Source organism: Anolis sagrei, chromosome 1 (genome assembly GCF_037176765.1).
Source record: "Anolis sagrei isolate rAnoSag1 chromosome 1, rAnoSag1.mat, whole genome shotgun sequence".
Lineage (NCBI taxonomy): Eukaryota > Metazoa > Chordata > Lepidosauria > Squamata > Dactyloidae > Anolis > Anolis sagrei.
The window spans coordinates 191,308,878-191,446,377 of record NC_090021.1 but is presented as its reverse complement, the minus strand read 5'-3'; the positions used below and the strand labels follow the sequence as shown (position 1 = coordinate 191,446,377).

Sequence of the window (137,500 nt, the reverse complement as noted above, 5' to 3'; positions counted from 1 at the left end):
ATATATTAAATCATATTTCCACGAAATACATACATTAAAATATATTCTTACCCAATTACAATCATACTTCAAATCACATTGCACAGGGTGCAAGTTGTTTTTGTTGCTGCTTAGTTTTTACACTTACAGTCATTTAGCCAAAATCTCATTTGATCTGAGTGTGGTTTGAATTTGCTATTACTCTGGCATATGTAGCTAATAAGTGGTTTTCACATAGCCTCAAACAGATGACAACAATTGGAAGCCAATTTGGGAAAACTTACCTTACAAATCAGCATCAGATCAATTTAGAGAGAACACATTGAAAACTATAAATAGTAATACTATCCACTTAAGTTACACAGGATTAATAACGGAGTATCAAAATTATGCTGGAGGAAATATCGAGCATTAAAAGATTGGAACCATATGTGGCTGCCATGTCCAAAGATACTAAGGTTTTGGGAATTGGGCTTGACCTAGATAAGCGGTATAATAGGTGAAAAGGTTCACTTTAGAGGGGCATAGCTGCTTCTCTCCTTATTTGAAGTTAACAATAAGAATCTACCAAACAAAAATCTTATATTATTTATGGTATGCACTGCAAGGATAGAGATAGCAAAAGCATGGAACAAATTTTGAAATTGAAGAAACAGAATATGGGCCAAAGCTCTACCTGTAAAATTAACATACAACGTAAGATTAGAGAGGGGAGAAATAAAAGAGTTCATGACCACACCCTTTTTGACCACACTCTGATGCTACTCAGCTATTTTCATCTGTGAAATGTTGGGGATTATAAATACGATGGAATGGGAACTGCAATCCTGAATTGGGAGATACAAATCTATCACATGGCTACATCACCATAGCAGCATCGCTTGATGCTACCTACCCACATACTCACCTTTTAAATGGTGGGGCCACTCCTACAACAATTTCCATGTTGTAGGAGTAGCCCCAGGAGGATGAGTGGGGAGGATGAGTGGGGATGCGCCCAGGTATTTCCTGGAGCTTGGCACATTGTGTTGGAGCCATTGGTGGCACAATATGTTAAACCCTTGTGCCAACAGGACTGAAGACCGATAGATCGGAGGTTTGAATACAGGAAGAGTGTGGATGAGCTCCCTCTGCCAGCTCGAGCTCCCCATGTGGGGACATGAGAGAAGCCTCCCGCAAAGATGGTAACGCATTTTTAAAAATCATCTGGATGTCCTCTGGACAACATCCTTGCAGACAGCCAATTATCTCACATAAGAAGCGACTTGCAGTTTCTCAAGTCACTCCTGACACGGAAAAAAAATGTATTGTGACAGGCACCCACAGAGACCTCTGGGAGTCCTGGTGACATCCCTGGGAGTCCATCTTGCAAGTGCATCCAATTACCAGAAAATAACCGGAAAGGCTGTGTGGCCTCCAAGGTGGGTTTGGATAGCATTTTGGTCACTGTGCCATCAAAATAGAACTCCAGCCTTTGGGACCACCCAAAAATGAGTTGTTATGACATACGCCCAATTTACATAATCATAATTTACCAATAGGATACTCACTGAGCCTGAGTTTTGCCACTGACATCAGTGTACACAGAAAGCAACAAGTAGAAAAGAACTGAGGGATGCATGATTCTCCAAGGATCCAACTCGCATTAGTCTTATCTGGCACAACTAATGATTATGGTGGCGTCAATTCAGCATTGTCTGGAAGTTCCTGTTCAAGAAGAACAGGAAATAGAGAAATGGAAATGATTTTTTTTTGTAAAATAATTTTTATTATTATGAACAAAGTATACAAAATAAAAAAGGAGATAAAAATGAAATCTAGGAGAAAGAACATTTAAAGTGAGGGAACATTATAATTGAAGAAAAGTAGGAAATTGAAAAAAAGATAATAAGGGGGAAAGAAGAGAGTAAGGAAAGGGGAAAAAAGGTTTTCAATGGCTTCCATTCTTTTTCCTTATGTTCCAGTCTGTCAGTTCCCCCATTCTATCAAGTTTTCATTTCCCAATAATAATCTGTTTTAGTATGCCAATTTCTTTCCCTTCTTATCCTATAGTTGGTGTGGAAATGGAAATGATATTTAAGCAGTCAAAGTAGGTTCAGGTTTGCAAAGTATAAACTTCATGAGTGTCGTTCCCTATTTTCCCCAATGTATTCAGTTTACTAAATAACAAAGTTTTCTATAAAGCACTGGAGTTGTAATTTTGGTGTGTCAAAATAACCCACAATTAGATTGTCTATGTTTCGAGACTACTGGCTTCTGCTCAAATATCAAACAACAATGTGAAAATCCAGTGTTTTCTTTCAAAGAAGGATGCCAGGTTAAATAAGGCACAAAGCCCTTTAATAGCTATGCAAACTTTGGAATTTCAGCAGGAATTGCTTGAATTTCCCTCTTCCACACATCTATTAAAAGTATATGAGCCATGCTCCTTTTTCACCAGGGAAGCCTAATTTTTAAAGGAATTCAGATTTCATAAACATCAATATTTCCAATTACTAAACTGTAATAATTTCCCAATATTGATATGTTTGTATTGTTTAAGTTTCTAAATAGCCAAAGCCAATACTTTTTATATAAAATAAAAATAATATTAGTTGGAACCAATACAGTGCAGAACTTTGGATAAAAACCGTATTTGTACAAATCCTCAAAAATGCCTCCCATGCTGCATGATACACATTTGTGCTGAGGGACAGAATAGACACAATAGATTTTCGAGGCAAAAATGGCACTTAACTGCCTATTTCTCATTGAAAAATCAATGGATGATGGGCACTTAAGTGCCATTATTTTCTTTGAAGATCTGCCCTGGAGTGCACACATTGCTCGATCCTTTTAAAACTAGACTGGCCAAACCACTTGAAAATGTTCTATGGGGAGCAGTCCTGGGATGGAATAAATCTTTTTGTTTCCATTTGTGGACTTCTGGAGACAGAAACCCCATCATGACCTTTCTTCTCAATCTTTTCTTTACACAATCAGGAGCTCTTTACACATGAGAGGAAACATTTTAGACCATCTCACACCTAGGTAAATTCTGTTAAAATAAACTAGAAAACGCGAAGTGTCAGAGAGATCCTTGCATGTTTTGCTGACTCCACAGCTTGTAAAAAAATGTATGGGGCTCCAGGAAGATTGACTCAGTGACCCCCCTGTTCTGAATGAGGCCACCAAAACTCCCACGGTCACCATTGCTCTGTAATGCCTCTTTTATAGGCAAACCTAGAAGATTTCCATGATAGCATGTCTTATGGGAGGTGCAGAAAAGTAAGGTTTTCAGGAATGAGAGTAGCAACAAATGGGGGCTTACTTTTATCTCTGAAAGGAGACCTATTTCAAATAAGTGAGGGATTACATTAAAATAGGAAAAGTGAGATCCATGGGTCACATGTTGACCCAATACCTTTTATGAAGTTCTCCCGTCTCCTGAGCTCTTCTACTCTACAAAAACTCCATTGTTTAAAAATGGACAAATTCATCCCCAAATATAGAAAATTTATTGAAAGTGGCAAATCCACTTTAAGCACTCATCCATGTTCAATTGCCTCAAAGGAAATAAAAATTGGATCAATGACAATTAGAAGATTTTAGACATTTCTAGGTTTCATTTTAGCCAATTTTCAACTGAAAATCTAGAGGTGTAGACTGCCATAGGGACATCCAGTGGTGTAGACTTCCGTGAGGACACAGAAGGTGCGAGGTGGTGAAACATCATGAATTTTGAGATGCGGCGCCATTGAGACATACAGCGAGTCGCATTGCCTTTGTCCTGTAGTAACTCTGTAGTAACCCCTCATGAATTGCCTTGGAATATTGTCCAACACAATACCTCAAATGATCATAATCCTTTCACAATGAACTGGGAGACTTGGGGGAAACACACACTGGCTTGTGTCAGAGCCCCAGGGTCCTTTTTCCTGATATGCTCTGGAAACATTTATTCTCCTATTTCCCAAGCCAGATTAATCCTTGCTACGCCCATTGAGATGGCTATCACCCGAAATTACCCATTGTTTATCTGGAGTCAGGCCCATAGCCAGGATTTTGATTGGGGGGGGGGGTGAATTTGATTCAGGAGGGGCTGAGTCTGAGTGAGAGAGGATCTCCCTAGCAAACCTTTTATATCATTATCCCAATACCCCCATGCATATGGGATATATTGAGCATGGTGATCAGATCATGATATGAATAAACATAATAGTTTAAGTAATGTACCAGTAAGGCCTTCTCGCGGACCACCCTGAGGATTTCGGGGGGGGGGTCTGAAGCCCCTCAAGCCCCCCCCCCCCCCCCGCTACGTGCCTGTCTAGAGTAAAACCACGGTATCGACTGGAGCCAGAAAATTAAGGCAATTATTTATTGCCCCACCACATTCCTTTCTGATCACACCCCTTTCCTAGGCGGATAAATAAATGGTCATGATTTTCAAAATAATCCAATGATAGTTTATTAAAGCTTTCCGCAACAGCGAAGACCAATCGGCAATGAAATTGGACAGTACCCAGGACCAATTGCTAAATGGTTCCTAGCTGGACACCTTCTAAGCCAACCAGAAACTAGTGTGGTATTTTTGAATTGTTATCAAAATGCAAAAATGCCGTGCATTTACAATTGTGACAAGTCAGTTCATTGGCATGCTGTCTCCGGGGACATCATCTTTTGTCATTGAGAACAAACCTTTGGAAACTTGGCACTCCAGGCCTCAAACTCGGGATTTTAGCAGAGCTGAAATTCACATAAAGCAATCACCTGACTCCACCATGCACCTCCCGAACCTGGGGCTGCCTCTTTCAGACTTTCTATGAAGAGGAGGGGAAATGGGGAAAAATGGGGAAAAGCTGGAGAAAATGGAAGGAAAAAGGAAGAGGGGCAGACCAAGGGCAAGATGGATGAATGGTATCCTTGAAGTGACTGGCTTGACCTTGAAGGAGCTGCGGGTTGCAACAGCCGACAGGGAGTTCTGGTGTGGGCTGGTCCATGAGGTCATGAAGAGTCAAAAGCAACTGAATGAATAAACAACAACAACATGAAAAGTAGGAATCTTGGTTGGGTCAAAAATTCTTTTGCAAACTAAAAATCAGAAGAAACACTGAGAGATCCAGGCAAGTCTGAATCTTTACAGTATAATGCTGATGGTGGTGGTGGTGGTTGTGGTGAAGTAGCAATGGTAATGGGATGAGCCACAGCCATGTTTTCAGGACCCCAAGAATACCTAAACCAAAATGCTAGATAAAGAGAGTTGTGGGCTATTGATGTGCTGCGGAAGCGCAATGATTATATAGTCTGCAGAGAAGATACTTATTCCTATCCAACATTTCTACTGTAGGGAAGAAACCACAATCAGTCCATATCTGGAGTTGAAAACAGGATTGCTGGAGAAGGATGAGAATTCTTGACTTTTGTTTACTCTGATCACTGATAATGCTGATTTAGTAAAGCAACGTTGCATAGGCTTGATCTATTAATGAAGTATGAACATATGTTTGTCATCCCTTGGGCCCTACAGCAAGATATAATTAATGAATGTGAAGTAATGCCAAGTCATTTGCACAGGGAACCATCTCCATCCCCATCCCCCAATGTTTCCTTGTTGACCTTTCAAAGGACTCATAATATTTTATTTGTACTATGAGAAATAGGGAGAAAATTGTTATTTTGGTAGATAGATAATTTCTCTCTGCACTACTTCTTATAAATACAGGTGGAGATGAGGGGAGGGGGGGGGAACAGAAAGGCCTAGATCCAGGGGCTAGCACCTTCAGGCAGATGTAAATGACCCTCGCCCTCAGGTGACCCTGACAGATAAACTAGTTTACACCAGCTGGCTTAGGTCAATTCAGGTTTTACGTTTGTCCACCATCTAATAAGCATTTAGCACCCCCAGTCTTTGGAAAGTATCAATAGATCCAAATTCAGGCATATTGCTTCTTCTATGTGATGTTCAGGTAATCCTTATATGGACACAGTGCAATTTCTATACATGAATGGAGGAGGCATTTTGTTCTATTATTTATGATGAAGTAGAGCTTTACCAATATCCAAAGAAGACTTGATCTTATCAGATGGTCCTCCATTTTCCTGTGATGAAATTGTGCCATTATTAAAGAGATCTTAAAAGTTGTAAGCATCTAGTTTGAATGGGATTGCACCTGAGTTTTTACCAGAGCAGGTTGACTGGTGGATATACCAGCATTGTCCACCTTGCTTATTGATAGAATTGGACATTTCCTCAATAATTGGCCAGTGGCAATAGTTGTCTCTTATACACTGATAGACTTGGTAAGTTTCTGAGAAACTCTAGATGTTAACAATTCAAAGTTATCATATTTGGAAAGAGAAGGCAGAAATATCAATGGTAACTTAACCTAAACCTGAAGCAAGTTAGCCACTATAAATACTTGGGGCAACATTTGAAAGCCCCTGGAGCCAAGACTGTAGCTGGGGGAAGGGGTTATAGATTCAACCCCCCCCCCCACCTTTCAGGTTAAAAAAACTGGTTTACTAATGAATTTTAACTGGTTAATCAAATCCCCATTCTCAATCTATGAAAAGCAAACATTAAATCGATTTAACTCTATATAGAATATAGAATGAACTATACTATTTAAATTATTTTGTGTTATGGAACTACTCTTCATGATTTTTTTTGTCAACCCCCCCCCCCCCCATTTTTTTCTGGCTATGGCATTGCCTGGAGCATCAGCCTGCTTAACTATTCTTATTTTCCTGTTCACAGCAAGTTCTGGTAGTACAAAGTTCTGCTTTGAAAGGGATTTTCCTGCTTCTTGGCAGGAGGGTTGGACTGGATGGCCTACTACTACTACTACTACTACTACTATTTGTGAGGCCCATCTTTGAGCTCTATAAGAATAAGCTGTTGCCCCCATTGCCATATGGAGCTGCATTGTGGATAGCTCTAATATGTCAGTATCGGATTCAGTGCAACATAAACTAAAAAGAGTTCTGGGTATTTCCAAATCTTCCCCCAAGGTAGTCATATATGTGGAGTCTGCATGCCACTCAGTTTAAACCCAAAAATCTGCCATTCAGTACTGTCTCAAGATAATTTTTCAGTCGGATTCCCCTTTAATTTTAATGGCATATTAAAAAATAAGCCCAGAATCATGGGCTACAAAATGTGTCACCTTGGATCTAATTTGGGATTCTCAGCTATTTAGGTGCAAAAGGTTATAATGGTGTCTGATTAGAAGTTGTAAAGCATTTGGCTGATACTGATCTCAATGAGAATGCTGCACTAGTGTTTAACTGCTCTGATGTACTATAGAAGAACGTTGCTATTTAGCCTCTATTTGCCCCTATGATCTCAAGACCCTCTTTATTAAGTGCGCTTAACTGAATACTTTGTGTGTAAGGAAAGCAAAAGGGTAATCAGATGGCATACCTTACCCAATGCAGACAGAACCCACATAGCTATAGAAAAATGAAAGATTTGTGTCATTTTTTTTTCTGGAGTGCTCTTTGTGCTTTAAGAACTCGGTGGCTTTACCCTCTAACTGCTCTATTAGAGATGCTGTCCCCTCAAAAATGACATTAATAGCAGGAACCACTATATATCCCATGCAAGCGAGTCAAGTTAGCCCTCATGAAGACAGAAACTTCCAATAGGTCAAGTGATAAGATTGACTCTCAGACCTATTTTGTATGTCTATATTTATTTATTTATTTGTTTGTTTGTTTATTTATTTTGAATATTTGTACCCTGCCCTTCTCAACCCGCTGGGGAGGGGAGACTCAGGGCAGCTTCCATTCGGCAGCAATTCGATGCCTCAATATATACATAATAAAATCAAACAGTCAATAATTATAAATAGTTAAAAACATTAAAACAATACAATTAAAATCTATTAAGAATTACCACTCTGGTGGCCATTATTAGCCAAAAACAGTGGGTGGATGCCCCATATGACCAATTCAACTATTTTATCTGATTGTGCTTGAATATCAGATTGATTTGATTTTATTGTTGCATGCAAAAAACTGAAAGGCAAATGTAGAATAAATTTGAAACAACTTTTTAATTATTGATCTTTTTCATGAGTTTTAACATACCTATAGTTTAGTTACACATTTATCTCCTGCGTTAGTGTTCAGCTATGTTTCTTGAATTCCTAAAGGTGTGAGGAGGAGGAGAAGGGTTAGATAGTCTTTCCCTCTTGCTGGATAGACTATCTCTTTTCTCCTTTCTCCTTTATTTTCTGCTGCTGTTGGGTGATGTTGCATCTATAGCAGTGGCTCTCAACCTGTGGTCCCCAGGTGTTATGCCCTACAAACAGTTGGAGTTGAAGGCCAAAACATCTGGAGACCCACAGGTTGAGAACCACTGATCTAGAGTGCCCACATAATGGGTACTTATTCCATCCATGGAGGCAACTTGATGGAAGTTTATGGCTACCCTGTTGTTCTGTGGCCTCAGAAGGGAGGAGGAGGAGGAGGAGGAGGAGGAGGAGGAGGAGGAGACTCTAGCACTAGCCAGTCAAGGTGGTGCCAGTGGTGATCGGCACACTGGGTGCAGTGCCTAAAGACCGTGGCCTGCACTTAAACACAATCGGCACTGACAAGATTACCATCTGCCAGCTGAAAAAGGCCACCTTACTGGGATCTGCATGCATTATTCGCCAATACATCACACAGTCCTAGACACTTGGGAAGTGTCCAATGTGTGTTCCAATACAACAGCCAGCAGAATGTCTGCTGTGGACTCATCTTGTTGTTTTTCAGATAACAACAACAACAACTTAATTTTTGTACCCCGCCTCCATCTCCCCAAAGGGGCTCGGGGCGGCTTACATGAGGCCAAGCCCGATCAACACAATGAAAAAGTTATGTTTTTTGCAATTGGTTGTGGTCTCACTCAGAACTCAGCCTCCTCTAGCCTCTCTTTCCCAGGTTGCTATTGAGAAATGACATAACTCAGAAAGAACTCTCAGTCACACATGGATAATCATTGCTGCCCCATGACATTTCACTCATGAAGCAAAATCCAAAAGATATATAGTACAAACCTTCATATCCATGGGGCCAGTTTCATTCATTTACATCTGGCAAGATATGTCCTTGGAAGCATTTTGTAGGATTCTCCAGCATGGCTCAATTGTATTCTTGGGACAAAAGACCTCATATCAGTAACATTCTGTGTATCCACATGAAGGCTGGTTACTTATATCTCATGGACCCACTTAACCACCCATTTAAGACTTCAAGACTATAAAAAAATAATTCTGTGCCATTTATATACTATTTCCTGCCATCATCTAGATCTCTGTTCTCTTGGTGCCACCTGAAACACAATGCTGCAGAGAATGGCATGGCATGATATGGCATGGCAGGCCCAAAAAGCATGAAGCAAACATGACAAACCAGCTCGATACTAAAGAGAACAATGTGACTTAAGCTTTTGTCTTTTCAAGCACTTTATCTTAGGGACAGTGCCATGCTGAGGAACCTCTGAGCAGCAGGAAATTGTAGTGAAACTAATGAAATTAGTGTTCATTTTAAATATGCCCAATGCTTACAATGTCCTACTTTTATAGAGGGAAGTCCTCTATTTACCAGGCTTTTCAGGAAACAGTCCTATTTACATATATCATCTTTTCGAAAAGGTCATCTTTAAGATAGAGAGATTCAAGCAGTCTGAGATTATTCATCAGCACTTCACATCTGGATAGTAGAGTACACATATTACCTGGTCACTCCCTCTCTCTCTGCGCCATATGGGGAGGGGCATGTGTTGCATTTCTATTTAAGTAACAATAATTGTTTATAGATTAGTATCTCAACACATACATTGGCACAGACAAATTTATGCAAATCTGTCTCATCCTTGGTTTGTGATATGTTCCACTTCTTGGGCAATGGACAGGTGGCTGTTCTACCAATGTTTTCTTATGAATGTGGAAGACTAAATATAAGTAAATGTAAGAATTTCCCCTTGACATTAAGTCTAGTCATGTCTGACTCTGGGGGTTGGTGCTCATCTCCGTTTCTAAGTGTTGTCTGTAGACACCTCCAAGGTCATGTGGCCAGCATGACTGCATGGAGTGCTGTTACCTTCCTGCAGAAGCAGTACCTATTGATCTACTCACATTTGCATGTTTTCAAACTGCTAGGTTGGCAGAAGCTGGGCCTAACAGCGGGAGCTCACCCAGCTCCCTGGTTTTGAACCACCAACCTTTCGGTTAGCAAGTTTAGCAGCTCAGCAGTTTGACCCACCGGCCTTTTGACTAAATATAGTACAGTAGAAAGTCTGCCCTTACTCATTTTTCCTTTTGAAGAATCCCTAAAAAGGTTCCTATCACACGTTGCTTAAAAAATCACTGGGTTCAACCACAGTCTTTTATTAAGGATGGGCTGAACTGAAATGCTCACATTTTAAACATTCATCCTACATATTTTTGGAAAGTTCTACAAGTTTAGTAAAGCAATTTTCCCGGCCTTCCCAAAACGACAACGGTGTCAATAGCAACAAAAATTCAATCTAATTTGACAAAAAAAGAAAAAGCAAAGCCTGACTTCAGCAGAGTTAGCTTGCAGATGTTATTTGCACCATTTATTTATCAAAAAATAACTAGAAAATGTTTTTAAAACATCATTCCAAACTGCACAAATAGAAATGTGACATGCTTGGCAAGGTTGTCTATTTTACTTATACTGCTCCACTGTTTCATATTCTGAGCAAACCGAGAGGCTATTTTCCCTCAAGGGTTCAGGAGGGCATATGGTTTCATTTCTTCAGAAAATTGTTTCTCGGGATTTCAATCTTTTTAGCTAGATATGACAAAACATAATATCAAGAACACTTATGCTTCTTATCAGTTCTGTTTTCAAACATAAATCATCGATCAGTATATATTTAAGTCAGGTGGTGAAGACATCTCAATGAAAACAGATAAATGTGCCCAAATATTTTAGCAAACCACCTCCCGTCCTTAGTATTAAAAGCCTGAGCAAGACTAATGTGTAAACTCTTGAGCCGAGCTGAAAATATTTCCCTAGCAGTGAGGTATCTCATGCAAATGGTATACGTTTTCATTTTGAATGGTATACGTTTTCAAGGGGTGGTTTATGCAATGATTCATTGCGCATATCCAGCGGAGGTGCAGGAGAGAGGGCAAAGCCAAGCACAGCATTAATTGTCTGGAAGTAGTCACACAAATACAACACATGTAGAGCATTCCTGCTATGAGTTGGGATCCTTCAAATACATATTATCCCCACTATCCTGTAAGAGCATGCTTTACTGCAGCAGACCAATTTCATGGTTGATGCCTACACAAGCTCTAGTCATGCCACACATTCTGTGCACGTTTGTGGACTAGGAGCAATCAGTAGAGGGATCGGCACAATTCCCACAAGGACAGCGAGTAGCACCGGGCATGCTGAAACAGAGGGCAACTGTCATCTCACAACAAATTCAGGATACATCAGAAGAGCTGATAGAGGAACAATTAACAGAGCTTATCTGTGCCTTACAAACAAGACATAGACTCCACAAAGTATTTTAGAGAGCAATGATCGCCATTATTTTGGATCAGTTGGATCTAGACTTAGAATATCTGATCTTTTGAGTCTAATATATTCCCTCCTTTATACAGCTGACACCTCAATGATAAGCCATGACAGATGAGACTACTTACTAATTTAGGGATGACGGTGAAACCCATTGGCCACATGTGACACCTGCCCCCCTGCAAAGTGTTGAACTCCTCCTCCATTAATTGGGGTAAACAGCACTGGAGAATTGTTCATATTGCTGGGAAAAACACACACCAGAATGCAGCACTTTGGATATAAGTTCCCCATGGGAAAATAGCATCATTTTGGCTGAGAATAAAGATATATCAATGCAAGTAGCAACAAAGTGAAGTCAAAACAAATTAAAATTGGCCCCTGCCTTTGCATCTTGTGACACCGTCTTCCATTTCAAATTTCAACAGATGTGTGTACATTTTAGAAATTAAAAGTTCATCATCAGTACACAATTACACTTCATATTGTGGCTTATTTTATTTAATATTAAATATATCTATTTTAAATACCTTATCAATAATAATAATAATAATAATAATAATAATAATAATAATAATAACTTTATTTTTGTACCCTGCCTCCATCTCCCCGAAGGGACTCGGGGCACTTACACATGGAACAAAGTATCCACAGAACATCACTGGTCTCGCAAAAACCCCTTATGATGTTGAGGCAATGGGGATGCTGGGAGGGAAGAGGCTGACTACCCACAAAAGATGACTACTACCACATAAGCTCAATTATTAAATATGGTTTTCTGTGGGTGAGCAGATGGTAACTACTGGATGGCATATGTTCTGTATCAGAAACTACAGATGATGCAGTTTATCCAATGCAATTTTCCGATTCAGTACTCCAAATAACCAAACCAAATCTAAAGTTGACCAAAAACTGATTCGTAACCCTTTTGGTACTAATGTTGGAGAGTGGTCCCTGGTCAAAGTGGTCCCTGTTCAAAAAAAGGTTGGGAACCACTGCTTTAGTAGAAGTGTGCAAGTATCCATGAAAATACCATCAAATTTGCCCTGGACCTAAGTCTCCTTCCACTAACCCCCCCCCCCCCACACACACACACACACAAAATACAGGTTTCAGATACTCACGCTCCAAAAAACATCCTCTGCCCCCTGATATCTTTGTGGGCCTCTCTAGGACCTCCAGTGTGATTCTGTGCTGTGTTTCCAGCTGAAGTATAGCCAAAATGTACAGTTTTCTGCTATTAATTCTTTAACCCCCCCCCCCCCCCCCGTATTCACAGGGAGCCTTGGAATCTCTCCTCAGTGGATATGGGGATCATGCTGTAATTCAAAATGCACCCTTAGTATCTAATTCTTGCTTTTATCAAATGTTTTGTTCTGATCACTTTTTATCATGCGAAAATGCAATAATCTCTAACCAGAACTCTGTTGCCCACCACCAGATACAAGAAATTCCTTTACTCTTGCATAGTTAAGGGTAAAAAAAGTGTTGCTCTTAAATATACTTTGTTTCAGATTTGACTGGAACACCGGATCTCAAAATAATTATCTGTATCCCTCCTTCTCTTCTGTGCATGTTTGTAAGTCAGAATGCCTGCAGAGCAGAATTTCATTGGAGAACTTTAACACAATGAAATGGCAAAACGATGTAGGAGAAAGTTTTTTCATTCTTTTTATTTGAGGGGTTGCTGCTGCTGTCTCCCAATGCAACTCCCAGCATTCAGCGCCATTACTTATGATAGCTAGAGTGGCTGTGGCATCCAGCCCAACAACATCTAAGAAGCCATGTGATTCCCATCCCTACATGATTCCAGGGAGGGAAATATGATTCAAATAGTTGCGTAAATCGGAGAGCATATGTCTGGGTTGGTGGTCATTTCTACATTTTCATTATTTACAAAAGCCCAAAGATGCATTTGCCCCCTCCTCATCTTTCCCTCTCTCTCTCTGTTTGGAAATAATTGCTTGCAAGATGAGAGCTAACACACAATCTCAACTTGTAGTCAAGGTAATTGCGGCACTTACTGCTCTTGTCATCTTGATGTATTACTATATATCAGAGGTCACCATTTTGCAGTCATACGTTATCAAATTCGAGAGAGCAATATTTGATTCTGATCAGCCTTTAAACTATCCGCAACATACGTGAAACAGATAGAGGACTCTCTAGCTTCAAGCAGTGCTGGGCCGGGGAGGGGGGGGGTGTTCGGAAAGGATAAAGCGATGTTTCGGAAGCTGCGGGGTCAACGAGCCACTTCGAGAGGGGTTAGATGTCAGTACTATGAATCTAATACAATGCATTGCAGTGATCACAAGCTAAAGTGGCTATACTAATGAAAATAAAACCACCTGAAAAATGACACAGGGCAATGCCTAGTGGACAATAATGGAGAAATAAGGGTATAAATCACCATTTAGAGACAATCAACCTATAACAGTTCACCTGAAATGTTTACACCTTCTGCTGATAAGCTATCCCAGGATTTTTATTTTTTTTAAAAAACCTACTGTTTCCCAATTTTGTACTCTTTTGCAACGATGAAATTTTCAACATAAAACAAAGTAATTGAAACAGGATCCAGCACACACGCACACCCTCCGACTCCATAACTGCCCTCCCTGTTTACAGCTTCTCTGCCTTATTCCATTTTGACCCTGGAGGATAGCTTGCTGCTCATGCTATGATTCAACAGGCTTGCTCTGTAGATAAGCTGGGCTTATCAGGATCTGAAGAAGACAGGAGGACTTTTTTCCATCCGATGCTGCCAACACAGAAACTGCGGTGATCGTGAAGATGGAATCGCATCTCCTTTTATTTACACAATAAAACATGCATGTTTATCATTAGATCTTAGGATTCCAAGAAAATGTGTATGCTTTTGGTTGATCGGATCCAATATAGTACATTACAAATTCTGTTATCTGTGGAGGCTGCCTTTCAGATGAAATGGAAAGTATATGCAATATGCTTATATGCAGGTGAGTGGATCTTTCTCTTATAGGTTTCTTTTTCCTTTTGTTTTGTGATAGCCCCTAGTTTTCTGCTAGAAGAAATTGGCTGCATTTCCAACATCCCTACTTTCAAGATGGCATTCAATTATTTGTCCCATGCATTCAAGATGGCATTCAAAGATGAATAACATATATGAATAACTATATGAATCCACTTTTTCATTACAATTGTGTTATTGTTGATCGTGTTGAGCATCTTTGATATTGCACAAACCTCACAACCTCTGAGGATGCTTTCCACAGATGCAACGAAATGTCAGGAGAGAATGCTTCTAGAACATGGCCATACAGCCCAAAAAACCTACAACAACCCAGTGATTCCGGCCATTAAAGCCTGCGAGAATACATTGCACATTTCTTCAGTAGCGCAATTGTGACAATTTGTCAACCCATGGTCCCGTAATAATACTTCCACACACTCTAATAACCTCATCTTCCTGCACAGAGGCCCTGACAGGTCAGTGGTTCAAATCTGGCTCTGTATCCCGTGGTTCCAGAGAGCATTCCAAGTCGCCTAGTCTTCTGTGTGCCTAGGAGGGAGTCTCTCATTCGGTATCAGCCATGGGTTGAGGTTTTGGGATTTAGCCTGCCATTTTTGGACTCTCACTTGCTGAGGTGTTTCTGCGAGTATCTCTGTAGATCTTTAGAAAACTATTTCTTGATTTAAGGCATTGGCCTGATGGCTGATATCTGAACAGGGGATAGGCCTGGTCCTTTCATTATTGGCTGCTACTTCCCAGGAGAAGTCAGGTGGTCCAATACTGGCTAAACAGTATAAAATTATACTGGCTAAACAGTATAATTTCTCCAGTGGTGTAGGAAGTAGACATCCTGTGATGATGTGGCATGTCTCATTAAGAGACACATTCACTGTTTTAGCATGGTGAGATGTGTTCTACACTGAGTATGCGTACTCAGCAGCAGAGTAGCAAAGCGCAAGGGCAGATGTCTTCGCTGTGTCTGGTTGTGATCCCCAGGTGACATGAGACATGCGGGACATGAGAGAAGCCTCCCCACAGGATTGCAACAAATCTGGGTGTCCCCTAGGCAACGTCTTTGTAGACAACTAATTCTCTCACACCAGAAGCAATCAGAAGCGACTTGAAACATGCAAAAATTATTGCAATTGTAGCATTTTTAAAAAAATAATTCTAATTTCCCTTGTCACTGAAGCCTGTCTCCCCTAGGAGCAGGCGCTAAATCCTATTGGCTGTGATGCTACAGACATGTGCATTGGAATAAGTCCCACTGAGCTCTATGGGACTTGCTTTTGAGAATCACATTAATTAACAGAAGGGGACCAGAGGAAGTAACTGGAAGATAGCCATTTTAAAACTATGTGGCTGGTGGTACAGCTTGTAGCATGTAACTGTGCTGTGGGTAAGAGTAGTTGGGGAGGGGGGAGTGGCAAATGCTATACTTTGCTTCAGTTCTTCCTCTTCCATGACAGGGCAGGTCAACCACCTGTTAATTGACCTTCATAAAATGTGTGGACTTCAGCCAGCTGATGTTAAGCAGACCGCAGTTACCTTTTCCATTTGTAGAACATTTGGCCAAGTTCAACTTTAGCAGACCTTAGAATAGAAACGTCCTAAGTCCTTATAGGCCAGAACCTCTTTCATCAGATGCACGAAGTGTCACCTTCTGTTGGCAGACTCTACATATATGTTTGTTATGGACACTCTATAATTATATCTACATGAGGCAGAGAACCCACCAAACTAAAGCAACCTGTTGTAAATTAGAATCATTTCTCACATCCAATATACTATAAGAGTCTTGTAGTTTTTTAATCTGGCAATGTGTGGGTGAGCTCAGCTGTTATTCACCTCACTAGTGTTGTCAGAACAAGGAGCTCTACTGGTGCATTGTGACCACAGATCAGTCACGGGTACCCAGTTGCATTGTTTTAATGATTTTAATTATTAACTACACTGTTAGTAAAGAGGACATTGAATGGTCATTAAAACTCCTAATAAGGCTGCATGGTAACTTCAGATTTTCACTCTATATACACTGATGATGTACATTGCATTTTCTGAAAGCTTCAACCAAGTAAACATAGCTTTCATGTGATCCATGGGTCGGATGCAGTTTTTGAATGTGAAGTGCCCGTAAATAGTATACTATGAATAAATTAAAAAAGTAAAGGTGAGGAAGTGGCACAGTGAGAAGCCAGAATTATACCACCCACCCAGAAGTGAGGCTTTGCAAAGTCAAGGTGTTGCAATTGCACAACACTAGGAGCTGTGTGCAACCTGTCATCATGTTGGTACGTTGCCTCTATCACACATCTTGCTTACCTGTTCAAATATATCTCCCTCTATGATCCACCTCGTAGGCTAAGATCATCAGCAGAGACCCTGCTCTCGGTCCCACCCACCCTTGCAAGCACGGCTGATGGGAATGAGAGACAGGGCCTTCTCAGTGGTGGCCCCTCGTCTATGGAACTCCCTCCCTAGTGAAATTAGATTGGCCCCTCCCTCCTGAACTTTAGGGAAAAAGTAAAGTAATGGCTGTGGGACCAAGCTTTTGGTCAGTAAGCAGTGCAGGAGGAGACTACAAATAACGGAATGATGACCTGGATTGATCCTGGAATATGATCTGGATTTTGTGATTTTAACTGATGTTTTAATGTTTACATTTTAACTGGGTTGATTTTAATGCAATTGTTTATTTACTGATATGTATATGTGTATACAACATTGAATTTTGCCTTTGTGAGGCTGTCCAGAGTCCCCTTCGGGGTGGGAAGGGTGGGGCACAAGTGTGGTAAATAAATAAATAAAATAGTGGCAAGTGTGTGGTTATGTCCTTAGAAAACTATTCTGTGCCACATACGCCAGGTCTTTCTATGATCTGTGATCTAGAAATCAGTCTCTCATATTAAAATCAGGCAATACATGTTGTTAGCACAAGACAACAAAGCAATATTGATTGATGATTTCATCTGTGTAAGACTTGATATAATAAAATCTAACATAAAAAGATACACCAAGCAGTAAAATATACATTAAAGGGGGAGTTGGTTTAACAATCAACTCTTGGAATGATTGATTCACACAAGATAAGACAATTTGTGACCTTTGAAGCATGGCTGCACTGCAAGTCCACTCATCCCCCATCATGCTGGCTGTGGCTGAATGGGAACTACAACCCAGTCGTATTTGGAGCGTTGAATTTTCCCAGCCCTGAATGGCTGATTATCCCTAGTCTCTCCCTTCCAAATTTACTTGGGGACTGCTGCCAACTACCACGTCCATCAAAGAATCATTCTGTAAGCTGTAAGAAGGGGTCAGGAGAGGAGCCAAGAGTCCCTTCCTAGTGACCTTGCTGAAGAGAGTGCTGGCAGAGATGCCAAGATGGGAGTGGATGTTGCCAAAGCATGCTTCGTAAAATATCTTTGTCCTCTGGCCCACATCTTTGCAAGGTCACAGTCACTGGAGGTTAGCTTGGAGATTGTGGGAAGGGCATTAGGAACCCAACCCAGTAAAAGCTTAGGAAATTGGGGGAAAGGCAGTGGTCTTAAAAATAATTTCTCCATTCAGTTGAGCTTTTGGAAACCTAGGCATCTTTTGCTGAGCCATACGGAGATACACTCCTGCAAGAGTCATAATTATTTGCCAAAGAAATTGAGTAACAAACAATAACTTGGGTACATGATGTTGTTTGTTTCTGTGCAACACCAGAAGACTCCCACTGTAGCCTGATTTCTGTCCCTTCCCCACCTCACTTCCCAGTTGTCTGAATGCATCCCAATGCAGGTTTCACTACCTCAGGGACGGACAAATGTGGTCAGGCCCGTAGCCAGGATTTTGATTTTTTTGGGGGGGGGGGAGGGCTGAGTTTGTTTCGGGGGGGGGGCTGAGTCTGAGTGAAAGAGGGTCTACCCTAGTAAATCTTTTGTATCGTTACCTCAATACCCACATAAATATGGGATATATTGAGTATGGTGATCAGATCATGATATGAATAAACATAACAGTTTAAATAATGTACCAGTAAGGCCTTTTCGCGAACCACCATGAGAATTTCGGGGGGGGGGGGCTACATGCCTGAATGTGGTGGATCTGGGCCCACCTCCTGCCCCTTCTGGAGAATGTTACACAAAGAAACAGAAAAATGGCAGGATAATTGGTAAAAACAAAATGAGAAGGGTAGAAGGGACAGACGGGCTGAGGCAACCATGATGGAGAGGAGGCAGAAAGGAAAGGAAATGGGAAAGGGAGAATGGCTTGTGGTAGGTTTTTTTGGGCTGTATGACCATGTTCTAGAAGCATTCTCTCCTGACGTTTTGCCTGCATCTGTGGCAGGCACCTCAGAGGATGCCTGCCATAGATGCAGGCAAAACGTCAGGAGAGAATGCTTCTAGAACATGGTCATACAACTCAAAAAAACCTACAACCTACAAAAACCCGGGGATCCCAGCCATGAAAGCCTTCGACAATTCAAAGGGAGAATGATAAATTGAAGGGACTTTAAAAGAACGAGTTTTTTTTCCTATCACCAAAGTTATTAACTATTCTATTAATATTTGATTACCAGTTCTGAAGGGAAATGGCCAATTTTCCTGTTTTCTTTTTCACATTTTAAAAGAAATGATTTAGCTCTAATTAAATCCAAACTACAGAAAAATGTCGCTTCCCTCCAAATGTACCTAGCTGTATATTAGGATAGTGAGAGGTCTTAATTGTAAAAATGTGACATTGGGACAGAGAATTCTGATCTTAGTTCCTTCTCTGAGAAGAAACACCCAGGTTTCCCTCGACCCCAGACGATTCATGCCCTATTGGGGAACTATTTAGAATGACAGCAGCACAGGTTCTAGGGTATCAGATAGCATTAGGTCTTTAACATGAAATCTCATCCTAGTACTCTTCTATAGCTTATCCAAAAATAAACCAGCATTGTGGAGAAAGGGAACACTTGATCGTCTAGTTCTTACAATGGCTCATTTCCACTGCACTTCGACTGTAAATCCTCCCAGAACAGGAGGGATATCTTCCAAACATGAAGATGGCTCAGATAAATTCTTTTTTTCTATATTTCAGCAAGTGAACATATTTGCCACCTCTGAAAATATGTTCACTTACTGAAATTGATATTCCAAATCAGATTGACCATATTGAATTGTTGACATTATCCCATTCACTATATCAGTGTTTCTCAACCTGGGGGTCGGGACCGCTGGGGGAGGGGTTGCAAGGGGGTGTAAGAGAGATTGCCAAAGATCACCAGTAAACACAGTATTTTCTGTTGGTCATGGGAGTTCTGTGTGGGAAGTTTGGCCCAATTTCATCGTTGGTGGGGTTCAACTCTCAAATGTCAAGATCTGTTTTTCCCAAACTTTACCAGTGTTCACACTTGGGTGTATTGAGTATGGTTGGAGGTCAGATCATTGTTTGAGTCCACAGTGCTCTCTGGATGTAGGTGAACTACAACTCCAAAACTCAAGATCAATGCCCACCAAACCCTTCCAGTATTTCCTGTTGGTCATGGGAGTTCTATGTGCCAAGTTTGGTTCAATTCCATCGTTAGAGGAGTTCAGAATGCTCTTTGATCGTAGGTGAACTATAAATCCCAGCAACCACAATTCTCAAATGACAAAATCAATCCCCAAATTTGGGTGTATCCGGTATTTGTGCCAAATTTAGTCCAGTTAATGAAAATGCATCCTGCATATTTACATTACGAATCATAATAGTAGCAAAATTACAGTTATGAAGTAGCAACAAAAATAATTTTATGGTTGGTGGTCACCACGACATGAGGAACTGTATTAAGGGGTCGCAGTGTTAGGAAGGTTGAGAACCACTGCACTATATAGTTTCAGGAGGGGTGGCAGTGATGTGTTGACTAATCCAAGAATAAGGAGAAGAAAGGATGGAGAGGCAACAATGGCCAAAAAAGACCAGACAAACAATATTCAGATAATCTGGGTGTGGGAAGAAATTTGCACCTCCAACCCTGAATTGTTCATTTCCACACAAAAATGGAAACCAGGCAAATATCTGATGCAAGTCTTAAGAATCGTGATTCTGGGTCCTTCCACACAGCCATATAACCCAGAATATCAAGGCAGAAAATCCCACAATATCTGCCTTGACCTGGGTTATCTGAGTCCACACTGCCATATATTCCAGTTCAAAGCAGATAATGTGGGATTTTATTCAGCTGTGTAGCAGGGGCCTCAGTATTGTGGAATAACAGTGATATTGGCTGTACTACTCTGGGATTTATGACACTATTCATTCTAGATATAAAACCTAGAGGACTGGATAGGAGTTAATTGCATACACATTGGAGGGATTCCTCACTGCTTATACAATAACTATTACCCCGTTACTATTTCATATTTAACTCAAACAAGTGTAAAGAATATGAAAGTGATACAGTCCCTGTTCAGAGACCTTACGATCTGAAACAATTACTTTGCTCTTTCTCTTTTACGGGGATACTGTTATTTTCATCAAATCAATTATACTGCTGTCTTCAACGGTCTTCCTTTTTCCCAAGGCTGCACAAAGTTGATTGGGTTTTGTTTTTGGTAAATACATGAAATTTCAAAAGCAGAACATTTCCTTCAGATGGTTTGCGCTGAGCAGAGGCATCAAATATAGTTTATTTAGATTGCTCTAAACTGATTACTCCTAAATGAAGTTTGTAACATGTGCTAATATACAGCAAGAGCCAGCCTTACCCTTGGCAGCTGAGCTGAGATCTGATGGCAACAATGCTGTTGCTGGTGGAGCAGATGGAAGGAATTCCCTCTCGTCCTGCCACTTTCTCAATCTCTCTTTGGTGCCATCAGAAGCTGCTTAGGAAGAGGTAGTCGGGGAGGCCTGATGAACTGAACCAATCTTGACAGCAAAGGGGGGGGGGGGGGACCACCATGACTAGAAACCCTGGCTCAAAAGTGACATATGACATGATAGACACTGTTGCTAAATGCTGTGACCTATCCATTCTAACAGGACCTGGGGCAGAGTTTAGGAAATGGCCTTTTTTGGATTACAGTTCCCAGATGCTGCCCGTCAGCATGACCCATGGGGAATCATAGTTCAACTTTTCCAAGCTCTGTGCAAGGGCGGACACATGGGGATACCACATTTAGGGATGGGAAACACCTGGGCCTCCAAATGTTATTTGCAATTTCTTTGTCCATGTTGTCTAAGGTTAATAGGATTGGCAGGCCAATGCTATCTGAAAGTCCAAATATTCCATATTTTTGTCGTAAAGTGGGTTTAGATGTAAAGTTTGCTTGCGAGTTTCCTCCCTACAGCTGAGGCACATAGAGCTATCCTGCAATTTTGCAGGCTATCTAACCATAACCTCCACAATTGCCATGGTAATCAGAGGCCTATTTATGGCTTATTATTATTATTATTATTATTATTATTATTATTCTGACACAAAAACACAGTATGTCACAGCAAACGAGATCTATATGCTGGATTTCGTATCACAAAATCACAAGTCGAACACTTCCCAAGCATCTATGACTGTGTGATGCATTTTCGAATGATGCGGGCAGATCCAAGTAAGGTGGCCTTTTGCAGTTGACAGATTGTGATTTTGTCAATGTTTATTGTTTCCAAATGCCAGCTGAGATCTTTTGGCACAGCACCCAGTGTGCCGATGACCACTGGGACCACCTGGACTGGTTTATGCCAGAGCCTTTGCAGTTTGATTTTGAGGTCTTGATAGCAGCTGAGTTCTTCCCGTTGTTTTTCCTCAATACAGCTGTCACCCGGTATGGTGACATCAATAATTCAAACTTTTTTCTTTTCCACAATCATGATGGCATATTGTGTTCCAAAACTTTGTCAGTCTGGATTCAAAACTCCCACAGCATTTTTGTGTTCATTTTCCACTACTTTTTCTGGTTTATGATCTCACCAGTTCTTTACTACTGGCAGGTGATACTTGTGACGTAAGTTCCAAGGAATCATTTGGGCCACAGAGTTGTGCCTCTGTTTGTAGTCTTCTTCTTCTTCTTCTTCTTCTTCTTATTATTATTATTATTATTATTATTATTATTATTATTATTATTGGTATTTGTATACCTCCCTTCTCAGCCCCAAAGGAGAAACAGGGCAGTTCACAGTGTTGGCAACAATTCAATGCCATTGATAAAAAAACAATGTAAAACTAGAACTCTATCATGTTTCTGAAGGGGGAAAGCAATACCTATTCCTAGGTAGAAAACTTATAATTATACAGGGTTAGTCAAAATGCATAGGCCAATAAGCCATTCAATTGAATGGCTTATTGGCCTATGCATTTTGACTAACCCTGTATTATCCCAGCAGAAATCAACAATAACACCACTATCACGGGAAGCATGTGGCATTTTAGTAAATTCAAAGCCATAGCTATATTCGTTTGGAATATCAGTATGCAAAAGATTCTTGTAGTACCTTGGAGACTAAGTGAGAAAACAAAGTTGATAGCATAAACTTTCGTAGACTAAGGCCCCTTCTACACAGCTGAATAAAATCCCACATTTTCTGCTTTGAATTGGACTATATGGCAGCATGGACTCAGATAACCCAGTTCAAAGCAGATATTGTGAGATATTCTGTCTTGATATTCTGGGTTATATGGCCCTAAGTTTACTTCAAGAGATGCATCATTCTCCATTAGGGCCCTTCCACAGAGTCATAAACCCAGAATATAAAGGCAGATAATTCACAGTATCTGCTTTGAACTAGATTACCTGAGTCCACACTGCCATATATTCCAGTTCAATGTGAATTTTATACAGCTGTGTGGAAAATGCTTTAGTCTCTGAGGTGTTACATAATCCCTTAGCAACCAGCACTGTTTGCCTGTCTACGGTGGGGTGCCAAGGAAGAAGCATGCATGGTGGATTAGTGCTTTAGCATGCACACAACAAAATTAGTGTAACTTCTGCCCACAGTCGTTAGCATATCTGCTAAAGGAGTTTTTCTTAATGCACAAAATTATAAAAAAAAATAGTGTGTATAAAAATGCCTTCAAGGTTATGTATAGATGAAACATGCATGAATTTCATGTTTAGTCTTGGGTTTAATTCCATTATGTAAATGCAAGTATTCTAAAAATCCAAAAAAAAAATGAAACACTACTCAAGCTGTATTTTGAAAATCAAGCACATTACTTTTTATTCTGCTTTTCTCTTCAAAAGAAAACCTCAATCATTTTACATGGTGTTCCAAAAGTCTCTGAGGTGGCATTGTCTAGGCTGGGATCTGCTTATCATTACTATCTTAACTTAATGCTCTATACCTTCAGATGATTATCTGGTATAAGTTTATATAAAAGAGGTTTCATGCTGTACTGGGTAAGTCTAGGGACATTAAAAAATAAAGAAATCACATACCCAGTGTGTATTACCAAACATAAAAAATGATGCTAGAGAATCACAAAAAAATAACATGTATATCAGGCATGGGCAAATTTTGGCCCTCCAGGTGTTTGGATTTCAACTCCCGGTCATTACGAATTGTGGGAGTTGAAGTCCAGAACACCTGGAGGGCCAAAGTTTGTCCATGCCTGATGTATATGAATGTTGAATGTTATCTCTTAAAATTAGGCTTTCCTATACTGATTTTATCCTTGAAGGACTTTCACAAAATTAAAAATGGTTTTAATCGTAACTGTACTGTGTGGAAACTGTGCTGCTTTCCAGATATTGCCAAACTCTCAGCTTTTTCCAACTCTATGTTGGCGGGCGCTACTGGAAGTTGCAGCTGAACAACTTCCAGTGTTTTCCAACATCTGGTGTAGTTGGACTCTTGAGGCAATTATGAAAATATGCAAAATGAACACTTAATGCTACGTAGTCTTTATTTCTCCTTTAACAAAATACACAAAATTCATCTATTCAGTCATTATCGTACAGGTATAAATAAATGTTCAGTATTCAAGTACAATCAAGTGCAGATATTCCTACGCTTCATGTAAACACAACCTATTTCTATTTCACATGCCTTTAGCACATCTGTTATGTATATAGCTCCAAAAAGGACAAAACGTACCCCTCAAATGCATTCCCTCAAAAAATAAAAGGATAAAAAGTGGCTTAAGTTTTAATTGTGATGACACTTTTGTACTGCATACCTAAATATCTTTTCTCCTGTAAACATCTAGATACTTAAAATGTATTCAATGCCTAAATATTATACAAAAACCCCAAACCCTAAATGTTATTCAACCAAGAATTACACACGTTCGGGCCATTTACAGCACTTGTTTGTTCAACGATCAAATAATACTACATTTTTAGATCACTCTTATGAAAAATACTCTGTTAAGCATGTTAACTTTTTAAAAAAAGTTTCCAAAACAAAAGGTAAGGATACCCTTGCTTGAATAGCTGCACATTCTGAAGTGTTTTAGGTCACCAAAGCAAACACAGTCTTGCAACACAATATTTCTTGTGCACATAGCTTTAAATTAACAGTGGGAGTGGCAGTTGGCGCTTGTGAGAGTGAAGACATATCAATGCCCAAAAGCAACCCACTTGTAACAACTGAAAGAATATTGCTTTAAAAAATTTATCAGGCACTTATTTTTCCACTACAGGTTCTTCCCTTTGGTCATCCGGAACAGATTCTGTGTTTATAACTCCAGTTTTAGTTTCACTGGTTAGCTGTTCTATCTCTTCTGCTCCAATTACATCAACACTATGTTCTTCAGTAATCAAAGCTTCAACCTTTTCCACGTCTGCTTCAGGAGGTGGGATGGCTTCATCTATATGTTCTGCAAGACACACAGATATTTGATTACCAATGATATGATTTCCATAGAATTAACTTAGCAGTAAAACTCTAAAATTTGTCAACATACTTTTTTCAAACCTTTCCACAGCTTTTGAAAGCAATACAGACTATCTACAACTGGATAATTATCTACAACTGGAAAATTTCACTAGATTTCTAAGTGAGGTTTAGAAAATAAGCTGTAAAGAAATGGGCAATGTTAAATGGAAGGGCAGAAAGTTGTCTTTCATTGTGGTTTTAGTATAAAGGAGGGGAAAATCCTTATCTGGAACAGGTGCCAATTTTGGCCAGTATCAACTACTGCTACAGCTGCTCCCAGCTATGGCTTAGCACTGTGACTGTGTCCTGCATGAATTGTCTTGTAACCTAATCCAATTGTTGGGATGTTAGATGAACAACTTGATAGAAATTTTTATTACTGTTTTGTTTTTGTTTTTTTGTCGTGTCAGGAGTGACTTGAGAAACTGCAAGTCGCTTCTGGTGTGGGAGAATTGGCCGTCTGCAAGGACGCTGCCCAGGGGACGCCCGGATGATTTTGATATTTTATCATCCTTGTGGGAGGCTTCTCTCATGTCCCTGCATGAGGAGCTGGAGCTGATAGAGGGAGCTTATCCGCCTTTCCCTGAATTCGAACCTGCGAGCTGTCGGTCTTCAGTCCTGCCGGCACCGGGGTTTAACCCTCTGCACCATCTTGGGCTGTTGCTGTTACTGCTATACAAGATAACAGCAGCAAGGGTTACCTATGCTCAAAGTTGGAAAGACTCAATGATTCCATCACAAGACGATTAGCTTATGAAAATAAGCAAACTTGCAGAAATTGATAAACTCACTACATTGATACAGGTGAAATCTCTAACTAACTTTAAGAAAGACTGGGGGCCATTTATTGTGTTCCTCTAGCAAAGATTGGGCCAAATCTCAATCACTAGGTTTTTTAAAATATAACTGTATTATTATGTGGGGGAAAGGATGTACTGATGGTTCTTTTTCACTAAATGGATGTTGAAAACTGAGAGAAGATAACCACCAGACAGAGAACGTAGATTTTTTTTTATAGTTTGTACTTATTGTTGTTGTTTTTTTGAAATGTTTAGGATAGTATTATGTTTAGGGTAGTAGTAGTATTCTAGAAAAGGTATTTTAATATTTTGTTGTTGATTATGCTTTGTTTTTTGTAGGCTTGTATGAAGGTTTTGTTTTAATCTGTCTTAATAAAAAAATTAATCATGAAACCTAATCCAGTTGTAAGAAGGAACATTTTGAGTACTTCTCTGCTCTACCCAAAACAGTCCTTCTGGTTTTGTTCTCATGAACCTTTCCTTACAGTTACACACAAATGCAAGTATCTCAGGGACAAAGTGGAAAATCTGATGGTGCCCATCAACCAGCAAAATTGAGGCCAATTTGGTACTAGCAGCTTCCTTCCAAGGTGCTCTGAGGGCACAATACTACTTTTAAACACAACATGTTGCTAAGGGGATGAGGACAAGGAATTCTACACATGTATTTCTGGGGCATTTCAGAAAAAAGTAACATGTTTAGAACCAATTTTGAAATATATGTAAAATTTGAAATTTCATTTCAAGTCTGAGCAAGTCCTACACGCAGCCTTGGTTAAGTGACTAAAAACTGTCTTCTGGCAAGAGACATAAAGAATATTCACAACTTCTCTTATCTCCAAATGGAAAAGGTTTCTCAGTGTGTCTGGATATATTTCAAGACATTTTACACATTTTACAATTATTCTTTTGAATTTGGTGTACTTATTTGCAAAAATGTCATTTGCCTCATGTTATATTTTTGAGCAAAATATATTACTTTTAGCATAAAACCTTTTTTATATGAAAAAATGAATTTTTAACCATTTTGTTTTGCCAGTTTTTAACAAATGTTTAAAAACTATTTTCATATAAATTACTTTTCTACTAAAACTGTCCAGAAATGAATAATTGACAAATGCATAAAACCTCTCACCCCATGAACAGCTAGCTTTATATATTTTTTCCACACAATGTGACTGTTTGATATCAATCTGAAATAGGAGCATAATGGGTATGAGAGACAGAGATTAACTAATCTCCTCATGGGACCTTAACTCTTCCTCCTGAACACGGCTGGATAAATATACTAATTAAGACTACAGTGTAAGGCATCAGCCAACATTGGGATCCCAGTTGTACAGGGATTACCTAGGAGTTCTCAATGCCATCTTGTTTCTTCCAGTTCCCTGCAGGTCAAAAAATAGTGGCTAAGTTACACCATGAGCAAGATGACTTTAATTGCTATTTAGCCAGCAAAAAAAACATCCAGAAAAGTCTATTTTGCTACTGACATGGGTACATAAGGCATGCAGAACTGAAGGCTTTAAGTGAAGAAGGGTAATGTGGATTAAGAATGCTTCCACTAGTTAAGCAGCTATGTTTCTGTGTAAAATGAAGGTGGCTTCAAAGAAATGCAATCTGGCTCAAACAAAGGATGCATCTTGGTTTTAAAGGAGTAAAACTCCTGTTTTCATTGGAAAATTGGGAACGTAAGAGCAGATACTTAAATTCATAGCTTTTAAAAAGCGTCTTTCACACACTGCCATTGTAACTAATTCAATATTGTATGTTTGTGGACAGAAAAATGTTATTGTGACACCCAACCCCTTCAAAATTGTTTGTCTTTCCATAAGATGCATGATTTCATAATGCTTTTTTTCTATAAGTACTTAAATATGCAAACAATGCCAATGGTGAAACTTTTAGTGAAGAATGATTTTATTGATATTATCCCCGTTTTCCTCCAATGATCTCAAGGCAACAGATGTGGTTCTCCAATCCCCCACTTTTATCTTCATAACAATCCTTTGAAGTAGGATGCCTGGCCCAAGGGCACCCAGAGAGTCTCACTATGAGATCTGAACTTGAACCTATCAAGTCCCAATCTAAGACTGTAACTAGGACACCCCAGTTACTGTCAATAGATAGCTGCATCTGCTGGAGGCTGCTATGTTAAATTGCTGCCAATTATTCTTTGATTTCAATTCTAGGAGTTTCCGTAGTCTACCTCCAACCATGCATTGGTAGCCATGACAGGACATTTCTTCCCATCCCATCCCCTGCCCTCCCCTCCTCCTTGCATTTCTCAGCATCACCCAAAACCTGCTCCAAAGTGTATGTCTGGGTCTGGGGCTAGTTTTGAGGGTGCCTTGAAACCTCTCCTCATTCAAGTGACTTAAAGAATGGAATATCCCCCTGCAGTTTGTTATGGTACAATATTTTGTTTCCTTAAAACATGCCTTGGAAACCTGTAACCACACAAAAAGGTGACATGCATTTGAAAAAAACCAAAGCTGTCTTTCAGGACAAATACAAGAGCAAAACCAATAATCTGCATCAGCGACATAAAATGTTACAAACGTTATTTGAACAACATCACCCCACACAGCCTGTTCGATTCCTTCAACTAAACACAATTAAGTCTAAGATCTTGGTTGGGTATACTCTCAATAGACATTTTAAAAAAACTGCCCTGAATCCTACATTATGTGACCTACAGATATCTTCATTCTATGTTCTTAAATGGAGCATTAAATATTAAAACAGCATTTTACATTATATTCTTAGAATGTTGTATGTTCTTGTCCACTGAATATAAGATGCTTGCTGTATTTGTTTGCCTATAAAACATCCCAAAAGGAACTTTGTTAAATTAAATCTGACAATTTGCCTTTGAACTGCCCCCTTTTTAAACAAGTCAGTTTTATGAGATTTTCCTGCCCTCAGGAAAACAGCCAACCCAACATAACAAACAAAGGCAGGAACTTCAACTCCACCTCAACTCAATGACCTGCTGAAAACAATGAAATTGAACCACTCTGGGGCCCACATCCCTTAATTGTAGAGCATACAAGCTAATATTGATATAAATGTAGTTTATCAGTGGAGCCATGGTTAGATACAGAAAGAAATTAAAGGAAATATTAATTTTGCTAGGTGGCAAGAGAAGAATTCAGTTTACAAATCAAGAGTGATATGGAGTTCTTTTATAGCTTTAAAAAAACCCAAAATATAGAATGACACCCTTATCCACAGATAAAATATTCAGTTTCACTTATCCACACTCCAAAAAATACTCCCCCAAGAAAATATTTCTAGGTCTCTAGGTTCTCCAGTTCAATTCTACAGTATGCTACCATCCCAGGTATAGTTACAATATAGGGTTCACTATTATCCATTGTTTTCAGATATCCATGGTGGTGAGGTGTAGAGCGTGTGTTCCCCATACTCCCCATGGATAAGGAGCCACACAATACAATCATGCAAAGTAAGAACAAATGTGGCAAAACAAATCACAAGGTTGATCCAAGAAATCGTTCTCAAAAATCAAGAGGAAAGGAGATTTTTCTTCCCGTGCCAATGCACTGTCGTTGACTCTAGTCATGAGCAATAATGCTTGGATCACATTATGTCATGACTTAGTAAATTAATAAAGAGCCATTGGGGGTCAGGATCCTTCAGAGCCTTACATCAAGCAAAATGTAGAGGAGTCATACAAACCTTCAGTTATTTCAGTCTCTTGTAACTTCTCCTCCTCTGACTGTGGTGATTCAGGCAGGATCTCAGCTTCAGCAGGCTGCTTCTTTTCAGAACTGAAATCTGGGAGTCGTGGAGCTTGTGGTCTGGTTTTTCTTGCAGGGTTCAGGAAAAAGCAATAGGCACATCTAAATGCTGCACAAAAGTTTGATAAATGAATACCCTGTAAGTTCAGTCATCAATTAATGTCAGTGTACAAATGCTTCAACCTATGCTCACTGTCCATTTAGACGAGTGGTTCCCAACCTATGGTCTGTGGACCACTAGTGGTCTGCAAGAACTAAAATATGGTCCATGGCCTCACCGTTACTACACCATTGCAACAAGAGTGACTGGTCTCTCAAAACCCTCTTATAGTGCTGAGGCTTATTAAATATGGTTTTCTATGGGTGAGCAGATGGTGACTAATGGACGACATGTGTTCTGTATTAGAAACAAGAGCTGATGTGGTCTATCCAATGCAATTTTCTGAATCAGCACCACAAATAACCAAACCAATTCTAAAGTTGACTAAAACTGATTTGTAACCATTCTGGTACTAATGTTGGAGAATGGTCCATGGTTAAAGTGGTCTCTGGTCAAAAAAAGGTTGGGAACTACTGTTTTAGACCATTAACAAAAGGTAACAGCAACAACAACAAAAAATCAAGAGTTTCTTTTTTTATAGCAACTAAGTCCCTACTCACACTTGAAATACCTCCTACTTATTTTCATAAGCATTTTGGTTCTACTGCTCCTAGCTCAAAAGGGAACATAGCAACAGGAGTCCTAATAAGGGCTAGACTTAGATCTAGGCTCCTGCACAAAGCCAAAGCTATGACGCGGGAGAGGACATGTTGCTACTGGGCTAATAGATTTGTAATTTGCTTCTGGCAATATGGTATAACACATGGTCCTTCCAGGTCACCTGTGATGCTTCTTCTTGATTACCTCAACCCCCCACCAAAACTGAAAAGACAACAGCAATCCTGCTTATTGGATAATTCTCTAGAGCAGAGCTTTCCAAGCTGTGTGTCGCAACCCATTTGTGTCGGCTGCAGTGTGTATGAGTGTCATACAGTCTTAATGAGAAACCGTTGCATCTATGTGAAATAAGCAACACAGCATATATTTTAAAATATATAAAATTGAAATTCATGATAGGTGTCCCCATCGTTATTAAAATGTATGTATGTGTCTGTATTTCTTATAAGGCATTGGTTTAATTTCCAGTTTGCTAGTAAAACTGAATTACTGTGTTGCAAAACAAAATGTCTTAAAAGATGTGTCACCAACACGAAATATTTGGAAATTTCTCCTATAGAGTATGCAAATGTTAAAAGGGAAACACTACTTTGTAGAGCAAGTGGATTGATCAATTTCTAACTTCAATTCTGTGTGTGTCTGTGTACAGGCTATATGTGCGGAAAGAGAATATGAACACTCAGACTGCTTTGGCAACTGGGTGGCATAAAAATATGATAAATGAAAAATCACACATTTTACAGCAGTGTTCTGCATTATTCTCCCAGCAGCCCAATCAACAGCAGATGAAATATTTTAAAAGAATTTACATATGAAACCTCAAATTATGTTTTATGAAAAGAAAGTGTCTTTAAGTCCCGAGATCTGCAAGTTCTTCATTTACACCACATAACATATGAATTTATTTTATTTTTGGCAGAGAGCGTCAACTAAGATGGAAATATATTGTCCTGGAGAAATTGAGCTTATTTATACATACTGGAATTTGGGAGAAAAAACTAGTTGAGATCATTGACATGAATCTTACTCAATATTGAAATCTGCTTCCAAGCACAGATAATCCAATCCCAAAACACAAAGTATCACAAAATAAGAGAAACACCACCCCCAGCATATGCTAATTTAAGGCTGCTATCCAACACAAAGTTTCTGTTGTTTATATGCACAGCATGGCTATCATTATCTAACAGCTTCTAAGTGAATTTAGTGGGAGGAGAGGGAGGAAGGAACCTATTCAGAAGGATTTAAGCCAAACTTCAGCCACACATGTACAGATCAATGTTCTTAGTATATTTCAGCAGCAGTCTTAGTGCCTTGAAAATACAAAAGCACACTCTATGCACTGGTTACTGTGATGACCTCTTTTGCAAAGGCAAACAGGAGTGCTATATACACCCAAGTAGAACAGAAAAAACCTGCACTGCTGCTAATTTATCTCACATTACTTGCAGATAGAACTTTGTTTGCTGAGAGAAGGAAAAAGCAAACATCTGTCTTCAATGAAGAGCTGTGTGTCTGTCTTAAGTTATTGTCAGCCATAAAACTAAAGAACAGCCCCAGGAGTTTATTCCCACTCCACCTCTGATGTCTCCTCCAGATTTTGCTGGTAAAGCCAATTTTGTTAAAGTTCTGGTAAAGTGGGGACCTAGAAAAAATCTTTCAGAGTAGTACGAATATCCAAGAGCAGTCTATAAAAGCAAACATAGAAAACAACTTAATTCTACAGCCCAGTTTAGCACCCATGTTCTATGATATGGACATTACAACATTTCAAAAACATTGAGAATAGATTGAATGAATTTTACTAATTATGATAAAGACAACAAAATAAGGGCCACACTCCTGGCCAGAGTTAGGTGTATTTAAGCTTGATTTTACAGGATAAAAACACTTTTCTGACACATAACAATTATTTTACATTAGCAAAAAGTCTCAGTAAACTTTGAAGGAGCAAACTGCCTCTTCAAGCAGCAAAATACAGCCATTTATTCTCACCTAGTATTTTGAACAATTTAAAAAAGGTAGAAGTTGGAAACTTTTGATACAAAACTTTTTTTTTTGTAATCACGCTAATAAACTTTTTTTCTTACCAATATATTCAAATTCCTCCTTCAAAGCCATTCCATTGTGGGAGAAACACTGCTGGCAAATCAGCGCATACCTGTAAAACAAAATGTGACACTTTGAAAACATTGCTGTACCATTTAATTTAGGTATTTAAACATGTGTCTAGATTGCATGCTAGCAAGAGGGCATTACTATTCAGAAAGGAAGAGGGGAGCTGTGTTTCCTTGTTCACTGATTGTAGCAATTTATTCTTGTTTTCAAATTTTATCTACTTAAAGTTGGTAAGAGTGAAAGTAGAAGTAATGGATGCTGAAAAGGGGGGATGTCCAACAATGGCTCCAAATAACTGCTTGAACAAACCAACAATTTCATGATCTGGCTTCAACAATGGCATCTGATATAATAAAAGGTCCCAATACTAACCAAACTGTTAAAATTGGCAGTTATGATTTGCCGAACAATAGCCTGCTTATTTAGCAATCGTGATGCAGATTTTTTTGTAAATTATCAGGAAAACATACAACTAAAATTATGTGGTTGCGTATTTAACAATCAATCCTGTTGAATCCACTGCAGCTAAGGAGAGATGTACATTGTTGCATTCAAGAGCCCCCTTTCATATTACTAAGCCTAGATTCTGAAAAAAAGACAATGCTATCAGGTTTAAAAGCCATTTTGTGGATTGTTTTTAACTCTTCCCAAGAAGAAACTCCAGAGGTAATTTGAGAAGCAGCTTATTTTTATGACTTTGGAATTTACTATAAAGAAGGACATCTTACCTGTTTTGTGGCCCATCTCCAACTAAATATTCAACAACTCTATCTAATGCTCCCCTCTCTCGAGGAAGAATAGGTCTTGCCAGTGGAGGTCCTGGTGGGTGAAGACCTGAAAGACCAAAAAGAAAACAAGGGAACATAAAGACAAGTTGCACCTTAACAAGAAAGAAGCCTCCTTACATTTTTACATAATGTTCCTGCCCCCTGCTATCACACTAACAAAAAAAGGTCAAATGTCACCTTCTTTGAAGACAAAATTCTATGGTTCTAATCACACGATAGTTGTGTTACACAGTAAACTTTCTGGTACTTTAATGTTCCACCAAAGCTTTTCTATACCCAATTAAATCCACCATGTGATCCAAGGCCGAGCCCATATATTCATTCTCTACATGGTGTGCCATTTAGTGACCTGCAGATTACAAGGCAATGCTTGTGGTCCATCTGCTGAAGCAAGCAAAGTCTTGGTCCAGGATCTATCTGGACATGGGAGGTTTCTTTTGGCAGAGATTCTCCATTAGCAGAACAGGAGAGCAATCACTGCAGCTCACACTTCCCAAGTAATTAACTACTATTTGCAGCTTCCAAGGAAGGGGAGTCAAAGGGTGCAACAGAATAGTTTTAGCAAAACTTATTGCCTTCCCTCTACAATACTGTGTGGCCTCACCTAAATCTAACACATGTAAATAAACATACTCTCATGTACATGATTGTCTTTCATAAAGAGATAATCAAAAGCATAGTACCTGACTATTATAACTTGCAGGACATATACAACTTCCCTCAAAGTTTAGTCTTGCTATATATCCTCTAGTCGTTTGTAGAGATATAAATGAACCTTGCAGGGGAGTAAAGCAATGCTCATTAAGCATTTCTATCATACTGGATGCGTCAAAGAGGTATAGAAGTAATACACTTTGCACAGATCTATACAATGTTCAATAACTTAGTAGCATGGTTGGAGAGTCTGTAAGCTCTCCAGGTGTTAAAAAGTCCTAGGTTCAATTCTCAGTATCTCCAGACACAGCTAAGAAAGAATCCTGCCAGTCAGTGTTAATACTATGGGGCTAAAGAGACCTAATTGTCTGGCTCAGTATACAGCGGTTCTCTTATCTTCTGAGTGTTCAAGATCCATATTTTCCATGTTAGTAGGCAGATCTGAACACAATCTGGGCTTGAACCAATGATAGTTTGAACCAATGACAGGGTCTGTAGTGAAGGACGGCCTAGCTACCCTTAAGGAAGCATGAAACATGAAATCATGTGCCACGAGTATCTCTCCAGTTTCTTGGCAAAGGAACAAACCTTCCGACCATGCATCTTATCCCTCACGCTGATATGGACAACAGTAATTAATATGAACATCAAAAGCAATCATTGTGGCCAGTCTGGCCATTTCTGCAATGCTTGGCAAACTCTCAACTACCTGCTGGTTATTAATTTTTAGACATATGGAAGCTCTGTGGTAATACATGTTAAATTGAATCTCCTCCACAAAGTATAATGTAATGAAAAAATGAATTATCTTTTCTAGCTTAAAGATAATTAAGTGCACTCATATGCACTTCAACTGCTTTCCTCACAAGACAGGAAGAAATCTCTACACTAAGAAACTTGATTATTTTTATATAGCACTGTGTGTTGGCTGAAATGCCTGTCATGGATAAGTTATTCTTGAAATATCACACTGAGAACCACTGTAATTTCATCAAAAGTTATATACTCAGTGTATATAACTTTTGATGTATATAACTTTTGATAATTTGATGTATATAACTTTTGATAATTTAAATAATATGTTTTGAAACTGAGTTTCATCAAGAGCACTTGTTTGCTATTCTTGAAATGGGTTTACAGTAATTACATTTACTGGATTGGATAGATTTTTATTCTTAAAAATTGAAACATTAACCAAACTTCTAAACTTTAGTTCAAAACATTAGATATAGGTTGACTATCCATTGTCCAAAAATGCTTAGGATCAGACATATTGTATTATGAATTTCAGATTTCTTATTTTTTATTTTGAAATAGTTGTACTTGCATATGTGTGCATAATCAGATATCTTGAAGATGGGACCTATGTCTAACTACAACATTCATTCATTTATGTTTTCTATACACCTTACACATTTAGCCTCAAGGTAATATTATAAATATTTTAACAGTACTATGCATGAAACACTGAACCATCAGAAAGCAAAGGTGCCATTATCTTAGCCACCCACGTAGACAACTTAGGATTTTGGACTATTTTGAATTTCCAAATAAGGAAGATCCACTTGTACTTCACATATACTAGTTTTCCTTGACACTGACCACATTTGCCAAAGATTACTGAAAGATAAGAAACGACATCCATCTAAGAAGGCAACATCCTCACTCCCACCCCACCCCACACCCGTCCAATCCACTCAAATGTTGAAACATTTAGAAGTCCAACAGCTACTAAATGTTGATAGGAACATCAGAAGCCAGAGGCAGAGGAATGTCTGAATGAATAGAACTGGTTACAGATTTGGAAATAGGGCATGGTTAGCTGGAAACCTAGATGGAAGTATTCCTCTCAGGGGCTGAAGGTGCACTGTTACATTTGGTTGCAAATCTATCACCGAATTTCCAATACTGATATCCACCTCTGTCATGTGTGGCTTATGAAAACATCTATTTATCTGTGCCTCTTCCCAAACGGCTCACAATCTATATTTAGCGTTGGTAATTAGAAGTCACATTGTTACCTAAATCATCTTCTCCTGGTAACTAAATTAAGCAATTTTTATCAGCATAGTTGGCTCAAAGTAATTTACTATTAACACAGCTCAGTGATAACTTTTAAAATTAGGTTGCATTGCTGAAATGTATGTTTGAGCCAAAAAGCATGCCATGATATTAGATCTACACTTTTACAGACTGACCAATGAATTTTTGAAGGCATATATGTCAGCAATTTTTAATATGTCTCTTAATTTGCTTTTAGGGAATATATTGAAATGTTTATGTTATAGGTTTTTGTATGTCTTAGTGGATTGTTACTGTTTTATTTTTATTTCGATGCTTAATTCCTTCGTTGTAAGTTTTCTTACTATTATCCTGTATGATTTAATGTGTTTGTACCCATGTCTAGGCATTGAATGTTTGCCTTTTTATTTAAACCACCCTGAGTCCCTCCAGGGAGAGAGGGCAGGCTAGAAATAAATTATTATTATTATTATTATTACTATTATTATTATTATTATTAGAGCTCCACCTCCAACAAATATTGGAGAATTCAGGCTAATGAATTATGAATCACCATTCTATGTTTCAATCCCAGTTTTGAAGAGTGCAAGGGAAGATCACGTGTAAAGGAAGGGATGTTCTGTATGACTGAATAACTTGCAACTTTGAAGGAAACCTTCAAATAAGCCCCAATTTTAATACAATACAGACAAGTCAATCAGACACAAGCTAGGAAGAGGGGGCATCCCAAACTGAAGAGGCAAGCTGACTCTTTCTGGTCCTCTTATCTGCATGCTCATCCATACAAACAAAAATGTGAAAGAAGGGGAAAGCAAACAGAAAGGATTTTGGCACATTATGCAAACATTACTAATATTTAATTAGAAAGACAGTGCTCACTACAGACATTTAGTGTGATCTCCGAACACACCCAACTGAAAAATAAATCTACGAAACAGATAATCAATCCAACAAGGAAGAAAGCTTTGCAAGGCCTGAGTTTAGCTAGTAGCTTTTGCTGATGGAAAAGGGGAGGGAGGATAAAATGTTTCAAGCAAGATGATAACGGATGCTAAACCATTTATTAGCATGCCGCTTTGGAAAGTTCTGCTATCTTATAGCAAAAACCTATTTATTTATTTATTATTTTATGTTTCAGTCTTTGCAGTGTAAACTTTTTTTCTTCTTTGCTTAGAATAAACATTTAAATAAATGTCACACTAGATGTTGAAAATATGTCCGGGGCTTCAAATGGAACATGAACGTACTCTAAAAGTGTTTTCTTAGGTACCTGATTTATACAAGTCTAGAGCTTGCCTAAACCAAGAACATAAAAAGGTATGCTATATTGTTGACTACAGAACACTGCAAAGTTTTATTGCCATTTAAACAAAGAAGCCATAACGGTTAAATGAGCTCAGGCAATAGGTTTCAGTATCATAAGGTGCCAGCTGTAAAGAGTTATGGCTAATTGAATATGGAACTCCTGCTTAATCAGATAACTGCTCTTCTATTTCCAAACAAAATGCCATTTCCATACTGTCTGAAAATGGCCTGTTTTATTGGTAACCAGAGAAAACAATATAAACTGTAAACAACATTAAGTACTCTGTTTACCCATTCCAGGCATTGAAGTAGCACGGGGCCCCGGATGTCTGGGTAGCACATTTGGCTGCGAGGCTGAGGCCGGCGTTCTCTCTGGAGGTCCACCAGGTGCCGAAATCTCTCTCTGCAGACCAGGAGATGCAGGGCTTGATGCTTTCGGAGAGCCCTGCTTTGGTGTTCCTGGGAGAGGGGGAGATACGTTGCCTCGCACGGGGGTCCGATGGCGAAGTTCTAGGAGAACATGCACATGATGGATTTAGCATTTAACATACCAAGAGGTTTTACATTCTGGCAATATTTTGAGTTCACTAATGCAACAGAAGTTACAGTGCAAAATATACTGAAGAGCACAACAGAATGTTCAGATATTAGCCAGCATGCCAACGCCTTAAATCAAGAAATATTTTTTTAAGATCTACAGAGATACTCGCAGGAACACCCCAGCAAGCAAAAGTCAAAAAGTGGCAGGCTAAAGCCCAGCACCTCAATCCATGGCTAATACTGAATGACAGACTCCCTTCTGGGCACACAGAAGACTGGGTGACTTGGAAGGCACTGAACAGACTACGGTCTGACACCACGAGATGCAGAGCCAACCTTAGGAAATGGGGCTACAAAGTGGAGTCCACGATATGCGAGTGTGGAGGAGAGCAAACCACAGACCACCTATTACAATGCAACCTGAGCCCTGCCACATGCACAATGGAGGTCTTTCTTGCAGCAACACCAGGGGCACTCCAAGTGGCCAGCTACTGGTCAAAGGACATTTAATATAATGCTAAATTTCTAAACTTTGCGTTTTTTTTAAATACATTACAACTGTATCCTTGGTTCCCTTCTGATACGATAAATAAATAACTTATTAGTTCTTCAAGCATTATCACACAATATTGTCACACAATGGCCATGGTAGTCTACGCTCTTGTTACATCTTGAATAGGCTACTGTCATGTGCTCTACATGGGGTTGCCTTTGAAAACTGTTTGGAAGCTTCAAATAGTCCAACGGGCAGCAGCCAGCCTACTCACCAGAGCGGCATAAAGAGAGAGGATATCCCTCCTGTTGCGCTAGCTCCACTGGTTGTCAGTCTGCTACTGAGCACAATTCAAAGTGCAAGCTTTAGCCTATAATGCCCTAAACAGTTCTGGCCCAGCTTACCTGTCCAAACGTATCTCCCCCTATGAACCTTCTCGAAGGTTAAGATTGTTCGGGGAGACCCTATTCTCAATCCCACTCCTCTCGCAGGCGCGACTAGTGGGGACAAGAGACAGGGCCTTCTCGGAAGTGGTCCCTTGACTTTGGAACTTCCTCCCCAGGGAAATTAAATCAGCTCCCTCTCTCCTGACCATCAGGAAGAAAGTTAAATCCTGATTGTGGGCCCAAGCATTTGCACAATGATTCCTAGTGCGACAATCATTTCTCAGTGCAATAATGAACAATAACAATTGGAATCGCTCCTGGAATATGCTTTTGGACTGTGTAAGTTTAAGTAATTTTTAAAGTGATATGTTTTAATTATATGATTTTAAAGTTAATGTTGATTTATTTTTATATGTATTCAAGGCATCGAATTGTGCTTCTGCTGTGAACCACCCTGAGTCCCCTTTGGGATGAGAAGGGCAGGATACAAATGTGGTAAATAAATAAATAAATAAAATGTTCAAGGTGGGATGGAAGGCACACTCATTCTCCTATAGTTCCCAGACAACTCAGTGCCATGGCCATTTATACCCATTGCAGACAATTTTAATTATTTCACAACACATTAGCATTTACTCTAGACCCAACTGCTTTTCCCAACAGGAAAATGTACAGTAGGAACTTACACTGCTTCATAACTAGATTTGTGCTGAGCAGAGGTGAACAGCAGTCTGCTCCAAAGATGTGCAAAAAAGAACCACCACCTAGTTAGTAATGAATTGTGTGCCATAAGAGAGGCTCAAGCCCAAAGGGAATTGGAGTCTTGTTAAATCCTTCTCACACACATAAAACTGCCTTCGACTCTGTGGGAATTTGCCATAGATAATGAGTACTGAAGTAGGCCTTAAGGTGCTATCAATATGCTGATGGTGCCGCTCTGATCTGACCTTGATCCTGTCATTTTTCCTGGTTGTGACTGGGAAACAGATCAGAGGAGTGACCCAATGGAAAGAAAATCAGGACCAGGGTAATGATTGTTTGGCAGACTCCAGCCTACAGCTCGTGCACGTACCTCTCACTGATGCACTGTGCAATCATTCAGATTCATAACCATGTCGGTATACCACTATGACTAGGATTTTCTCTGCTGGCAAGATTGTGGTCCTCTCTTTCTCACAGATCTGGACCTACAGTAATCACTCAATTTTGTAGCCTTCAGGTCTTTTTACATGATTTCTTTGAAGAAAATGTCAGCAATCTGGCACATGAGAAATGCTCAGGCTCCAGGGACCTGAGTAATTTCTACATCTGCTAGGACCCAATTCAAGCTGATGGTTTGAGCTACACTATATCAGATTTAGACATCTTAGCAATTTCTGTTTATTTTTTAGATTAATAGTATCTATGCATCATCTTCAAATAGCAAGACTGCATAGCATAGATCTGGGGAACCAGCAGCACTCCAAACTGTAGTCAGATACAACTTCCTACATCCCGGACCATTAGCCAATCTGATTCAGACAGGTAGCAAACGGAGTCCAATAACACTTTGAAGGCTACAGATTCCCAGCCCAGAGGCTAGGGGAAAAAAGCTAACAGCTACCTTTTCCACACTCAAACTGCTATTTAATCTTGGCTTTTTTCTTTTGCCAGAGACATAGATGATCATATAGGCACAGCCCAGGGATTGTGTTTTGTTAAATTCCAATTCCCATCTGCCTGGACCAGCATGGCCCATAGTCAGAGATGTAGCTAGCTATAGGATGATGGGGAAGATGCCTGCTTTTAAATCTATAGACAATTTAATACAGTTTTATCCATAGTTTTTTTTAAATGTGGTTTTATCTGATTTTTTTTTTTTTGCATTTTATTCTTCTTAGGCTCCCCAAGGTCATCCAGTGGGTCTCATGGCTGAATGGAGATTTGAAATATGGTCCCCTGGACTTCTAACCCAACACTCAAACCACACCACCATACTGCCTTTCTTAGCAGGCTCATTAGCAAACCTGTTTTAGCAGTCACGCCCACCATAAACACAAAAATAAATGCCTACAATTTGTTTGGATGCCATGGTCATAGATATACACAACCCCACCATATGCTACTGATGTCTTAATATGGAAGGAGCCAGGCTAGGTTCCTTGCTTTCCCCTTTGCCTAGTTTGATCCTACAAACATAGCATTGTAGATTCAGAGAGATGAAAGAGACTCCCAAGGACCATCCAGCCCTACCCCATTTGGCAATGCAAGAATACACAATCAAGACACTCCAGACAGATGGACATCCAGTCTCTGTTTCAAAACCCCTAGAGAAGGAGACTCCAATACACTCCAGTGAAGCACATCTCCCTGTCAAACAGTTTTTCCTGTCATAATTTTATTTCCTAATGTTTAGATGGAATCTCTTTTCTTACAGTAAGAATCCAGATGGTTTCTGGAGAGAAGAAAACAAGCTTACATTTTCAGCCTCACCTTTCAAGAGTCCCAGAGAGAATGGTAAATGAGAAAGAAGTGGGAGTCCCGCTGGAGGGCCAAGGCTGGAGGGCCAAAGACTTTCCACCTCTGCCTTGAGTCAATTGAGAAGCTCACCGTGTCTCCTCTTTGAAAGGAGAAATATTGAATATTCTTTCATGTCAGGCTTTTGGGAGAGCTTACACTCTCCCTTTTGCTGGGGACAACCGGTTAGGGGTCTATACCTACAGCAAACCTGTTAATTGCTGCTGTTGTTGGGCTGCTTCAACCCCACGTCCCACAACCAGCATAAGCTGTACAAAGCTTTAAAGCTTTCTGCCTACCACATCTACGGATGCTTCACACATACAATCTTCTCTCTTATTAAGCTACTGTTGGTACTAATAAATATAAACCTTTCATTCTCGACAAATGATTACTGATTCTATGAATTTGCTAAGAAAAAATGTCCTAATGTGCCAAGTAACTGGTCTACAACTAAATAATATATTTCAGGTCGGATCATGCCATCATCTGTCCTAAATTAAATGCCTGTTAAGGAACACAGATCCCATTTATGTTCGTCTTGCGTTCTTAAATATTCAAAACCTCATGGAATGAAAATTAAATGGTGTAAATACAATTTTTCCTCATGAAAAGCAGCAGTTTCACAGAGTTATTACCTTGGCCAGGTCTTGCAACTGCAGATGCTCCAGCAGATGGCGGTTCAGCATCCTGTCAATTATAATAATATTATAAAGTGTTTTGCTCTATGGTGTGCTTTACAGTAAATCAGTACAGAGATCAGATCCTACCTTTGCTTTCTTGGCTTCTGGATCAAACCTTTCAAGGATTAGCTTAGCAGCCTTATAGGTTTCTTTTTCCATTACTTCTTCAAGCTAAAATAAAAAAGTTTTATTGGTCAAGATATACCAAAATAGAGTTTAATTTCAATGCCTTTTTATCAGCATAAACTGAGATAAAGAAATATTGGAATAACTACACACAGTACATTACTGTTGCTGTTTGCAATGAAAATGAAATCTAACTTTTTAAAAAATCATTCCTACCCGCTAACGCACTAGTTGTACTGAACAGCTTTACTGCAAGGAAACACCAAATATTGCTAATTGTTTACATATAATGAGGAGAATAATTACATGCACCAACTTCAATAATAGAATGTGCAAAAATCTATCAGCCATCATTATTGGAAGTTATTAGACATGACAAGCAAATGACAGGCAATTCCTCAGATTTATTTCCTCATAGCACTTAATGCTATTAATTTAAAGAAGGTCGTTAGCCAAGTGCTTTACAGAATAAAGTCTCTGTGCCAATTAACTGCTGTCAGCATTGATTTTAGATTATTTATTAGCAGAAGCAATTAGCTTGCTGCAAATGCCATGAAAACTCACTAACTGGGAGAACAGCCATGGAATTTGCTCAAATGACTTTAAATGATAAAGCTCCGGGCTTTATGGCTAGAGTCAAACTGCCTTTCAGGGAAAAAAATAGAACATGTTGAGAATTTAAATAAAAAAATTACGGAGTACTATGCATACTTTCGGGATTGTAATTAAAGCACTTCATTATTATAGCATTTTATTTACAATGCACTCAAGTGGCTTTATAGCTAATACATGGGCTTAATTAAAAAAGTAATCACTTAGTAAAATATCATTTTAGCAGTTAATAGCCAGCATCAGAAGAAGTTTAACTATGAAAATTTGGGTTCTGAAGTTATGACAGATGACTAATATGTACAAGGAATATAATACACAGTGCATTTTGATGGGTCCCTCTCTTCAGGTTCTTCTCACTGTTAAGTTTCTCAGCTCCCATTAATACAGCCCCCCCCCCCCCCCCAACACACACACACACACACACACTTTCAAATGTGCGCCCACACACACTGCTTAACTATTACAGTTGAGAAACTTGGTTTTATTTCCCTCCTCCTTGTGTTCTGTGTGCATAGGAAGCACTAGAAGCCAACCTGTCTGACAGAGCCCGTGCCAGATTATTTGTAGTGCATTTCCCATCATTTCCAGCCACTGGCCATGATGGTTTGAGTTTAAAAGTGTGCATAAGAGCACAATATTGGAGGAGGCAACTGTTTAGTAATTCTTTCCTAGTGTGTGAAATAACTGAATCTTCTGTGTTTCATCTGCATACTAAACAGGAACAACGTACCTTAAAGTTGCATCACCCACAGATGCAAAATGTATGTATTAATACACCTCATTCAGTAGGAGAAACCAAACACCACTTCGACCGCTAACACAGGATGTCAATAACTATTTGAGGAGGATTTCCAAACTACAAGCAAAACTGGAGACATCTAAATCCCCCAAATAAAATTGTGAAGCAAATATTCGATTAAGATCCCCACTTCTTAAAAATCTCTGAAAGTCCATATCATGGGAGCATTGATAGGCAATCTGTACACAATGCTGCTTTTCGGGTGTTGCTAATGTATACTATAAGTGATACCCAGGTAATTGTGAGCAAATTCAAAAATGTAAAAAGGATTTCATCTCCTTGTTAGGACCAAAATACTGTGTTGAGGAACAAACAGATTTTTTATAAATGCTTTAGATTAACTAACCAAAATTCCTGTACAATAAATCTTAGCAATATTTGACCATCCAAGAAATAAAATGCTTAGGTGTTTTCAAGTTCTGCCATCTTTTGTATGGTTTCAAAATGTGGCAAGAAAAGAGATATAGTGTACTTTCAGAAAATCTTTTTTTCCAGTAGCAACATACAATTTTGCATCAAGGAGGGTCCACAAGATGTTTGGGAGTTGCAAAAACAGCCTTGAGGTCCATACGCAATCCATAAACCCAAGCTTTGTTTTACACTTTTGAGTAGGGGCTAAACATTTATGGTTCTCTAGGTCTTATTCTATCTCATTAGCCCCAGACAACACAGCAATGGTCAGGGATTGTGGTTGGTGGCCTCCAGCACCTGGAAAACCACGGGGGTGGGGGGGCAACTACAGATTCACCGCTTCTAGATGTTTTGAATTTAAGAGCGGGAAGTGTATTTCCCTTTTTCTGGGAAAGTAGAAATCCGGGGGAAAGGGAATGAATTATGTGCAATATTTATTTTCAGATCAAACCTAAACTTGTCTCACTGCTTCACTAACATAAAATGCTTCATTCATAACTTAGCTCTCATATTAAATGTTATGAAATGGCGTATTTGTGAAATGTAAAAATGTAAAAACCTTTGTATTGTATATGGAAAAGTCAATATACCCTATACTGCTAGGGTAGTCGCAAACAACTGCATCCTATACCACATATACGTTAGTATCTGCCACCAGAAAACGGGAGAAAAATGATTAGGCTGGCAGAATGTTTAGATGGCAAACATTAAATTATTACAAAGTATATTATGATCTGTAACAGTGAAGCCCCTCCAATGAACTGAAAGCCAATTTACACTGCCCAAGAATACAAAAGGCACAGCCCTTCAGATCACTGGACCCAGAAAATCCACACTGGTAGCATAAACAAGCCTTTGCAAAGTAGTGCTCCCAAATGTTTTAGATTGCTTTTCAGCCCTAGCCAGCATAAGCAATGAGGACAGATCATGGGAGGTAACATGCAAACCCCGTGAAAAAAGTCACTCTAAACTGAAAACATCATGGCAAACCACATGGGGACAAAAGGCTCTCTACCTCTCCCACAACTGTTGAGAGGTAAAAGTAGATACAGCAAGAAGGGTGATCTTATGAGTATCAGTATGCAGAGTTTAATGCATTCCTCTCAGTAGCTGATCTGCCTTTGCAAGTTAGAGGTGAAACAAGGATATGGATTCTCACTTCTGTCTCTCCTTCTATACTGAACTGCACTAACTGGCAATGATGTTCTCAGTTAAAGCTCAAAACAGAAGTGTGCCGTTTAAATTAGTTTCTACTTCATTGTAGTCCAACAGAGAATTATGGCTATAGCCACTATCTAAATGATAGATAGACTGACAAAACTTTCATATTCCCAGAGAGACATTAAAAGTCATATGAAGTCAGTTGTTTACTATTACGACTGCAAAAACAGAATTCCAAGGTGGCTTTAAATGTTGTTCCAAACCAACTTCATGGCCTAATTTCAAACTAAAAGCTAACTCTGGTTAATGTGATATTGGTCAAAAGCTGTGTAAGATACACACTATTGTCAAAACTGAACAAGCCTGGTGAGTGGGTGAGAATTCGTAACAAAATGGTGTGTACAGTATTCTTAATTTCTTAACTAACTCTTGTTGATGCAAATGGTTTTCTTACTGTAGTTTAGAAATGCATCAAAATAAAATGTAGCCAGTTACTCCTCAACTAACAATTTAGTTTATAATGAATTCATTTTAAGGGTTTCTTCATGGAAAGGAGCAATATCTAGGGGAAACTTCCCAATTCCGGAGACCAGAATTTCCATGAATGGGGAAAATGGACCCTGGATACCTCCAATTCAACAGGAGCTCTGTTCTTTGCTGTGGTTTTAAACATTCAGGCAGTTTCTGGATTATGGTGATCCAAGGTGGTTCTGTCATGGAGGTTTTTTGATAAGATATGTTCAGAAAGTGTTTACCCATACCTTCCTTTGAGACTGAGGGAGCTGTGACTTGCCTAAAGTCAACTAGTGGGTTTCCATTCCTGGAAATCTGAACCCTGGTCTCCAGAGTCATAGTTCAATCTCCAAACCACTACCACATGTTGGCTCATTAACTCTATTTAGCAGTGGCAAAAAAAGCTTCATTTCTCATCCCCATCCCAAATTTCAGCCATGCTAGATTTTGGCAGCAAAAACACACACTGTTATATAGAACAAGGCACAGAGAGGACACATGCCGTATTGCCTGGATCTAAGGCCAGTTGTACTTCCAATTCAAATTTAAAGGTTCAAGACTCTACACACACCTTATTCCTAAAAGAAAAAGCAGGGATTTTTTTTCTCCAGGGAGTGGAGGTGGAGAAATTGCTAAAAACTGCGTCTCTCGCAATTCGAGTTGAAATTCAATGACTGCAAATCTCAGACCAACTAGTGTGGGGACTGAGCTTGCACTGACTATACATTTGACATCCTTGAATGGCTGTCATTAATAGTTTTGACAGTACAGAATGAAGGAGGCTAGCCGAAAAGAATGATCATATACATGGCACATACTCCTAATGGAAGGGATGGTGAAGATCACTGAACACAATCTGATGCTGAACTTAACGGTCTCTGTGCCAAAGCCATGGTACAACATTTACATACAGAAGAAGATCTTTTCTTCGAGTAACTAGCATGTGGAAGATAGGTTTCTGGAAACTTAAACCTACACAAGAAAGGTCAAGAAAATTCATTGGCTCAAAAACAGTATTTCCCTTGACCTTTTTAGCTTATCCTCATCCTGCTAAGTTACTAAGAACATTTCCACAAAACATTTTTGCCCTTTCAAAGCTCCTTATCAAAAGACTAAACTAATTGTTTTCTCTAATACGTTTAAAAGGCCATACAAGAACAAGTCAGCCCACACAACACACCACATTCCTTTCAGATTTCTCAGTCAATACGATCAGAATCACAAAAACTGCTCATCTAATGAAGTTCACCCAACCCGTTTTTACAGTGTGTTTTGCATGTTCCCACAAAACTTATTTCTCTGAGCCCTGCCTTAGATATCTTGCAGAGTATAATGTAGCTATTAGGAAACTATTATCATCTTCTACCCACTCCACTGTTCCTAGTTGCATGTGGAGAGGTTAAGGATCTGAACCTCTATAGATGTGGAATGTTCCTCACAGTTCCTATTCTTTCAAGGTATTTTCTCAGATTCTGTGTTATCTGACTGAAAATGAGAACACCGCTTTACAGGTTTCATTTTTGTGGATTTGAATATTCACAATTTGATTAATGTGTTCTCTTTAGGACCCTCTACATCCTCCAATGTGACTCTATGCTCAGCCTCTTCCAGGGATTGATCCATATATATGTGCCAGCTCTGCCTGTTTCTCTGGGGATTCCATCATGAAGCTAAAAGTAATGTCTCAAATTTGGTGTTGCTATGGGCTTTCAAGGTATTTCAACTTGACCCTGAGGTTAACCTATCATGGGATTTTCTGGGGCTGACAGTATATGACTAACCCAAAGTCATCCGGTGGGTTTTTATGGCTGAGCAGGAAATCGAATCCTGGTCTCCAGAGTCCTCATCCAATGCTCAATCCATTACATCACATCACTTATATGTAGACACTTGCCATAATCCATCTGTACTGGTCAGGAGCCCAATACTTGTTGTTGTTGTTCATTCGTTCAGTCGTCTCCGACTCTTCGTGACCTCATGGACCAGCCTACGCCAGAGCTCCCTGTCGGCCGTCACCACCCCCAGCTCCCTCAAGGTCAGTCCAGTCACTTCAAGGATGCCATCCATCCATCTTGCCCTTGGTCGGCCCCTCTTCCTTTTGCGCCCAATACTTAACAGAAGGGTTTTCCCATTATGAACTTGCCCACTTCCTGAGATCAACACTTATGGCCTTCCACAAGCCATAAGAAATGTGGAAGGAAATGACAAATGAGAGGTTTCCATTTCCTCTATGGCAGTGGTTCTCAACCTGTGAGTCCCCAGATGTTCTTACCTTCAACTCCCAGTAATCCTAACAACTGGTAAGCCGGCTGGAATTTCTGGAAGTTGTAGGCCAAAACACCTGGGGACCCACAGGTGCTCTATGACAAGATGTGGGGAAATCAGACTGGCAGCTCTTGGGAACACATTCCACCCTCTGTAGAAACAGTTTAACTGTCCTCAAGCTGGTTTTTACAGTCTTACCCCATAAGTATCAACAAAGCAAGCCTTGCTACAGTGGTTCCTTAATTCATAAATTTATTATTTAATCTATTTTTTATAATGGGACCTTTCAGGGGACACATCTGATCAGGAAATATGCACCTCACTCGACATACTCTTATAACATATTATGAACTTACAGTTCAATATCAAATTCACAGCATCTGATTGTTATTTAGGGGAATTCTCATTCTCCCTGCAATATCCATTTGGCCTGACACATAACATACAGCAATGGTAAAAGGCATGTCTAAAGGCAGCATTAAAAAGACATTTCTAAGTCTTCGTAAAAGCTCTGCCAAAGCCAGGATTTTTGCATGGATTTTAATATTTAAAAAGCACCAAGTACACGCAAAACAGTTCCAGGGTACCACAATCAAAATCCTCCTCTCTTTGGTAGCTTAAATAGCACAGGAACTCAGAAGATACCTGAATGTGATGCAGGTGTGTTAAAGCAAGAGGAAGATTTCCCTACTATTTGGTATGCATGTTTGCTCGTATTAATGCATACCCTTTAATAATCAGATATTGCTGATACGCATCTAATGCCACCATTTAAAAAAACACTGCAAATTCTGTCTACAGCATTATAGGCTCACTGTATAGCTATATGGGCATGGCATCTAAACTGTTTAATTAACAGTTACACTAACAGCACAGGAATATAACCACAGTTTTAACCTGCTAAGGCTCAGTAGTTTTGTTAAGCTCTATTGATACCTTAAACTTCAGCTTCATATTTCTTTTCAAAAATAAATTCAGTTAAGCAAGGAAAAAATACATTCACGCAGTAGCACATGAATTTTTCCAATTTGCTCTCTCCTTTACAATTGCTCCCTCCTGCAAAAAACACACTTGTATGCTTTCACACAACTTTCATGATTTCTGAACAGTTATACTACATCCATGAATTCTTGCTATTGCTTTATTCTTTATTAGGCTAGCTACAAAGAGGTAAGGCTATGACACAAAAAAACTTAAGCTGTGAACCATTTTTGGACAGATGAAACCTTGTTAGGGCTCAACTGAGGACTGTCACTATTTGGCAATTGTAACCCTAATTTCTACATTAGATTCACCAGTGTCTATTAATTTTTCTGTGCTATTTTGCTATGCTAAGTTTAAGTTTCTATTTGACCATAAACTTTTACTTTCTATCCTTTATTCTACCTATGTTCACATTACTCAGTCATGTTCACATATCCTGCCTTTTAAAAAAATACTGTATAAAATTGCATAATGATCTTAATGGAATGGTATTCCTTGCCAATTAACAGGAATGCTATAAAAGCAAATGTGAATATTAATAATACTTTGGCCAATACATCTGTGAATCCAGCTGTATACAAAGGCTAAAGAGCAAATTCTGGTGTCAGGAAAATGCCTGTATCGATAAAGTTACGTGTTCCTTCTCCTCCAGCTAACCTATGCCATACAATACTGTGATATAAAAAAATTAGAGAAGAAATTGATCTTAGGAGAAGAAAAAAAATAAATGATCACTAACATTTGGATTCAGACACCCTGCCAACCTTTCTGGAACTGTCTGAAATGTATTAATAATTCCTTACCCTCATTGTAGAGAACATAAAACCTTATGTTCTGTATTTTTGTACATACAGACCACTGTTGAAGGCAAGGGCTAGGCTACTAATGCACTAAAGTTGAACTGAAACCACTTTTAGGAAGTTTCCTTAGAAACCAAAACTATCGATGGTGGCAGTCATGCCAGCAAGTGGGGGAGATGCCATAAGAAACATGGCCTTCCTGCAGAAAAAAAACATTTTTCTCTTTTCTCTTCCCTCCCTTTCCCCCTTTTATGATGTGTCATTTTAAACTGGAGATTTTAACGTGTACTTTTTGAGGCATTTTTTGATTGAGGATTAACACAAAAATAAAATTAATTTAATAACTTATTTCAAGTGAAGCTTGGGGTCTAGCAGTTATATTCCAAGACTTACTGTCATAATAAATAAACCCTGTCATCACCTCCTCATAATACTATGCCTAGCTAGTCTTGCTGGGGAATATAATGTAAATGGAATAATCAAATAGTGCTCAAACAGTATGACATGACAAGGTCATTGTATCCAAAGTAAATATTGATGAAATATATAAATAAAATATGCACTTACTATTTTTTTCTTCTGGGATTTTAGGTCTTCCAAGGCATCATCTAAAAAAGATTTAAATTAATGTAAAAAGTCACATATATCTAATATACACTGATGATAAAACATCCACACTGAGCATTTGAATACGGGATATTGGTCTAAGTTTCAATAGAACATTAACTATATCTCTGTCTTTTGGCTAATTAATGAGAGACTTCTGTAAGACCCATTACCTTTCACAATCAACTTACCATTTTATTGCAACCTAGTGTAATGAATTATGAAGGCCCTTAAAAAATTTTATGCAACACTTTATCAATCAAGCTGCTATTAGAATTAAAATTGTTTGACCTATTGTAAGAGTTTCAACGGACAAGGCAAAAAAAATGAGGTGAAGTTGCTGATACAGACATGACACTTCATAAAAAATGTATTAAGCTAAATTTAAACAATGCTCTAAGCTTTAAAGTGTTAAAAATCAATCCCCAAATTAGCAAGTGTTATCAGAGATTCAATCTTGTAAGGCTTGTGGGATCATAAATCTTGCTTTATTCAAGAAATGACTTCTAGTCAGAAAGTCATTCCATTATAGCGCAAGAAAAGGGGCACTATTATGTTATATAAAAGTGTCATCGCATCTTAGCTCAACCTCTTGGAAAGGAAAGAAATTTGGAGTGTAATTTTTAAATCTCAGATCTTTCATGAAGTCAGTGCAATTGGTTTTAAATTTTAGACTACTTTAATAAAGGAAGCCATTGCCAAAATAGCAATATCAGTTCTATTATAAGCACGTCAGATGGGAAGGCCTTGTATCACATCTGTAAAAGGCCTAGAACACAAATTGTACTACTTAAAAGCTAAATTGTTTATTAACATTGTTTGAGGAGAAGGAAACCTTCTTGCATACCATGTTTATGCCAGAGGCATCGCATTATTCAACCTATCAAATAAGTACAATTTGTTAGAGAGTATTTAAAGGCAATGGACTGGTTAGAAACAGAGTGAATTAATGTAGCACAGTGATTAGTCAGTGAAGGAACTGGAAAGTTACACTCCACTTTGTCAAGAAATGTACTAGGTCAACTTGAGGAAACTCACTAGGTCAGCTTAGGTAAATCCCTATCTTATTTGGCTACAGTAAGGACAGAAGTGATACCCCAATATACACTGCTTCCAATGACTTGGGAGGAAGGGATTAGTGAATCAAAACTTCCTTTTTAAGATTTATAACATTCTGACTATTAATCACCAGCATGAAGGATAAATTGCAAGAAACAGCTTTCAAAACATGAATTCAAGTTCCCCTTTATAGTAAACCATCCACTCAGGGTAGATTTGCATCCAAAATAAAAGACAGCCTGTGATGATTTAATCTGCCCTATTAAAATGAGCAAGAAAGAATGCTAAACTAAAGGGATGGAAATCTTCAACAGGCCAAACCGAGGTGGTCTCTGCAAATTCCAGGCTCTGCTCAACTTCAAAAAAATTTATATATCCAGAGAGCTGCAAAATGTACAGTTAAACTGTATAGTTGGTCCTCCACACTTGTGATTTGTGTTTCATAGATTTCATTATTTGTAGCTACCGCTAAAAAAAATCTCCTTGCCTTTCAATCTGATGTCACTTCCAACAGTGCCGGCTGGATTTTAAAACCACTTTCCAGCCCATCAATTTCTTTGCTCCAATCCTCTTCTTCCAATTCCTTTCCTGGTTTTCCAAAATAACCAGTCAAATTTTAAATTCCTTCGCAACCCATCAGAAAAGAATGTCCACTCATTTTCTCCCCAATCCTCTCCTGTCCTTCCAAAACAACCAATAAGGTGTAATTCTTTTCCAACCCATTGAGTTTCTCGCTCACCTGCTCTTCTTCCTAATTCTCTTCTATATTCCAAGATTTTAAACTCTTTTCCAACCCACCAATCTCCTCAATCCTCTTCCTACTAATCCTCTATTCTCAACGTTCTGTCTCCTCAGACAAGATTTAAATCTCTTACCAACTCATCAACCTCTGTTGGAAGGTACTGTTGAAAGGATAGATGGAGAGGAGTGAAGTGCAATGTGGAGACCAAGGGGTTCACAGGAGTTTTCAAATCATGCAAGGCAGCATGATTTGAAGTCTGGAAGGAAAGAAGAGGATTGGGAGGAATAGGAGTGGGGGGAAAAAACTGATTGGTTGGAAAGAGGGTTAAAATCTGACTAGTACTGCTGCAAGGATAGCAGATTGTGAGGAAGAGGAGTGCTTGCCTCTTGGAAGGATATTTCACATTCCAAAAAAACCCTTCTGTCACATATATTCCTCATCCTACAAACCTCATCGATTGTGAGTAGTGCCTCATGATCAAGAGGCTGAATACCCAATCCCAGACTGGAAAAATTCCAGTTCAGAGTATCTTTATTCTGTTTAGATAAAGCATTGTTTTCTTCATCCACACCAGAACAGAAAGCATCTTACAAGACTTTTCATTCATCAGAATTACTACCATGGACTCTGAGAGGCAGCAGATCTCAATGATTACAGGCAGGATATTTTCCTAGTCCTATTTCCCTGAAATCTTTGGAATTTTCTCCATTCAAAAATTATCTAAGCCCAATTGTGAACTAATTAAGATGAGATAGTTGGTGGGCTCAGACAACCTAGTGACTTAAAAAGGACCAAAATTCCACAAAATTCGAATTCCCTTCCTCCAGTGGCCAACTAGACGCCAAGGGAAGCCCACAATCAAGGTATGAGAGTAGATGCACCCATTCATTTGCAAATGAATCTGAGAGGCATGCTACCTCCATAGTGAAGATATCTAGGCAGTAGCCAGCCACAGAGGACATTGTCCTCCATGAATTTATTAACTTTTAATAAACATAGCAACTTCACTACATCATCATTGTATACCACAAGTTTCAGTATCAGATGTGTTAGGTATCAATTACATATAGACCGAACTTGATGTAAAATATCTAAATAACCAGCTATATGCAAGATGCTAAACTGCACAAAGTGAGGTTGTCAAGGTGGTGCAATGATTTGTGTGTTAGACTACAACTCTGCACTCAGTGCACAGAAAAATCAAGGTTTGCTTTTTTTAATTTATTTCCAAATAGTTTGAGCCATGGCTGGTTGAATCCATGGATGCAGAAGGTCAACTGAATTCCATTTCTCTATACCAGCAATTGAACTAGGACAACATGCCTAATCACAAAACTAAGATACTTGAAATGATTCCATAATTTGACTAGGATCCAGTAATAGTATACTTTAAAAGAATCTTGCCTCTTTGACAATGGCCAGCTTTCATACTTTCCTGTCCATGGTCAACTCTATGCTGGCAACTATAATAAGCCAGAAAGGGCACATGTGCATTGAACATGTAGCTTGCTTGCCTGGTTTCCTAAAGAATCTTGTCTTTGGATCTTCATTTTGCATAAATCAGAAGTTCTGGGACTGTGAGATACTAATGCCACACATTCTGTCTTTGAATAACAGAGGAGGGAGAATTCCAGAAAGCCACTGGGAAAACTGAACCTGGGCCCTCGAGGTATGCTGCTACCCCAGGGCTGTCAACCGACCATCCACACTGTATAACTTAAAATAATGCAAACTTCTTTAACTGCAATGATATCTGAACCATGTGGGACATAAAACATAGGAGTATCCAAAATGCAATGCATTTATCAAAATATAAATGGGCTATAATCACACTTAACTTGTTATATAATAAAAAGTTATCTGAATATTCTTTTATCCTATAATCACTTTAGTGTTCAGCTTTCAGACACATTTAAGTACCTAACAATTAATCTACCCATCTCCACATTTTATATCCGTTTTCCATTTTATAGCTGAATATAAGGCTGAGTAGCCTCCTTCACATCTTACAGAACGTAAGCCATAAAGCCTCCCATTTGCAAGATGTTTGACACAAGGCAAGTGTCAGTGTCATCTACACACTCTCATTCTTAGTTTTATAGTATCCACAAAAGATCTAAGAAAATTGTACTTACTGTTTCGTTCTGTTCTTTTAGAAAAGACGAAGATGAGGAGTGTTCTTATAGACCAAATTCTGGGGAGATGGAGGGAAAGAAAGAATTTCTAATGTTAGCATTTAGACAAGAGTAAACTGGATGTTAGTGTCATTCTTCAATATCTTAACATTGCTAATTAATTTCACAATTTAGTCTAGTCTCCCTAAGGAACTAGCACTAAAAATACTGCTGCACAGACAATAGCTGAATTGCTTTAAGAAAAAAACATCAAGACTGCAAAATAATGAGTGTGACGTACACAGATTGCCAAATAAAAACCAAGATCCAGTCATCTGATCTATGAATGGAAGTTATAATGTTCTCTAAATGTTATTGAACTGCACCTCCCAGCCTTCCTCCGCAACATCTGGGGAGGCATGCAATTTCCTTTCCAACTTAATCCACCACTACCCACACTTACATATCTACACAAATGAAGCAAACCTGTACAAGGGCTCTTAGTATTGGAGGATGGGGGCCATGTTAGATGTACTTTCCTACATAAAACAGCTTGTCCAAACACCTACCTTGAACCAAAGAGCTAATGGCCAGAGGGGGATTGGCTGAGTGGGTTAAGGTGGTGGTTAATGCTTCCCTTCGTGAAGGCAAGATTCCAGCGAGCTTAAAACAAGCTATAATAAAACCGCTGTTGAAGAAACCATCACTGGACCCCACTAAATTCGACAACTATCGGCCAGTTTCCAATCTCCCCTTCTTGGGCAAAGTCTTGGAACGTGTGGTGGCCTCACAACTCCAGGTATTCTTGGTAGACACGGATTATCTAGACCCGGCACAGTCTGGCTTTAGGCCGGGACATGGTACCGAGACAGCCTTGGTCGCCTTAGTGGATGATCTGCGCTGGGAGCTCGACAGGGGGAGTGTGTCCCTGTTGGTGCTGCTTGACCTCTCAGCGGCCTTCGATAGCGTCGACCACGGTATCCTTCTGGGACGCCTCGCAGGGATGGGTCTTGGAGGTACTGTTTTGCAGTGGCTCCGGTCATTCCTGGAGGGTCGATCTCAGAAGGTGTTGTTGGGGGACACCTGTTCAACCCCACAACCATTGTCTTGTGGGGTTCCTCAGGGCTCAATATTGTCTCCCATGTTGTTTAACATCTACATGAAGCCGCTGGGGGAGATCATCCGGAGTTTCGGGGTACGGTGTCATCTGTACGCGGATGATGTCCAACTCTGTCACTCCTTTCCACCTGCTACTAAGGAGGCTGTCCAGGTCCTGAACCGGTGCCTGGCCGCTGTGACGGTCTGGATGAGGGCGAACAAATTGAAATTGAATCCAGACAAGACAGAGGTACTCCTGGTCAGTCGCAAGGCCGAACAGGGCATAGGGTTACAGCCTGTGTTGGATGGGGCCGCACTCCCCCTGAAGATGCAGGTTCGCAGCTTGGGTGTGACCCTAGACTCATCGCTGAGCCTGGAACCCCAGGTTTCGGCAGTGACCAGGGGAGAATTTGCACAGCTAAAGCTTGTGCGCCAGCTGCGCCCATACCTTGGGAAGTCTGACTTGGCCACGGTAGTCCACGCTCTGGTTACATCCCGTTTAGACTACTGCAACGCTCTCTACGTGGGGTTGCCTTTGAAGACAGCTCGGAAGCTCCAACTAGTCCAACGCTCGGCAGCCATGATTTTAACAGGAGCGGAGCGCAGGGAGCATACAACCCCCCTGTTGCGCCAACTCCACTGGCTACCGATCTGCTACCGGGCTGAATTCAAAGTGCTGGCGTTGGCCTTTAAAGCCCTAAAGGTAGCCCAAGCTACCTATCTGACCGCATCTCTGCCTATGAACCCACCAGGAGTTTGAGATCTTCCGGGGAGACCCTGCTCTCGATCCCGCCTGCTTCTCAAGTTCGGCTGGCGGGGACGAGAGATAGGGCCTTCTCTGTGGTGGCTCCTCGGCTGTGGAACGCCCTTCCTACGGACATTAGACTAGCACCATCTCTAATGGTATTCCGCAAAAAGGTGAAGACCTGGATGTTTGTGCAGGCGTTTGAGTAATTTAGTGCAATCTGGTAATGGAACATAGGAATGGAACAATGGACGACGAACCTGGACTACGCTTGGATGATGAGAAGATTGGGTACGGTTGTTTTTTGTAATAATTGTGCATTGTCATTGCTTATTGGTAAGTTATGGATAATGTGTTAAGTCAATTGTTATATGTTGTATGGAACCACTGCTGTTTCTACTGTTTTTACTGTTTGTGAACCGCCGTGAGTCGCCTTCGGGCTTGAGATACAGCGGTATATAAGCAAAGTAAATAAATAATAAATAAAATAAATGGAAAGCTAATGAAAAAGAAAGATGCTAGCATGAAGACTGATTCCTTGTTATTCCTATTGTCTGCCTCAGATTGAATCAGAGGTCCCAACAAAAAACAGTAGAAATGTTCTCTAAGGAGGATTTGAGCATAAAGAGTTTATACCTGCAAACACTCCCCATTTTTTTCTAAGCATGGGGATAAGTGGAAGTGAAAGGAAACCACAGAAAAACCAAGGAAAGTAAGAACATATATGGTGCCATTGTAGTGCCTCAAAAGTTTTTGGATACACTGACTGACAGATAGATAATTTTCCCCAAACAGAACCCCACAGCTTACTTGGACAGCTTGTCATGTAACCGAAGCCTATCTAAGGTTGAGTATCCCTTATTCAAAATGTTTGGGTTTAGAAGTGTTTTGGATTTCTGTTTTCTTTCAGATTTGGAATACTTAATATTTGGATAATGAGACAGCTTGCAGGTAGAACACATAGATTGAAAGTCCTATATGCATACACTGAAAGCAGATTTATCTACAATATTTTAAATAATTTGTGCATGAAACAAAGTTTGCTTACAAACAATCATAAGAAAGCAAAAGTGTTGCTATTTCAGCCATCCATATGGACATTTTCAGATTTTGGAATTCTAGATAGGGGATACTCAACCTGTAATTAAGAAGTGCTTTTCCAGATCCTATAAAAAGCAGACCTAGTGTCCCTTCACATCCTTTATTTCTAGAGCAGGGGACCACACCTTACACTATTTGTCACTACTGGCTATGCTAGCTTGTGTTGACTAGAGCTGCAAGTAAAATGATTGATGGTCCACTCCATCCAAATCGGTTATCTCTATCAGCCTTTTTAATAATATATATATTTTCCAAAGATATCAAAATTGTGGGATCCACAATATCACAGAATGTTCCAAAAGAAGTTTTATAAAATTACTAATAGAAAATCAGTACAACTTCCTACAGTCCTGTTGAAATATCTGCCTCATTAGGCACTCCAAGAATTGGGACCCTCTATGTAACAAGGTCAAGATTGCTCTTCCTCCTGTCAAGTTAAAATATTCTTATGCCTTCAAGCTTTTAGAAACTCACTGGGATGGACTTTTAATGTGTGTTGTACTGTTTTATAGCATATGTACAGATTTTAATGATTTTAATGTTTTTAACTTCATCGACTGTGTAATTGTCTCTTAAAATAACTTTTACATGTATACGTTTATGGATATTTTGGAATGATTTTAATCTGTATTGCTTTTTAATATGTCATTTAGCCATCTTGAGTCTCACTATTGGGAGAAAGGTAGGATATGAATGAATACAACAAAAACAAATTAAAATAGTTGTCTTCCATAACTGTACACAGTAACAATTTATGAGGAGATCTCCACAATGATCTAATCCTTCAACCTCTGCCTTTTATCCCCTTCTTTTATTCATACATCACACAATCACCCATTGAAATGCAGGCAAAAGCTTTCTAGCAGATTTGTTGCCTTATTCTAGATTTGTTTTCAGTTGCAAATTCTGTTTGTAGTGCAAATAAATGACAAGACAGATACTCAATTCATCCCACAGTTGTAGCACGTCAGTTGATCGCAGTACAACTATGAACAGAATAGCAGCATCAATTGCTTCAATAAACTTTTCATCATTTCAAAACAACTCCTTTTTTGGCCTTGACACAATACGGAAAGACTGTTTAATCATATTAGATCAACACTTTTAAAAGCAATTTCATTTTGTGAATTGCAAACCACTTTTTGTAAAATATGAAAGATACGAATCAAGGAAAAAATCTTCTCTTGGTGACTTACTGTACATTCAGAAACATAAATATTTTTGGTTGTTGCATATTTTACAGACCTTTTCAAAATAACCAGTAGATCAGGCAAGTTTTAAAATTTCAATGATATATTGTACCTTTAGTATGCAAACTCAAAAACGAAGACCTTTCTTTTAGCCATTTATTCATGTTTGGCAATTCTGTACATTTTTAAAGGTTTCAAGACAGTTCTTTGAATAACTTCCCTCTAGAATGCTTTGGATTTCAGAAATGAAACCATCTCACATGCCCCTATTTTCTCAAGTCTTCAAGCAGCAATTTAAATGCATGCATCCAGTTAGGCAAGCTTCCTGGAAGCCTGCTCACTTTGCCAGCATCAGAAACTATCAAATCCTTGGAGAATAACCTAAAGTAGCAATTTTCTACAGGACAATTCAAACTGGGAAAGATAGTCATTATTTACTTTGTTTAAGGTTGAAAATTTTCTAAAGTATATAATTGGTCACTCCAATTATTTAGTGTAGATTCACCTCTTGATCAAAGGTAACCATGGTCAGGCAGTGACTGGCTATTCATGTCTGTACGTGGGCAGAAAAGGGACTAAAATCTTGGAAAGAGACAAGATCCTCCCCCTCACACACTCTCCCACACTGCTATCTTTGCATTGACAACTATTTTCCATTCACTCTTCCTCTCACAAAACAAGAAAACTGCTATTATTACCATTTACTCTTACTATAGATCTGCATTTTCTCACTCAGTTTTTCTCTTGAAGACTGACTTATCTCATTTGATATCCTCTTTGCCTCATGCTCAGCCCACTCCTTGCAGTCCACTGTTTAGCACTGCACCCTCTCCATTGGTCCACCAATATTCCTTGCATCACAGTTATAACCTGCCAGGTTTAAAAACATTGTGTAACTGTGGCCCCTATCCCTCAAAAACTGGAAAAGGTCAACCAAAATTATAAGAGGGTTGAAGAAATTTCTCTACAGGGAAAATTTGCAACACTTTAGGGCTATTCAGTTGAGTGGATGAGAAAGCAAATAAGGAAAAGATAGGATGGATGTATACCAAAATATGCACAGTATGCAAGAAATGTAGAGACAGAATTTCCACATCCTCCATTTCTCATAATAACAGACTCTTGAGTCGTCCAATGAATCTGAATGGTGGGAAATTCAGGACAGATAAAAGGATATACTTCTACACCATGTAGAGTAGATATACTTGTCCACCGTGTACAGTGGAGTTATCCACTGTGAGGTTCAGTTATGGCCACCAACTTAGATTGCTCTTAAAAGGGAATCAGTTAGATCCATACAAGATGAAGAATATAAATAGCCACTATAGTTATAATGTTATGTATTATTTCCAGGATCAAAAGGAATATGCATCTGAATTAGTAGTTAGAAAAGCTACATCTATACTGTAAAATAATGCAGTTTGTCACCGCTTTAATGGCTATGGCTCAAAACTATGGAATCATCTGTAGTTTGGTGAGGCACCAGAAACCTTTGGCAAAGTTTAAAAGAACATGGAAAACTACGGCTCCCAGGATTCCATAGCATTGAGCCAGGGCAGTGAAAATGGTGTAAATTTGTATTTTAGATGCACCCCAAGAGAAAGAAATATCAAGGACAGGAGAGCTTCTTGATCTCGTAACCTTGCAGGTATTACATGGGAATCTGTGAGAATCCACATAATGGACCAGATAAGCTGTAAGTCCCACCAGCAGGGAATTTCTTTTATAAACTCTGGCACTATCAGGTGCACCCACCCAACCGACTACAACTCATTCTGCATTGCCTTTCCAAAAACAGCCCAAGTGAAAATTATGAAGAATGCATCTTTTACTTACATCAATGGAAATGCAAAAAGAGGGAGTGTCATGACGAACCTCGCAGTCCACTCATCGGGGAGGTACCAAAAATATATAATTATGCAGGAAAGCAGATAGAGAATAGATGAATAGAGGAGAAACCTGCCAACCCATAGCTTCTGTTGCCTCTGATTTTTTTCTCTAAATTCTTCCAATGCCTGAATATCCTGTAAGTTAAAAATAACATACACTTTGAATTATTACAGTTGATATTAGTGGCATTCATATTTCTGAGCCTAAGAACTTATGCCCCATCTATACTGCCATATAATGCAGTCAACCTGCATTATATGGTCAACGTAGACTCATCTAATGCAGTTCAATTAAGTTAAATTACACTATATGAGGCTCCACATACACTGATCATTTAATGCAGCTCAAACAGCATTATATGATCAGTGTAGACTCATATAATGCATTTTAACTGCATTGAGATGCATTATTTAAATCTACACTGATCATATAATGCAGTTCAATCTGCATTAAATGTCAGTTTGTATGGTGTCATAGTCTACACTGACCATATCATACAATTTCAAACTACATTATATGGCAATGTAGATGAGGTCAAAATCAGGTAATAAATATAATTCACATCCTTAAATGTTTAATGTAAGACACGATCAGATCCATGCTTTGTAAGAGCACATATGTATAGCTCCCACACATGGTAGATAATCCTCAGCAAGAGTAAAAATGAAACCAAGCAACGGGGAAGATGGTCAGCAAAAAGTTTATATGTATTTTTTCGCCATGTTGAAAACGGGCAGCCTCGGAAGCACAGTATCTTTGGGATCATGGGAAGAAAAACCAAGAAAGTGCACAGTTTTATCTTTCAAGTTTACTTTCTACAATCACAACGGAAGCAGTACAGATGACCAACCAATTCTGTACAAACATTTAGTTTCATAATCTAACATCCTGATCCTTACCATATTTACTTAGAAAAAAATACCCACTGGTTTTTGCAGAACTTCATCCCAAATTTGTATCTTTAGGCTACACCATCAGGTTTGTAAATAATCAGTCACCTGTGGTCAGTCCACAAGAGACCTTGTCTGCCAACAGGCTGGACAAGAACATCTTTGATCTTGAGAAGTTAGAACGGTCCAGGAGAAAAACTGCTTAACTGCAATTGAATTACCAGAAATATACAGGTAGATTTCAGGGGGGAAATCTATTCCGTGATTTTGAATGGAAGTGGTGCATGTTTCTTCCCTTTCCCTTCTCTTCTCAGGAACAACCAGTGTTAGAGCTTGAAAAGTTACTTTAAAAATTAATTTGTTACACAACTCACTACAAGTCTTGTCATTAACAATATCATCATTGTTAAAAAGAGTTTTTATTGACTGGTTTTTTAAAAAATCGGGAGTTCATTTTTTAAAATGTGGTGGTGAGGGGGGTAATTTATTCAAAAATTACCCAAGAAAAACATTTTAACACCTCCACAAAGAAATTTAAAAAAACAACCAAAAAAATGCTGACCAAAACTGACTGAAAAGCATTTCCAGGTTTCTGAAGCAGATTTTAGGGGTACAGTGAGACTCCAGTAAGAAATGAGCATTATCCTACTCAGATATCTACTCAGACAACTACTTCTAATCCTGAGTTTTCCCATGACTTAGTTCCATTACTTGTTAAAGATCACATAAAGTATGACGGTTCTTATGTCCTCATTAAATCTTACAGATAAAACTAGTTATAACATTACTTCCACAGTCTATGGAGAAACGATTGCGGGATAAGACAAAGGCAACTGCTAGGAAAGTTTACAGCCTCAGCCTCCATACAGTCTCAGGGAATAAGTCATCTAGTTCCAAGTGCAAACAGATTTAAAGAAAAAGAATAAGAGAAAGATATGCTTTGTTCATTGGCTGGCTGGATAGCTGATAGAATGAGAAGCAGATTGGCACTTGTTGAGTGGAAAGAGAAGGTCTCTTGCACATGTTCAGCAGTACTTCCATTACATTCTTGGTAACAGGTAGAAATATTTTTTTCTCACTTCTAAATGCAGACTAAATAAACTATTATACTGCTGATCCCTGCCTGCGGCGATCAACAATCATTAAAACACTTCTAAAGTGGGAGAGGTGATCTGTTTCCTTTTCTTTAGGCACTTGGTATGCCACAAGCATGAGGACACATGTTCTATTTAATTTTAAGAAGCCACAAGGCTTGCTGGTATTATGAAAGCAAAGGTTTTAAAGGGACATGTACAGGGTGGGTCAAAAGTCATAAAGGGGGTTCAATGTTTAGTAACTCCTTTAATATCATAGCATCATATACAGTTATATAGGAAATAAATGTACATTATGTGTAAAAAAAATCAAATCTCATTAATAAAGAAAAATTCAAAAGTTTTTGCAACATCAGACCCCTTCGTGACTTTTGGACCAGCCTGTACAATAAATGGAAAGTGGGAGAAATCACCAAATAATTAAATAGAATAGTCAGCATGTGTGTGGAGAGAAAGTTAGAAAAGCCAAATAACAGAATAGCCTCAGGTTTGACAGAGTAAAAACAATAAAAAGGACTCTTTTGGTTATGCTCATAGCAAAAGGAAGAACAAACAATGACAACATTGTATTGGGACAGAGAAAATGCAGAACTGCTTAACACTTCCTTTGCTTCAGTCTTCTTCTAAAAGGTTGACAGTACTCAACTGGGAGGGATGGAGCAGATGATGCAGTAGGGCAATACAGGAATATCCGGCTACTATAAACGAATTCAAGTATTAAGAGCCAGATGGAATACAAAGACATTAAAAGACTGGATGGCCCGTGTAGTCTCTTCCAACTATGATTCTATGAAAGCCTGCAAGAACAGCACCCAAAGCTCAAAACTGCATGCTTGCACATTTCATTTCTTTAGATCACAGCCACTATATTTACAACTACCACCTAACTTACACTGTAATCTTATGCATGGCCTACAATGTTCAAATGAGACGTACTATCTGGAAAGTGTGGATACACAGCTTTAGATTCCCACAAACACTATCCATTGATCATATAGAAAATATTAACCATCACCACAAATTTGTTATTCTATAAAGCAGCTAGGCTTAATTTACTATTAAAGAATTGGATTAGAAATGTGGAGGCCTGAAAGATATCAAGAAAAATGGTCCCCGAACAGGTAAGGTGGCCATAGTCTTTTTTTTCCAGAAAAAATTGGGCAAAATTGTATCACAAAATATTTAAGAAAAGGGAGTTTCTATAATTATTCCCCTTATCCACATCATTTCAAGAACTATTTGGCAAGTAGACTATTGTGTAATATTATGTATAATAGTGGTCTTTAGACCAGTTGCCAACACACAAATCATCAGCCTGTGGTGAGTTTCTAGGGATAGAGGTGGCACCATTGAGCAAATATGGAATTGATCTCTGGCTCATTAGAAAAAACAAATTTAGTTCCCTTCACCTAAAGATATAACCTACAAATATGAGGGACCTGGAACAAGGGGGGGGGGGGATGCAAGGAAAACACCTGTCTTGCAAGGAACCTTTTTAGCATTGCCTGTTTATGTGAATCAAGGAAAACCCAGCAAGAAAGATTAGTGAAACAGACAATTGTTTTCCTTCTTTTGTCCTGTATAGTTCTAGGCAGACATAAAGCACTCACTTACATGAAAAGGAAACCAGGATCAGGAATGACAACGATACTGTTATAATAATGCTTTTCAGCTAGAAGGCCTGGGAGGATTTTTTGTTTGTTTTTTCTATTAAAAAACATGTTTCTTATAGCTCAAGCTCTTGTTTGATCCAGATTTGGTTATACTTAAGAGTATACCCCCTACATTTTATACAACTAAGTTAATCATGATAATGGATTCTCATTCATTTATTGGGTCTAATGTAACTGTGTCTATGACTATATCTAGATACATCTTATGCCCAAGTCAAAATAGAATATACAGATAGCAGAAAAGAATATACAGTCACTAGATTTAGTTCTTAGAACAAGTAATAAAAAATACAACATACCTTATCAATTTTTTCCAATACTTCTACAGTGGAAGGTTTTACCTGCTTACAAGAGAAAATAAATTAGTATGAAATTTGATCCTCAAGAGCTCGATTATACACATGTCGCCAACAAGTGAATCTTACATTTGGAGACAAAATGCAATGATTTGCACTAGAAAATATACAGCCTTTCAAATATCATTTGTAATACTACTATCAACACTACTTCTACAATCACAAATCAAGTGACAGAAAGTAAAAGTATAGAAACGTCTGGACCACAAGCAGCAACATTTTCCCCATCAGCTCTTCATAAAAAATGAGAAAAAATACAACATGTTGGGGAACATGTTGTAGAAGAAGTGAGCCATTTGAAGAAGTGAGCAACTATGGAATGGCCCAATGTAGAGAAGGCAGAAAATAATTATTATACGTCATTTTTGAACAGCATCCGTTTTGTGATATATGAAATCAATACCTGAAAATAGGGCATAGTCAGCTTAAACATACCAATTACTTTCTCAAAACCAAAGCAAGCTACCCATGTTATTAATAAATCAATTCTATGATGAGGCAGTTTTAAAATGTAAGAACAAATAAATAAACATATTGGCCACAAATTCCTGCTTTACAAAATAAACATAAGCAAAGTTATAAGTTCGCAGAGAGCTGATTAAAGGCAAAGGATAAAGAAACCAATACAGAAAAGTTTTATGTTGAGAACATTTAAATATAATACTAATACATTTATTACACAAAATACTATTTGTGTGCATTTTCTACAAAGACTGTGGAAAGGAAGAGCTTGATAAATCTTCCTTACAAACAAGAAAGAAACAGCATTTATTGAGGCTGATCAATTACCCAAGTCACTGAGTTATATATATAAACTGCATTACCAAAAAATTTGAAATGCAACACCAGCAACAGGAATTGTATAAGGAAGTGTGATGCTCAATTTTGGCCAATCAGTAGTAGTAGTTATTATTATTGTTATCATCATCACCTTCAGGGCAGTGGCATTTGGAATGGGGAGAGGTTATGGGTTAGTGTATTGTAACTTCTACATCATGAATGACTATAGATTTCCAATTGTGTCTTTCACAACAAAAACTGCTGTTCCAAATATACAGGTTACCATGTCTATTTAATAAAGGCTTATCTAAACTGGCTAGTTATTGGAGGTGTAATACAGTTAAAGCCTCTTTAATCCATGTTTTAGAAACTACCTGTAGTTGCTTTATTCTTGGGGGAAGTAATTACACAAATAAGTGTGGTATTAGAAAGTTGTTCGCAGATGATGATGATATTCTTTTAAACCATGTATCTTAGGACTTATCTTCTAGTCAAGAGAAAATGATATTTCATACACTCTTGGCTGCTAAAAATTGATACTCCAGTATAAGAAAGAGAACATTCCCACCTGTGATCTGGAACATTTGAAAGAATGATGTCTCAACATAATTTACAAATTGACTTATATTCAGAGATTTGGTCTACTTCCGATTTATTTGTATTATTATTGCATATGATTTCTTTTAATTAAAACATTATGAAAATCCTCCAGATAGTAATTGCTATGCCACTACAACCATGATTTTGGTGACTGCAACTGACGCCAAATCGCTTCCAACATTATTTTTTCGCTATCAGGGGAGACATTTCATGCTGTTTCTGGATGAGATATTAGCTACCTAATCTGAAACCTTTATAAAGATTATTTTACCCACAAACAGTGGTTTAGTTAAAATAAATGGAGTGGAAGGAGACTGAAAATTTGAAAAAGTGGGGTCACACTGAACCCCTGCCAGGGACTACCATGTACCTCATGGGCAACACAATTGGCATACCAGCAGTACATGAGCCAGTGCACGTGCAAAACCTGAAATCTGAGAGTGTTTGCTTCTCCTTAACCCTTATAGCAACGTATACCAGCCCATTAAAAATAGAAAGCGATCTTTATTTCAATGTTAAAGAGCTCTATTAATTAGATGTGTCTTTTCCAAAGTCGATTATTTCAATTATAAAACTTTCTCATACTGAGGAAAAGCAAAGCATGCTCTACACAGACATGTAAACATTCAACAATTATAAAACTTGCTCATACTGAGGAAAAGCAAAGCATGCTCTACACAGACATGTAAACATTCAACAGAAGTACTGCACAGAATTAATAAGATTCCTACATTATGTCTAAGGATGGAAATAAATTGCTCTATGTTGTCTTTCTCTTTCAAAATCCACACAGCATTTTATTAGAAACCACGAGTGTTTTAACCACAGTTTTCACTTCAATTACATTTTCATTCCATAATCAAAGAGAACTGAGAAACAGACTGTCATTCAGAACATATTTACTATGTTGGTTCACCACTAGCCTATTCACAATTCAGACAAACATACAGGGCAGAAATTGTAACACTTAGTCCACCAGATGTTTTAGAATACAATGCCCACAATCCCTTATCCTTTGGCATGCTGGAGGATTATGGGAATTGCAGTCCAGCAACATTTGGTGGGAATCCTATTTACTCAATATCACATAGGGAACTGAACTACAAGAGTGATTTTCAAACTCTAGTCCTCCAGGTTTTTGGACTTCAATGCCCCAAAACCTCAGCTGCTTTGGTCAATGATCAAGGATTCTGGGATCTGCAGTCCAAAACACCTGAAAGACCAGAATTCGGGAAAACACTGAACTAATATTAATCCCTAGTGCTAAAAAAACAAATAGAAATTCTTGGCCACTTAAATGAATTACTTGCAATGGTTCTTTGTTTCAACTGGATTGGAAGCCATAAGTAATTTTAAATCAAGTAACTTGTGTTCTTAGCCTCAAGTTAACTTCACTATGTAAACATATGGATAATAACAGCTACCTATCTTACAGAGCTATCATGAGAAGACATGACACACAATAATATACAATACAGCTTAGTAAGGTAGAAGTTAGCAGAAAAAGAGGAAGACTGCATTACAGATAGGTAAATTCAATCCAAGAAAACATGGCCTGAGTGCAGCAGACCTGAGTGTAGCAGACCTGAAGAGAGCTACTAATAACAAGGTGACATGGAAGTTTGTAATAGGATATCTGCTAATCAATTTGGCAGCAATTAACAACTATCATACAGCACCCTTATAACGCTCACAAATAACATATTACTCGAATCTAACGCTCGTTTTTTGTTTTTTTGTTTTTTCTAAATTACCTTGCCAAAATTAGGATGTGCATTACATTTGCGTAATAAGGTAATCTTATTGCTGAGCCAAAACAATAGGTGAAGCTGCTACATCAGCACCGTGAGCGTCTATTTGAGGGGTGTCATGTGTAATTTGTCATAGCTTAATGCAATATAATCATCAAATTTGTAATTTGGTTGGGCATCTGCACTCTTTGGCAGAGAAGGCTCAAGGCCTAGTAAAACTACAGTCCCCATAACTCCATAGCATTGAACCAAAGTGTATTCATTCTACAGCATAGATGCCCCCCAAGGTTTCTTTTCCATTCCTGAAAGCTTTGGTGTACCAACACAATTGTTATTAATTGTGAAGGAATTCTAAGCAGGAAGCAACTGTAATTGACATATTACAAAAAGTGCACCTTTTGATGCTGTGCATTACATTTGCCAGCAAATACTTTTTTTGATTTCAAGGTTTTAAAAATTGAAGTGTTTATTAGATTCAATGGTGCATTAGACTTGAGTAAATACTTGGTATTTACTCAAGTTAAGAACAAGATAGGTTCCGTAGGTCTGTTCGTAAGCTGAATTTTATGTAAGTCAGAACAGGTACATTTTTTTAAGTGTAACTCCAGCCTCTATATCTTCCTGTTGTCTCAGCCCTGTCCTTAAATATGATTCTTTTGTAAGTTGGATGTATGGGCCCCTCATTTACAAAAAGGACTAAGTTGCCCTAAAGGCTACTATTCAACATCACAAAATTAGCTTACCAACACTCAGCAGATTTCATGGCAGAAAGTACTTTTTTTCTAGGCAATAACTTTCTACTTGATCAATGCTTGGTTGCTGACAACATGCATTTCTAGAACATTTGTCCAGAACACCCCTTTCCCAGCAGAACTATGGTAGATATAATTCAACACAGCATAAAACATACATATGCCTGTTGATTTCAACTGACTAAACATAAATAAATCACTTACTTTGAGGCCATCATTTAGGAAGTGATGTTTAATTTGGACCTGCTCTATGATTTCTGACAAGATATTCTGCAATTTCAAAATTCCAGTCTTACTTTGTTTGGAAAGCCAACTGTCTGAGCTAGAGTCAATGCACTCATGAATATAACTTTTGCAATCATCTTGCACTATTTTTATAGACAATACGAGTCTAGCTCTTCAGTCTATGCCACAGTAAATGTATCAGAAACAACATTTGAGACCTGGTTCTTCGGGCAATTAAAAAATCCACCTCTAATCAACAAAATTTACTTACCCGCCATCTGGAAATGATTCCACCCATTTCTTTGTTTGCAGAGACAGGCTGTTTTATAACTTACAATCAATCTTGTAATGCAATTCACAGCTAGAAGTAAAGCATTAGAGTTTTAATTAAAATATAACCACAATATAAGTCAATTCAAATGACAGTCTAGGCACCCATATAATTACACAACCCAACTTACATGACTCATCATTTCCAAATTCTCTATCACAATCTAACTTCATATATATATCCATTTTCCATCATTCCCCAGATTAAGTATCTTGTCTGCAAGTGTGGTGTTATGAAAAAGGTTTCTAGAGAAAATTCACCCCCTAAAATACCAGGTTGCCCATTAGATACAATCTAATTCAAATCCTTCTTTAATTAGGACTACCAAGCAAGTGACATCACTAGAAAGCAGATTCAGAATGCAGATTTTGAGAACTAATCAAAATTTTACCCAAAAAATCAGCATAAAAATTACTGTAAAAAACTTTGCCTGATCAAGAATCTAAATTCAGTTCCAGCCCTAACCATATAAAAACAATCTGAGAAACTCACATCTATCTTGCTATATAGTAGTTCTTGAGAGTTTCATTTTTTGTTGAGAGAATGTATTTATTTATTGTGTCAGAAACAAATTGAGGATACAATTAAAATGTATTTAAAACACAGTTAAAAACTTGGCATTATGCTAAATGTTCTTTGACCAGTAGCTGGCCACTTGGAGTGTCTCTGCTGTTGCTATAATAAGGTCCTCCACTGTTCATGTGGCAGGGCTCAGGTTGCATTGTAGTAGGTGGTCTACTACCTACTACAATGGTCTGTAGTTTGCTCTCCTCCACACTCGTATTTCATGGACTCCACTTGTTAAGGTTGGCTCTGCATCTCGTTTGTTAAGGTTTGTTAAGGTTTGTTAAGCCCCATTTGTTAAGGTTGGCTCTGCATCTCGTGGTGCCAGAGCACAGTTTGTTCAGTGGCTTTCAAGTCAATCAGTTTTCTGTGTGCCCAGGAGGGAGTCTGTCATTTGGTATCAGCCATGGACTGAAGTTCTGGGTTTTAGCCTGCCACTTTTGGACTCTCGCTTTCTGTGGGGTTCTTACAAGTATCTCTGTAGATCTTAGAAAGCTATTTCTTGATTTAAGGCGTTGGCGTGATGACTGATATTTGAACAGGAGATGGGCCGGAGATGTCAATGCCTTGGTCCTTTCATTATTGGCTGCTACTTCCCGGCGGATGACAGGTGGTGCTATACCAGCTAAACAGTAAAATTTCTCCAGTGGTGTAGGCCATAGGCATCCTGTGACAATGTGGTGAGATGTATTCCACATTGGGCATGCATATTCAGCAGCAGAGTCGCAAAGTGCCAGAGCAAATGCCTTCACTGTGTCTGGTTGTGATCCCCAGGTTGTGCCAGTCAGCTTTCATATATTATTTCTAGCATCTACTTTTCACTTGATATTCAGGCAGTGCTTCTTATATTCTCAAGCAAAGTAACACTTTTTAATTCTTTTACTTGGAGTCTTGTTTCCAGTTGACTCAAAACTATAGAGATTGTGGCCTGATATGTCTAATTTGGTAGTCTTCGAATCCTTCCTTGTATACTATCTCAATTCAACAGCCAGGCTGCATGACTTTGAGCAATGTCATTTCCCCTGTGGCCCCTAAGAACACAAAATCCCCCTGAGGTCACTGCTGCTCTGAAATGGCTGCTTCTTGAGTTTGGGTGTCCCAGTTCCTCAAGAGTGTTGTGTTGTTGATACACTAATCCAAGAGTATCCCTTCAGGTCAATAATGTCAAGGTCAGTCATGTCAATGGACCTACATTTGTCCTTTGGTATGGTCTCCCTCATTCAATCTCTCTTAATCTTCGTTTGTTCCATGGATAAAATTGCAAATAATAGTTTTTATAAGGACCAGTTCAAAGGGTTCTAGCACAGTTTATTTATTTGCATCTTTCTTTGCCCCTACATATTCTGGAATGAAAACTCTGACTACTCAACAGTAGACTGGGAATATCTGCACCATACCATTTCTGCCTCTCATGACATCTGTATCTCTGCTTGATCCTTTTGGACAGGATAAAGGGAACATCTACAGTAACAAGCATTCAAAACCCTGCCTCTCCTTTGCTTCCCACTTAAGTGCTCACCTCAGTTTCCCCACATTATGTTCAACACAAAACCATACAGTATCCCCATATCCATGGGAGATACATTCCTGACTGGACCACAGTTACCTGAAACCACAGATATAATCGAACCTTGTTAAATTAGCTGACTTACAGTCTCAGCATACCATTTTGATGTATATGACTGAAAAATTCCTAGAAAGTTACCTAGAGGAATATCTAGGATCACTCTGTAGGAATCTCTATGTCCTCCTCCATGACTCTATGGTAAACTGGGGGGGGGGGGGGGGCAGAAATACCTTAGACTCACCTAAAGGACATGGCAAATTCCTGGAGAAACTATTTTCCCTTGGGTACAAATAAACTGTAGGTAAGAGTTACAGGGTCTTACTGTATGGGACTTCTTTAATCCCAATACACTGTATTATTTGGGATCAAGTACCCAAAGGACAAATACAATAGAATAGGACAATTGTTGTCCCAGTATTTTTTTTGATCGCACAAAAAAGACCTCTTGTGCTGACAATGGTATTAGGTAAATGCCTGTTTTGGAAGTCTGGTTCTGTTGAGCAACAAAGTGTGATTCTGCAGCAGTCAAATCTCTTGTTTAGTAGGATCAATTAAAAAGCAAAGATGCCTAGAATGAAACCATAATATAAATACTGTATGCTTTAAACTGAACCACTGACACTTATTTAATAGAATGCCTTGCTCTGTGGTTCAAAAAAGACATTCACAGGGGAAACATGTCTGAATGCTTGACTTTCACATTTGCCCAAGAAAACACAATGAGCTTACTTTTGAGTAAAGAAGCCTTGGATCATGCTCTATGAATTGCAAGTAACCCAATAAGTCAAATGTTGGAACTAATATTTTATGTGTTATTGTGAATTTCCTTCCTAAGCTAGAAGAACCAGCAGTTCACCACAGGCAAAAGTACATAACATACACCCTAGTGTATCTTTCCTACACCATCCACATAACCAATGTAAGTTTGTTCTTCAGCTACCTGATCTCTATATTCCCTTCTCAAATTATGAATATGTATAACTTCTAACCAAATACCACAGACATTTACTTTCCATCTCATGCGGAAAGTCTTTCCTCCGATTCCTACTAGCACTTGCTTACAGAACATTTGGACACTTATTTCTGAATGCACAGGATCAAGCTACAAAATCTGTTTGTTTTTTTCAATGAGAGACTTTCAAATAAGTCAACTTTAGTTGCCACATAAGTGTTTCTCCTTAAATTCCTTACACACCTGCCAAAAATTCAAGCAGAAAATGCCCTCTGATCTCTAAAGTATATACAGACTACAAGGGCAATGCTCCTATGGTGTAGAGAGACTCAATTTTCTTGCACACATGTTTTATTTGACAGAATGACCAGTTACCATGCATGCTTGTTGGGAAATATATGAATTTCAAAATGAGAAACGATTTGAATCGATGATTTAAATTGGACCTTTTTTTCATGGTGTTATACAGCCTTGATTTAAAATCAATCTCTTCTGGCGCTGGCCTGAATCACTGCTAAATCTATGTTTGAAAATAGGAAGCTGCCTTGTATGAATTCACCCCTGTGCTTCATCTAGCACAGTTTTATCTGTTGAGGAGAGAACACAAGTAGCTTTCCTATACGTCAAACCATCAATCTTGGTATTGTCTACCAGTAATCTATTTCAACCTGATGCCTTTCAAATGCTTGGGAGCAGAAGTCTCCTTATCCATCACCACTGGTCTTTGGTATTGTAGTCTAAAATAAAGCAAGTCTACACATATGAGACACAGCACTCTCGAATCTCAGATGAATGTCTTTTCCAGCATTACCTGAAAATGTCAGGAAACATAGTCTACACCTTTTACATACAAAGCCATTTTTCCACTGCTCAGTCAACCTCAACGCCATTCCATCCTATGCAGTGCTTATGAAATGAACTGCCTCCTTCAGAATTGCTAGCTAAAACAGAGAAATATCCTCTATTCTTTCCTCATTTAACCTGAGAAACTACAGGATTCTTCAACCAATCACCCCCTTCCTGCCATCACAGTTACTATGCCAGAAACAGAAAGTCTCTCTCTCTCTCTCTCTACATTTTTTTCTCTTACTTAGCCATGACAAATGGGAGAGGCCACCCTTTTTCTACTGATGTTGCCATACTACTATGTGGAAGGAGAAGAAAAGAATCGGACAGGAACCAGAATGGAAGTGATTTGGATAACTGACTTCAGAAGAGAAGTGTTCTGTTCCCAGTATTCCTGATGATCAGGCATGTTGGCCTGGAATTCTGGAAACTAAATCCAAAATATCTGGAGGACCAAATTTGAAGCAGCATTCTACAGCAATTGTGGATCCTCAGAAGTTGTTGGTCCCAACTAAGATGTCTAATGGTCAGTCAGGGAACTATGTACCAGTAACATATATTCAGAATCACGGCTTTGGGAATAGTATATATATGAAAGTACAAATGATAGCTACACAATCCAACGTACTATTTGCTGAGGCTTCTACAACTCAATGTGTAAAAACCTACACAACACACACCCAAAGCAGACATGTACAGAGCTTAAATATATACAGGGTCAAACTGCATATAATACCTAGACTATGAGAAAACAACAGTTTGCTTCCAACAGTTTTTTTAAAATTACAAATCACAGGTATGGTGGCTGCACACATACAAGGGAAGTGCAAGAGTGAAAATGGGGTAACCCCTTTGGGTGTTTTTCCAATTAGAATTTATCACACCTGAGACTTCCTTTGGCCCTGCAAATAGGAGGAAAACATTTATCCTAGTAAAGGAAAAAGTAGCTGAGGCAGGAATGGGGAATGGAACTGAGGTGCTTTCTCATATATCTCACAGCTTGTAATTCTGTCTTCGAGAAGGCAAACATTCAAAGTGCCACAAGTCATTAAGCAATAGCATGGAATATGATGCTGAACAAAATATTCAAATATAAGTTAAGCATCCCTTAAACAGAATTCCAAATTCCAAAATACTCCAAAACCCAAAATAGTCCATGAGTGGCTAAGATAATGACACCTTTGCTTTCTGATGGTTCAATGTAAACAAACTTTCTTTAATGAAAACATTTAAAATACTGTATATATACTGATCAGACTATATGAATAAGCTGTATATGAAACATACATGAAGTAATGTTTAGACTTCGGCCCCATCTCCAAGATATTTCATTAACATAGAGGTATTGCCAAATCAGAAAAAAATCCAAAATCTAAAACACTTCTAGTCCCAAGCATGTGGGATAAAGTACATTCAAATCAATGCCAACCTGCAATTACTGCAACTATACATGAATGGATAGTAATTTTAAGGCTTGTAAAATAGCAACATGAATCTAATGAATAAATATTACAACAGAAAAATATACATAGTTGTACCTTTAACTAAGCACACTAACAAGGATGAGAGAGAGAATTAATGAAGGGTGAACCATCACTCCTTGTATAACTGTAGCTCACTAAATATTTCTAAACTGCAGTTCCAAAAATCCTTCACTGCTGGTTAAGGATGTTTTAAATTGTTTGTTGAAAACATATGGAGGGCCACACTTACCAAACCTGCCTTGGATCCACAGTAACAAGCAGAAAATAAGGGGAGCATCTATTCTCTCCTTTTGGGAGTTGTTTTCTTTGCTGAACTCTTCCAATAGATCTCAATAAGAAACAAACATACTATGTAACTTCCAGATATGGCCTAATATTTCTCCAACGTACATAGCTGGCATGTTGAGAGAATAAGAAGCCCCAGATCCTGAATACTTTTTCAGTGCTCCTCCTGGAAAACTCCTAGATCTCTCCTATGTATGACAGCATACTTCCACTCTCTGGCTGTGGATCTCCATCTCCCCAGGCAAAGAGGTAAGGCAGAGTTATTGCAGAGGTGACACGTAATGGCTCTACTTGTTTTGTTAGACTACATTACAGATCCCATGACCTCAGATAATTAGCAGCTAATACAGACAATGCCTTGAATGGAATGTTAATCACTCAAAGCATGATCAAAACACAAAATGATGTAAGCTATTTCCAGAATGAGCTGTGGGGAGGAAAAAGAATGAGAAAAATGCTTTCCTCCCACTTCCAGGAAGAGTCCAACAGAATCTTCCTCTTCAGACTGCAGTGCACATCTATTTTCTTCACAAGCAACTTCTCCAGAAAACAAACTGGTGATTCATATTCAGCAGTGACAACTTGCACTACCAGTTATTTACAGTTGGCAGCCATTATCCAAAAACATTTTTAAAAAACACCCTGAAATAAAGTATTTATTTTGGATCTATCCCAAAAAGAGATGAATCCTGTCTCATGCTTAGTCTTAAAACCACAAACTAGTCCATGCAAAATGAAAACTGAGAATGTGTCTTGGCAGGAAAAAAACAGAACTTACTGCAATCAGAATATCTTTCTTCTTTTTCCATTGATCTTACACAACACACATACATTGCATAGTCCCCAAATTATCTTAAAAACAACAAATGTCGTAAGATTATCATTACTACTTGAATGTGAGGAAGTTGGATAGATAGCTGTGTTGAGGCATGAGGAGTGGGAGGATCCAAACTAGTACTTCTAAAATCAAGGTATGTACTTAATAGATGGCTCATCTATGAGGGCCAACTACTTCTCCCTCTTCATCCCAGGTGCTAAAATACTGCAGATCCAGCAAGGAAATATTATCCTCGTGATGACAGAATTCAAAGCCATGGCCGTGTTAGTCTGGAACATCAGTATGCAAAAGGGATCTTGTAGCACCAATGAGACTAATGGAGAGAAAGAAGTTGGTAGCATTGGCTTTCATAGACTAACTCTACAAAGACAGGCATTAGATGTAGTAGATTTCTATCTAGGAGAGCTTAGGCCCCTTCTACATTACCATATAATCCAAATTATCAAATCAGATATTCCACATTATATTCTTTGAACTGGATTATATGAGTCTACACTGCCATATAATCCAGTTCAAAACGGATAATCTAGATTCTATATGGCAATGTAGAAGGGGTCATGGATTACCAACTTCTTTTCTTCCAGTTATGTCTCAAAAGTACCACAAGATTCTTTTGCATACAGTAAAGCACCCAATTCAGTCGGATGGACTGAATTAGGTGCTTTCCTGTATGCAAAGGAATCATAGAGTTGGAAGAGAACTCTGGGCCATCCAGTCCAACCCCCTACCAAGAAGCAGGAAAATCGCATTCCAAGTACCCCTGAAAATGGCCATCCAGTCTCTGTTTAAAAGCCTCCAAAGAAGGAACCTCCACCACACTCCGGGGCAGACAGTGCCACCGCTGAACAGCTCTCACAGTTAGAAAGTTCTTCCTAATGTTTAGGTGGAAGCCATTGTTCCGCATCCTAGTCTCCAGGGCAGCAGAAAACAAGCCTCCTTACTCCTCCCTACGACTTCCCCCCACAGATTTATACATGGCCCTCATCATGTCTCCTCTCAGCCTTCTCTTCTGCAGGCTCAACATACCCAGCTCTTTAAGCCACTCCTCATAGGGCTTGTTCTCCAGACCTTTGATCATTTTAGTCGCCCTCCTCTGGGCACCTTCCAGCTTGTCAACATCTCTCTTAAACTGCAGTTCCCAGAATTAGAGACACAGTATTCCAGGTGTGGTCTGACCAAACAGAATACAGGGGTAGCATGACTTCTCTGGATCTAGACACTATAGTTCTATTTACACAGGCCAAAATCCCATTGGCTTTTTTAGCTGCCACATCTCATTGTCGGCTCATGTTTAACTTGTCCACGAGGACTCCAATATGTTTTTTTACACGTACTGCTGTCGAGTCAAGTATCAAATCCATCTTAGGATACTTGCCTAAGTACTGACAAACAGCACATTCATAGCTACCTAGCTTTGTTCCTTGGCACTTCACTTCATGTATCTGAGGGTCCTTTCAGACAGGCGCTATATCCCAGGATTTGATCCCAGGTTTGTTGTTTATCCCAGATTATCTGGCAGTGGTGACTCATATAATCCAGGATCAGATCCTGGGATATAGGCCTGTCTGGAAGGGCCCTGATAAAGCAGACCCAAGTCTATGACAGATTCTGCTACTAACTTCTTTCTCCCAGTCACTAGGGAGTACAAGACCTCTCTGCATGTTAATCTCCATCATACGGACCAGGAATAGGCAAAGTTTGGTCATGTCGGAATTGTGGGAGTTGAAGTCCCGAACACCTGGAGGGCTGAAATTTGCCCATGGCTGATATTGACAATTATTTTATTTATTTATTTATTTACGACATTTATATGCTGCCCTTCTCACCCCAAAGGGGACACAGAGCGGCTTACAAGATAGATAGATAGATAGATAGATAGACAGACACATACAATATATTATATTAAATTAAAATATATAAAATGAAAGCTCAAGCAAAGGAAGAATCTGTGGTGGTGACTTGGCAGCATCTGAGCAGGGCTGCTGACGACACAGTGACTTCGGGTGCGTCTATACCAGGGGTCCTCAAACTAAGGCCCAGGGGCTGGATGCAGCCCTCCAAGGTCATTTACCCGGCCCTTGCTCAGATTTAGCCTAAGTCTGAAATGACTTGAAAGCACACAACAACAACAACAATCCTATCTCATCAGCCAAAAGTAGGCCCACAATTCCCATTGAAATACTAATAATTTTATATTTGTTTAAATTGTTCTTCATTTTAATTATTGTGTTGTTTTAAAGTGTTTTTTGCACTACAAGCAAGATATGTGCACTGTGCATAGGAATTCATTCATATATTTTTTTCAAATTATAATCCGGCCCTCCAACAGTTTGAGGTACTGTGACCTGGCCCTCTGTTTAAAAAGTTTGAGGACCCCTGGTCTATACTGTGGAATGAATTCCATCTGAACATTGGGAAGAACTTCCTGACTGTGAGAGCCGTTCAGCAGTGGAACTCTCTGCCCTGGAGTGTGATGGAGGCTCCCTCTTTGGAAGCTTTTAAACAGAGGCTGGATGGCCATCTGCCAGGGGTGTTTTGAATGCATTATTCCTGCTTCTAGGTTGGACTGGATGGCCCATGAGGTCTCTTCCAACTCTATGATTCTATGATTCTATGAATGCACTTTAACTGCCTGGCTCAGTGCTAAGGAATCCTGGGATGTGTGGTCTGGAGAGGGGCCTGCACCTTTTGGCAGAGAAGGCGAAACAGCTTGTGAAACTACAAATCCCATGATCCCATCGCAGTTTCAGTGTGGCCAAGCTTCATTCATTCTGAGCCATCCTGAGAGGTCTCTCATTCTCCATTAAGTAGAACAGCGAGCCAACTCAACGCCCTCCAGGCCCTTCAGTCTCTTAAACTGACGCTTCGAGGCCTCTTGCTCCGCCCCTCTCTTTCCACTGAACTGAGAAAGGCCACCAAAAAGAAGTCACCAGTTCCAACCATTTCTGCCCTTCGACCCCAAGTTTCCCTTTCAAATCAGAGCAGCCGAAACGCCTGTGCGCGCGCATACGCGTAGAACAAATGCACACACATACACACACACCTGCCATTCCCTCAGTTTAAACACGCACCTTCCCCGCCCCTCAGCGCCTCTTTTTTCCGTCTCCCAACGCCTGTGCCACTCACCGCAAGAGGAGGAGGAGGAAACGCGAATCCCCTTCCTTCGTCCCTCCCAGCCGCCGTCGCCTCGCGCCAACTTCCTCCGCGGCTCTCAGGGCGAGGACCAACGAAAGCGCCCTGGCAACGGCGCCGCCACGGCCATGTTGGGAAAGGGCACGCAAACCGCCGTTTAGGAGAATGGACTCTCAACGCGCACGCGCAAGGGAGCCGGCCATCTTGAACATGGGCAAGAGGCATTTTTAGGAGAGCGAGAGTTGGCATTCAATTCTGAGGGGCGGGGACAAGAACCAAACTAACAATCGAATCGTACAGCAGCTGCCTCTTTCCAAGGGCTGCCAATCATGCAGAGAAGGCTCCGCCCCTTGCCTTGCTGTCAGTTTTCTTCAAGTGGGCTGCGGCTGGCAGTGTTGTTTTGGCGGGAAGCTTAAACGCCCTTTGCTATTGGACTTATCATCTCATAAGAAATATAATACTGGTGGTCAATATTTTATTTTAAACTAGCCATCCCCTGCCACGGGTTGCTGTGGCACAGTCTATGTATATGTGTTTTTTGTGTGTATATATGTGTGTTTGTGTATATATGTGGTTTTGCGCATGTGCTGTAATGTATTTTTTGTTTTTTTTGTCCTTTAAAGTCTTCTGCTGTGTGTTTCAGTGTTTTTAATGTGTGATCGCTTATATTTTTGTCCATGTTTTAACAGAAATATTCTGAGTTAGCTCTTCCTTTTTCACATTTGCATGTCTTCGAACTGCTAGGTTGGCAGAAGCTGGGGCTAACAGCGGAAGCTCACCCTGCTCCCCGAATTCAAACCACCAACCTTTCAGTCAGCAAGTTCAGCAGCTCAGTGCTTTAACCTGCTGCACCACTCGGTTAATCTTCATTAAAAAGGTAAAGGTTTTTCCCTGACATTAAGTCCAGTCGTGTCCAACTGTAGGGATTGGTGGGCATCTCCATTTCTAAGCTGAAGAGCTAACGTCCGTAGACGCCTCCAAGGTCATGTGGCCGGCATGACATACCTAAGAGGCACAATGGGGCAAGAAAGACTGACCAGACTTGAACTCTACTGAAGTCCATCGATGGAACCTGATTTCTGTCAGTGTATTGGCACAGTTTTCAAGTGTTTCCAACAGATGTTGTGGTATTCTTTTGTAACTTTAGATTACCAGTTAACAGTCATTTTCAGTTATTTTAAGACTTGAAACTTTGTAGCTGAAATAGAAAATTGATTAAATTAAGTCTATATAAAAATATAGAATGAACCATACTATTTAAATTATTTTGTGTTATGGAACTCATGATTTGCTTTTAAAAAAGCTTCAGTACCCCCTCCCCCTCAAAACATTTTTCTGGCTCCGGCCCTGTCTGTAGCCTTTTGCAAGCCAGCCAATTTTTCTGGAAAATCACAATTTTTGGTCGCTTAGTAAATGTTCATTCCACTCCTTATTTTGTTGTGCTGTCTCTTGTTTATTTGCCTCACCAAATGCTTCTCAGGGCTCTCCAGCATGGACTGATGAAGACATATTGATAATTGGTGACATCTTGCTTCTCTCCATTGAAACCAGTAACATTCTTGTTTTGAAAGTTCAGTTAAAGTGACCATGTGTGTCCTGTTGAAATCCTATGGTTTCATTGCATAGGCATTTCAGCCTATAGTTTACCCCTTTCTTTTATGTCCCAGAGCAAAAGCAGATATATAATTTTTATCCAAAATGCAACAGGAAAATGAAATCTTAAACCAATTTGGTGCAAATAAAAATACAAACTCATACCAGGAATATACAATATAATATTCACATTAATTGAAAATCAATTTTAATTGATTATATTCTACTTCATCTGTGCTGGTACGGCTGTGCCAGGAGCTCCAACTTTATTTGCTTTGTATTAAATGTTTGCTTGCAGTCCAAGGTTTCAGGGATTCTGCAGAAAGGTGGCTTCCTTTGGTTGCAGCCGTCGGGCAAGTCACCTGTCCATCATTGTTAAGTTATGGTCCCACCCCTTGTTCAGGACAATTGGGAAGGGAAGGGAGCCATTTTTTAGTTAGTCTCAGTAAGGAAAGCTAATTTAGAGGACGTGTACAAGCTTCTCCTGTACAAAAGCTTCAACCCTTAAGACTTTCCGGGGGGAGAACAGTCTTAAGAGCATCCAAAGATTTCCAGGGAAGCAGCCCTAAAGCTTTGAGGAATTTCGGAGGATAAACAGTTTGGAAGACCAAAGAACTCCAGCTGGAGAATCTACTGGCCTTACTGGTAGGTCCACTCGGTGCTTGAGACACAGTTCGACCCGGTAGCGGAACCCACATCAGTAAGGCTTAGATTACAGTCAGCCTGGGAGAATTTAAAAAGGGATTTTCCTTAAAGTAAAGAAACAGTTATTGAAGTCAATTGCCTATCCCTCGTGGACATGATTAGGAAGCCACCAGTTGCATAAAGGCCTGGAAGCATTTGTTTAACTTTATTGAAGACAAGAGGAGTTTCTGTTTGATTGTTCATTAATAAAGGACTTTGTTATACTTCACAAGACATCTAAAGACCATTTGTGGTGGAAAATCCTTGAGAACTTCTCTTCAGGGGGCCCTGGCTTCCCGCTGAGCTCAAGTTGCACGTCCTATTTTAAAGGCAATTCTTCACAGGCCCAGCGCATGACAGAACATCATCAGATGCATTGTGTGCTATCTGTACAGATAGATATTTATAGATAGGTTTTAAGAAAATGAATAAAAATGGAAATTCTACAAATTTACAGTGGTCTTTATCATTTATGCATCTGATGAAGTGAACTGAAGCCCACAAAAACCTGAGCCAAATAAATATTAGTCTTTAGGCTGCTGCAATATCTTTTGATTCAATTCACTGTAACAAATCTAACATGGCTATGCCTCCCCAAAATGCTGACTACAGTATAATATAAATTTAATAGGACTCTATGCTTTATACTTAATTTAAATTTCATACTCTAATTAAGCAGAGATGTGTTTATGTGGATTGCCATATATATTTATTTGTGAATTTGCTTGTTTAGACCCCTAACAATGTAAACAGTGCGGATAGTAATTTCTATTAAATATAGTAGGATATATTCCCAAGTAATGTGTTGAGTCTCGCAGTCATAATATTCTCATAATATTCATACTTTGCTCATGTCTGTGACATTAGAAACAGTAGCTAATTAGGCATGGTTAATATCCAAAGCATTGCACACAGTTTCATTTATTATAACTATATATTTAATTGAGTTTTGGTTACAGCATTACCAATAGGATTAAACTATGAATATAATATTAATGATGTATCATTATTATATAGTATTTCAGTTGTTCAGTTATAAATCAAGATTGCAAGTTTTCAGATTGAATCATGTTTTACTAGTGTCAGTTCTTTTACTTGCTTCACCATGATCATTAGTCCATTTATATTAATAGAACGTAGCCAGTAACTTTTTGATATAAGGTCTGAAAATTATGTATTCAAAAAGGGAAATATAGATTGTTGGGATTGGGACCTCTGGGAGCTGGATTTCCCCAATACCACCAGCAGGCCTAAGCAGGCCCGTAGCCAGGATTTTGATTCGGGGGGGGGGGGGGGTGCTGAGTTAGATTCGGGGGGGCTGAGTTTGATTCAAGGGGGGCGCTGAGGATCTACCCTAGCAAACCTTTTGTATCGTTATCCCAATAGCCCCATGCATATGGAATATATTGAGCATGGTAATAAGATCATGATATGAATAAACATAATAGTTTAAATAATGTACCAGTAAGGCCTTCTCGCAGACCACTCTGAGAATTTGGCTACATGCCTGGGCCTAAGGTTCCTCATCCCTGCGATAGACTGACCAGATTCCATTAGAACAGTGGTTCCCAACCTTTTTTGACCAGGGACCACTTGACCAGGGACCACTTTGACTACAGACCACTCTCCAACATTAGTACCAAAAGGGTTACAAATCAGTTTTTGGTCAACTTTAGATTTGATTTGGTCATTCGGGGTGCTGATTCAGAAAAATGCATTGGATAGACTACATCAGTTCTAGTTTCTCATACAAAACATATGCCATCCAGTAGTCACCATCTGCTCGCTCACAGAAAACCATGTTTAATAAGCCTTGTCACTATAAGAGGGTTTCACGAGATCAGTCACTCTTGTTGCAACAGTGTGGTAACGAAGAGGCCACTGACTATATTTTAGTTCTTGTGGACCACTGGTAGTCCACGGGCCAAAGTTGGGAACCACTGCACTAGAACAACTCATTTCTATGTCCATAAACTTATTTGTTTAGAGGATGAATACTGAACACGGGCCCAAATAATTCAATCCTTGAAAATACATTAAGATAATATATACTTCAGGAATAAGCCTGGCATGCACAAATTGAGTATGTCATGCTGCATCCTTGCTTTGGACAATGTTCAATGGGAATTGCTCCTAAACAGATATTTATTCAATTTAACCTGCTGTGGTTTCAGTGGCATTTTGCCATTTTAAAAACCTCTTACAAACAGGGAGGTCTGGAGCTATTTGTGTCTTACAGTTTCATATATTGCTGCATGTTACTTCTCAAAGAGGTACTTACTCACACAGATTTGTTTTCAGTAAAATAATGTGAACTAGCCCTGCTAATAAGGCTGTGGCTTCCAACCAAGACAATGTACCGCATTAGTACCAGAATGCAAAAATAAGACAATAAATATTTTGGCACCATCTCAAAGCTTCCCAAAACCAGACATAGACATGTAAAAGCAATGGCAAAAACCTACAAAGATTATAATAAATGATATAAAATAAAATAACAGTTCATAATTCACATGATCATATAAAATAGGAGGCTTGTAAAGCTATTCCTGTAACAAGATCCAAGTGTAAAATACTGCCATATTTCAATGTAAAAAATAAAAAGTAGCATGCCACTGAAATTCACATTTTTCAGCCATGCTAGCCTTAGCTTTGTATTTAGATTATGAAGTCAACCTTCTTCAAAGTTTCTTGATGTGGCCAGGCATGGACAAAATAAGCACTGTGGGCTAAAATATCAAATTTAACTGTTCTGCCCATAATTACTCGTTAATATTTAAAATAATTTTAGTTCCAAAATTGTGAATGTTTGCAGAATGCAAAGAGGCTGGAGAACTACTGTACGTCGCCTACCTTGCCTGCCTTGCCCCCTCGCCGGATGCGCGAGACCTTGCCTGGCCCGCGCCCTTGGGGCAGGGTCAACGAAGGCGGCCTCACGACCCCTTCAAAATGGCCAGGTGACCCCCCTGGGGGTCACGACCCCCAGGTTGAGAACCGCTGGTTTAACCCATTGCGCCATCGGGGGCTCCAAGCTGGATTATGAAACTGCATTATATGGCAGTGTAGATGGGGCCTCAGAGAAAGGACAACTCTTCTCTGAACAAATCTTCCAAAGAAAGCTCTAGCATCAAATTGTCATATGTTAAGTAAAGGTAAAGATAAAGGTTTCCCCTGTCATTAAGTCTAGTTGTGTCAGATCTGGGGGTTCATCTCCATTGCTAAGCCAAGAGCAGCCGTTGTCCGTAGACACCTCCAAGGTGATGTGGCTAGCATGAAGTGATAACTGTTGATCTACTCACATTTGCATGTTTTTGAACTGCTAAGTTTTCAGAAGCTGGGTTTAACAGTGAGAACTCACCCTGCACCCCAGATTCAAAACGCCAACCTTTTGGTCAGCAAGTTCAGCAGCTTAGCGGTTCAGCCCCCTGTGCCCTTGTGCCACCAGGGGGCCCTGCCATGTTTGAACTGACTTAAAATAGAAAGCTCTCTTGGCATCAAGATACAGACTGTAAGATTTGATTAACTTAACCAGTAGATAAATAAGCTACTGTATGATTAGTAATTTGAATGAACAAGGACAAATGTTCGTGGTCGGAGCCAAAAACGTAAGTGCATTTTTGCTAATCTATAAGACTCTCTACGTTTTATTATGGTGTTATAAATGGCATTTTAAAAATGTTAGCTATATAATTTTTTCCTAGGAACAGCTAAGTTTTCTTTCAGTTTAACATAAAGTGGTACACTAGAGTTTGGGGTAGAGTCAGGAAGTTTGTTCTCAATTAAAAACAATGTAAAAGACAGATGATAAAATGAAATATGTTTTAAATCACAGAGCTCTAGAAAGTTGGGTACATAATTAGTTTGTACAGTACATGAGATCAAGTGACACAGGCAGTATAGCTTTCTGTTGAACAAAGAATCTTGTGCCTTGTGCCACTGTTCAAATCCACACAAAAAAAACCCACTCTTGTCTGCTTGAGGCAAGTGTGAATGGCCACCTTGATTAGCATTTGATAGCCTTGCAGCTTCAAAGCCTGGCTGGTTGCTGCCTGGGGAAATGTTGGGAAATGTTAGCTGGCCCTGATTGATTCTTTTCTAGAACTCCCTTGCTTTTTGAGCATTGCTCTCTATTAACTGTCCTGATTTTAGATTTTTAATACTGGTAGCCAGATTTTGTTCATTTACATGGTTTCCCCCTTTCTGTTGAAATTGTCCACATGCTTGTGGATTTCAATGGCTTCTCTGTCTAGTCCAACATGGTAATTGTTAGTGGTCCAGCATTTCTATTAAATGCTAATCAAGGTGGCCAATTGCAACATTCACACATGCCTCCAGCAGACAAGAGTTCGTTCTCTAGCCCTGGACATTCCAAATATATATAAACTCCACTTGCCTAGTTTCCAACAGTCCTCACAACCTCTGAGGATGCCTGTCATAGATGTGGGTGAAATGTCAGGAGAGAATGCTTCTGGAACATGGTCATACAGCCCGAAAAACTCACAGCAACTCATATGGAGGTTCCCATTCTACCACATCTTCTGAAAGTTATTTTTTTACTATGACCCTCAGAATACCTAACCTGCATGAGCAGTGGCTTGATTATTCTAGGAGTCTTAACCCAAAAAAACAATCCTTCCAACCCTCTGCCCTTTTCTTAATCAAATAGGAAAACCTACTTAAGTACTACTTAAGTATATGTTATGTTGTATCGTCTGGTATGTATTGTCTAGATTATTGTATCCTGTCCTCTATGTTATTGTTCACCGCCCCGAGTCGCCTTCGGGCTGAGAGGGGCGGTCAATAAGTGCAAAAAATAAATAAATAAATAAATAAATACTAAGGGTGTTGACTGTGTCTCAGGGTGCATCTACACTGTAGAATTAATGCAGTTTGATACCACTTTGACTGCTATGGCTCAATGCTATGGAATCGTGAGAATAGTTTGGAGAGGCATAAGCATTCTTTAGCAAAGAAGGCTAAAGGCCTTGTAAATTTACATTTCCTGTTATTTCATAGCATTGAAGCCAGAGCAATTAAAGTGGGATTTTGTGTGTGTGTGTGTGTGTGTCAGGAGCAACTTGAGAAACTGCAAGTCGCTTCTGGTGTGAGAGAATCGGTCGTCTGCAAAGATGTTGCCCAGAGGAGGCCTGGATTATTTTTGATGTTTTACCATCCTTGTAGGAGGCTTCTCTCATGTCCCCGCATGGGGAGCCGGAGCTGACAGAGGAAGCTCATCGCACTCACCCGGATTCGAACCTGCAACCTGTCGGTCTTAGCTCATTGCTCCACTGGAGGCTCCAATTAAAGTGGTATCAAATTGCATTAATTCTACAGTGTAGATGCACTTTCAGTTACAAAGCTGAGATCACCAAATGAACAAATGGATATCATTCAGATGCCCTGCAGAAATAACCTTGTTTTCCTGTTAGCAGAGACTGGCTGTCTTTTGCACCACTGGCGATCTGAATGTGCTCCAGGTTTCATTCTGACCTTTATCTGACATCAGCGTTGCTAGCTTTCACTGCTTCCAATGGTTGTAAATGACTTCTGAATGGACTTTTAGTGGCTCTCATCAATCCATCCTGAAAGTGAAAAATGCAGTCCTTCCAATCTGTTTAATTGATGTTACTGTGTTGGATCTAAGGTCTTTGATCTGTTTTGGAGGAGAAGGACAGCTTTGCCTAAGACAGTACTCCGTCTAGAGCAGAACTGTACGAAGAGAAACACTTTTTCTTCCCAGAATGAAAACTTTGTATCTAAACAAATGGTTGTGGGTTGCATTATTTTCCTTTTTATGTTCAAAATCTGTAATTGGAAGGCAGAGTGAAAATTAATAGATAATCAGGAGCTTTATGTATAATTTCAAAGCACACTGCTGCTTTTAATTTATTTGACAGCAATTGAAAATAAGATGGGGGGGGATGAACCCCTCCAGAACATGAATTCCTTCAGATTGTAATGCCTGAAAACTGTCCTGCTGAGAATACAGAAAGGCTTCGCTGTACTGGCAGAGCCAATAATGGCAGGAGGTGCTGATCTTGCTAAAGGCCTGACACCAGTTAAGCTGATAACATTGAAAGTGATTAATGAATGATTGAAAATTCAATCACTGCAGCTCCAGGAAGAATCTCTTATTTAGAGGCTATTGCACCAAACCAGGCAGCTTGTAAATGAGCCTCTGATCATTGTATTGATATGTGCACCGCTGTTTTCAAAGGCTAGACAGAAGTGAATGTGCCTGTGTATGTGTGTTTGGGTGCGTGGGTGTGCGTGTGGTGAACAGAAGCCAAGCCTCAGTAGGTATCAAGCCAGGTAGGAAATTTCTTTCTTACTCCCAACAAAATGTCTGTCTCTTTTCACTCCTTCGTTTTTTTGTGAGGGGTGTACTGTTTTGCCAAAAGCACGTTATTGTCTAACACAGACATCCTTCCTTGGTTTGAAATCTCTTTAGAGACTCCTCCAAGACTTGTCATGAAAAGGTAAAAAAACGGACGACAATGGAGGACTTCAAATGAGAAAAGCAGAAGGGTTAGACTGAGCTTCAAGGCAGCTTTCAAACACATACAGCCAAAGAAACCAGTCGTTATTTTCCTATCCGTCTAAACATTAGTACATCCTTTCCCCCACTTTATTTCTAAAGTGGATGAATTCACTCATTTTGGAGCCATCTATGAACTCTAAATACAGCCCCTTTTTCTTTCAGGTGGGTATATGTCAAGGGGAATCTCTTTCAGCAAATCCTTATGTGTGCATTTCTAATTATTTAGTTTCTCCTTGTTGCTTTAGCTTTTAGCCGCTGCCGCAAACTCAAGACCCATTTACTCAATTTATGATCTTCAATGAGACTTGCTGCTGCCAAGGAAGTGTTTAATTAGTTGCTCAAGACGTTTCTGCTGCCTGAGGGAAAATGGCATCTCTCTACTCATTCATGTCAATGGGCATAGCACCCAAAATCAGGCAAACTATTTGGACATGTAAGAGAGAAAAATCCAATAAGTGCTCTTCACTGTCTCAGGCAGTAAAAATACAACAAGTAATTAGCAATCTGATGCCTTTTCATAAGAACTTTTCATAAGAACCAGACTCTATTAGAAATTCCATAACCTACTAGAAATAACTGCACCATAACCTTGTTGTAAAGGTAAAAATGATGCCACATCCGTTTGGCAAATGTGAATCTCTATGAACATGTGAAGATCACCTATTGAAAACCACTAGTCAAGAAAAGCATGACCTTGTTAGAAGGCAACCCTTTGAACAAGTGATATTAATAAGCATTTTTGTAAAAGACAAAAAGCATGGTAATTATGGTTATGTATATTTTTAAAAAGAATTTAAAAACCGCAAAAAAAGAAAAAAAGGCATTTATGTAATGGCACACAGGTAACTCAGCTGTTAAACTGAAGAACCATTTTTGAAGTATTGTATACCGCCCTTCTCAACCCTGTAGGGGACTCAGGGCAGTTCACAGTGTTGGCAACAATTCAATGCAATCAATAAAAAACAGTATAAAACATCAAACATTATTAAACACATCATATAAAATAACCACATATCACACAAAGACATGGCCGTTGTCCATAAACAATCCTGGGTCATTGCACTTTCAACTTTCACTTTAACTTTAAATATGACTATGATGGGCCGAACGTTTGGTTCCACAGGTCAGGAGGGAGTGGGCTGACCTGATCTCACTCGGGAGGTAGTTCCACAGCTGTGGAGCCACCACCGAGAAGGCTCTGTCTCTCATCCCCATCAGCCACACCTGTGAGGCCAGTGGGGCCAAGACCAGGACCTCTCCGGAAGACCTTATAGGTTCAGTTATAGGTACAGTTTGCCTTTCCTTGATGACCAAGTAAACGAATTTTAAATAAACTGATTTTTTGCCTTTAAACTGCCAAGGATAAAGACACGCCACTACAAAAATATACTGGGTTAGCAGAGGATGGTTGTTTCTTTGAAGCTGAATTTGTAGTTGCCCAAAAGATATACTCCCTTGAACCCTTAGTTAAAATATGCACTCAGAGATTTTAAAAAAATAAAGTCTTCTTTAAAAAATAATGAATCTTGTTAACTCATAAATAACTTGCATTAATTCACCATACAGGAACATTTCTTGTTAAAGTTAAGTTATAAATATGATGTATTTCTCTGTGTGTTGAGTACACAGGATGTCATTCTTAATAGTCCAAAGTCTTTAAGTATAGCTGTACTCACTGAGGTCCGTAAATCTAATTTCTCTAGTAAAGTCCAAACAGCAACCTGCATTTGGACTGAGTTGGAAAGCAAACACATCCACCTCCAATGAGGTTGTAAGCAGACTGAATACAATTTGAAGTCCTGAGTCTGCACGTGCTCAGTACAATCACATGTCTATAATTCCTCCCACACCAAAGAAGTAAGTCAAACTGGCAAATCAATATACACATAGAATATAGGTTAGCAAATACATACATTAACAAATAAATCATGAAAAGCTTGGGAGGTTGCTATTTTCCAACAGACTCTCCCTACCCTGCTGGTAGCAACCTAACATCCCAGTTCTATTTTTTTAAATAAAAAAAAACCAGGGAATAGATTATCTTTAATTTAAAGAAACGTACACTCGGGTGTCCTTAGACTCACAATCCATTCAACTGTGCACGGTGTCCTTGTGAGCAACTGTTATTCTGAGCTGCTGCCTGACCTCAGACTCTTCATCAATCACTCTCTCTTTCTCGGTATTACTCAGAATGAGACAGCAGAATGCTGGAAGGCTGAAAATCCAGCCAGAAAAAGTGTCATCTTGTTTAGCGTTTACCTGTGTAAACAAAACCCACATACCTTCCCTAAATATAGAAAATCAGCACATCAGGAACAACGCTTCATTAAATGTTTCTCCCTGGTGGGCCAGTTTATCAAGTGAAAGGAGTTGTTTATTTGTGGAGAAAGGTATTAGTATTATCTTTCCCATGCAGCTGAAGTGGTACAGTTCAAGATCCTATCATTTTATATAGCACCTGATTCAGCAAGATGTGATAGGACAGCTCAGTGGTCACTTACCTGATAACATCCGTCAGCAACATTTTCCCATGAATGGAAAGCTCACTGATCGGAGAGAAGATTGTTGTTATAAACTTCTTCCTGACAATCAAAGTTTTCCACATGGAAGGAGTGGTATTTTGACACGTGGGTGCATCAGAAAAGTATGTTATTTTTCTTTTGAAATAGTATGACTACTATGTGGATATCAGATGAATCTGTATGAATTTATTTGAAAGTATATTCCATTCCATTTAATGCACTATTTCTCAACCTGGGGGTCGGGACCCCTGAGGGGGTCGTGAGAGGGTGTCAAAGGGGTCGCCAAAGACCATCAGAAAACATAGTATTTTCTGTTGGTCATTGGGATTCTGTGGGGGAAGTTTGACCCAATTCTATTGTTGGTTGAGTTCAAAATGCTCTTTGATTGTAGGTGAACTATAAATCCCAGCAACTACAACTTCCAAATGCCAAGGTCTATTTTCCCCAGACTCCACCAGTGTTCACATTTGGGCATATTGAGTATTCGTGCCAAGTTTGGTCCAGATCCATCATTGCATGAACCACAGCACTCCTCTGGATATAGGTGAACTACAACTCCCAAAGTCAAGGTCAGTGCCCAGTGTTTTCTGTTGGTCACGGGAGTTCTGTGTGCCAAGTTCGGTTTAAATCCATCGCTGGTGGAGTTCAGAATGCTCTTTGATTATAGGTGAACTATAAATCCCAGTAATTACAACTCCCAAATTACAAAATCAATCCTCTCCCCCCCTCCCCCGCAAGCCCACTAGCATTCACATTTGGGCATATGGGGTATTTGTGCTCAATTTAGTCCAGTGAATGAAAATACATCCTGCATATCAAATATTTACAATACGATTTATAACAGTAGTAAAATGACAAGTATCAAGTAGCAACAAAAACAATATTATGGTTGGGGGTCACTACAACATATGGAACTGCATTAAGGGGTCACGGCATTAGCAAGGTTGAGAACCACTGATTTAATGGGTCCCATTCAATCCACTTTAGGTGCAGTGCTGGTGTTACAGTGGTATGTCCATATGACAGAGATGAGGCCCTTCCACAAGTCATATAATCCAGAATACCAAGGCAGAAAATCCCACAATACAAACAAAACAACAACAAAAAACTTTATTTATATACCACTCTATCTGCCCAAGGGGACTCAGAGCAGTTTCCAAGTAACATCATCAATACATACAGAGTAAACAACATAAACATAAAATTAACAAAGCAATATAAGCATAAAAATCACAGTAGCACATATATATTTAAAATAATCCTGCCTGTTCAAGGCAATTTAAAAGGCCGGGCTGAGGCTAGTGCAATTTGTAGAGGGCCAGGAAATTAGGTAGAGTCATTTCCGGGGCCTAATAGGAGGAAGTAACCTGGGTAATTGGTAGGAAAAGATATGGCCATATTCAACAGTATCTGGGGCTGAACTAGAACTAATCATTCTCAAAGGCTTGTTTAAACCACCAGGTCTTCAGGCTCCTACAAAAGAAGGGGGGGATGGGGCCTGTCTTATTTCTCTAGGAAGGACATTCCAGAGGCAGGGGACCACCACCGAGAAGGCCCTCTCTCTCGTCCCCACCAACCGTGCTTGTGAGGGTGGTGGGAGCAAAAGGAGAGCCTCCCCAGAAGATCTTAAAGTTCACGCCGGTTCATATAGGGAGATGCAATCACGAAGATAGGCGGGGCCCGAATCGTTTAGGGCTTTATAGGTCATAACCTGCACAGTATCTGCTTTGAACTGGGTTATCTGAATCTACACTGCCAAATAACCCAGTTCAAAGGGTATGATGTGAGATTTTATACAGCTGTGTGGAAAACCACTGGTCTATAGGGGTCCTGTTAGGCCCACAGATCTCTTGGATGTTTCTGATCAGTGATTTTTACAAAGCTATTTACGGTTTGGGTTCAGGCTATTTGTCTAACCACATCTCCCTGTATAGACCATCACGTGCACAGCGGTCTACAGAGGAGGCCCTCCTCTCAGTCCCTCTCCCGTCACAAGCTAGATTGGTGGGAACAAGAGAGGGAGCCTTCTCTGTGATCGCTCCTCGTCCTTGGAACTCCCTCCCTAAAGAAAAAACGGTCCCCATCCTCCTCTCCTTTAAGAAACATACCTATGCACTTTAATGTATGGAGAGGAGAGGGATTATGACTGCTGGCTAATCTACGTGTATTAGATGGCTGTTATGATACATCTTAAACAAAGCACCATTGTCAGCCATTTTTAATGTTATGTCTCATACTTTGTTTTTAGGATCTGCATTGTAATATTGATGTTTTAGTTTTGGCCCACGAGGTGTCTTCCAACTCAATGATTCTATGTTTCCTTTGTATTAAAAATGGGTGTTGTGCATATGTGCCTTCAAGTCTCCTGTATGGTAACCCCATGGATTTCATATGGTTTTCTCAGGCAAAGAATATTCAGAGTTGCTTTCACCAGATATTTCTCTTGAAATATATCCTACATGACTCAGTAGTCATTATGGTCTTCCATCCAAATACTGACCAGGACCAACCCTACTTAGCATCCAATATCAGAAGAGATCTGGTGACTTAAGAGTATTCATGCATAAACAAACTGCAAAAAGCAAACACACAAAATGGTGGAGTAAAATAAACACGAACATAGTGTAGAGAAAGAACACACTGCTTCTAACAGGGATGTATTCTCTGGAAAGAAAAATAAAGTGTCGTTTTTCCAGGATTAAAGAAACACATACAAAGTTGTCTTTGTCCTTTGAGGAATATGTGAATGTGAAAAAACTATGTTACTTACATTTACTCATTAGCTAATAAAACATACCCATAATGCATGTAAGGTGTATACTTATATTTCTAGCAGGGCCATACTTTTCTTACCTGATATTGTGACATTTTCCTGTATTTTATCAGACTTTGTTCACATTACTGTAATTTTTTCTAGATAGCTCGCACAGGAAATCAGTTTTACTGTTTACTAGTTTTATTTTCAAAACCAACAACTTTCTTTTTCCTTGGGAAGGGGGGGAAATCCTTCAACTTAATTTGAGTGTAGGCATTTCAAAGGAGGTATTTGCAAATAATGAGAAAAAAGACCTTTTCATTAATACATGAGTTTGGAAACATTACTCTAACCCACAACCACATTCAAATACAAACTCCTAATGGGACTATTTTCTTGCTAAGCTTGTAACAGTTTACATTCACCTAATGGCCTGGGGTTATGAGCAAACTACTCAATTAGAGAATTTAGGCAGGTTGCCCACATATTTGAGAGCAAATTATCCCTCGCAAAGGCAGAACCTCCTATATAAAAGGGCTAAGCAGTATTTCCTGTTGCTTTCTTTCTTTGCTTTAAAGCAAAAGTAGTATTCCCTGAATTCCTCCCTTAAGTTTTCCAAACATTTCATTTTATACATATAGTGTTGTATATTTTTAATGGAGAAATGTTTGTATTTTAACGCTTCGACTTCTCCATTGACCTCTTTACTGGCATGTACATGTAATAACACAAAAATCCTTTTCAATGAGTTTTTAATAAAAGCGAGTTTCCCCTCCTCTTGCTTCATATGGCTCAGACAGCATGGTATATCCTGCGTTATCCTGATAACAGATATTCTGCGTGTGAGGCCTTTGTCTGAGTCCAGGGCTGTCTTTTATCATGGGCTTCCCCCCCACTTCTGCTACTTCTTTCATTTAAAGGAGGAAGGGATTCTCCCAAGCCATAAACACCCATTAAATGTTCCCCCACCCCTTCATCGGAGGGCAGAGAGGATTTTAAGGGCCTGCAGCTGGGTGGATCATTTTATCTTCATTTCAAAGGCAAAGTTCTCCAGCATTTAAACCGGCTTATTACCAACTCCCCTTAATGGACATTATCTTCAATAAAAAACCATGTGATCACGCCTGTGATGAGAGAAAGAGTTCCTGTCTTGTAATCTATATTCACGAATGGGGAATCAATCGCCAGTATTCTCTCGTTCCTAATGGCTGGGGATGGGCGATCAAGGAGTCCAGCTGGTGACCAAGGAGTCCAAAATCTGCAAACCTCCTGGGTGGTAGCATTTCATGGTGATGGAGAGAAGAAAGGGGGAAAGGGCTGTGGGTTCAGGGTGGCTGTCCTCAGACTGCCTTGAGGCTCAAAAGTGTTGAGTCCTTGTTGCGTAGCAAGCGTGTCTTAGCCACATCCCATGCACAAGACTCACAGACAAGAGTAGAAATGAACAAAAATACTTTACTCTTAATAGCAGAGATAAAATACAAACTTGAAATGTTGCATACAAAAAACAAATAGTCCAAGATACTTACATAGTCTTAGTAAGTCACACAAAATAAGGCATCTTCATCTTAAGTCAAATGAGAAAGCAAAACATGTAAACCTTGAGCAAATAGCTATTCCACCATAGCCTCCTTTTGAGCAGCATAACGGCTTCTCTCCAACCTGCTCTTCAGAGCAGAGCCTTTGAGGATAGATCTCCTCAGAGAAAAAGCTCTCCAGAACTGTAATCTAAAAAGTCATACAGTTATACCCTATCAGTTGACCTACATTGCCAGTTGGTTGACCTACATTACCAGCTGTACATAATAATTGCCATCATAAAGTTTTTCTTCAACACACACACGCACACTTGGTCCTGCTACAACTTACTGTAACAGTCCTGACTGTTACTTCCTAATTTTGTATCAGCCCTGAAAAACAGAAATTTATATATCACACTTTGACACAGGAGCTCCCGGTGGCACACTGGGTTAAACCCTTATGCTGGCAGTGCTGCTGACCAAAAGGACAGGGGTTTGAACCTGAGGAACGGGATGAGCTCCTGTCTGTCAGCTCCAGCTTCCCATGCAGGGACATGCAGAAGCCTCCCACAGGATGGTAAAATATCCAGGCGTCCCCTAGGCTGCTCTTGCACCAGAAATGACTTTCAGTTTCTCAAGTTGCTTCTGACCAGGCCTGTAGCGAGAGGGTGGTTTTAGGGTTCAACTACCCCCCCCCCCCGAAATGTTTCAGAATTTTTTTAAAAAAACCTGGTTTACTCATGAATTTTAACTGGTTAACCAAATCCCCATGCTAAGTCTATGAGATGCAAAAAATTAAGAGTCCTTCCAGAACTGTATGCACTATCTCAAGCAAATATTGACAATTTATTCACACTGTCATTACTTGCAGCAATAGCCGATGTAGTGAAGCAACCAAGTTGTGTGTGTGTGTGTGTGTTGAATGCTCTCATTAAGGAGGCCAGACTTGGTGGAGGTGGTTGACAGTGGTGGAACTGCAGGCTATTGAAGGTTGCTCTGCCCCTGCTGTGCTCTTTGCTTCAGCGTGAGCTAGGAGGCAGGTTTCAACCCCCCCCCCCGCCGAATTTTTCAACACTCCCCAAAATTTTCAACCCCCTCCCCAAATTCCAAACCCCCCCCCCCCCCCCCCCGAAATTGTCAACCCTCCCCAAATTTTTTTTCTGGCTACGGCCCTGCTCCTGACACACACAAAAACTTTGATACAAAGTCTGAAAAATGTCCTTTTTAACTGGAAGTTCCAGAAACCTACAGCCATTGTCGAAATAGCCATGCTTAGCTAGGAGAGTTTGGAAACTATTGTATAAAACGGAAGTAAGCAACCTTGGTTCCTGTGTGGGTGAGACATCAGGAGAGAATGCTTCTGGAATATGGCCATACAGTCCAGAAAACTCACAGCAACCCAGTGATTCCAGCCATGAAAGCCTTTGACAACACATTGTACATGTAGGGTTGATGTCACCCCTCCAACAGAGCAGGTGATGCATGGCAAAGGGAGCAAAATTCTGTGCCAAAAAAGAACTAAGGCAGTTATTTAAGAGTTTAAGGAGCATGCGTGATTTGAGGTCACCGAAAACCTACACATAGGAGAGGAACAAGAAGGAAGTGTTATCCTCTGATGGTGTCACTTGGTGTAATCAGCACCCACTCCCCACACGCCCCTAGTGACGCCAGTCTTTGTCTCTGTTTTATTTGTAGGCTAGCTCTGAAGTCTGTGGGTCTACTAGGGCATGTTCCTTTATTTCAAAGTAACCACATCTATCTTGGAAGGAAGTCAAGGGTATCAAATGGCAATTACATTATAACAAAATCCACATAACAGCAAAACCAGAAAATGTGACATCTGAATTACATAAGACCAAATGTATGGAGAAGTCTAAAATTACCTTCTAAGCAAATAAAAATATGTGCTCTATTGGGTGCAATGGAAAAGGTATTGTACCATACCCAAACTTGACTCACTTCTTGGGAAGATGGAGCAATATGCTCTGAACCATGGATATGAACTCTGGGTTGACCTGTGCCTAGGCAGATTTGAATTAAACAACATTGTAAGGATACTTACTATAAAAGTATGAAGTGTTATGTCAGAGAAGCATGTTACATATGGAATAGATTGGTGTTAATGATGCCAGCAAATCTATTTGTCTTGAGGTTGTTGTACAGATGTATTTCAGATCATATCATGAGCTGTGGTGTACAGATGGAGTTTCAGTTTGGACACCATCCAATCTGGTGAGTCTGTAAGTTAATCAAGCTGCAAAAAAAAACCAACATAAATATGAAGCAGGAGGCAGTGGATGTGGGTTTCTTTGAATTGTTAGGGAGCAAAAAATTATGTAAGATCTATATTCTAAATAGCTTGCATTTGTAGTAATAGGAATTTGGAGGGAGAAAATTGTGGAATTCTCTTGTTCAGAATCCCAGTTATCACTTTTCCAGGGTTTTCAATTCCACCTCTTCAATGTTTCTATTTTCTCCCTAAACAGGCAGAATTCAAGACAACAGAACATATCTAGTTAAGGCTGCTAGACTGAAAACTGAAGAAAACTCCTGTACCTTTAATAATTGTGTAGAAGAGGAATCCTGCAGGTGTTGCTGGTTACCTGGCTGTTTGACATACCACACTTACTGAAATTCCCTCTTCTACACAACCATTGATGGAGCAAGTGCTCTCTCCAGTTTTCAACTTTATTCAGTCCTTACCATTGCCAGGTTGTTATCTTATCTCTTAAAATCCATTGCCAAGGATTGTTTTTGTACTTCTGCCAATCTCGGAGTACCACAAAGCTAGCACCGATGCCTTGTCTGTCCTATATATCTAACAGCATTGAATGTTTGCCATGTATGTTCCCTATGATCCGCCCTGAGTCCCCTTTGGAGTGAGAAGGGTGGAAGATAAATGCAGTAAATAAATAAATTCTTTCTGGATGCTATCATTCTGCTTTCAGAATCATATTTGTTGAAATCTGGATGTAAAGCAAGCATTTAAAAACACACGCATCACATAAACATTATTATTATACTGTGTAAACAGTAATTATTGAGTAAATTTAAACAACAAGAAGCATAAAACAACCCTTTTATTGGGAGGATGTGATATTACACCGTTTATGTTGATTACAAGTATCACGCAACGTTCCCTGCTGCAGCAGCTCTATTGGCTGTTGGTTTTGCCCTATACAGTCCTATAGGCTTGGGTTCAGGTTATTTGAAGGACTGTAGCTCTCTTCATGTGCCCGCTAAAGCTCTATGATTATTTGGAGAGGGCTTCTCTCTGTTCCACATCTTAAGCTCATTTAATGGGAGCAAAGGAGGGGGTCTTTTCAGAGGTTGCTCCCAGACTTGGGAAATCCCTCCTTAGGATGGCCCTATCCTATTTATTTATTTATTTATTTATTTATTTGCAGTATTTATATTCTGCCCTTCTCACCCCAAAGGGGACTCAGTCAGAGTGGATCACAGAACACAAATACAGCAAACATTCAGTGCCGTTATACACAGACAGGACAGACAGCAGTACAGACAGAGGTATATAGGCTTTTCCCATCTTCAGTGTCTTGGAAGTTGTGCTCATTTCCAGCCACTGGGGTTGTTGTCGCGCCATTCTCCACGTCGAAGAGCCCTGTTCACAAACTTCCTTCCTTTTTATTTAATCACTGGCATTTTCTGATATTTCTTTATGGTGCCATTAAAATACCTATCCACTTAAGCAGTACCTATTTATCTACTCACAGCTGTTTTCAATCTGCTAGATGGGCAGTGAGCTGGGTTGAAGGTCAGGTGCTCACCCCCAACCTGGGCTTCTAAATGCCAACCTTTCAATTGGCAAGATTTAGTGCAGCTGATGGTTAACCTGCTGTGCTAAAACCTGGCTTACTTTTTGTAGACTAGTAAAAAACATTTTTCTGACATAAGGCAAATACAAATTTACAAGTGCTATGCTTTTAAATGCTTTGAGATTAGAATTGTAGGTTTTCTATAAAGTTTTTAAAATACTTTGATATTTTTAATGTTTACTGATTTTAACAGTGTATTTTTTCATTGGACTTTTTAACATTTGTATATTTATAGTTTAATCTTTGTATTTTTTTTAATTGATGTTGTTTTATATTTATTGTTATCTGCCTTCAGTCCTTATATTGGGAGAAAGGAGAGATAAAAATAAAGTGAATAAATGAATTTATTTTATTTTAGAAGTACAGCGCAGGACACTCACTCGCATCAGTCCAAATCAATGTAGTTTTAAAACACAGCCAAGTCCTTTTGATACGTGTAGTGGGAAATCTCACAAGTTTATCTCTCTACCTCTTGCAGCTAAAATACAATACAGGCTGAGCATCCCTTATCGAGAATTCTGAAATCTAAAATACTCCAAAATCCATGGTGCCTGAGATAGCAATAACTCTTTCTGATGGCTTAATAAACACACACTTTGTTTCATGCACAAGATTATTCCAAATATTATGTATAAAATTACCCTCAGGGTATAAGATGTGTTTGAAACATACATTGGTTTAATGTTTAGACTTGGGTTCATTTTTCAGGTGAATCCAAGACCGGGATTAATTTCTTTTGTTAGTTCAAAATGAGGGCATATCAAAACTTATATGAGGGCATATAAAAAAAAATAATAATAGAATCATATAATCACTAAATGCAGAGCCGTGGTTGTTTTGTTTGTTTGTTTTTCTCATGTTAGAAACAACTTTATAAACTGCAAGTCGCTTCTGGTGTGAGAAAATTGGCCATCTGCAAGGACATTGCCCAGGGGATGCCCAGATGATTGATGTCTTACCATCCTGTGGGAAGGTTCTCTCATGTGTCCGCTTGAGAAGCTAGAGTGGGAGGTTACCTCACTCCCCGGATTCGAACCACCAACCTGTCAGTCAATCAGTCCTGCCAGCACAAGGGTTTAACCCGTTGCGCCATGGTGGCATAATGGGTTAAACCCTTGTGCTGGCTGAACTGCTGACCTGAAAGTCAACCGTTTGGATCCACGAAACAGGGTAAGCTCCCATCTGTCAGCTCCAGCTTCCCATGAGGGGACATGAGAGAAGCCTCCCACAAGGATGGTAAAACATCCAGGCGTCCCCTGGCAATGTCCTTGCAGACAGCCAATTCTCTCACACCAGAAGCGACTTGCAGTTTCTCAAGTCATTTCTGACACAATAATAAAAAATAATAATAACCACTAGAAGTCCAATCAAGGTAACATTCAATGGAAGTTTTTCTCTTTTATTTATCAGTTATATCCTCTGTTAAGGAGAGAGGAAGGCATCTTTCTTTTTCCTCTCCCTAAATAGGTACCATCTAGAAGACCAAATTAATGTTTATATCTATAGTAGTTTCCCCTATGTGTTGTTCTTATTAATGTGAACATATTTTTATTTTTTATTTTGTATGAGTTATAAAAATATTAATAAAAATGTTAAGTGATTTTTGCTATTGTGGGGGAGGGGGTCTTTTCTCTCAAATGTTTTGTGTCAGCTGCAACCAATGAGGCATTTTGCCAGTTAATATAATCAGTTTCTTTTCTAATAAAAGAAAAACGATGGCATACGTCAAACAAAGAGTTTGGGGATACCCAAAAAGGTATTTATTTGACTATAGTATTTGAGAACTATCTTGAAGCTTTGGGGGCAAAACGCAGAAAACCCAAAATGCCCAGTTTTCTTTGTGCAGCATAATTTGATTAAAGGTTATTGGTCTTACACTACAGTTTTCAATTTTATGGGCCCTATTGAAGCTAAAATTGAATTTCATATGCAAAGTGTATGCAATTATGTTTGGTATTAGCATTGTCCTCCCTGGGGACATTTGAATTTTGTTTAACTAGAGATGAACCAAATTAAATGCCAGTTTGCCTGCCTCGCTCAGTTATATGATGTATTTTTTTCTTTTTACATTATAAAGATTTTGAATGGGATAATACTGTTTTGTCGTTTGGGTTTACTTTAATTGTAATGTATACATTTTTCTTCCTCTTTATGTATTTGTAAGTTCTATTGTTTTCCTGTGCAGTTTATGGTTTTGGACAATTTATTTCAAGTTTAATCCTATAAAGTTAGGAAGAATTCCTTTATGGAATAGGTCTGTAGGTAAAGGTAAAGGTTTTCCCCTGCATTAAGTCAAGCCGTGTCCGACTCTGGAGGGTGGTGCTCATCTCCATTTCTAAGCCAAAGAGCCAGCGTTACCGTAGACACCTCCAAGGTCACGTGGCCGACATGACTGCATGGAGCGCCATTACCTTTCCACCAGAGCGGTGGCTATTGATCTACGCACATTAAGTCCAGTCATGTCCGACTCTGAGGGTTGGTGCTTATCTCCATTTCTAAGCCAAACAGCCGACATTGTTCATAGACACCTCCAAGGTCATGTGGCCAGCATGACTGCATGGAGCATCATTACCTTCCCGCCAGAGCGGTGCCTATTGATCTACTCACATTTGCATGTTTTTCAAACTGCTAGGTTGACAGAAGTTGGGCTAACAGCGGGAGCTCACTCTGCTCCCCAGATTTGAATCAGTGACCTTTTGGTCAGCAAGTTCAGCAGCTCAGTGGTTGAACCCACTGGGGACTCTAATGGTCTCAAAATGGATCTGTAATTTCCCCTTTTTACATTAACCATTACATAGGGGTTGTTTTCTTTAGAATTCTTTCTATATTTATAATTTAATAAATATACTAAATATTATCATGTTTGTTATAATGAATGAAAAAATAATGCACATGCTGTTATTACAGTACTTTCTTTCTAATTTGCTAGTTACATTTGGCCCTCTGTATTCACAAATTCAATCATCCACATTTTGAAAATATTTCCCCCCAAAAAACTTAAAAGAAAGCTTAGCAACTTTTACTGACTGAGATATCACATTTCCCCCCATTTTCTGAACATTCCTCTTTTTAACCCTATTTCTTGAAATGCAGGATATTAAAATTTAGCAACTTTTATTGAAAATAGCCAGTGTGGTGTACCAATCTGAGCATTGAACTAGGATTCTAGGAGACCTTGAATTTCACTCAAGCAGGGAAACCCACTTTCCAATTACTTATATGGAGATCCCGGTGGCGCAATGAGTTAAACTCTTGTGCTGGCATGACGGCATAAGGTCGGCAGTTTGAATCAGGGGAGCAGTGTGAGCTCCTGTCTGTCAGCTCCAGCTTCCCATGCAGGGACATGACAGTAGCCTTCCACAGGATGGTAACGCATCTGGGCGTCCCCTGGGCAACGTCTTTGCAGACAGCCAATTCTCTCATACTAGAAGCGACTTGCAGTTTCTCAACTCGCTCCTGACACGAAAAAAAATACTTATGTCAGATGTCTATATACTCAGTTTCAGCTGAACCTTTTTCCAGGACTGAGTGAGATGACAACCCCAGGCCCCAAGTGCTCCTGGACACAAAAGCCCACCTCCCAGTTGTTTTCATGAACTTCAGCTGTTTCACTTTGTTGGAGGACATAAAGTGTATGTTCACACGCAACCCATCCTGTGACCGTAAATTACCCTGCCTCATATAAAGTATGGTAGTGAATGTCATTTCACTGTCAATGCTGAAGTAAGATTCAACTACCACTCTTAGTTAACATGGAAGAGGGAGGAGGCATAATCTTATCCTAGTCAGTACAACATCATGAATGAAAACTCTAGTTTTAGAGCAGATAGAAAGTGTCACCAATTCAGTAAGTAAAAACTTGTTTAGAGATTTCTTGGTTGAATTACTGAGGCCTGTAGCAACAGAGGGGCAAAATGAGGCTCCTTTCAGTAACAATTTTGCCAGATAAAGTTTTCCTTCAGTCCCCAAATGTTTTGCATTGTAGAGAATGAGACATTGGAAATCACTCATCCCCAAAGCTCTTTCATTTGCTATATTCACTTGGCTTTCCCCCTTTTCTTTACACGCTTAAATTACATTTCTAAATGCTGAGGTTTTAAATTACTGCAGTCCTATAAATTTGGGGAAATTTCACCTGTGAAGATAAACACTTTTGGGGGTGTAATGTCCTTATTTCCCCATTCAACACACCCCATCCCCACTACAAACACAGACAAACACATCCCAGTCTCCCTATCAATTTCCACCAGATTCTACTATTTCAGGTTTCTCACTGGATGCTGCTCCTAATATTTCCAGAAAGGAAGATGAACATATTATTTCCGGTTTGGGGGGGGGGGGGGGGGGTATAAGCCACATCTTCAATGACTCTGCAATGCAACAGAGAGCAATAATGTTATGTGAAAAGGATGACACAAAAGTGGGACCAGTGCATCACTATGACAGTGTTATGTAATTTCAACTCAGCTAAAATCATGGGTTCGGGGTCCTGGTGTGCCTAGCTCCAAAGCTCAAATGACACACAAACAGGTTGAAGGCAAATGAAACACAGGCTTCATTCACTTCAGCCAAAGTGGATACTAGCAGAATCTGCACTCTCAAAACTGACATGCCTTAATGAAAACATACAGAAATATTTATAGGACTTTGACAGCAGGTTTTTTTAAAGGGACATTTTCCGCTCTGAGTGCTGATTGGTACAGCTTGGGGCTGCCACTGCTGCTGATTGGCTCTTGAGTCTGGTGGGAACTTTAATAAATTGTCATTGCCCAGTTTGAAGTTTTTGTGACTGTTTCTTGGTCCGCCTCTCATGGGTGCATAATGGAAAGGAATGTGGGTAGGGTTTGAGTTAATGGGTGATAATAGTTCCGTTCCTGTCTGCCCAGAATAAGACAATGAGTGTCAAGGGTATTGGCATATTTTGAATAGGTTCCCAGCAAGACGGTCTATCCGGGTGTTGGGCAACTTCCATGACCTTTTGGTTTTGCTCCATTGTTAAGTACAGGGAGCTATTGTGATAGAATGATGTCTCTTGCCTACTTGTCCTGATGTGCATGTATGTGCTTTATGCAACTTGGTGGGTTCAGGCTGTAGACCTCCTGAAACTGGGTTTCTGGGGGAAAGGTTATCCATGAGCTCCAAGTCTTGGTACTCCCAGAATAGTGGTTGCTGGGGTCTGTTTGATGTTCCAGGATTTTGATAACAAAAGTATAACAGCACAGCGTGATAATGCTGTTAGTTTTAGAAAATGGCATTCTTAACCATTTGGAGATCATAAACTTTTGGAAAAGCATGATATTTCAGAGAAGAGCCAAAAACTCATTTGAGTAGAAACTAGATGTAATTATGCAAGGCAAATTGACTTTCAGTTGTTACACTGAATAAACCTGTTATCTCTAATCTGTTAGGAAAGCATAGAATATGCCAGTGCATATAATAGCAGTGCTTCTGAAGTGTTTTTCGGTTCCCAAAAATACAGCTACTCTCCCATAAAACTTTAGTAAAAATAACATATTTGGTTTACTCACAACTTCATGTGTTCAGTTTACTCACAACTTCATGGATCCAGTTTCAGATATGTTTAAGATAGCTTCTATGTGCAGATGACACAGGACATCTCTTTTACAACAACAGCAGACATGTGCTTATCTGAGCAGTCTCAGAACTGATCATGTGGTCTGCAGCTCCTCCCACAACTTCTCAGGAAACATAGAGCAAAGGAAAGAAAGCTGCATACCAAAACATGCACACAATAAGTAAGCAACAGGATTATAGATAAACAAATTACTAGAGGAAGCTTGAAGAAGGTTGTAATTTCCAACAGTTAGACCCTGTAAGGTCTTTTCCCATTTAATTTTGGGCTTTTAGCTGATTTGACTCTCCCAAATAATCCTTGCTATTCTTAAACAAGCATATTCATGCTAAATTGATTGTGTGATGATGATGATGATGATGATGATTTATATCCCACTTTTTCGCTATTAGGATAGTCCCAAAACGGCTACATGCTCAATTTGAACTGTGCACGAAAGCAGCGATACAGCCCTATAAGAGATTTATTCAGTCCAATAGGGTTAAAAAGTAGCCTTGAGAAGAAGGAGACTTCTAAGATAAAAGAATAACCAAGATTTGGGAATGTAAAGTTCTTGTCTTTTGATAGCAGGTAAAAATAGTCATGTGTCCATTGATACAATGCTATACATTTCCTGGATATATATATATATATTTGCATTATAAAGGGGATTTACAATACAATAAAACAAAAGGCATGAACCGGCTACCAGGAATATACCCAATGTGAATATTTACCAATCATATTAAATTCTGGTTGTATATTTTAATGAAATGCATGATTATGGATGAAGAAACCAGGAAATGGCAGTTTGCAGGATTCAGTGTCAGGTTGTACTGTACTTTCTTCCTTATCTGAGTGCTAGTAGTAGGCACCGAGAAACTTTGCAAACGTTGCTGTGACCCAACTGTCTGACTATAAGGAAGTTAATGGGGAAATATCAGTGAAACAAAGGCAAAACATACCCACTAAATGCCCCGCTACCTAGGATGCAGGTACAGAATTTCTGGCTTGAGGCCAAAGGAGAGAACAGCAGGATCAAAGCTAGATTTTATAAGCATATTTAATTATGTATTTCTGGCAAAGCAATAAAAGCCTATAATGCCTACTCTGTTCACAGAAAGGACATTGTTTTGTCATGGTCTTTCTTGTAAATTCTTTGCACATGACTCACAGTGTCATTTTACTTGCAATTCTTAGGCAAATGTCAACCCTTTGCGGCTGCATGGAAGTGTTATAGAGGTTAATCAAAAGCAAATGTGCATGTTAAAATAATATGTATCATTAAGAGCCATTTTCTCCATAAAATGGAAGTCATAAGAGGCTCGGTTCTGAGCTTTCTTGGATAAAATATCCCTCTCACCCTCCTGTTAGTCATGCAAAATGTAGAAATACCAAAGGGCACACTATTATTTGTTTTAAGAGAATCTAGTTATACCTTTGATAAATAAAATGGGGGTAAACATAGATAGTGTGTGCAGTGGTTAGGATGCTGGACTGGCAATAGGGAAATCCTGGTTCTAGTAATACTAAGCTATGGAATGTATTAGTGTGTTCTGGCCTGACCATTCTATTATAGCCAAGTCCACCCAACACCTTTGTTATCTATGCTCCACCGTCCCAGATTTACAATGACAATCTTCTGTTGTACCACTTTTTCAGTTACTTTTTTAAATGTTCTCTCTGCTATTCCCATTTTACCTTCTGTTGTTTTAAACTCAAAATGCCATTAAGAAAAGGGGAAGTGGATTTTGTCCTTCCCAGGAGGCTCAAGCAACAACAAAATGCTGCAGCTTATCCTAGCTTATTACAATGCAGTCTGAGCCTTGTCTCATGCACAATGGAGGACCTCCTTATAGCAACACCAGAGGCACTCCAAGTGGCCAGCTATTGGTCAAAGGATCGTTAATATAATGCCAATTTTTTAAAACTTTGCATTTTTAAATACATTACAACTGTACCCTTGGCTTGATTCTGATACGATAAATAAACCCTAGCTTATTTATTTACACTGTGGAATTAATGCAGCTTGACATCACTTTAATTGATACGGCCTAATGCTATGGGATCATAGAAGTTGTGGTTTGAAAAGATCTTTAGCCTTCTCTAGCAAATAGTGTTGCTGCCTCAATAAGCTATAAATCCTAGGATCCCATTGCACTGAGCCTGGGCAATAAATGTGATGTCAAACTGCATTAATTCTACAGTGTAGATGAGCACAAAAAAAAAACCTGTGTCAGAAGAGGCATTATTACAAATAGTGTGCACTGAGCAAAGTCGAAACTGTTAACTATATACCATGGGCAAGGGGGGGGGGGGGAAGCAAACTTTAGCCTATCTCAAACTGTTGTGGCAGTCCTTGACCCATTTTGATTTCCCAGGCTGACCTTTTTCTTGCCAAAAGTAAAGGATGAGTCACGATCCTCATAATCCATCAGAAGCAGCAATTTTTCTCCCTCACTGTTAAACATTTTAACAGTACACATTATATCAAAAATAGAAGCAAACTTCTAGTAAGTTCCTTTTTTCCCATTTGGATAGTTTTTGAGATAGTTAGTTTTTGGTCAGATACTCTTATTTTGGTTGCAGAGAAATAAGGCATAGTGGGAATGGAACAAGTTACTGTCCTTAAAAATAGATAAGCCATCAAAGACCATCATAATTTTGCACTGTAAAGTTATGAAGACCTACATAACAGACTTATCACTATCAGGAGCTGTCTGCTCTCTTGTACTTTTCCTTGCTATTTTTAAGCATTGTTTTAAAAGGCACCTGCCAAGGATTTTTGCTGGTGGACCTATGAGGAAAAGAGTAGAACAGGGGTCTGCAAACTATAGCCTGGGAGCCGGATACGGCCCTCCCAGGTCATTTACCCAGCCCTCACTCAGAGTCAACCTAAGTCTGAAATGACATGAAAGCACACAACAACAACAACAACAACAACAACAACAACAACAACAACAACAATCCTATCTCATCAGCCAAAAGCAGGGCCACACTTCCCATTGAAATACTAATAAGTTTATATCTGTTAAATTTAATCTTCATTTTAATTATTGTATTGTTTTTAAGTGTTTTTGCACTACAAATAAGATATGTGCAGTGTGCATATTCATATTTTTTTCAAATTATAATCTGGCCCTCCAACAGTTTGAGGGACCATGACCTGGCCCTCTGTTTAAAACTTTTGTGGACCCCCCTGGTGTAGAAGCTCCAAACAGCTCAGGATGACATGAAATGCTTTCACTTTCCAGGGATATAGTCAGTAAATCCAGGCACAGAGATCTAGTAATGTACTAAGTTCTTGTGTGTACACCTGACTGGGGAATAAGACATCCCTCCAGCTGTTGTTGAATTGCAATTCCCACTATTCATCATCCTTAGCTATGCTAGGTAGTAGACATGTGCATGAAATTCATTCCTACTGTTTCTACCATTTCTTTCATGTCTTCATTTTATTTGGAAACACGAAACATGAAGCCCCCTCCCCACATGAAAATCTGCTCAAAACGAAATCCTTCTTGCCTTGGAAAGAGAGTGCATGAATAGTGAGGTGTGCAAGCAGGCAGGCCGGGAGCTCAGCTGTAGGTGCGCTCCAGGCCTGCCTGCCTGCAGGTCCCGCCACACACGTACTCTCAAAGAGTGTGGCGGGTGTGTGTTGCAGGGTATGCAGGTAGGCCCAGAGCGTGCCTGCAGCTGAGTACCTCTTACTCTAGAGTAAGAGGCACTTGACTTTAGGCACTGGAAGGTGCGCATGTTTTCTGTGCCTGCCTGCACACCCCGCCACACATTCACTCTCTTTCCAAGGCCAAGCGACTCTTACTCTAGAGTAGAAACAACAGGTGCCAGGTAAGAACAATGCACACCAGGAAGGGGAGCCAGGGGAGTCCCCCTCCCCCTAATGGTCCGATTTTCAGATCCCGAAACAAAAGAATCCCATATTCAAGATATCTCATTATTTACATATAAGAAAATACATGCATTCCAAAATTTAGGGAAAGAAATCCAAAACACTTCCAGTCCCAAGCATTTCAGATAAGTGGTACTCTACCTGTCCAATGAACTTGAAACCAGATTTGCTTTACTTCTCTTATCTAGTTCTGAGAATTAGCCTCACCCTTGAGTGAAAAGCTTTGCAAACAGGCCACTTCGGGTTTTAAGAAATGTAAAGAAATCCCTGGAAGAGGTTCCACCCCTGTATAAATGTTCTATTCCTTGATAGCTATGCATTAAAAGTATTGCACATGACTTTTCTAAAAGATGGCTGGTGTCAATCGTATCCATTTAGTGTAGACTAAAAGTGCCTTGGACCTGGCCCTACCTCTCAGATTTGGAGGTGTAAATATACTGCTCATGACAAAAGATGGTGCTCCTTTTAATGCACTGCTGTCTGCCTCATTTATCCGTAGTAATCATTTATTAGTTAGATGGGAAAGCTAGAACTATTTTACCTTGAAAGATAAAGCATCCGTATATTTGGAGGACAAGTCGACACTTTCTCTAATACTGCAGAGAACAGTGCATTCTTTTCTTCCACGAAACAGTGTGATCTATAGCTACATGAAATTCTCACCTCTCTTTTTTAAGATTCAGGCATAAAGATTTGGCAGTTATAAGCAGTGGAATAAAGAAGGAGCCTATAAGTACTTTAGCCAAGGGTGAACAACTTCTAGAACCCAGGTCTGTCCTTTTCCAAGATCTTGGGAAGCTAAAGTCATCCCTTTGCCACACATGCACATCCATGTTGTGAAGAAAAAGCCCACTCATGTTTACTTACATACCCAACAGGATTTACTTTCAAATCAACAGGCAGCAAAATGGCACCTTCGGGCAGAAGCAGACAAATAAAATTAAAACAATATTAAGCTACTGCAAAACAAAAGAAGGGAAGCAAATGATATGTAATTCCAAGCAGACACGTGAAAAGGGTTGCAGCAAAGATACAAAGTACACATTTGGCACTGCATTTGCAAAAAAAAAATTGAAACAAAGATAGTAATTCATTTAATGAATATCATTTAGTGTTGGCTCCCCCATGGTATGTACAGGCAGCCCCCAAGTTACAAACATCTATCTGACAAATAATGCAAAGTTAAGAACGGGGGTGGGACAGCAGGAAGTGAGAGAAATCTACCCCTCAGAAGGGAATTTACTCCTGGAAGAGATATCATGGGGGAAAGGTGTCTCTGCTGAAGCTTTATCACCAATCCTTGACAAACCAATTTTTTCAAAATCCAATAATCACAGGAAGAGAAAGTGAAGTGAAATCTTCTGATCAGCAAAACAAACACCACAGGGGTGTTAATCCTTCCCTGTGCTATCCAAAGCTAATTTGGTTGGAGTTACACTTTAAAAAATTTACCTGTTCTTGCTTACAAACAAACTGAACTTAAGAACAAACCTACAGAGCCTATCTTGGTCGTAACTTGGGGACTACCTGTATTTTATATCTAGTTTTGTTTAGCTTTGGCTATTCCTACTTCGGATATTTGCTAAGACTCTGAGATGGTAGGGACATTAAGTGGGTTGTCTGTAAGGGGAGCTAGGAAATTTTAGGTGCTATGTTAGAGCACAAAGAGGCTTCATGTGGTTTGGGAAATACCACTATAATTTTGACATAAATCTATTTCCAAAATGCTACCTCTGAAATGGCTGGCAGGAGAATAATTCAAAATATTGATTGCTTAGTATGGGGTTAATGAGTTAAACTGCATTACAATAAATGAAGATTATTTGATGCTCACTAACTATCATTTTGCTCTTCCTCCACTTCATTAATTTGCATATCATCATTATCTTTCAACATGAGAGCTAGAAATTAACAGCTTGATCCACAAATTAGCAGGGGCACCATTTAGGGAAAGTAGGAAACTTTATTAGTTGCATTAAGATCCTACAATTCCTCTGCAAGAATGATTATTTTCTTCTCCTTTATTCTCACAACAATGCTATGAGGTGGGTCAAGCTGAGAGAGAGAAAAGCCAAGCAAAGATCACCCAGGAAGCTTTAAAGCTAAATCGTGGGTTTGGAGCCCAGAGTGCTTGGCTTCCAATGGATCAAAATCAGAGGTCTCTTCTCAATGGTCCAATGCCAGCTAAACAAAGGTGTATAAGGCACAGTTACATACAATTCACAAAGGGGGTCTGGATAGGGGCTGTAGATGAGGCAACGGTGCATAGGATAAAGTTTTAGATAATGTCAGGTAAAGATGGATAACCTTTATGTCTCTTCATGAGAAAATCCATTATTGGTCCTGGGATTTTTCCAGGGCATTGTGAGAGGATTATGATAATTATGAAACCACTCAAAAACATTTTAAGGTACCAGTGGGAACCTTTTTTATTTTATCCTAAAATAAAACATTCCAAAGGAGATTCGTGAAAGGTTACAAGCAGACAAGGAAAAGATCCAATATATATCTCAATGCAGCCACAGATAATGATTCATAATTTGGAGTCCGGAGGTTCGATGACACTGTAGGTGCCTTTCATGACATTGGCAGTCACCTAGTTCAGAGGGTAGGCTCTTTGAGTATGGGGTATCTCCATCGGTACTCCCCATATTATAGAACAGTACTAGTAGGCCTTTTTCCAATGAGGAAGCAGCAATCACATTTTGATGGTAGAAAAATGGATATATGTGCCTAGAATGGGATTACAGTCAAACCTCCAAATGTGTAGATTTCATTTTTACAGACCTGCTTTATTCACAATTTTTACCACAAGTTGACCACAGAGTTGCACTGGAGGATCTAACGATTTCTAGAGAAAATATTAATCAAATCTATAAATAATCAAATCTGCAGAAGTGAAATTTGCAAATGTGGCATTTGCTTTCAAAAAGTACCAAATTTTAAAAAATGAAAAATGAGTTATAGATGGCAACTCATTGTTGGCTAGGTGTAGAATATTATGTACAGATCAAAACTGTCAAAAATAAATCCTAACAGATATCAAGGACCCACTGTATTTGGGGTATCTGCAACAGAAGCACCTATTATTGTAACTAAAGACAGCAAACTCTCTTAATGGGATCCGGTCAGGTTTCATATTCTTGCTCCTTTGCTACACCACTCCCAATTACCAATATCTGCCACCTGACTTCATCTGATCCTGGTCAATGAATGTCTTGTCTGAATCTCTCATGCATTTATGCTCCTTGCTATCCTTTGTATCATACAAAAAGTCAGGTGTGACTGTATTCAACAAAGTGGTTTATTTAATCCAGTGCCCCCACCTACTCCGCATTTTGAACATTTTTGCATTCAGATCACTCCCCCCTTCAGCCTCGTTTTCTGAACCTAACTTAGAATTCATTTCAGGCAAATATATGGACGATCCCCAAGGAAACTCAAATATGGCAACTAGTCAGAGATTAAATAAGACTGTGTGTTGTTTTTCGAAGTTGCAATTAGACAGCCAACAACTTCACTTGTAAATACCAGACTTTAAAGGATAAAAGGTCAGTGTCTGCTTCCTTCTATAAAAATGTCTTGAAGCAACACAACTTTTTGCCAGTTGTAGGGTGCCCCCCACCCCAGGGGGGACTATTTAATTGGATGTTCTCTCCAACTGTGTGCTGTTTTCTTGCCACAATAGAGCTTATGTTTGGGAGTTGGTATAGAATTTTATTCTGTGCCTAATGGAAAGAAGAGGCTGCATTGGAAGAGCACAGCTCTCCTCCTCACCCTCCCAATAAAATATAGTTTTAAGTAACATATTGTATTGTTATCAGATGCAGAGCTAGTCCAGGCATTTTGCTACCCAAAGCAAAGGACAATATGGAGAACCCTCCCTGTTTTCCATTCAGAAAACAGTTGGACTGGGAGTTGCCTCTTCCTTCAATGCTGGGCATGACTTCACATTTTTTATTAATTTGCTTGATAACCTGGGGTACTGACATTTTGATACCATCTCTCAGAGTCCCTCACTAAAATGGCTAGTTGAGGATACCAGAAAACATAGTCCAGTCTGCCCCTCTCCATACGTTGTATCTGAGCATATCTGAAAGTTAAACCATGAAGAAAATCAACTCATTTGATATGTGGTGCTGGAGAAGAGTTCTACAGATTCCATGGATCGCTAGAAAAGCAACCCAGTTGGTCCCAGAGCAAAGCAAACCTAAACTCTCCCTAGAAGCCAAGATGACTCAACCCGCGCTATCATACTTTGAATCATGAAAAGACATAACTCTCTAGAATAGACAGCAATACATAGAAAGGTAGAAGGCAGGAGGAAAAGAGGAAGACCAAATGGATAGATTCAAATAAGGAAGGCAAAGCCCTGAGTCTGCAAGATCTGAGCAGGACAGCTGATGATAAAGGGATGCTCTCATTTGCAGGGTCACCATAAGTTGATATTAACTTGATGGCAGTTGGCAACAACAAGGAAGGCATCCCCCTCCACTTCCTCTTGCTGAAGGTCTCCTGGTTGGGTTTTCTTGGAACCAAGCACATAGCCAGAAAGGTGTGTGTGGGGGAGGGGGGGTAACAAGTTCAACATCCTGCCCCCTAAAAATGTTCAGGTTAAAAAAAACCCTGGTTTACTCATGAATTTTAACTGGTTAACCAACTCCCCATGATAAGTCTATGAGAAACAAACATTAAAGTTCCTCCAGAACTGCAAGCATTATCTCAACCCTTTTGATGTCCAATGTGAAGACGATGTAGTCCACTGAAACTGATATGAGAATCAGACTCCCCAGGCTAACCTCCTTAAGAACAACTTAAGTTAAAATACAATTTGTTCCTCCCACTGAGGTAGAAAGGGATGGAAGCAGCTGAGTTCTGAGACTTAAAGCCCTGTTAGGTGCTGATAGCGTTTCCTTTCATCCACCTGACCTCAGAAGATGCCTAAATGTCTATCAAAGCAACTGAACATTTTTGATTTCATGGCAAAAAATAAAAAGCCAAATATTGAAGACCAAGAAGACAGCAGGTTGAGAACCATTGCAGCAGATGGTACCGATTAAGACCGCAAAACATGACCATTTGGACTGCAGATGAAAACTGAAGAAACTGTAGAAACTGGGGTGTCTACCACTGGTCTATCTAATCCAAGCCCTGGCAATGAAACCATGGAACAGGAGCAAAGACAAGAAGCTGTGTCATTGTTAGACCTTGGACTTTATATGAACAAGACTGTTTCTGATGACCAAGTAAAAGCTGAATTAGTGCAAAATACATGGACACCACTACCAGGATATGTATTTCCTGTGGATAAGATGAGGCATCCATTTTTTCAACCCAAATAGCTCAAAAGATTTCCCTGGTTAGAATACTCATTTCATGTACAAGGGACATTCTCTAAGCAATGTGTTGTGTTTGGAGAAGTTGGGGCAAAGGTGGTCATCAGAAGCTTGGGGCATTGGTTGCTAAACCATTTGTGTAATGTATAGCTGCAATGCAAGTCTTTAATGGACACACAAAAAAACAGAGTACCATTAGAACAACTTGTGCTTGGCTGAAAACATCTTGCTGATTCATAGTGGAAAATGTCTTAATGTAACTTGTCATCATGATAAAGGAAAGTTGTAAGTTGTTATTGTATTTAAATAAAATCTTTTAAAAATGATAAAGGAAATAAGAAGAAAGCAGAAGAAAACAGAAATAAACTTCTGCCAGTTGTGGAAACTATTGTTCTTTATGGCTGACAAGAACTGGCTATAAGAGAGAGCAATGATTTGGGCATATTACCTGTGAAAAACCTTTGCACAGTGATGGCAATTTCAGGGCCTCGTTGAGATCTTGTGTCAGATCAGGAGACATTGACCTGAAAAGTCATATCAAAACTGCAGCTATGAGTGCCTAGTACACTAGCACTCAAATACAAAATAAATTAATAGACATTTGTGGTGATAAAATAGTCAAAAATTGTTGAAAGATTCAATGCATCACAGTGTTTATCTCTTTTGGCAGATTAAACTTTGAATGTAAGTACCTCAGAACAGTTCTTGCTCTCAGTTAGGTACAGTGACGTTGAAGCTGCAGGAATGAGAAGACTTTACAGGTTTTGTGAAAATAAATGATATGACAAGTGGAGGGCCTGCAGGCATTATTTTGGAAACACTGGAAAAAATTGGGTTGAAGTTGCAATACTTGTTTGGACAGGGTTATGATGGAGCTGCAATTATGTTGCAGAAGTATCTAACAGCTGTCTACATCCACTGCAGTGCTCACTCACTAAATCTGGCCTTAGCAAAGACTTAGCAACTGCCAAGGAATAATGTCATTTGTGTGCAGTTTCTTCAGAGTATCATCCATCAGACTGGAACTGTTGAAAAAAATATAAAAGACAGATTTCCTGAATCAAGAGCAAACAGCCTGTTGCCACTTTGTGAAACCCATTGTGTTGAACAGCATGATGTAGTTTCACTTTTGGTGAGAACACTTGAAGAACTAAAAGAGTGTCCTCTTTACAACAGTGAAACTTCTTCCCTAGCTGGACACCTTCTTTTAGCTGTTTTGAATGCTGAATTTCTAGTTACCATACACATCCTAAGAAAGCTTCTGTCATCATCCCTTCAGCTTAGCAAAAGATTACAAAGAGTAGATATGGACATTTTCTGTACTCTGCAACATGTTGACAGTCTCTTAGAAAAGCCGAGGAGATGCACACAGAATCTGTGCAAGAATTTCAGGAGATCTTTGATACAGCAAGATCAGGAGTGGAGTTTATGGGTGGAGAAGGTATGATTCCTGGCACCTGTTCAAGGCAGACATGTAAAAGCAACATGCAGGCAACTTCATCAACATCAAGAGGCTAAATGTGTACATCCAATTTCTGGACTTTTTCTGCAATCGGCTCCAAGAAAGGTTTACAAGGCACAGGGAAGTAGTTCAGGAACTGCAAGTGTTCCTCCCTATCAATTGTGGCCATTTAAAATCCAACTTAAACAAGTGCATGGAACTTTACAATGAATGCCTTCAAGACACTGATGGAAGAATTTGACATGTGGTGTAGAAAATGGAAAAACATTACATCTGCAAAACAAAAAACATCAAATGCTCTGGAAGCTTATCTTGTCTGCAATAGACAATTTTTTCTGAATGTGAAGAAACTTCTTCAGATTTCTGCAACATTGCCAGTATCAAAAGCTACAGATGAAAGGTGGTAAATTACCAATTAAAAGTCATTTTCTGACTTTTGAAACTTGGTGGCTGAAATAGAAAATTGTTTTAATTGTGTATATTTAAGAAATATAGAATGAGTCAAATAATGGTAAGTGTTTTGTGTTATGGACCTACTCTTCATGATTCGCTTAAAAGAATTGTTTCAACCCACCCTCAACCTTCCCAACCCTGATTTTTTTTTTAATTTGGCTACATGCCTGCTGAACCTGCTTGGAGCAGACTACCTGGTTTTCTCTGGGTCAGAGAGAGATGGGGAAGCCACCTGGCATTGGCTCCTATATGGCCCCTTGCTGTACAGGGAAAGTTTCCAGGGATAAACCAAAGCTAGCAGGGCTGCCCCTCCTGCCTGTTTAAACAGCAAGGGAGCAGCTGGAGACCCCAAGGGGCCCTTGTCAACCAGACCACCTCCCTTCCTTCTTTGAGTGAGCAAATAAATAACAAAAGGCTCCTCCAAACAGCCAACACAAGTGAGGAGAAATGCCTTGTCAAGAAGAAGGCAAAGGCATTTTAAACTGCCCTCCTTTGGAGGTGCATCTTCACTGTAGAATTAATGCAGATAGACACCACTTTAGCTGCCAGGGTTCTATGCTATGAAATCCTGCTGTTTGTAGTTTGACAAAGTCTTTATTTAGCCTTCTCTGTTGAATAGTGTTGGTGCCTCACCAAACTGTAACTCCAGGTCTGTTGGAAACTAAGCAAGTGGGGTTTATATATCTATGGAATGCCCAGGGTGGGGAAAGATATGTGAGTTTTCCGGGCTATCTAGCCATGTTCCAGAAGCGTTATCTCCTGACATTTTGCCCACATCTATGGTAGGTATTCCCAGAGGTTGTGAGGTCTGTTGGAAAGTAGGCAAGTGGGGTTTATATATCTGTGGGATGTCCAAGGTGGGAGAAAGATATGTGAGTTTTCTGGGCTGTGTGGCCATGTTACAGAAGCATTCTCTCCTGACGTTTTGCCCACATCTATGGCAGCCATCCTCAACCATTGTGAGGTCTGTTGGAAATTAGGCAAGTGGGGTTTATATATCTGTGGAATGTCCAGGGTGGGAGAAAGATATGTGAGTTTTCCGGGCTGTGTGGCCATGTTACAGAAGCATTCTCTCCTGGCGTTTTGCCCATATCTATGGCAGCCATCCTCAACCATTGTGAGGTCTGTTGGAAACAAGGCAAGTGGTGTTTGGGGTTTATACATCTGTGGAATGTCCAAGGTGGGAGAAAGATGTGTGAGTTTTCCGGGCTGTGTGACCATGTTCCAGAAGCATTCTCTCCTGACGTTTCGCCCACATCTGTGGCAAGCATCCTCAGAGGTAATGAGGTCTGTGGGAAACTAGGCAAGTAGAGTTTATATATAAACGAAAGACCTTGTAAAACTGCCGCTGTCACGATTCCCTAGCACTGATGGCTCATTGAACGTGGGATCAACGTATATTAATTCTACAGTGTGGATGCCCCCATAGTCCAACACTTAGACCAGGAAGCATGGCTGTCTGGCGTCTTCTTCTCAGCCTTTCCTTAAAGTCTGTTTTCTCTGTTTGCTGTCCAACATTCCTCGTCAGTGTTTCTCTCTCTCTCTCTTTCTCTCTCTCTCTCTGTGTCTGCAGATTGGCGGCCAAGTGGAGAGAGAATCATTTTGGCCATCAAAGGAGCTGTCAGGCACCTCGCTGCGCCCCGGCCTCCTCTTGAAAGCATTCCCCTTGACATCCCCGCATTTGGAGCGCTATAAAGATATATCGTTGTAATCAAAGCTCTGATAATTGAGTTCTGCGGTTGGGAAGGTTAGGAAGCGGCTGGAAAAGGAGGAGGAGGAGGAGAGCCGGAGACGAGGGAAGGAGGGAGGCGACGGGCTTGTCACTTGCCCCCAAGAAGCGCCGGGAGGACAATCCGGAGAGCCGGCCCGAAAATGCGCTTCACGGCAGGCCAGGAATCCGCGCTGGGCCCCCTCTGATCGTTACCAACGGCGCCCGGAGCGATCAAACCATCACATCCATCACCAGGCGCCGGAATCAGATAATTAAAGGGGAAAACTACGCTTAGGCGTCGAATCCGCAACATAAATTCAGTCCTGGGTGTTTTAATTTGATCCACTTTATTCCTATTGATTTCTGATTAGCTTTAAAAAAAAACCCACACTCAAATCACAACTGGAAGGAAAAGTCCCAGTTCTTTTGGAGTAATTTACTTCCTTTCTTGGGATTAATCCAGTGAACTGGGTTGTTGTAAGTTTTTCGGCCATGTTCCAGAAGCATTCTCTCCTGACGTTTCGCCTACATCTATGGCAGGGATCCTCAGAGGTTGTGAGGTCTGTTGGAAACTAGAAAAATTGGGTTGAATGTCCAGAGTGGGAGAAAGAACTCCTGTCTGTTGGAGCTAGATGTGAATGTTTCAATTGGCCACCTTGATTAGCATTTAATGGCCTAACAGTTTCAAGGTCTGGCTTCTTACTGCCTGGGGGAATCCTTTGTTGAGAGATGATTAGCTGTCACTGATTGTTTCTTGTCTGGAGTTCCCCTGTTTTTGAGTGTTGTTCTTTATTTAATGTCCTGATTTTGTAGTATTTTTTTCCATACTGGTAGCCAGATTGTGTTCATTTTCATGGTTTCTTCCTTTCTGCTGAATTTTCCACATGCTTGTGAAGTTAGTGCCCTCAAGGAAGATTGTGTGTCTGTCTGTGGCCCCATCTACTCTGCCATAGATTGTAGTTTCATAATGCATTTTAACTGCACTCCATGGCAGTGCAGAATCCTAGGATTCCATAGCTTTGATCCATGGGTGTTAAAGTGGTGTCAAACTGTATTAAATCTACAAAATGGATGCACCCTCTTTCTCTCTGCCTGAGCTACCTCACAGGGCTCTTGTGCAAGTTGGGGTTTTGTTTGTTTGTTTGTTTGTCATATTAGGAGCTACCTGAGAAACTGCAAGTCGCTTCTGGTGTGAGAGAATTTGCCGTCTGCAAGGATGTTACCCAAGGGACGCCCGGATGATTTTGATGTTTTACCATCCTTGTGGGAGGCTTCTCTCATGTCCCCACATGAGGAACTGGAGCTGATAGAGGGAGCTCATCCGTGCTCTTCCCGGATTCGAACCTGCGACCTGTCTGTCTTCAGTCCTGCCAGCACAGGGGTTTAACCCACTGTGCCACCAGGGGGGGGGCTTCTTGTGCAGGTATAAGTGGGGCAGAAGCCAATTACAACAGCAAAACAACAGAGAAGAAACAATCAGGGACAGCTAATAATCACCTCTCAACAAAAGAATTCCCCATGCACTAACAAGCCACACCAAAAAACTGCCAGGCCATCAAATTCTAATCAAGGTGGTCAGTTGAAACATTCACACCTACCTCCAACAGACAAGAGTTCTTTCTCCCACCCTGGACTTTCCACAGATATATAAACCCAATTTTCCTAGTTCCAACAGACCTCACAACCTCTGAGGATGCTTGCAGAAGAGAATGCCTCTAGAACATGGCCCTATAGCCCAAAAAAACCTACAACAACCCAGAAGCCATGTGTGCTATCTGATCCTATTGGATGAGTTACCCTGTGTTCTGAGGAAAGGAAGAGATGGCAGTATAACTACTAAAATAATAATAAACTTTATAATAAACCTTATTTATACCCCACCACCATCTCCCCAAAGGGGACTCGGGGTGGCTAACATAAGGCCAAGCCCAAAAATACAATACCACAAAATGAAATATAAAAAAACCCATTTATTGAAGTAAAAGAAATACATCCTTGATAGAAAAGGTCTTGGAACTAACTAGCTTACTAAGTCTCATCTTCTAATGGAGGTAAAAGGTAAAAAGATTCATGCAGCTACATTTTGCCTAGAGAGAGGCAAAATGTGTCCTTACTAGAAGGAAGAAAAGGCAGAAGAGACTGGAAAATGGTAGAGAGGTGGCATGGTCAATACAGAGTGATAAAACTTAAAGAGGAAGTTCCCTCACAGAATTCCATTACTAGAGGGAGAAGATAGTGGCTGGCAGGAAGAGAGAAGACAAAGCCCTTTTGGGAAAACATGCATAAGTATGTGGGGGGAGGAGTCCCTCAGCTTAGTCCTATCTCTAGCCTAGCTACTTATTGAGGTCTGGAAACTTGATGACACAAGAAACTTGTGCAGTCCAGGTGCAAGTAACATACCCAACAGTCCATAGGAAAAAGGAGAGCAAAATTAAACATTCTAAGGTTTTTAAATGCTGATTCTGACTTGCATCCTAACAGATGCCTTCTCACACTCTGCTAAATAATGGTAAATAATAATAATAATAATAATAATAATAATAATACTTTATTTATACCCTGCCACCATCTCCCCAAGGGGACTTGGGGCAGCTTACATGAGGCCAAGCCCAATGGAACAGCAATGCAAATAAAACAAAATACAATGACAATAAAATAAAAATAAAATGCAAGAAACAATATAAATAGCAAATAAATGGCCTCTCATGCCATAAGACCATAATACTGTATTGGTCGTCTTGAAACTTACTTTCTTCCCAAATTACAATTTCATTTTATTTGTTGATTATGTAAACCTTCTGTCTTATGCTGGAAGGTAATTGGTAAAAGATACCACATGGTTTCTATGGCCCAGTTTTCCTCTTTCAGAAGAAAAGGGGATCCCAGAAACTTTTAAGAGTTTACTCTATAACAAGAGTTCCAGTAAATTTATATTTAGCCAACTAAGTGAATGAATTTTCCAAAATGACCCCAGACATACACACAAAGATAAAATGAATGAATTGTCTTTCAGGTATTTGACAGCTCTAAAATAATTTCTACACATAATTAAGATGAAACCCAACAGAAGGGGCAAGCTTGTTTTCTGCTGCTCTAGAGACATGGAGCAAAGGGTTCAAACTGCAAGAAAAGATATTCCACTAAACATTAGGAAGGACTTCCCGACTGTGGGAGCTTTTCAGCAGTGAAATATGCTGCCTCAGAGTGTAGTGGAGTCTCCTTCTCTGGATGTGTTAAAACAGACTGAATGGTCATCTGTCATGAATGCTTTAATTGTATATTTTTGCATGGTAAATAGAGTTGGACCAATGGCTCTTGAGATCTCTCTGTATGATTCTATGATAGACTTTTCACCCAGTCTCCTTGGCTTCCTTAGAATTAGGCAAATGACCCACTTTGTTTTGTAGACCTGTTCCTTCCCCAATGGCCTTTCCTCCCAATACATTCCCTTTCTCTTAAAGAGAATGAAAGGAAAGAATTAAACACTGTTATTGCTGGCTTCTCTCTCTGTGAAAAACATGTATAGATGTTATAGACTTAGTCCTATGTACAACATGTATATCAACCATATCTGATTTGTGAAAATCATCTTAGTGTCTATATGAGGAACTGGCCTGTTATCCCATTTAAATACAACTGGAGCAAGGAGACAAAAATGGAAAATTCAGCATGTATGTGTTTTGCAATACATAGATACACATAAAGGACCTTTTTCAACATATCTAGGTGTTCCTGTCTATTCCCTCAAGTCACAAGGATTTATCATTTGGCTTTGTACAAGTATGTTTATTTGGAATAAGAATGAAGGAGATCATCTGACTGTTCCAGAAAGTTATAGATTTTTTGGTGTAGACAACTGGCTCCCTTTTCCTTCAGTGCCTAGGTCATTAAAGAAATCAAAGCCATGGCTTTGTTAGTTTAGAATATCGATATGCAAAAGGGATCTCATAGTGCCTTTGAAAGAAAGAAGTTGGTAGTATAAGCTTTCCTAGACTTAAGTCAGCTTCATAAGTCATTAAAGGAGTCTGTGAGCTTTTAGGCATATTATGTGGATATTGAAGAAGGCTCCTCTCTTCTCCCCCTTACATCCCAGATGAGGAACAAAGAAGCTCCAGGAAGCAAAGCCATGATGTCACAGCCAAGGAGGGTTTTTTTGACACTCGGTAGCCACCTGCTCTTCTCGAATTAATTTCTTCCTCCTCCTCCCCTTGAAAAACAAGAAAAACAAAACTCTTGCGTCTTCTCTTTAGCCTTTCTCTCTTCTTCCCTTTGTTGGAGGATTTCTTGTAGTTTGAGAACCTACTGAGGTTACACTGTTCAAAGTAGTTTAATCTGCATTATATAAGTCTACACTAACCATATCATGTAGTTCAAGGATTGGTTATCAAGTTCAATTGGAGACATCTTTCCTCATGATAACCATTTCAGGAATGAATTTCCCTTCCTAGAGATTGATTTCTCTCTTTTCTTGTCATCTCAACTCCATTCTTAACTATGGGTCCTTTGTAAGTCAGATGTTTGTAATTCAAGCACTGCCTGTAAGTGACAGTGTAGATGGGGAGTCAGTAGCCAATGCAAGGAGAGGAAGCAAATCCAAGTAACTGACTTAATGATGTGACACATCCCCTAAGAGTCTCAATCCCACTGAACCCCAAGGAGTTCATATGCCAGTGAAGTTTCCACCTTTAAACACAGAAACTGAGAGTCAATGTCTTGGCCCTTGTTCTTGTATACTTTCTAGCCTTTTCTGACACATGGTGACCCTAAGGTGAACCCTGTCTTGCCAATACTTGATGGGGGGGGGGGTTGTCACCATCATACTCTAAAGTGCAAACCACTCTTGACCCATAAGCCTGCCTTAGGCCCCTTCAACACTGCCATATAATCAGATATTCCACGTTATCTGCTTTGAACAGGATTATATGAGTCTACACTGCCATATAATCCAGTTCAAAGCAGATAATATGAATTTTTATGGCATTGTAGATAGGGCCTTACTTGTGCAGCAGTTTGAACAAAGAGCTTAAATTGTCTTCCCCAGAAGTTTGTGGTTTCTGTTGTCTTGTTTTGTTCACTACTTGGAGGGTAATTGTTATGCTTGATAACCCATACCCATTAGTTGCATGGGAAAATGCTCAGGGATCCCTTTTACACTGCCATATAAAATCCAGATTATCTGCTTTGAACTGGATTATATGGCAGTATAGACTCATATAATCCAGTTCAAAGCAGATAATTTGGACTGTCTGCTATAATAATCTGGATTATATGTTCCAAGGCCCCTTCTCCATGGTCATATAAAATCCTGAATTATATGGCAGTGTAGATCCAGCCTGAGATGGCCTTGATGTTATTATTGCTATGAATCTAAACCCAGTTGGTGGAACCAAATCATTGAAATTGACCTATGTGTTGACAATTCATCAAGATTCAGCAGGCTCACTTTCATAGGGCATAAAATAATTTAAGTAGTAGTGTAGGTAGAATTAGTTGGAGTAATGTGAATGTAAAAATGTCATTAGCTGTCCTCAAAGAGACCTTCGAGTTATCAACAATCCTGCTAAGGTCTTGCAAACTCAGGACCATGGTCTCCTTGACTGAATTGTCATCAGGAATATGGTCTTCCTCTCTTCCCACTGTCCCCTACCAACTACTATGAGAGTTTCAGGGCCTTTCCACACAGCCCTATATCCCAGAATATCAAGGCAGAACATCCCAAAGTATCTACTTTGAACTGGGTAATCTGAGTCCACACTCAGATAATGTAGGATTTTCTGCCTTGATATTCTGGGATATAGGGCTGTGTGGAAGAGTCTTCAGTTTAGTCATCTTGGCTTCTAGGGAAAGCTCAGGCTTGATTCACTCTGGGGATGCCCATGTGTTTGTCTTTTTTAGGCATCCGTGTTATCCATAAAACCTTTCTCCAACACCACATTTCAAATGAGTTAATTATAATTATCCTCCTATCAACTTTCTTCACCCTCCAATTTTCACAACCATACATAGAAAGATATCAAATCCTCTACCCAAATCCTTTCTGTTGTCCATACAGGCAATGAGGAGGCCTTTTCCTTCATGATCTTAGTGTTCTAGAAAGTAAAGTGGCCTCTCTCACAGGTTTACCTATAAGGCTGAATCTACTTTGCTCTATATCCCAGGATCTGGTCCCAGATTATCTGCTTTGAACTGGAATAAGAAGATATTCTGGGATCAGATCCTGGGATATAGGTCAGTGTAGATCCAGCCTAAATTAGGGGACAAGAAACCATGTCTGTCAGCATGATTTAGATCAGTACTGCATCTGGTAGTATTTACTGGAAAATATGTGGCCTCATACTTTTGCAGGAATATTATTTCCCAAGTAAGGGGCTCTTGCTAAGAGATCCTATCTGTATTTTCCCAAAAAGGCCTCCCTTCATTCAGGGGATTGGACACCCCAGGACCATTGCCTTTAAAATCACATATTGAAAACTCGATGAGGCTCCTGTTCAGGAACAAGATTGACCTCCATCTAATGAGCCCAAGCCAACAGCAAAAGTGAGTCCATAAATCTATAGGCCATTAAATCCATAGGATTTAAACGGATTGTGGCTGTATTACCCCCATCATGTTTGCTTTTAGAGAGAATTACTCATGATCCACCGATGTTATTAAGCTAAACCCAACTGTTATTCCAGATTAGAGTAGGTCTACTCTACCTAATAAATTGAAACTTTGCTGTGTCGAGGCTGATGTAAATTTTTTTGATTTGATGGGTCTACTATGCTTGAGTGGCTTTACTTATTAGATTTCTTATAGATACCTGCCTTTCTAAAAAAAATAAACAGAAATAATGCAGGCCCATAAAGAAAACACTATCACAATAGCATAGTACCTTTATTACAGGGGTCCTCAAACTTTTTAAACAGAGGGCCAGGTCACAGTCCCTCAAACTGTTGGAGGGCCGGATTATAATTTGAAAAAACCATGAATGAATTGCTATACACACTGCACATATCTTATTTGGAGTGCAAAAAAACACTTAAAAACAATACAATAATTAAAATGAAGAACAATTTTAACAAATATAAACTTAATAGTATTTCAAGGGGAAGTGTGGGCCTGCTTTTGGCTGATGAGATAGATAATTGTTGTTGTATGTTTTCAAGTCATTTCAGACTTAGGTTGACCCTGAGTGAGGGCTGGGTAAATGACCTTGGAGGGCCGTATCCAGCCCCGGGCCTTAGTTTGAGGACCCCTGCTTTATAATGTCAGTGAAAGTGAGGCCAGAAAAAACAAGCAGCCTTCCACAACTATGTTCAGCAGGTCAATTTTTGGCCCTTTCTACATTGCCATATAAAATCCAGATTATTTGCTTTGAATTTGATTATATGGCAGTGTAGACTCATATAATCCAATTCAAAAGATATAATGTGGGTTTTCTGCTTTGATAATCTGGATTATATGGCAGTGTGGAGGGGCTTTAACTCTTCTTAACCTAGGCATAACCACTAAGCTTCCCTCTACTCTGCCATATACAATCCAGATTATCTGCTTTGAACTTGATTATATGGCAGTGTAGACTTAAATAATCCAGTTCAAAACAGATAATCTGGATTATTTGATTTGGTAATCTGGATTATATGGTAGTGTAGACCCACCCTAAGAGGGCTCTCAGCAGTCAGGTATATGGGGATTATGGGGCCTGCAGCCAAAATCTAAAGAGCAGCAGAGGCTGCTGTAAACCATTTAACCGTACTGGATCATCACTGTCTAGACTATTTCTGTTTGTAAATTTTGAGGTCATAGAATACCATAACAAATTGGGTCTGGAATACACCCACTGCAAATGGCCTTAGGCTATCCCAGCTGCACATCCCCAAGTGGTTTGCTTAGAAATGACTTCAACACTGTTTATTTCCAAAGAAGTGGGTTGCAAAGATTTACACTTTTTGTCGCTGTATCTCCAAAGGATCTTCAAGGAAACTTCCCTTTAAATTCATTAGGACATCTGGAAACACTCCTCCCAGATATTCAGAGAGTCCCAGCTGGGGTTGAGTCACTGCACTATTAGGAACAGAGCCAAATGATCTAATCTTCAGATCCATGTTCAACCCAGGGGGCAAAAAGATTCTGGTGCAGTATCCTCTCTGTACCAATGTATCCTCAATGGTTTGAAGTGGTTCTCCTCCTATATAAAGTAGTAGCTGGATTTAGGATGATCCTAAATCCATGCACCTTCTCTAGAAAACTTCTTAGGAGTAACTTTCATTGAAAGAAAGGGTGCCAGTTGTTGTTGTATGCCTTCAACAAGTGTCATATTTAGGGTGCCCCAAAGGCAAACATATTCTAGTGTTGGTGTTTTGTTTTGTTTTGTTTTGGGGGGTTTTGGGGGGGGTGTATCAGAGCAAATATTTCCTTGCCCTTGTCCTATGTATTGTGACTTGCCCAGGGCCACCCAGTGGATATCCCCAGTTCACTGGACATTTGAAACCAGGTCTCCCAGAGTCCTGGTACACCATTCAAACCACTAGATCAAACTGGCTCACACTACACAAGTTACCTCAGAGGGCCCTTCCACACAGCCCTATATCCCAGAATACCAAGGCAGAAAGTCCCACAATATCTACTTTAAACTGGGTTATCTGATTCCACACTCAGATAATGTGGGATTTTCTGCCTTGATATACTGGGATAGAGGGCTGTGTGGAAGGTCCCAGAGTAATCAGGTTAGAGGACACCTTCCTTTCTGGGGGGGGGGGGGGGTGGATCATGTGTAACTAGGCCCCTTCCACATAGCTTAATAAAATCTCACATTTTCTGCTTTGAACTGGGATATATGGCAGTGTGAACTCAGATAACCCAATTCAAAGCAGATATTGTAGGTTATTCTGCTTTGATATTCTGGGTGGGTAGTACTATAACCCAGTTCAAAGCAGATAATGTGGATTATATGATTTGATAATCTGGATTATATGGTGGCCAAAACCACAAGATGGAATATTATATTTGAGGTAGAACTAAGGCCCCTTCAACTCAACTGGATAAAACCTCGCATCATGTGCTTTGAACTGGGATATATGACAGTGTAGATTCAGATAACCCAGTTCAAAGCAGATATTGTGGTACTTTTCTGCCTGGTTATTCTGGGTTATATGGCTGTGTGGAAGGGTTTATGACTCTGGAGACCTGGGGCCCTTCCACACAGTCCTATATCCCAGAATATCAAGGCAGAAAATCCCACATTATCTGAGTGTGGGTTCAGATATCTCAGTTCAAAGAAGATATTGTGGGATTTTTCTGCCTTGTTATTCTGGGTTATATGACCGTGTGGAAGGGCTCTATGACTCTGGAGATCTGGGGCCCTTCCACACAGCCCTATATCCCAGAATATCAAGGTGGAAAATCCCACATTATCTGAGTGTGGACTCAGATATCCCAGTTCAAAGCAGATATTGTGGGATTTTCTGCCTTGATATTCTAGGATATTGGGCTGTGTGGAAGGGCTCTACGATTTAAACCCCTGCTTGACGGGGGAGGGGGTGTCTTGGAATAGTCCCACCTTCTCAGCCTCAGAGGAAGGCAAAGACAAACTCCTCTGAACAAATATTTCCCCAAAAGACTCGCTTTAGGAGATGGTTTTGTGATAGAAACGACTTAAAGGCACAAAAAAATAACCAGTAAACCGGAAAACCTGTTTCCACTTGTAGGTCAATGCCAGCTTTGCCCAAGGCCTGAGAATCCTGCAAAGACTTCTGTTTTGCTCAGCCGCGTCCCCCGCAATGTCCGTCTTGAGTGATCTCCTTTCAGGCAGCAGGACTCCTCTCCCTCTCCTTCTTGGCTCTGAACTCTCCTCGCAGCGGACGGGATCCAGAGAAGTAGCTGCCGAAGCTGTCGAAGAGCCAAGAAGCCAAGGACTCCTTCCAGCATCCTAAAAAAAAAAAAAACCACTGCGAGGTGGCCCTGTGATTTCATCCTTCTCTGGCCGCCTCTCTCACCCGAGCTGGCCAGCGGCCTAAGGCGGAGGCGACAGAAATGGGGACCGGTCCACACAAATGGTGGAAGAATGGATGACTGAAGAGTATCAGGCGCGGACTACCGCCAGATTTCGAATTATGCGTAGGAATTGAGATGGGGCGGCTTTAGGAGCAGCCAAAACCTTCTGTTTTCTCCCCCAGCCTCCAAAACATTTCCAAATCAAATAATGCCCCTTGTAGAGATCTTTTTTAAGAGGGCCTTATACAAAAGGGATACGGATTGGGCCTCCTTCCCAAGGTGTATCTACATTGTAGGGTCCCTTCCACAGAGCCGAATAAAATCTCACATTATCTGCTTTGAACTGGAATATATGGCAGTGTGGACTCATAATCCAGTTCAAAGCAGATAATCTGAATTATCTTGCAAAACTACAATTCCCATGGTTCCATAGCACTAAGACACCGGAGTTAAAGTGGGTCAAAGAGTATTACATTTCTCTTTTATTAATCCCAGTCCTTGTCAATAATCCAAATATTTTCGAAGGCTTTCACTGGCTGAGATCACTGGGCTGTTGTGTTCAATCCTCTGAAGATGCCAGTCACAGATACAGGCGAAACTGAAGATGCATCTTCGGGTTTGCTTTTGCGGGTTGTCATCCAGGGAGAAAGTCGAGGCCTGAAATAATGGAGGCCCCTTTCACGCCGCTGTACATAAATCCACATTGAACTTGATTATATGGCGGAGTGGATGCAGATAACCCAGTTCAAAGCAGATATTGTGGATTATCTGCCTTGATATGCTGGGTTATATGGCTGTGTGGAAGGGCCCCTGAGACTCTGCCATATAAAATCCAGATTATCTCCTTTGAAGTGGATTATATGGCAGTGCAGACTCATATAATCCAGTTTGAAGCAGATAGTGTGGATTATCTGATTTGATAATCTGGATTTTGTGACAGTGTTGAAGGGGTCCCAGTAGCTGCAGACAGTATGGGACCTGATAAGTGTGTCAGAAGTTAAAGTCCAACAACAACCAGAAGACCTCATGATTCCCACAATGCCACAATATTGAGCCATGGCCATTAAATGGTGTCACAGTGCATCCATTTGAGAGTACAGATGCACCCTAAGGTGGGGTGTGTGTGTGAAAGCTTTCAACAATACACCATAAGATGGTTACACCCTGCTGTTGTTGTTCATTCTTCAGTCTCTTCCGACTCTTCTGACCTCATGGACCAGTCCACGCCAGAGCTCCCTGTCGGCTGTCAACACCCCCAGCTCCTTCAAGGTCAAACCAGTCACTTCAAGGATACCATCCACCCATCTTGCCCTTGCTCGGCCCCTCTTCCTTTTTCCTTCTAGGTTACACCCTAGATGTGAGCAAGACGTCAGGAGAAAATGCTTCTGGAACATATAATAATAATAATAATAATAATAATAATAATAACTAGCTGTGCCCTGCCACGCGTTGCTGTGGCCTATAGTAAAACTTATCAAAGTTGAGGTAGATATCTGGACTATTATGAAAGAGAGGTACCTACCTATTCCTTCCCCCTTTCTCTCCTTTCTTCCTTCTCTACCTCTTTCTTTCTTTCCTTCTTTCACTACTTGGTTTCATCCTTCTCTCTTTCCTTCATTCCCTCCCCCTTTCTTCCTTTGCCTTTCTTCCCTCCCTGTTTGCTTCCTTCTTTCGCTTTTTATTTCCTTTTATTTCACCACCATCATAACAATAACAATAATGCAATGCATTGCCTCCGGGACCTGACACCTCTCCCATTCCCCCTAAAAGGGTCTCATAGGAACAATAGCATAATAATAATCATAGAAATAACAACCTTTACCCGCCACGCATTGCTGTGACCAACCTTCCCTCTTTCTCTCCTTCTTTCCCTCCTTCCTTCCTTCCCTCCCATTTTTCCTTCTCCTCTTCCTTCTCTATCTCCTTCCTTCCCCCTTTTTCTTTCTCTTCTGGCCTCTTTCTTTCCTTCTCTCTTTCCTTCTTTCCTTCCCTCCCTCTTTCTCTACATCTTCCCCCTTCCTTCACTCCCTCATTCCTTCCTTCATTCCCTTTTTTCTTTCCTTCTCTCCTTCCTTCCTTCCCCCTTTTTCTTTCTCTTCTGGTCTCTTTTCTTCCTTCTGTCTTTCCTTCTTTCCTTCCCTCCCTCTTTCTCTACATCTTCCCCCTTCCTTCACTCCCTCTTTCCTTCTTTCATTCCCTTTTTTCTTTCCTTCTCTCCTTCCTTCCTTCCCCCTTTTTCTTTCCCTCCCTCTGTCTCTCATTTCTTCCTTCTCTACCTCTTTCCTTCCTTCCCCCTTTTTCTTTCTCTTCTGCTGTCTCTCTTTTCTTTCCTTCCATCTTTCCTTTTCTTTCCTTTTCTTTCCTTTTCTTCTTCCTTCTTTCTCTAACTTTCCTTCCTTCTCCCTTTTCTTTATCTCCCTTTCTCTTTCTTCCTTCTTTCCTTCCTTCCTGTCTTTCCTGGATTTTGACAGGGCGGGAAGGGGTGCGGTGGGGTTTGGAGGTGGCGTGAAGTAAAAGGAGGTAAGATTGGGGCAGGCGAGTGATGGAGCGTGGGGTTGCGTGTGTGTGTGCGGCAGCGGGGGGGGGAGTGGGGTTGCGCGTGTGTGTGTGGCGGTGGGGGGAGTGATGGAGCGTGGGGTTGCGTGTGTGTGTGCGGCGGGGGAGTGATGGAGCGTGGGGTTGTGTGTGTGCGTGCGGCGGGGGGGGGTGTGCGGGAAGCGGCGCGGCGGGGCTTGGAGTGGGCATGGCTTCCGCGGAGGGAACTGTGTGTGCGCGCCAGGGAACTTGCGGCTGGGCACCAATGCGCATGCTCAGTTGTTTTGCCGTTTTGTGAGTGTGTTGTTGTGTTGTTTTTCATTTTGAGTAGATATGTTTGTACCTTATGGGTTGTGTTATGGGCATGGCAATTTTGGTTAAGTTTCGTTGGGGGGTTTGTGAGTTTTGTTGATTTGCCGTTTTGTGAGTGTGTTGTTGTGTTGTTTTTCATTTTGAGTAGATATGTTTGTACCTTGTGGGTTGTGTTATGGGCATGGCAATTTTGGTTAAGTTTCGTTGGGGTTTTTTGAGTTTTGTTGTTTTGCCGTTTTGTGAGTGTGTTGTTGTGTTGTTTTTCATTTTGAGTAGATATGTTTGTACCTTGTGGGTTGTGTTATGGGCATGGCAATTTTGGTACAGTTTCGTTGGGGGGTTTTTGAGTTTTGTTTCCTCGTTGGATGCCCCTAACAAATTTATATAGATAGATAATCTTTATTTAAAACCCTGCCAACATGGCCAAACCGCCCGAAAAACTCACAGTAACTCAGTCCCTTTCCAGACAGGAGGGAGTTTCTCATCTGGTATCAGCCACTGATTGAGGTTCCAGGTGTTTATCTGTCACTTTTAGACTCTCACTTGCTGAGGTGTTCATGTGACTATCTCTGTGGCTCTCAGGAAGCTATTTCTTGATTCAAGACGTTGACATGCTGGCTGATATCCGGACAGAGGATGGGCTGGTTACACAGCTGAATAAAATCCCACATTATCTGCTTTGAACTGGGATATATGGCAGTGCGGGCTGAAATATTCCAGAGCCCTTCCACACAGCCCTATATCCCAGAATATCAAAGCAGAAAATCCCACATTATCTGCTTTGAACTGGGATACATGGCAGTGAGAGCTCAGATATTCCAGGGCCCTTCCACACAGCCCTATATCCCAGGATATCAAAGCAGAAAGCCCCACAATATCTGCTTTGAACTGGGTTATCTGAGTCCACACGCAGATAATGTGACATTCCTTGCCTCGATATTCTGGGATATAGGGCTGTGTGGAAGGGCCCTCAAATAACCCAGTTCAAAGTAGATATTGTGGGATTTTCTGCCTTGATATTCTGGGTTATAGGGCTGTGTGGAAGGGCCCCCAGTGGTTACATCTGTTGTTATGTACCTTTACCCTTGGTTTCCAAAGCACCCCAATGTATCCACACATACAACGGGGCCGGCCTTGCGAGTGAAGCCAAATGTCCACGGAGTTTGATAGGCTTCCCTTCTTTGAGCAACAAAACCCCCAAGCGGGAACCTTAGTCTCTCCGTGGGAGGGGGAATGCCACTTGGAAAGTGGTCGCGGAGGCTCAAAAGAGCAAATTTGGGGGTGGGGGGTGGAGGAAGAAGGGAATTAGTTCCCGGGGATGGGAAGGCAGCCTCTTAGCTCTCTCCCTCCCATCCTCCTCTGCCTTCGCTTTGGGTAAACACAGTGTTGTTCTTCCCCCCACTCCCTCCCTGCCTCCCCCCCCCCAGCCCCCTCCCCCTCGGCAGCCTCCTTTGCAGCCAAAACGCCTCCTCTTTAATAGAAGGGGGGGGGAGCCGAGACCAGAACCCGCGTCCAAACCTGCTGCTTAATCCAATGAAGGCAATTTCCGAGCGTAATTGCGAACATGTTTTAATGCATATGCATGAAAAGGGGGTGCTTTTCTTCCCCCTTTTCTGGGAGACCGACTTTACATGCTTATGTAATTGATTGAGGCGCTGACCCGCTATTCAAAATGTTATTTGAGAACCATCAGAATGCGTAAACTTGCAAATTGCCCAGCTTGTATCTGAATTAATACCTCATTCATCATCATTATGGGTTGATAAGTTAATTTAACCATTTCATTCTGCCTTAATGAGCTATAGTTAAATTAATGCCACATAATATATGAAAGTAACATTTAAATAGAAGCACTGGGCTGAGACAAACAGAGGCTGCCGCTATTTGGGCTTGAAATAACGTGACATAAATCTTTTCTTCATTACAGGAGCCAGTCTGTTCTACCAGCAGTTATGAAGTATTTATTCATTCGCTTGCTTTTCTGCACTCTCCAAACGCCACCCCCCCCCCCCCCCGCTCCAGCCTCCCCCGAAGTTGCTTTGCCAAATAGCATAGGTAAATTATAGGCGCTTGTAAATAATGCCTGAGGATGACTTTATTAAAGGGGAACGGGGGAAGGATGGCGGAGAGGACACCGAGGAAAAGGAGGAGGGGGGCGGAGGAAGAGGGCGCACAAAAGAGACCCCAAAGAGAGGTGTCCTTGTTGCTGCTCCCAAGGCCTTTCCAAGGCCTGCCTGGGTGGGCCACCATCTTCCAGGCCTCCTCTCTTGCCAAGGTGGCCTTGGCCTTTTCTCCCCGGTGGCCAATGCCCTTCCCCGCCAGAATAGAGGCCTGTTTCGACCCTGGGGTTTCTTGACCAGAGGGAAAAGGGCCTCTGAACATGTGCGAAGTTTCATTTTCACCAAGCAAAGTGTCTCATTCCTCTCAGAGGACCTCAGGGTCAAAATGCCTCTTTCAGGCTGGATCCACACTGTCTCATTTCCCAGGATCTGATCCCAGATTATCTGCTTCGAACTGGATTATATCATCATTATTAGATACACAGCAAGATTAGTACACAGCAAACAAAATCACTATGCTGGCTTTTGTATTTGAACACAGGTCAAACACTTCCCAATAATAATAATAATTTTAATAATAATAGTGCAGATCCCAGTAGGGTGGCCTTTTGCAGCTGGCAGATGGTAATCTTGTCAGCGCCTATTGTGTTTAAGTGCAGGCCAAGGTCTTTAGGCACTGCACCCCGTGTGCCATACATCACACAGTCCTAGACACTTGGGAAGTGTCCGATGTGTGATCCAATACAACAGCCAGCATAGTGATCTTGTTTGCTGTGGATTCATCTTGTTGTGTTTCTAATAATAATAATAATAATAATAATAATAATAATAATAATAATAATAATGCGTGCAGATCCAAGTAGGGTGGCCTTTTGCAGCTGGCAGATGGTAATCTTGTCAGTGCCTATTGTGTTTAAGTGCAGGCCAAGGTCTTTAGGCACTGCACCCAGTGTGCCATACATCACACAGTCCTAGACACTTGGGAAGTGTCCGATGTATGATCCAATACAACAGCCAGCATAGTGATCTTGTTTGCTGTGGACTCATCTTGTTGTGTTTCAAATAATAATAATAATAATAATAATAATAATAATAATAATAATAATAATAAGTGCAGATCCCAGTAGGGTGGCCTTTTGCAGTTGGCAGATGATAATCTTGTCAGCGCCTATTGTGTTTAAGTGCAGGCCAAGGTCTTTAGGCACTGCACCCCGTGTGCCATACATCACACAGTCCTAGACACTTGGGAAATGTCCGATGTGTGATCCAATACAACAGCCAGCATAGTGATCTTGTTTGCTGTGAATTCATCTTGTTGTGTTTCTAATAATAATAATAATAATAATAATAATAATAATAATAATAATGCGTGCAGATCCAAGTAGGGTGGCCTTTTGCAGCTGGCAGATGGTAATCTTGTCAGTGCCTATTGTGTTTAAGTGCAGGCCAAGGTCTTTAGGCACTGCACCCAGTGTGCCATACATCACACAGTCCTAGACACTTGGGAAGTGTCCGATGTATGATCCAATACAACAGCCAGCATAGTGATCTTGTTTGCTGTGGACTCATCTTGTTGTGTTTCAAATAATAATAATAATAATAATAATAATAATAATAATAAGTGCAGATCCCAGTAGGGTGGCCTTTTGCAGTTGGCAGATGATAATCTTGTCAGCGCCTATTGTGTTTAAGTGCAGGCCAAGGTCTTTATGCACTGCACCCAGTGTGCCATACATCACACAGTCCTAGGCACTTGGGAAGTGTCTGACATGTGATCCAATACAACAGTCAGCAGAGTGATCTTGTTTGACGTGGCCTCATCTTGTTGGGTTTATTATTATTATTATTATTATTATTATTATTATTATTATTATTATGTGTTGTTGAAGGCTTTCATGGCCGGAATCACCGAGTTGCTGTGAGTTTTCAGGGCTGTATGGTCATGTTCCAGAAGCATTATCTCCCGCTTCGCCACATCTATGGCAGGCATCTTCAGAGGTTGTGAAGTCTGAAGATTAGGAAGCACAGAAGATGTGCTTTCCTAGTTCTTCAGACTTCACAACTTCTGAGGATGCCTGCTATAGATGTAGGCAAACGTCAAGAGAGAATGCTTCTGGAACATATCCTGCTTTTTCTCTCTATACAGAGACTCAGGAATCCTTCCACACAGCCATATAACCCAGAATATCAAGGCAGAAAATCCCACAATATCTGAGTCCACACTGGCATATAATCCAGTTCAAAGCAGATATTGTGGGATTTCCTGCCTCGATATTCTGAGTTATATGGCTGTGTGGAAGGATCCTCAAAGTGGCTCACAACTAAAAGCATTTCAATAAAATATACAAATATTAAAATACTATTAAACAACTTTAATGTTAAAACAATCCAAATTTAAACATTAGAAGCATATATGAGTCTACACTGCAAGATAATCCGGGATAAGAAGATAATCTGGGATCAGATCCTGGGATATAGGGTAGTGCAGCTCCAGCCTTAGTTCCACAATATAATTTCTGGAAGAAAACACCTGAAGTCTGGAAGGTTATATTTCTGTTCCTTGAAGATGCTGGGTGGCTTCAAGAGGAGGGGGACACCATTCCCCAAAAGGGCCTCTTGTAGGAGAGACTGCCTGCCTAACCATGTTCAGAAGTAAGGCTAGACCTAAATTAGGATACTGTATTTATATGGCGTCAATATCGTGAAAGCAACAGAATCTGTCTGATTTTGGAAGCTAAACTAGGTCATCCTTGGTTAGTTCGAGCCCATGAAGGAATTCCAGGACCTTCAGGCTATGTTTCAGAGGAAGGAAATGGCAAACCACGTCTAAAGTATTCCTTCCCTAAGAAAACCCTAGGAAATTTATGGGGCTGTCTTAAGACAGGTGACACATTGACCTCCATGCTGCCTTGACTTTCATGGGGCTGGCTTCAAATAAAACATGTACAGGACTGAGCAGTGGTCTTGAATGGTTTGGGACCAGTCTATCTGAAGGATCTGCCTGTTCCAGCCCAAGCCAACAGCTGGCATGTTGATATCTTAGCTTATTCAGTGCTAGGGACAAGGCTGTGTCTGTGTTAGCCCCATACCTCTGGATATTTCCCAAGAAAAAAATATTTTTTTCCTTTTTTTGTTCTTGGGTGAGATTCTTAAAAACATCAGCACCATCTAGTATATGAATAATTTGATGGAATTGAGACTTTATGAATACTTATTATTCTTTTTAGATTATATTGACATTTAATGTGAATGTATATGTCAGTTGCCTTGATATCATGAAAGGCAGGGCAAATGTTTGTATAATAATAGGTGCACTTGAGTCCAATAGTGCTTCTTCTCAAATGTATATGGATGAACATGAATTTGGAGGAGACAGACTATGGTGGGAGATGCCTCAGCCCTCCAGTATCTTTTCACCAGGGAATCAATTCCATTGCCAAAAGTAGAACCTTATTTAGGGTAGGATTGCTCCTTATTGCCACAGTTCAGTTTTGGTTATTTTTAAAAGGTGACTAAAGAAGAGCAGTTTCTATTGGTTATTTGTCCTCTTCTTTAGATTTTTTTTTCTGAAAATACCTTCAGCATTTCCAATTTGAGCATTTTATTTATCTAATACTTGTGTGTACCAGATGCATAGAAAGCTGTTAAAACTGGTGTATGATGAGATGCTCACGACCCTTCCAGACAGGCCCTATATCCCAGGATCTGATCCCAGGTTTTCTGCTTTAAACCGGATTATATGAGTGCACATTGCCAGATAATCTGGGATAAACAGAAAACCTGGGATCGGATCCTGGTATATAGGGCTTGTCTGGGAGGGCCCTCATACTCACAGTCAGCTTCGGGATGTCAAGAAATTATTTATTTATTTATTTAAAATATTTGTACCCCGCCCTTCCCAACCCAGGCGGCTTCCAATCTGCAACAATTTGATGCCTCAATATATACATAATAAAAACAAATAGTCAGTAATTATAAATAGTTAAAAACATTAAAACAATACAATTAAAATCTACTAAGAATTACCACTCTCGTAGCCATTATTACCTGAACACTGTGGTTGGATGCTCCATCAAACTTATCCATAATCCATTTCCAAGTCATTGTCAACATTGTTATTGTCATTGTCCTGAAGGCCTGATCCCTTATCCACTTTTTAAACTTTTTTTCTAAAGGTGAGGAGGGATTAAGATGACCTAATTTCCCCAGGGAGTGAGTTCCACAGGCAGGGGGCCACCACTGAGAAGGCCCTGTCCCTCCTCCCACCAAGAATGTTTGAGACAGAGACTGGCCTAGAGCAGGGCCTACCCAGAAGATCTTAAACTCTGAGGTGGGACTCTCCACTTGAATCTCCACTTCAGATTCCAAATTTGTTTCTGGTCAGGATGGAAACAAGGTTAGGGTTTTGGAACCCCCAGAATCTCGACTTATTGCACATCACCTGAGGTCGAAGAGAAATATGTTGAGATCCTCAACACATTCAAGGGCTGCCATCATATTCGGGAATACTCCTTTCATCCTGTCCCAAGAATCCGGCACAGGTTTGGAGGTCACTCAAGGCATTCAGGGCCTTGGGCCCAGCAGTAAACAACGCCCCTCCTCCGCCACACACAAAGTTCAAGGCACATAATATGCAAAGCAATGCAAATCATGTTGACCCAGGAGGCAGACAAGCTCTTTACTACCTCTCTCGCTATCATTGGCATTAAAATCCAACAACACATCTGTGTTGCGCAAAGGAGTCTTGCAGCACCTTACGACTGGGAAAGGTGTTAGTAGCATAAGCTTTTGTGGACTTAAGTCTGTTTCCTCAGATGCCTACATCAACTTCCTCATAGAGTTAGGGTGCATTCGCACTGTAAAATGAATGTAGTTTGGCACCACTTTGATAACCATGGCACAATGTTACGGAATGCGGGGGGGGGGGTGCAGCTTTTCCACCTCCTCTGCCAAAAAGGCTGATGTCTCTCCAAACTACAACCCCCAGGATCCCATAGTATGGAACCTGGCAGTTGAGGTGGAATCTGTAGTGAAGATGCACCCTGAGTCTATTAAGCTTGTGCTACCAATGTCTTTCTCTCAGCCTCTCAAGTGCTACATGATCCCTTTGCATCATGGTATTCCAGACTAACATGGGTCTATCTTTGCATCCTAACAACACATGGATTTAAAATTCCCTTCCTTCTCACGCATGCGTGAGGGGCTTTTCTCATTCTGAAACTGAGAGGAGGGTCAGACTTTGATCCTGTCCTTCCAGCCAAGGTTTCTCTCCATCCCACCCTCATAAGAGGCCTTTAAGGAGGACACAGGAGACAACTTTCTCCGTGGACACCTTCAAACCGTGGGATATCCTCCCATGAACGTTCAGTTGGCCCCTTCTATGCTCTCTTTCCCCTTTGAAAGTAAAGGTCATTTTTATTTAAGCAGAATTTTGGTTCTTAATTCTCATGACGGAATTAATTCTCATGTGTGTGTGTCTTTTTTGTTTTACTATATTTTAAAATGTGTCTCGATGTTGTGCTATTAAAACATGCATAGGAATATGGGGGGAGGAATCCCTCGCTTAGCCCTGTCTTCAGTCTAGCTACTCATTGAGCACTAGAAACTTGATGACACAAAAAGTTGTACAGTCCAGGAGTGAAAGCCAACAAAAACAATTATTTGTTTCATTTTTTTGTCACAACATTCTAGATATACTATTTCCTAGCTCTGTTTTATAAGCTGCCTGGAGTTCCTTGCCAAAAGAAAGGCAGATATAAAATAAATACACAATCATATTTATTTAAAAACTAAATCCCATTCTGGGTCAAGCTTCTAGCCCTGATGAAATGATCTTTGAAGTTATTGTTTTCTTGAGTCTGCACTGCCAGATAATGAAATTTGAATTTACATTATATAGTCAGTGCAGACCCATATAATGCAGTTTAACTGCATTGAACTGCATTATATGGGTCTACTACACTAACCATATAATGCAGATTCAAAGTGCATTATATAGTAGTGTGGATACAACTTTTTGATGCAAATCTAGGGACTTGAAATAGTGCATAAAGATGCTCAGCCATAGCAGAGCACCTGATCAACCAATCTGGACACAGCATATTATTTGAGAACACAGAAATGCTGGACCACACTAACAACTACCATATCAGACTACATAGAGAAGCCATAATCCACAAGCATGTGAACAATCCCAATAGAAGAGAGGAAACCAGGAAAATGAACAAAATCTGGCCACCAGTATTTAAAAACTCTAAAATCAGGACAGTAAATAAAGAGCAATGTGTTTGTTTGTTTTTTTG

General features: G+C 39.9%; 1 protein-coding gene across 6 annotated transcripts; it reads right to left on the bottom strand.

The window, feature by feature from the left end:
* Positions 1–24,324: 24,324 nt before the first annotated feature.
* Positions 24,325–78,509, bottom strand: LNPK (lunapark, ER junction formation factor). Of its 6 annotated transcripts, XM_067471404.1 has the most exons (14): positions 78,419–78,509; positions 68,697–68,786; positions 64,261–64,305; positions 60,251–60,438; positions 54,302–54,360; positions 50,327–50,367; positions 42,176–42,259; positions 42,044–42,095; positions 37,782–38,000; positions 33,450–33,555; positions 32,694–32,764; positions 29,824–29,994; positions 27,472–27,509; positions 25,175–25,262 (listed from the first exon to the last, which is right to left on the bottom strand). In XM_067471404.1, exons 2-13 carry the CDS (start codon positions 68,721–68,723, stop codon positions 27,472–27,474), a joined length of 1,101 nt encoding a protein of 366 aa, XP_067327505.1. In that variant the 5' UTR covers positions 68,724–68,786; positions 78,419–78,509; the 3' UTR covers positions 25,175–25,262. The 6 variants fall into 6 exon arrangements, with proteins under 6 accessions (XP_060635434.2, XP_067327499.1, XP_060635442.2 ...); XM_060779451.2 differs by lacking the exon at positions 27,472–27,509 and having other exon boundaries at positions 24,325–25,262; XM_067471398.1 differs by lacking the exon at positions 27,472–27,509 and having other exon boundaries at positions 24,325–25,262; positions 64,261–64,302.
* Between the last annotated feature and the right edge of the window lie 58,991 nt (positions 78,510–137,500).

Bases quoted from the DNA above. Each gene is read 5' to 3' on its own strand.
- LNPK (XM_060779451.2), bottom strand. From the start codon at position 68,723: ATGGGTGGAATCATTTCCAGATGGCGG. The intron at 64,306-68,696 runs GTAAGTAAATTT...TTCTCTTGTAAG, and splicing joins GAATCATTTCCAGATGGCGG to CAGGTAAAACCTTCCACTGT. The intron at 25,263-29,823 runs GTTTGTATGACT...TGTGTCTTGCAG, and splicing joins AGAGACTGAAATAACTGAAG to AACATATAGATGAAGCCATC.